Source organism: Oncorhynchus mykiss, chromosome 2 (genome assembly GCF_057628025.1).
Source record: "Oncorhynchus mykiss isolate SJ-2025 chromosome 2, ASM5762802v1, whole genome shotgun sequence".
Lineage (NCBI taxonomy): Eukaryota > Metazoa > Chordata > Actinopteri > Salmoniformes > Salmonidae > Oncorhynchus > Oncorhynchus mykiss.
In genome coordinates this window covers 65,687,415-65,796,299 of record NC_143023.1, presented here as the reverse complement: position 1 = coordinate 65,796,299, position 108,885 = coordinate 65,687,415, and the positions used below count along the sequence as shown (strand labels likewise).

Genomic DNA, 108,885 nt, shown 5'->3' with positions numbered 1-108,885 from the left:
TGCCACTGAAAAACATCCCCACAGCATGATGCTGCCACCACCATGCTTCACCGTAGGGATGGTGCCAGGTTCCAGACAACAATGCTTGGCACTCAGGCTAAAGAGTTCAATCTTGGTTTCATCAGACCAGAGGAAGAATTTTGTTTCTCATGGTCTAAGAGTCCTTTAGGTGCCTTTTGGTAAACTCCAAACGGGCTGTCATGTGCCTTTTACTGAGGAGTGGCTTCCGTCTGGCCTCTCTACCATAAAGGCCTGATTGGTGGTCCTGCAGAGATGGTTGTCCTTCTGGAAGGGGAAGCTTCTCCCATCTCCACAGAGGAATGCTGGAGCTCTGTCAGAGTAACCTTCAAGTTCTTGGTCACCTCCCTGACCAAGGCCCTTCTCCCCCGCTTGCTCAGTTGGGCCCGGCAGCCAGCTCTAGGAAGAGTCTTGGTGGTTCAAAACTTCTTCCATTTCAGAATGATGGAGGCCACTGTATTCTTGGGACCTTCAATGATGCAGACTTATTTTGGTGCCCTTCCCCAGATCTGTGCCTCGACACAATTCTGTCTTGGAGCTACATTTCGAGTCTCATAGCGAAGGGTCTGAATACTTGTAAATGTAAATAATATATTTTTTTATTTATACATTTGCAAAAATGTCTAAAACCTGTTTTCCCTTTATCATTATGGGGTATTCTACAATGTTTTAATCCATTTTTGAATAAGGCTGTAACAAAATGTGGAAAAAAGGGAAGGGGTCTGAATACTTTCCGAACTGTATATCAAATCAAATCAAATCGAATTTATTTATATAGCCCTTCGTACATCAGCTGATATCTCAAAGTGCTGTACAGAAACCCAGCCTAAAACCCCAAACAGCAAGCAATGCAGGTGTAGAAGCACGGTGTATAGAGTGTGACTTCCTTTTTTTTTTACGCAAATGCGTAAATTTCGTTAGATATATACGTAAATGAGACCAAGTTTACCATGGCCAAGTTTTCAGGTCCATTTCTGGCGAGGTGTTATTGGCGATCCACCTGGAGCATGCACTCTTTGTTGGAGAAAGCTGGAGTCAGTGCAGTTCCAGGTAGCACAGATATTAAAGATATTCTCCAGTACTATATTCCCCAGTACTCTATACTTTTTAGCCAGTAGTTCTGAAAGTAGCGCTCACGAGACAAAAGTGGCCCCTGTAAATTGCATACCATGTCACATATGTGTCGATATGTGCACCACATCATTACTTTTTCTTTGGCCCGCCCTGCAATCTCATTGGATAACGTGGGACAGGCCTCTTGCTAGCTTTCACTCAAATGGCAAGATGCTGAACCTCATTGGCTAAACCTTGAATTGCTAGGGGGCCCACATGGTCAAAGCTTGCAGTACTCAAAATGGCATGCACAGCTTCCATAAAACAGTCACTTTCACACATCATTATGCTTGGTGGAACAGTAAGACACATAGTCCAGCTCTACAAAACAACACAAAAGGCATGTCATGACTATTCAATTATCACAATGATTTTCTTTTTAATTCTAAGAGAAGCTGTGATAACAAACTACAAACATGAACGTTCTATAGCGTTCTAAAAACACTCATCCGTGCTGTAAGTTTTATAACAATTCAAGAGTCTCCCCATAGGTGGCAGAAGAACAGAGAGTATTTTCCTCACCCATAAAGTAACATGCATTAGGATGGAAAATAACCTGTCATTTTCTAGGAGGATTTTTACATTACTTAAATGAGCTTCATATCATAAGACTGGAATCAAATTGGATTCAACTCAGTAATTCAACACCACCTCTGATGGCAAAATGTTCTTACTTTACTTAAACCCTCGGGCTCCTACGACAGGAGCATAGGCCATTGATGAATGTCCTCCATCTTACTCGGTTATGGGCACACCAGTTGAGACCGCTCTCAGTCATTTCTGCCTGGACGTCTCCCCTGTTTCTTTTCCCCTGGCAAAATTGTGGCAAAATAAAGTTATTAATAACTGGCCTATATATAATCATGATGAACTGTAAAGAGCAGGGTTTTTTTTAACCTAGAATGAGGTGTCCCATCTGTCTGTCTGTCTGTCTGTCTGTCTGTCTGTGTCTGTCTGTGTCTGTCTGTGTCTGTCTGTGTCTGTCTGTGTCTGTCTGCGTACGTGTGTGCTCTGGTATATGAATAGTGCTGTGAATGGGATGTAACATACATAATGTAGCTTCTACTGGCAATGATGTGAAGCATAGCATAGATAAGGCATACTTTCATACAGCAGCACACCTTTATGCTCAATGGAAGCGCTCCTCTGGGTACAGAGTAGTCCTCTCAAGTGGTCTAAGTCAAGCATGAGCACCAGGGGCCCAATTCAAACAATGAAATGATGACACAATGCGTCCCTTTTACCAAGCGTGTCATCCTATTATTTTCCCTATTCATTCCCAGAACTACACTTATGTTCCCACTAGGGGTTGGAACCGGATCAGTGAACAGATAATGCTGTTCATTGACTACAGCTCAGTGTTCAACACCATAGTGCCCACGAAGCTCATCACTAAGCTAAGGGCCCTGGGACTAAACACCTCCCTCTGCAACTGGATCCTGGAATTCCTGACGGGTCGCCCCCAGGTGGTAAGGGTAGGCAACAACACGTCTGCCAAGCTGATCCTCAACACTGGGGCCCATTAGGGGTGTGTACTTAGTCCCCTACTGTACTCCCTGTTCACCCACGACTGCGTGGACAAACACGACTCCAACACCATCATTCAGATTGCTGATGACACAACAGTGGTAGGCCTGATCACCGACAGCGATGAGACAGCCTATAGGGAGGTGGTCAGAGAACTGGTAGTCCGGTGCCAGGACAACAACCTCTCCCTCAATGTGAGCGAGACAAAGGAGCTGATCGTGGACTACAGGAAAAGGCGGGCCGAACAACAGGCCCCCATTAACATCGATGGGGCTGTAGTGGAGTGGGTCAAGAGTTTAAAATTCCTTGGTGTCCACATCACCAACAAACTATCATGGTCCAAATATCCCAAGACAGTCGTGAAGTGGGGACTGAAAATATTTGGCATGGGTCCCCAGATCCTCAAAAAGTGGCCAGTTGTATCATCCTGGCCAGTTTTATCACCGCCTGGTATGGCAACTGCTCGGCATCTGACCGTAAGGCGCTACAAATCAAATCAAATCTCTTTACATAGCCCTTCTTACATTAGCTGATATCTCAAAGTGCTGTACAGAAACCCAGCCTAAAACCCCAGACAGCAAGCAATGCAGGTGTAGAAGCACGGTGGCTGGGAAAAACTCCCTAGAAAGGCCAAAATCTAGGAAGAAACCTAGAGAGGAACCAGGCTATGAAGGGTGGCCAGTCCTCTTCTGGCTGTGCCGGGTGGAGATTATAGCAGAACATGGCCAAGATGTTCAAATGTTCATAAATGACCAGCATGGTCAAATATTAATAATCACAGTAGTTGTCGAGGGTGCAACAAGTCAGCACCTCAGGAGTAAATGTCAGTTGGCTTTTCATAGCCGATCATTAAGAGTATCTCTACCGCTCCTGCTGTTTCTAGAGAGTTGAAAACAGCAGGTCTGGGACAGGTAGCACGTCCAGTGAACAGGTCAGGGTTCCATAGCCGCAGGCAGAACAGTTGAAACTGGAGCAGCAGCACGGCCAGGTGGACTGGGGACAGCAAGGAGTCATCATGCCAGGTAGTCCTGAGGCATGGTCCTAGGGTTCAGGTCCTCCGAGAGAGAGAAAGAAAGAAAGAGAGAAAGAGAGAGGCTAGTGCGTACGGCCCAGTACATTACTGGGGCCTAGCTTCCTGCCATCCAGGGCCTTATATTTCCCCCCACCCCACCTCCATTTGTTTTGTACACTGCTAACTACATGTACAAATTACCTCAACTAACCTGTAACCCCACACACTGACTCGGTACCGGTACCCCTGTGTATAACCTCGTTATTGTTATGTTACTGTGTTACTTTATATTTTTATCTTAAGTTTATATGGTAAATATTTTCTTAACTCTTCTTGAACTGCACTGTTGGTTAAGGGCTTGTAAGTTGTTGTATTCGGGGCATGTGATAAATCAAGTTTGATTTGATTTTAAAAGGGAATGAAAGTGATCTATACTGTTGGGAACCGATTAATAACATTATTTTACGTACCGGGCATTTTTTCTCCAGTCCCACAAGAAAACACAACAAAGCGCCTATAAACCCTCCCTCTGTCAATCAGGAACTTCTTCCAGTGTCTACTGACATTACAAGCATGATTCAGAAGATAGGGAGGCAGATTCTTTATTAGAGAAGAATGAATGAACTTTTTCTATGTTAGTTAGGGATGCTATATTTATCACTTTTAATTCATTAACTACAAAAAGGTCAGACATGTTTTTAATTCTGGTGCCACTCTGCACACACAAGCTTGTTGGCTAGCTTCTCTAGTCCAACGTTAAGCCGATTCTGGCGTGATGTTTTGGTAACCGTGTAAATCTCTATCGGACAAAGTACTTACCCCCCCAAAATGATATGCTAATTATCTGCATACAGAACTACAAATTCCTGTCTCAAGCTTCATGTCCCTCACCAGGGCCATGATGATCTGAAGGATCAACTTGCTTAAATTGAGAATTCTGTGAACTGTCTCGGGCAAGTTAAAAACGCGCACGAAACCTGTTGTCTAGCCATTTAAATGCATGGGAAATTCATGGATTTTATAAACCAACAGTCTAGCTTGTTAGTTAACTAGCTAGCTAACTTAGATGGTGAAGCTAGGTGTTCTTGATAGTGATTGTTTGTGTCTGTGTGTGAGGGGTGTGTGGGTAGTCTATTTCAAGTAACTACTTGACTTGCAGCTACCCAAGCTAGCTGTATTATTTTGGTCTGGATTGTTGAGAGGTTTCATAGATGGACTGATTAGCATCCTTTCTTGAGTCAACAGTGTGCTTACTGTACTGCAAGAAGACATGAATCAGTTTGTTGTTACCCTCTGAACAGCATATCATTAGTATAGCTAGTAAGCAAGGTTACGTAACCTTATTTAGTCCTACCTGCTATGGTGGGTTTTACACATTAATTGGTAATCACACATTTGTTTTTAAGATAGAATGACTGTCATGTTATTGATGCTAAATTGCTAAATGTATTTACATACACCTTGTCTATTCCAGAACCAGATATTAATTTCAATGGTATTGATTCCACGGGTACCAGTCAAAAGTTTGGACACACCTACTCATTCAAGAGTTGTAGTAACCAAAATAAGTGTTAAAAAAATCCAAATATATTTTATATTTGAGATACTTCAAAGTAGTAGTGATGGGTCGTTCGCAAACGAGTCGGCTCTAAGAGTCGGCTCTCGTAGGTGAACGTTGGGAGCCGGCTCGCATATCAGAGCCAAATCTATTTATAAAAATATATTTTTTAATTAAGATCATGAAAATATTTAAATTATTTGAATTAACTAATTCAAAAAATGAAAAAAAGAAATAAAATAATATGGGCCTAAATGCTCAAGCGCACACATTCGTTCTGACTGTCTGCTCAGACTAACAGCCTCACCTGTTGTCCTGTCAATCAGACATGCAATGAACCAAAGATGCGTGAGGGATGGCCGAGCCAACTCACTCACAGTCACACACTTAGCAGCCGAGGAGAGAGAGGAAGAACAGCTGTGAAAACAACATCTGGGAAATGAGTTGGAATCACAGTAGCATTTGGATGCATTTTAATAATGTAGACAATGTTAGAGCACAGTGTAGAATTTGCCAAAACAAAATCTCATATAAAGCTAGTTCTACACACATCCTACACTGGCATATGCGAACTGTGCACCCAACTGTGAACACGTGGAGATGTATCAACTTAGTCAAGTAGGCCTACTCCACGACCCACAGCAACACAGTCTTCTATGGACCAGTTTATGCCAAAGTCTATGCCTGTAGCAAAACAAGGCCAAATTGATATTGCACTGGCTTAAATGATTGCCACCGATTTCCAGCCATTTTCAATCGTGGAGGACAGAGGTTTTAGAAATTATAGCAATAGTCTAAATCCAATGTAGACAATTCCAAGCAGGAAAACCCTTTCAAAATCACTTATTCCACAACTGTACGAGAGCACACAGGCCTCAGTGCGGGAAAGAGTCCAAAAAGCTACTGCAGTTTGCCTTACCACTGACTGCTGGACATCAAGGATAGCCACTTCTTACATGTCGGTTACATGTCACTTCATAGATTTTTCGTTGTCTTGCTGTCTTCTGGACTGCTTTGAGTTCAGCAACAGACACACCTCAGAGAACTTGGCAGAGGAACTGTTGAGAGTGGCCAGAGAATGGCAAGGAGATGGAAAAGTGGTCTGTTGTAACATAACCAAAGCCATGAAACTGTTTAAATGGACCCATCATCCATGTCTTGCCCACACAATCAACCTGATTGTAAGAGATGCTCTGAACATGACGAAGTCCACTGTGGACAAAGTGAAAGCAGCTGTGGAATACTCCCACAGGAGCACAGAAGGTGCTGAAAAACTAAAGTCTACACAACGCCAGATGGGGATGCCTGAGCTGAGGCCTAAACAAGACTGCACTACAAGGTGGAATTCAACATGTTATATGCTGAAGCGGTTTCTTGAGTCAAAGGATGCCATCATCTCTCCCCTGGCCATTGTCCATGCACCTGTTGATGCTCTGACCCAAGGGGAATTGGAGGTGGTGGAGGAGGTATGCAGAGTCCTGGAACCCTTTGAGCAGGTCACTGTGGAGATCAGTGGAGAGAGGTACAGTAAGCAGTTATTACTACATCATTATTTAATCCAGTATTATATATGTAGATGAGCGGTAGATGAGAATGTAGTATCAGTAGACAAAACATGAACCTGAACTAATAAGTTACTGTTCTCTCTTTTCAGCTATGTGACAGCCTCAAAAATGATACTCCTGTGTCAGGGTCTGCAGCAAATCACCGCCAGCCGCCAGAGAGAAGCAAATGTAACCACAGGACACCCTATGTTCATCAATGGACAGAAAGTTCCACAGAATGGAATATAATCAAGTGATGCCAGAGTGATTGATGAGGCTCTTCAAAGAATAACCTCAGCAGCAGGGAGGGACAGCCCCAGCAGTCAGCTGGCTCAGGTACCAGGGCAACAGGAAGAAGAGGGATCAGATGGAGCAGAAGCACCAGCAGTAGAGTGCCACAAACTTCTGCTGTTTGGATGCTGTTTGACGAAAGAGCAACTGGGGATGCAGCACGAAGGAATCCCTCAGCAGATGCCATAATGGAGGTCCGATCCTATTTGGAGGAGCCCCACCCTGGAGAGCAGCTCTCCTTTGATCCCCTACCTAGGAAAATCACCTGTTGTTTGGGTATCGTTATGTATATATGCCCTCCTATTGTTGAATTGTTTAGATAAAAAATATTGTTTCAAACACCCCTGCAGAGACACACACACACACACACACACACACACACACACACACACAATACCTCCCGGACATTCCTGCTTCATAGACAACAGCCCTAAGGTCAATAAAATAGGGGGTGTGGGGCCATCCTCTTTGAAATGTTCAAACACATACCCCCCAGTTCAACGAGGTCCCTACACATCAATCATCATGACAACTTCAAAGGAATAGATGCACTATATGCATAAATTAACACACACTCTAACACATGACAACAGGATGTCCTGACAGGATGCCCCAATATTGGCATAACCACATGATAACTTCCTGCCAGGATGTCCTGACCGGATGCCCATATTTGGGCATGCACACGTCATCCGGACCTAGGGTCATAAATCAAACGTTTGACGCGCGCCGTCTACTTTATTCTCTCTTCTGTGTTTGACCACTATGTTTTATGGGTATTATGACATGTCCATGGTGGGGCTATATAGTTTGCCCGCTCCATAACAAGCTCCCTAGCAAGCTCTCTAGCCTCAGTGCATGAATGGTGAAGTAATTTAATGTTGAGCTAAATGTAAAAAAAAATATGATTACAGAGGTTTAAAAAGGAACAGAAAGGAACGATATAAACCAGTACTTTTGGGGGTTCGACCTGGTTCAGAACTTTATTTTGCTGGTCGGAACGTATAAAAAAAGAGTTTATATTCAGAAAGAAATTATTGGAAAATTATTTTGGTTCCAACCACTGGTTACCACCCCTCTGCTTCTAAATTTACACATAGGGACAAAAGCCTTCTTAATAATTAAGAGCTTGTTTGTGGTTTTCTGAAACATGAGACCTCCTCTTTGCTGTTTTCCGTGTGTGTAGTGGAGGTTCATAGGGAGCAGTGAGCTCAGTCGGTGATGTCAGAAGTGGGCAGGTCTGTTTTGTATTGGCTGTAATGTAATTGTCTGTACCCTATTCAGCTTCACTGTCTCAGAAGCTATACGAAGGTGGCATGTCTGCACAGTGGCTCAAAGTTACACTCCCACCTGAACCACAGCACTTTGAACAGATAGAGCAGTCTCTTCATCGCTCCATCTCAGTCCATGGCAACTGTAGTGCCTGTGAGTATTTCTGTGTTTGGGTAATAAGAATGGTTTTGGGAAAATGTGGCGAATTGATGGATGGTCCTCAACAGAACTGGATCAGCAGAAGAGTTTTGATGAAATGATGGTTATTAGTTAATGGAGAAATGTGGGAGATTACAAGGTGGAGGTAGATGGCGGTAGATGGATGGATCCAGTGATAGATGGAGCCTGTGAGTGTGTGCTGGGCTTGGGTTTCTGATGGAGAGGGTGATTAAGAGGCCAGCGACGGCTCGTATGCAAATTCATTGGGTGTGATCTGATAGTGTTAATGTTCTGTATTTATATCTCTGGTTCACATGGCCTGTTTTTTCTGAAGTGTTTACTGAAATTCTGGGTAGAGACATAACATTTAGCACTGTGCGAGTATGATGAAATTGTTAAAACAATGCTCATTGTTAGAAACTAAAATGAACAAAACTTAACAAATAATGCCGTTTTTTTATTTTTGAAAACAGTAGTTTTCATTGACGAGGGACCTAATTTGTTATTTTTTGGCACTAAAATCAGACAAATAGACTTGACATTCTGTGTTGTTTCAGAATACTAGACTACTAAAAAATGTATCGTTCTCTCTACATGTATCTTCCAGTTTGCGTCCTGTTATGGAAACAGCACCCTCCATCAGCCTCTCCAACTCTTTGGGAAGGGCCCTAAGTGTGGCTACATGTCCCTCATTGCCTACCGTAGCCCTCGTAATGTCCCCCGCCCGCGTTTGGCATGCAATGCCCCTAAATTGACTCTATGTCAGATCTGCAGAATGCTGCGTGTGATGCGTTTTGAGGCTGCTGCTGCAGCCAACAACAGGTGAGGCCAAATCCCCATGCTGCACTGCCCTGCAAGATCACTCTAGATGCATTGTGTCATGTCTCTAGATGGATTGTTGTCAGTCTTATTTCTCTTCAATCCCTGTGTGTGTAGGTAGAATATATATAATCTAGCACTGTCAAAATGTGTTATATTGGGGAAAAGGGATATGGTCTGAAATTGTCAATTAAATACATTTACAAAATCCCGTTCTGAATATTTTAGAGAATGTAAATTAATACTTCAATATACTGTATATATCACTGAATGATAGTCAATCTCTTTGGGTTTCAGGAAGCAAGCATCTTCTCCTCCACCACCTAGCTCTCCGGCCAAGTCAAACAGGAGATGTCTGCCTTCCTGCTTTCGCCACAGACGTAATACTAGTAACATAAAGAGTTTTGGATGATAATGGATCCCAAGAGCCCACCCCTACCCTTCCAACAATCCTTACCCAGCCGATGGGAGTGAGTTCCCTTCACGTTTCCACACAAACCCGTACAGAGAAGCACAGACCCCATGCTTTGTTTGTTGGGGGTAGGGAGGGCACTCCTGAGACAAAGAAAACATGTATTTTGTGTACCAGTGACTGACAGACTCAGCTTCAACCACACCGATTTATTTTGTCTTGTGCGTAATTTCAAAAGGTGAGACTCTGCTCACTGCAAAGGTCAGTTGGTAATTAAACCTGTGGAATGTTTCCAGGGGTCAGGAAAGGAGACCAAACTGTTTTGGGGGTTTGGGTGTGGGGTTGTTTTCTTTTTTATGTGTTTAATTCTGGGTGTACATTGCTAAACGGAAAGTGTAATTGACTGACATTGGCACTGTGAAAACCTGTATTGGGTTTCTACTGTGGTTTCTTTATTAAAGTTTTGACTATTTCAATCAACTTAACTCCTCGTCTGTCGTATTGTGCTGATGTAATATTACGTGTTTGTTTGTTGTGTAAATGTAATCAAATAGATTACTGTCCATTGAAGTGTAGACTGAGTTACATGGTGGTAACAAAGACAGACCCAGTAGTTACAATGGAACACACATAGTACTTAGCACTTGCATACCTGTTTGTGGCAGACATAATTTCAAGCATTTGCCAGTTAATTCCAAATGGAGATACGTAATCAAAACATTACAGTAATTACTGGCTTGGAGGAAGTTCTACTTACTTAGTTCTTGTCTATCTCGTTCCACCCCATGCCACATCTTTTGGTATCTGCTGCTAGCTCCCGTCTCCGGGTATTTCGTGGACGCCCTGTTTTCCATTTTCCTTAAGGGTTCCAGGATAGAGCTGGAGGGAAGTTCAGGAACAAACATAATGATGGAAAAAAAACATGATGAATTGTTATGCAGTTGAGGTTCCATTGTTTAATTGAGTAAATTATTCCAAGACTCATATGAATGATCCTCTTTCATATAGAGGCAGACAAATTAAAGGCAGAGAGACACAAAGAAAGGGGAAGAATAGGTAACAAGTAGACACACTTAAAATAATTTAAAAAACAATCTAAAAACAACACTGGACACAATAGACCTAAAATAAGCCCTCACATCAATTCTAAAAGATTCATATGGTTGTTAAATGATATGGAAAATCTCATTCACACCCCTGTAAACACCGACTCCTGTTCTCCTGCTTGCCTAAAGCCATGCAGACCTGACCACAGCTGACCGGACAAGGCCCCTGTTAAAACTTTGATTGGGAGAGATGTTTTCTGAACGTGAGGAGCAGAGGAGTCCGGTTGTAGGACAGGAAGCTCGCTCTCAGGTTTCCTCTTAAGGAGAAAGTTGATATTTCAGCCACGCTACCCTGGAATTACTCACACGCATTTACAAAAACAAGATGTGATGCAGCTGCACACTCAAAAGCAAAAATAAGGCCTGATGGCATTGATAAACTTTTAGTGTCAAAAACTCCTATGATGTAGTTATACACTCGATACACAATCAATAACAATGCCCCTCAATAGTGGCTGCTTGGCTCCTGGGCTTCAGCACCATTTACAGTACTTATTTACAATTGGCTGGTTCCTTCGGTGGAGACATACTAATGGCCAATGGATCCCCTATATGGTACATGTCAATGTAGTTCATTACATAAGCAAGCCTACCTGGGGGTGAGAGAGACAACTGACTGAAAAAGGTTCCAGGTTGATTTATGTACCCTGAACGTGATATCAGATCGTACTGTACTGGACACAACACACCTTTTCCGTCTCACCAAATGTTTACTCCTGTATTCTGATATCAAGGTCAAACAGTTAAGGAGCCAATTCGTATGTACAGGTACAATTTCAACACAAGGTGTACTGGTGGTGTCTATAACTCTTACCAAGATTACACGACGATACCATTAGCCTACATGCATAAAGTTTGCCTCATCACTGCAGACGTGCGAAAGAATCAGGGACTCTGATAACTTCCACAAGTGATGTTTAATCAGGTCAATCAGGTGAATTCTATATACCGGTCAAATGTTATTTTTTTAAACAGTATTTTGTTAGATGGGTACCACTTTACAGTCAGTTACTATTTCTAAAGGGTATAAAATGGGTTTGTTAAGGAGTTAACTCATAGGTTAAAATTGTGTGCTGGTTGTTTTGGTGCTTGTGATACATCTGCCTCATGCAAATATGTGATAAACCAATGTGTGCCATTGCTGAGCGCCGATAGGTGGACATTTTAGCAGAAGGGAAGTGTTGTGGAGAAACTGTCAGTTCCTGAGGTGATCAGAGAGCAACACCGTACCAGAGATAGTGTATATAATGATGAGAGGGTCTTGTCTCTGCACAAACCACGGGAGTCGTTGTCCCAAAGGTGGGTGGTCTTCTTATAGCTCTATTCCCGCGTGGAGATTTTGACAGGAGTGAACCCTCTCACTTCGCCTTTTCCTCTGACTGTACGACACTATGTCACCTGACATCCCAGTAATTCCATTCACAAGGGCTCCTGTGCAACGGGCTGTGCTCAGCTACTCACGGGAACCAGAACGCACTAAGGCACAGGGGTCAGGCGACACGCTTTCCAATACCACTGGCCTACTTACAGTAAAGGTCACAGCATGAATGCCTGTATATGTGGGTAAAAACACACAGTGAGATGGATAAATATACCCAACAACACAACAATCAGAGATTGAAGTCTGTCCGAATATAACCAAGGGAAAAGGATCAAAACGCAGATGAATAATAGGTCTTCATGCTGCGATGTGACACCCTCAGAGTGCCCTTCCTAGTAGTCACACTACTGTCCTGAGTGTGGTAGCAAGGTGTGAACCAGACACTCATTTGTCGGAGGTTTTCAGGTATCTCCTCTGGTTTGCTGAGGGCCGTCGTTCAACAGATAAGCGCACAAAGCCGAACAGATTACACTGGTTCAGTGAACGAGCACTGATGGTTCACAATGGATGGTCTGTCAAAACATTTTGGCCATTTCTAGGTTGTGCACCTTGATGCCAAGCCCCTTAACAACCGTGGTGGCAACTTCCTCAGCTATTGTCACATTTGTCACCTTCCTCAGCTATTAATGGCATTGATGACAACTGTTCTTTGACCACCAGATACAGGTAGTATTTGTAGTTCTGTCTGATGAATTACCCCTTTCAAATATACTGTAAGACAATATGAAATATGACCAATTCATGACACAAACACATTAATATAAAAAAAAGTATTATTTTTATTCATATTATCATTCTATCTAGAGCAGAGAAAAGGTCCACCATAACACTTTGGTACTACAGTGTGTGGAGTCTGAGCATAGGCCTGCCAAGTGGCTGAACACTGAACAGACAGACTGACCAAGGAGGGGGGACGGTGGCAGGCTCACGTTCCCTTTCATACTCCATGCTTAGTTAAACGAGGGAGGGGGGCCAAGGGGGTGGGGGGTAATGACAGGGAAGGATCCTCTTTTTCTTGTCTTTGAACATTTTCTGTTTACCTCGTGATAAGAGGAGGGGGCAGAGAAGGACAGGGGCAGCAGTGAGACACCAAGCTCATTGGTCTGGCTGCTTGACATGTAACTGGGGCAAGTCAACCTCAGACTGACAAAGAGAAGGTGTGTGTCTGGTGTCGCTCTGATCCATTGTCACTGTACACTTGAAGAAGTTTCTGCCACAAAGGGCTAAAAAGTCGAGGTAAAAAAAAATCCTCCTGAAAGACAAAGAGGGAAGAGAAATTATACTGTTTATGCGCATTCATTTTATAGAATATTAAAGTGATTTTATTTTAAAAGTTTTAGATAGAAACTTTAACACAGAGCATTAGGCCCGACAAATGTGATTTACAGTACAACTGATTTGTTTTTGATTCTCATGATTCAATTCACCGTGATTGAACCGAATCCCAACCACTACAATGGCGAAGTGACTCATACGATTTGTCATAAGGAATCGTTGAAATAAATATATTAATGAGAATCAAATGAATCGCTGTAATTATTATGATTTATTTTTGGAGAAATTGGGCATCTGTTATACAGTAAATCAAATTCGTACGGCCTTAGAACAATTTAAAACAATGGAACAATTTAGAACAAGTGTTTGTGATTCTCTCACTCACCTGCTTTCATCGAGCCGTAGTGGATCCACTGGACATCATATTGCCATCCGCATTAGAGAGAGACTGTTCCTTCAGCACAGGATCTGTGTAGAGGAGTCAACATGTTAAAGATCACGTCACCTTTCATCAATGCACAATAACTGACACTCCACTAACAGCAGAGGTAGTCAGCAGGCGTGGTTCAGGTTGAGCTACTCACAGAAGTAGGGGTGCTCCATGGCCTCTGTGGCCGTCAGTCTCTGCTGATGGTCGTAGCGCAGCAGCTTATCCAGCAGGTCCAGAGCCTCAGGGCTAACCAGGTGCTGGTTCTCGGTCTGGACAAATTGCTCCCAGCGTTTCCGCGTCTGTCTGGGGGGGGGACAGAGAGTCAGCTTTAATACCTCCAGTCACATTCAGTGCCTTCAGAAAGTATTCACACCCCTTTTCTTTTTCCACATTTTGTTGTGTTACAGCCCCAATTTAAAATAGATTGAATTGAGATTTTGTGTTACTGATCTACATACAATACCCCATATTGTCAAAGTGGAATTTGGTTTGTAGAACATTTTAGAAATGAATACAAAATGAAATACAAAATGAAAAGCTGAAATCAAAGCTGAGTCAATAAGTATTCAACCCCTTGGTTATGGCAGGCCTAAATAAGTGTAGGAGTAAAGAAAGTGCTTAACAAATAGCATTATAAGTTGCATGGACTCATTCCGTGTTCAATAATAGTGGTTAACATCATTTTTGAATGACTGCCCCCATCTCTGTACCCCACACAGTAAATGATCTGTAAGGTCCCTCAATCGAGTAATACATTTCAAGCACAAATTTAACCACAAAGACCAGGGAGGTTTTTCAATGCCTCACAAAGGGCACCGATTGGTTGAAGTGTAAAAAAACAGGGATTTCACCATGAGGCCAATGGTGATTTTAAAACAGTTACAGATTTGAATGGTTTTGATATAAGAAAACTGAGGATGGATAACATTGTAGTTACTCCACAATACTAACCTAAAGAGTGAAAAGAAGGAAGCCTGTGCATATACAGGGGGAACCGGTACCGAGTCAATGTGCAGGTTAGTCTAGGTAATTTGTACATGTAGGTAGGCTACGCATAGATAATAAAAAATAAAGAATATTAACATTTGATTTTCAATTTAACTAGGCAAGTCAGTTAAGAACAAATTCTTATTTACAATGGCCAAATGTGGACGACGTGGGCCAATTGTGCGCCGCCCTATGGGACTCCCAATCACGGCCAGTTGTGATACAGCCTGGAATGAAACCAGGGTGTCTGTAGTGACGCCTCAAGCACTGAGATGCAGTGCCTTAGACCGCTGCGCCACTCGGGAGCCCCTAAACAAACAGTGAGTAGCGGTATTGGGTCAATGAAAATCCTTAATGCATCCTGTTTGTCATGCATCCTGTTTGCAACAAGGCACTTAATTAATACTGCAAACAATGTGCCGAAGACATTAACTTTTTGTCCTGAATACAAAGTGATATGTTTGGGGCAGATACAACACAACTTATTCCACTCTTCATATTTTCAACCACGGTGGTGGCTGCATTGTGTTACGGGTATGCTTGTTATCGGCAAGGACAAGGTGTTTTTTTTTTAGGATAAAAATAAACGGAATACAGCTTTAAGCACAGGCAAAATCCTAGAGGAAAACATGGTTCAGACGCTGGGATACCAATTCACTTTTCAGCAGGACAATAACCTAAAACACAAGGCCAAATCTACACTGAAATTGCTTACCAAGACGACATTGAATGTTCCTGAGTGGTCTAGTTACAGTTTTGCCTTAAATCGGCTTGAAGATCTATGGCAAGACTTGGAAATGGCTGTCTAGCAATGATCAACAATCAACTTGACAGAGTTTAAATATTTTTTTTAAGAAAAGGGCAAATATTGTACAATTTAGGTGTGCAAAGCTCTTAATAGACTTACCCAGAAAGACTCACAGCTGTAATCACCGCCAAAGCTGCTTCTACAAAGTATTGACTCAGGGGTGTAAATACTTATGTAAGAGAGATATCTGTATTTCATTTTCAATACATTTGCAAACATTTCAAGAAACATGTTTTCACTTTGTCATTATGGGGTATTGTGTGTAGATGGGTGAGATTGTTATTTTATTGTATTAATTTTGAATTCAGGCTGTAACACAACAAAATGTGGAATAAGTCAAGGGGTATGAACACTTTCTGAAGGCACTGTACAACATTATCGTCACCTGGGAAATTATGTTTCCTTTTCTGGAACTAGTGGGCCACTGTCTGGCAGCTATTAAAGATTGTGTCATGCATAAGAACAGCCCTTAGCTGTGGTATATTGGCCATATACCACATCTCCTTGTGCCTTATTGCTTAAATATATCACTAATAGAATCAATCTTGTAGTGGGGCATGTTGAAATAATTTATATCCTACAACTAATTCAAATGCTTCCTCATTACCAGGTAAATACCAGTAACCCTTATTTCCATGTCACAACAGCATTCCCTTTTGGTACTCACTGGCCAAGAAGGTCCTTGAAGCGTGGGTCCAGTTCAATGTGGTATTTGCGCAGGTAACCAAAAAGTTCATCTGTCCCCAGGACTTTGGCAATTCGGACTAGCTGAAATGATAACAGTGAAAATTTCACACAAGTGTTTGGGTTTGTCTTAGGGAATATTTTTCCATACACAAGCTAATTTGGTTAGTACATGTTATCATCAGGTAGTGAATGTGTTATCTACTCTAATAGATTGTAGCAGTCAGTTTTTCTCCTAGGATTCTTTTACGGAGCGGTGTCAAAGTTAGTTTCCTGCAATTCTACACGTTGTCGTGGGGATGAGAAAAATGTATCAATGGGGGCCCAATGCCTGTCTAGTTGTTATATCTGGTTTTAAGTTTACACAGAAACGGTTTACCATCCCGAAAAGTATTTTCTAAAAATGAGAAATAAAATAAAAAATTGGAGTGGCGGCAACGATTTAACAGTAGTGGTCCGCCATTGCTAAATAAATATAGGGGAAACACTGAGTCAGTGTTGGTTGAGGTTGAGATTACACAAGTTAGTAGTAACATTGGGTTGAATAAGTTGGGTTGTAGTGAGACTAAAGTTTGGTGGTGACAATAGAAGGGGAACATCTGTTGAGTGGTTATAGTTAGTGGGATACCTGGTCATAATTGTCCTGGCCATGGAAGAAGGGCTCTTTCTGAAAGATCATACTGGCAAGCATGCAGCCAAGACTCCACATGTCCAAACTGTAGTCGTACATCTGACAGGAAATCACAGAATGCATCAGTTACTGCCATACATCAATACACATACAGTTACCAATAACAATGAAAATCGGTACACAATAACATGGCAAATGTATAGAAATACCAATTGTGTCTGTGTGTTTGCTTGCATGTGCTGGGGATTTACCTGGTAATCCACCAGTAACTCAGGTCCCTTAAAGTAGCGAGATGCTACTCTGACGTTGTATTCCTGTGCAGGATGGTAGAACTCTGCAAGGCCCCAGTCTATTAGACGTAGCTGCAGCACAAATACAAACCGCGCCGCGTCACAATGTAAACCGCTTCACAATGTAAACCGCGCCGCGTCACAATGTAAACCGCGCCGCTTCACAATGTAAACCGCGTCACAATGTAAACCGCGCCGCGTCACAATGTAAACCGCGCCGCTTCACAATGTAAACCGCGTCACAATGTAAACCGCGCCGCGTCACAATGTAAACCGTGCCGCTTCACAATGTAAACCGCGCCGCGTCACAATGTAAACCGCTTCACAATGTAAACCGCGCCGCGTCACAATGTAAACCGCGCCGCTTCACAATGTAAACCGCGTCACAATGTAAACCGCGCCGCGTCACAATGTAAACCGCGCCGCTTCACAATGTAAACCGCGCCGCTTCACAATGTAAACCGCGCCGCTTCACAATGTAAACCGCGCCGCTTCACAATGTAAACCGCGCCGCTTCACAATGTAAACCGCGCCGCTTCACAATGTAAACCGCGCCGCGTCACAATGTAAACCGCGTCACAATGTAAACCGCGCCGCGTCACAATGTAAACCGCGCCGCATCAATGTAAACTGCGCCGCTTCACAATGTAAACCGCGCCGCTTCACAATGTAAACCGCGCCGCGTCACAATGTAAACCGCGCCGCGTCACAATGTAAACCGCGCCGCTTCACAATGTAAACCGCGTCACAATGTAAACCGCGCCGCTTCACAATGTAAACCGCGTCACAATGTAAACCGCGTCACAATGTAAACCGCGCCGCGTCACAATGTAAACCGCGTCACAATGTAAACCGCGCCGCTTCACAATGTAAACCGCGCCGCGTCACAATGTAAACCGTGCCGCTTCACAATGTAAACCGCGCCGCGTCACAATGTAAACCGCGCCGCGTCACAATGTAAACCGCGCCGCGTCACAATGTAAACCGCGCCACGTCACAATGTAAACCGCGAGAGGGAAATTGCTACTGGAAAAAGACTCATTTTTTGCATGTATGTGTCCTTATGCAATCTGATGCCATAAGAATATTGTATTTGATGAAGACTAAAATAGTTAGTGGAGAAATAGTCACTTAAATAGACAAATCTGACACATTTCTGTAAGCGTTGTAGACTTTTCAAACAGAGAATAACATCCAACTCCTAGAGCTTTCTGAGGACCCAACATCTCATAAGAAAGGTGAAGAGCTCCCCCTACCTTCCTCATCTGGTGGTCAATCATCACATTGTGGGGCTTGACATCACGGTGCATTATCCCCATACTGTGGCAGTAGTCCAGAGCCTGAGAGCACAAATACCCACATCATGTCAGAGACACATTGGCTAGACACCACAAACTAACCCCACAGTTAGGAAGGTGTGAAGGTGGGACTAGGATGTGAAAACACACAGGGTCAAACTGTAAGGCTCACCTTAAGTAGTTCATACATGTAAAAACGGATATCAAAATCTGTTAACTTCTGGTAGAGCTCCTGGGCAGAGAAGAAAATCAAGTTTTACATTTAATTTGCAGAAAGAAAGTATGCGATGCATGCATCCATGATGAAACAAACACAATTTACCTAAACACTTTCAACCAACCAAAAAAAAGACAGAGACAGACATATTGAGTGGAAAATTCTCTGCACAATGCAATAAGTCATTGCTACCAACATGGTATCTGAAACGGTATAGCCTAATAGGCTATTAAAAAAGCATTATGGGTGAAATGATCGAGATTCCCACTCATTACACCATCCCATACCAGTGAAACCCCATGCCTAGAGATGATTCTACCTTAAAATCTGTGTTATTGATGCATTCAAAGACAAGCGCAGGCGTTCGGGACTGTAGAGAGGTTTGAGAGAGAGGACAAAGAGGAAAAAATCTGAGAAAGGTGGAAATATTCAAATCACATTAATTGATAAAGCAAACATTAAAAATGACATTATGCTATGAGCCATATAGAGTTGAAGTCGGAAGTTTACATATACCTTAGCCAAATACATTTAAACTTAGTTTTTCACAATTACTGACATTTAATCCTAGTAAAAATTCCCTGTCTTAGGTCAGTTAGTATCACCACTTTATTTTAAGAATGTGAAATGTCAGAATAAAAGTAGAGTGATTTACTTCAGCTTTTATTTCTTTCATCACATTCAGAGTGGGTCAGAGGTTAACATACACTCAACTAGTATTTGGTAGCATTGCCTTTCAATTGTTTAATGTGGGTCAAATGTTTTGGGTAGCCTTCCACAAGCTTCCCACAATAAGTTGGGTGAATTTTGTCCCATTACTCCTGACAGAGCTGGTGTAACTGAGTCAGGTTTGTAGGCCTCCTTGCTCACACACGCTTTTTCAGTTCTGCCCACTAATTTTCTATAGGATTGAGGTCAGGGCTTTGTGAAGGCCACTCCAATACCTCGACTTTGTTGTCCTTAAGCCATTTTGCCACAACTTTGGAAGTATGCTTGGGGTCATTGTTCATTTGGAAGACCCATTTGCGACCAAGCTTTAACATCCTGACTGATGTCTTGAGATGTTGCTTCAATATATCCACATAATTTTCCTTGCTCATGAAGCCATCTATTTTGTGAAGTGCACCAGTCCCTCTTGCAACAAAGCACCCACACAACATGATGCTGCCACCCCTGTGCTTCACAGTTGGGATGGTGTTCTTCGGCTTGCAAGCATCCCCCTTTTTCCTCCAAACACAACGATGGTCATTATGGCCAAACAGTTATATTTTTGTTTCATCAGACCAGAGGACATTTCTCCAAAAAGTACGATCTTTGTCCCCATGTGCAGTTGCAAACCGTAGTCTGGAATTTTTATGGTGGCTTTGGAGCAGTGGCCTCTTCCTTGCTGAGCAGCCTTTCAGGTTATGTCGATATAGGACTTGTTTTACTGTGGTTATAGATACTTTTGTACCCGTTTCCTCCAGCATCTTCACAAGGTCCTTTGCTGTTGTTCTGGGATTGATTTGCACTTTTCGCACCAAAGTATGCTCCTCTCTAGGAGACAGAATGCTCCTCCTTCCTGAGCGGTATGACGGCTGCGTGGTCCTATGGTGTTTATACTTGTGTACTATTGTTTGTACAGATGAATGTGGTACCTTCAGGTGTTTGGAAATTGCTCCCAAGGATGAACCAGACTTGTGGAGGTCTACAATATTTTGGCTGATTTCTGTTGATTTTCCCATGATGTCAAGCAAAAAGGCACTGAGTTTGAAGGTAGGCCTTGAAATACATCCACAGCTACACCTCCAATTGGCTATAATTATGTAAATTTGCCTATCAGAAGCTTCTAATGCCATGACATAATTTTCTGGAATTTTCAAAGCTGTTTAATAAAGGCACAGTCAACTTAGTGTATATAAACTTCTGACCCACTTGAATTGTGATACAGAGAATTACAAGTGAAATAATCTGTCAGTAAACAATTGTTGGAAAAATGACTTGCACAAAGTAGATGTCCTAACTGACTTGCCAACACTATAGTTTGTTAATAAGAAATATGTGGAGTGGTTGAAAAATGAGTTTTAATGACTCCAACCTAAGTGTGTGTAAACTTCCCGACATAAAATGTATACTGCGAGGGAAAGGTAGAGCAACAAGTGACTTAAGACCCACCACACAGCAGAAGCACATCAACATAGATAAAACATAAAATAATATAATAGCAATCACATCACAATTTGGTCCCAGTTGCAATTGCAATCATTTTGTAATTAAAGGTAAGCCATGTCAATGTTAGCCTCAGTAATTTCCATTATCATAATTCCCATTTATGTTATTGTAGGCAGCAGCATAGGGAATAGGTGATGAAGAATTGCATGTAAGCAATTATTTGAGGAGGTAATGTTATCGGTTGGGCATCTTCCTTGCATCCATAAACATTATTCTCAAAATAACCCTGACAAAATGTAAAAAAGACTGAGTCCCGTATCCCCACGTACAGTTAATATCAAGGCTGCCATGCAAGAACCAGATCATCTACCTGTTTTCAGATCGTCTGTCAGTTAATTAGCTTAAGACTTCATCTGTGAGTAAGATGACTAGTTCGCAGAACTTTCAAACAGTTTAAAGTGAACATCACTAAAATAATATCAAAACGCATTCACAATAAGTAAAGTATAATGTGCTGATATTAGAAAGGACGTCAACTGTAACTGTAAAAATGTTGATAAGGTGTGGTCTTTCCCTTCATTAGCCAAACTTTCATTTTCTGAGGATAACATTTGCTATCTTTGCAAGCATAAAAAGTATACTGACAACACCGAAGCTTCAATTCAACAGCCATTATATGTATAGGAACACTGACAAAATTGGTTTACAATGTAAACAAATCTGATCTCAGGTGACTAAGAACTAGAAGCTAGAAGAAAGTAGAGCTGTAACATACCACAGGGTCTTTCACTGTGTCCACCAATCGGATGATGTTGGCTCCACCTCGCAAATTCTCCAGGATCTTGATTTCACGCTTGATTTTCTTCTTCTTGACAGGCTAATTAGGGTGATGATAACAGAGACATCCAATTAAACCAGGATGTAGCCTAAACATTTGATTGTGCAGGATGTGATCTCATTAACAACAGTGGTAATAGTGAAAGCATCAGCAAGAGGTCCACTTTTCCTCCCATGTCACCATATTTCGATCTGTTATCCTGTCGGAATATTACTTGGACAATGTGATGTGGTACAGTGGGGTCCATAATTATTGGCAACCTTGAAAAAGATGAGCAAAAAAAAAGACTGTATAAAATAAATTAGACAAATACTGAGCTACATTGTATGCTCGAAAAAAAATCTTAAATTATTTATACTAATGTAATTGCTCAGAGAAATAGATGTTGTTAAACAAGTAATAATAAAAAAAACATTAAAGATAGGAGTCAAAATGATTGGCAATCTGATAAAACATTTTAGAAAAAGCCTTAGGGTCTTTATCCTCTCAAGAGGAGAATGCTACATTGAAAACAGGGGTGCTAATAATTGAGCCCTATCTTTATTTAGATTTTTTTGTATTACTTGTTAAACTGTCTTTCTCTGACCAACTGTATTCTTTTTTATTGTTTAAGCGCCGCACTTTACTTCCCTCTACCAAGCTTCCGCACCAAGTGGTAGTCTTTCTTCCTGGTTACTAGAGGGAAGCTATATTGTATGCTAAAATAAAAAGGGAAAATATATACTTTTATACTAATACAGAGAAAGACATTTTAACAAGTAATATATTTTAAAAAAAAATAAAAAAAGATAGGACTCAAAATTATTGGCACCAGTTTTTAATACTGTAGCACTCTCTTTTTGTGAGGATAATGACACAGCCTTTTTCTAAAATGTTTTATGGGATTGCCAATCATTTTGACCTCTATCTTATTTAGATGTTTTTTTATTACTTGTTATATATATATATATATATATCTATCTGAGCAATTGTATTAGTATAAAATTTCCAAAATTTTTTGGACATACAATAACGCTCAGTATTTGTATTATACAGTATTTTTTGATCATCTTTATCAGGGGTGCAAATCATTTTGGACTCCACTGTACATGTTTAAATAAAACAGACCACTCTTTCATCGCTGCTGGAGCATTCAGAAGAGCAAAGCAGGCCTTCAGCAACTTACCTTGAGGATCTTGACAACCACCTTCTCATTGTTGTTGATGGCCTCAAAGACCTCACTGTACTTCCCTCTGCCGAGCTTCCGCACCAACTGGTAGTCTTCCTGGTTACTAGAGAGAAGACGGAAAATAGATTAGTCAGCACATATCAATTAAAACGATTAAATCTAGACTTGGTTTCCTCTATCGTAATCGCTCCTCTTTCACCCCAGCTGCCAAACTAACCCTCATTCAGATGACCATCCTACCCATGCTAGATTATGGAGACTTCATTCATAGATCGGCAGGTAAGGGTGCTCTCGAGTAGCTAGATGTTATTTACCATTCGGCAATCAGATTTGCCACCAATGCTCCTTATAGAACACATTACTGCAGTCTATACAACTCTGTAAACTGGTCATCTCTGCATACCCATCGCAAGACCCACTGGTTGATGCTTATTTCTAAAACTCTCATAAGCCTCACTCCCCCCTATCTGAGATACTTACTGCAGCCCTCATCCTCCACATACAACACACATTCTGCCAGTCACATTCTGTTAAAGGTCCCCAATGCACACAGATCCCTGGGTCGCTCCTCTTTTCAGTTCGCTGCAGCTAGCAACTGGAACGAACTGCAAAAACAGTCCAGTTTGAGGGTTTATCTCCATCTCTTCATTCAAAAGACTCAATCATGGACACTCTAGGTCCAAAAGACTTCTCAACAGCTTCTACCCCCAAGCCATAAGACTACTGAACAGCTAATCAAATGGCTACCCAGGCGATTTGCATTGCCCCCTCCCTCTTTTACACTGCTGCTACTCTCTGTTATTATCTATGCATTGTCACTTTAAGTCTACCTACATGTACATATTACCTCAATTACCTCGACTAACCGTTGCCCCCGCACATTGACTCACTCTGTGCCGGTACTCCCTGTATATAGCCTCACTACTGTTACTTTACTGCTGCTCTAATTATTTGTTATTTTTATTCTTATTTTTCACTAAACGCTTATTTTTCTTAAAACTGCATTGTTGGTTAAGGGCTTGTAAGTAAGCATTTCACTGTAAGGTCTACTACAACTGTTGTTGTCATGTGTTGCTGCCATGCTGTTGTTGTTATCTTAGGTCTCTCTTTATGTAGTGTTGTGGTGTCTATCTTGCCGTGATATATTTTTATTTATTTTTTAATCCCAGGCCCCGTCCACGCAGGAGGCCTTTACCTTCTGGTAGGCCTTTACCTTCTGGTAGGCCATCATTGTAAATAAAAATGTGTTCTTAACTGACTTTCCTAGTTAAATAATGGTTAAATAACAATACATTTTTTTTAAATGTAAATGAGAAAACAGATTAGTCAACATTTTATTCCACATCCTTCCTTCCCATCACAACACTCAAGGTATAGAATAGGCCTCGATGGAAAGAGGTTGAATCTTTTAGAAACAAGACTCATTTTCCCAGTCAATGAAAGCGAGAGTGACATTTCAACCACAGAGAGGGGACATTCCGAGTATCCATCTGTTTGAGGGCCCTTGATTATACTAATGAATAAGATCAGTGGTGCTGGGACAACCCTATTTTGTGCATCGAACTGAATATATTAAGCTAGTGGTCTAATGGAAACAGATTCAATTCAAGGTCTAGTCAATCTTCAATAAAGTGCTGCAACTGTACAGACATTTAATTAAGTAATTAAAAGGTTGTGTCTCATTAACAGCTTGTGTAAATGTAACCAAATTAGCTAGATCTGAAAGAAAAATCTATATATGCCACTTAAAGGAATGATAATGTGATCTGGCTATGTAAAGTTTTATGAAATGTGGGAAACTATGTATCTACTGATTCACAAGCATCATTTGGTGCTGCCTCGGCGTCAGCAAGGCCTCCTCGAGCTCACAGATTGATGATTTTCCCATCCCACGCCAATCTGAATGTGTGTGGCGCAGACTCACTTACTCAAGCCATGAACGTTCCCAACAAAACCTTGCTAAACCAAGCTAAATCTCCAAAATACATTATTTTCCAAATATAGTCTTCAAAGTACGTTCGTATTATGTATTAATTATGATAGCTAGCTATCTAGTCTGATATTGCACCCGCCCACACAGAACCAATGCAATGGGACAATATATGGCCACAGATTCGACCATAATGATAATCCATGGTAGTAGTAGAATATTCTGTTGTGGTAGCTACCTGTACATCGTGTTGAGTGGATAGCAAATATGAATAGCCTGCAGCAATAAACTATGAAGGACATAAAACAAAAACAGAAAACATATATGGAGATCATATACTTGATAAAGCATTTGGCAATAAAATACTAAATAATGCATTATGACGTTTAGAAAGTCCAGCCCGGCAAAAAAATAAAACACTTTACCTCCAGTTAGGCACGTGGGTTTCGTAGTCCCAATATTCCCTGCTCTTCAACGTGTTGACATCGGCATACACCCGAGATTTACTGCCGGCCGCCGGGCCGGGCATGGCGAGCACCGGAGCCCGGTCTGTTTTGAGGATTCGATTGCCACCGAGCTCGTTTGCTACTTGGAAAGGGAACACAGATCACCGTTCTCTTGTCGGAGCCTCGCTTTGTCCGAGTAAGGTGGTTCCTATTATCTTATATTTTCCCCCGCGAGAGATGACCACAGTGCGCTGCGCACCGAGGTTGATGATGGATAAGGGGAGACGAGGGCCGTCAGATACTGCTAGTGTTAAGACGTCTGGGAGGAGAATGAAAATGGAGTGTTGAGGTAGAAAGCCAAATTCAAGAACTGCCACGATTTACATAAAATAAAAGGCAAACATTTTTATTAAAAGTGACCAAAACACTGACCGAGATGCCAGGCATGGTGGGTTTAGGGATCAAATGATTGTGGTATAAACCCCAACCCCCTTGTGGGCCTTAAATCCCGAATCCAAAACTGGGTTCCTACCAGAGTACACTCTTCTTGTTATGGCCCTCCCAATGCAACAATCTTCCAGCGGGTGGATAGTGGGGAATTGAACGGAAAAGTCCAATAGAGAAGTTGGGTTTTACAGCTCACCCCTAACTATGGGGTATTGACTAGTCGCTACAGCCGGTTGGAGATGGGTGGAGTATAAATACATTTTGTTAGCTAGCATGCTAACTCAGTCAGAATCGCGCCACCGTTGAGCGCGGTGCAATGCACCCACGTGGGCCCGTGGCATATGCAGTCGGAGTGAAGACCACCTAAAAATTCGCTTGAAAAACCTGTTGGAGTTCGGGTTTTGGGGCTTTCTTTATAGACCCCCCGCCCCCGCCTCCGCCTCCGCCCCTTATTCCGAACCGCAAGAAACCGGATTGCGATAGAAAGTGTACCCGGAAACGAATATCATCTGGATTAACCAAATATAATTTTGAAGAGATGGGAAACTCCATTGGAATCTTATTAACGGCCATTGTGTACGTCGCCAATCACCCGGTGTATTATGGGTTATTCTGGAACAAGGATGTTGTTGTCTTAGGTCTCTCTTTATGTAATGTTGTCTCTCGTCGTGATGTGTGTTTTGTCCTATATTTATATAGGAGGCCTTTTGGTAGGCCGTCATTGTAAATACGATTTTTTTTATTCACTGACTTGCCTAGTTAAATAAAGGTTCAAATAAAACATTACAAATATTTTTCGAGATGTGAGATAATTAATTTGTTCTCTGTAATATCGTGTGGCTGTGGAATCGTGACATTACATGCTTTCGAGGGAAATAGGCAGGTTTCTCAATTTATGCCGCGTCCACATGCTAGTCGGCACTAAAAAACTATATTACTCGGACATGCGAACGCTTGGTAGTTATACTCGTGCCTCGTTAAACGAATAAGTAAGTAGAAAATGTTCGATTTTCCTAATTCCGACTCGGGGTGCGTTCGTAAATTCACTCTGGTTATCTTCTACGATTTCAATGAGCACTCGTCTGGGTGTGCCAGAGCGCATAATAACTGATTCATTTACGAATGCACAACACCAGTTGAATACGACCAGTGTCATTAAATGGCAACACGTAATTAAATTGTTGCCAACAGCACTTTAACAGTCACCAACTCCATAGATAACATGAAAACATCCTAACAAAATGGTCAGTGAGGTGTTCTCTCATTTGTGTTTGGAAGTTGCTAGCCAACTTTAGCCAGTTATTTATTTATTTAATATTTTTTTTTAAATATTTTTAATTTATTTTTATTAACAACAAATCAATACATAAAGCACATGAGGGAACACAAGCATACATAGATTACAAACAATGGACAATCGAGCTAGGGGGTAACTTTAGCCAGTTATCTTGGGTGCTTGACTGCCATTGTGAGGTCAGAATGCTCAAATCAATCCTACTCCTTGGCCAGAGCGTCCGGTGTGCGCTCCGCGAGCGAAACCGACAATCTGAATTATTTTAGCAACGGCGTGAAGCAGCATGACAACGTGTATCCGATTTGACAACAGTCTGCTGGGTGGTGCGTTATACGTTCCTCCATTCTTTTCGCAATGGGATTTCTATCTCCTCTTTTCTTTAAAATCTCTGGATAAATTTGTGGAACGGCCACGTGGCTCCAGGTTTAGAAAAGGCTGCAGTGCCGTCTAGTGTGTCAATGCATTGCAAATAATTACTCCCATCATTGATCATTGACAATTTCATGATATCAAAGCATTAACATTTGTCTAGAGACTAGGAAGATATACTTATTCATAAATAATGGGAAATGTAATTTAGTTGCTAGAAATATTGCCTTGTTTTTAAAGAAAAATACTATAAAAAAGTGACTGTGTTTGTGCAGGAACATGATCATAATGATTATTAAGATTTTAAGTGGTAACAATTTTGTCCTTGTATTTAGACCTATCAAACACATTATCTAGCTGTATATGTATGACAGTCCAATACATATATTTCTTAGAGCTAGCTCTATGTATGCCACGCCACAATGGGCAGTGCTAGGAATATTGCACTGGGACCTTAGTGTACTTCAGTGACTGGGACAGGTTTTACATGGAGAATAGCCTCTCATTTTAATACGCGTCCACCGGGGTTCTGTGTAGCTTAGTTATGCTAATATATTTGACCCCAGTGTATTGCAGTTAATTTCGAATTTGACTTAATTAGTCAAATATCTTTGAGTAGTATACAAGAAAAAAACTGGCTGGCTGACTGACTGGCCTGGCTGACATGAAAAATACATTAAGGGGAAAGTATCCACAGACACAGAGGCTGTATAATTATTGTGCAATTTATATCTATCGGCTTCATGTCATTTTTTTCATTAATTATTTTGGCATTAGTGCATAAACCTGAACTTTAGGGCCTAACCTCAACTTTAGGGCCTAACAAATAGCCTACATGCAAATTGCCAAATGCTTTTGGGGACAGGCAGAAAAAGTTAACGTTGATCCACAGAGGGGAAAAGGAAAATGTCGGAGTTTAATTCAATAAGAGAAAATCTGCTAAATGAAGAGTTGCAAATGAAGGAAGGGCCAGAAAAGTAATGTTTGGCAAAGATTTGGTGAAGTGGTTAAAGTAGACCCAGTGGCATGCATGCCAAGAGAAGCCAGTGGATGTTCTACAGTGCTACAGTGCTACTGGCAAAATATTCTGTGGACAGATTAATCTACATTTCAGTTGTTTGGAAGGAGCACACAACACTATGTGTGGAGAAAAAAAGGCACAGCACACCAACATCAAAACCTCATCCAACTGTAAAGTATAGTGGAGGGAGCATCATGGTTTGGGTCTGCTTTGCTGCCTCAGGGCCTGTATGGCTTGCTATCTTCAACAGAAAAATTAATTCCCAAGTTTATCAAGACATTTTGCAGGAGAATGTAAGGCGATCAGGTGGCCAATTGAAGCTCAAAAGAAGCTGGGTGATGCAACAGGGCAACGACCCAAAACACAGAAGTAAATCAACAACAAAATGGCTTCAAGAGAGGGAAATATGACTTCTGGAGAGGCCCAGTCAGAGTTCGGACCTCCTGACCGTTGTTCAGGTCTGATCGGCAACTACAGAAAATGTTTGGTTATTGCTTCCAAAGGAGGGTCAACCAGTTATAAAATCCAAGGGTTCACATACTTTCCCACCCTGCACTGTGAATGTTGACATAGTGTGTTAAATAAAGACATTAAAATGTATAATTGTTTGTGTGTTATTAATTTAAGCAGCCTGTGTTTGTCTACTGTTGTGGTGGTGTAGGATAATATCCAATTTATGCAGAAATCCCCTCCCCTAAGTCAATACTTTGTTACAGCTGCAAGTTTCTTGCGGTATGTCTCTATAAGCTTGGCACATCTAACCACTGGGACTTTTGCCCATTCTTCAAGACAAAACTGCTGGATTGGATGGGTTTCACTGCTGTACAACAATCTTTAAGTCATACCACAGATTCTCAATTGGATTGAAATCTGGGCTTTGACTAGACCATTCCAAGACATTTAAAATGTTCCCCTTAAACCACTCAAGTGTTGCTTTAGCAGTATGCTTAGGGTCATTGTCCTGCTGGAAGGTGAACATCCGTCCCAGTCTCAAATCTTTGGAAGATTGAAAATGGATTCCCTTAAGAATTTCCCTGTATTTAGCATCATCTATCATTCCTTAAATCCTGACCAGTTTCCCAGTCCCTGCCAATGACAAACATCCCCACAGTATGATGCCACCACCACCATGCTTCACTGTGGGGATGGTGTTCTCGGGGTGATGAGAGGTGTTGGGTTTGTTCCAGACTTAGCGTTTTCCTTGATGGCCAAAAAGCTTCATTTTAGTCTCATCTGACCAGAGTACCTTCTTCCATATGTTTGGGGAGTCTCCCACATGCCTTTTGGCGAACACCAAACGTGTTTGCTAATTTTTTTCTTTAAGCAATGGCTTTTTTGTGGCTTCTCTTCCGTAAAGCTCAGCTCTGTGGAGTGTATGGCTTAAAGTTGTCCTATGGACAGAAACTCCAATCTCCGCTGTGGAGCTTTGCAGCTCCTTTAGGGTTATCTTTGGTCTCTTTGTGGCCTCTCTGATTAATTCCCTCCTTGCCTGGTCCGTAAGTTTTGGTGGGTGGCCCTCTCATAGCAGGTTTGTTGTGGTGCCATAATCTTTCCATTTTTTAATAATGGATTTAATGGTGCTCCGTGAGATGATCAAAGTTTCTGATATTTTTTTAGAACCCAACCCTGATCTGTACTTCTCCACAACTTTGTCCCTGACCTGTTTGGAGAGCTCCTTGGTCTTCATGGTGACCCTTGCTTGGTGGTGCCCCTTGCTTGGTGGTGTTGCAGACTCTGGGGCCTTTCAGAACAGGTGTATGTATATATACTGAGATCATGTGACAGATCATGTGACACTGAGATTGCACACAGGTGGACTTTATTTAACTAATTATGTGACTTCTAAAGGTAGTTGGTTGCACCAGATCTTATTTAGAGGCTCCAAAGCAAAGGGGATGAATACATATGCACGCACCACTTTTCCGTTTTTAAAAATACATTTCAACAAGTAATTTTTAAAATTTCACTTTACCAATTTGGACTATTTTGTGTATGTCTACATAAAATGTAAATAAAAATCTATTTAAATTACAGGTTGTAATGCAACAAAATAGGAAAAACGCCAAGGGGGATGAATACTTTTGCAAGGCACTGTTACGTCCATTGTCGGAATGAGACCAAAGCACAGCGTGGAAAGTGTTCATCGTACTTTATTAGAATGAAGAAAAAAAAATTCTGCAGGGCTATACAGCTACTGTGCAAAAACAACATCCCACAAACTAGGGTGGAAAACAGGCTGCCTAAGTATGATTCCCAATCAGAGATAACGATAGACAGCTGCCTCTGATTGGGAACCATACCCGGCCAACAAAGAAATAGAAAACTAGAATGCCCACCCAAATCACATCCTGACCTAACCAAATAGAGAAATAAAAAGGCTCCGATATGATTTATCTGTAATTTCTCTTCATTATTTATCTTCATATGACAAGGATTAAAAAGGATTTACCAGTAGAATCTCGACTTGATTCATGATGATGACTGCTAGCTAAGATTTTGAAAGTATGATGTTGACATGCTCAGTCCAATCAAAGCTACTGTAGATAATGATATAATGTGATTTGACGTAATTGTATCTATGGCCAATGACCTTGCTTGGGCACTTGTAATGTAACTCTATGGCAGCACCCAAGGGGCTTGAATTTTCGAGGTCTACCTTTAAACATGGCAGTGACATACTGTCCCCACGAGTGACAGAACACTGAGCTAATCATGGCGCAACTAGAGAACATTACCAACACCTACCCTCCGTATTTTCCGCTGGCTGCCCCACCACCACAGAAATCACTGAGCTAGGCTCAAACACCTGCATTACTCAAGAATGCAAACAAGAGACCATGTTTGTATGCGGCTTTATTAAGCCATTCCCTTTTCTTTTCTTTTTTTTCTTTTTTTTTACATTGTTTGCACATATTAATGTCAAAATAACATGCAAAACAGGTAAGCCTAAAAAAATATATATATATAAAAAATAAAAAAAATTGCTAAAAATGTGGGGCTCAAAACCCTGATTGACGGGTCGCCACTGCGTGTGCTATAACTACTGATACGTTGGTTATCACATAGAAAAAGCTATTGTAAGTGTTACCCACTGTTTATGCTAATCTGGTGATGCAGTTTTTATGGACAGTGAGTGACTTTAAAATAGGCAAAAGCAAAGGAAAAATATTAGCTACAAAACAATGCTGCATGTCAGTAGTTTCCTCAACATCAGATAGAGAACGGTCTAGAATTGACCAATGTGAACTCTTTCTAGACAAAGCCGTTCAATCAAGAGCGTCCCATTGGCAGAGCACTTTGACACACCCTCTCCTTTTGACACACCCACTACTCCCGAGACCAGTCCGGGACACAGCTACCTATACCTGTATTCCTTGGGCAGGAATGAGAAAAGGCAGAACGCACAAGTGGATCGTCTGCAATTTGACTTTGATTGGTTGATGGGAAAGAATGGGCAGAGACACAAGGCATCTTTACAGAGAGGAAGAGGGCACACGAGAGAAATAACTCCGCCAGAAATCTGTTTTCGTATGGAGGTCAATGTGAGGGTCGAATTTGGTCAACAAAAAATGTAATGGTTTACCTGCTACGTGAGGTGTATTTGAAAAGAAGTTTCGTAATGCTTAAGTTGTTACGAGTGTACTGACATAAGTAGGACACGTGATATCCCGACAACTTTGAGAAAAAACACTATATCGTTGTTGTCTCGAGATACCTATGCATATTCATGACATGACATTGGGCTCGTAGCATAGCATATATCTCCATTGACGTCAACACCCCTCATCGAATATTCAAAAAATATTAATGAGATGTATCCACCAATCCAAAGAGAGGAATAGGCAGGAGTTTAACAGCCCACCATTCCGCTGTGTAACAACCAATCCAGTTGTTACATGCTGACTAGACCGGGCACGTGCATGAATCCATCCACACCAGACGCAATCAGGACACGCAGGTTGAAACTTCAAAACGAACACTGAACCAACTATATTAATTTGGGGACAGGTCAAAACACATGAAACATTCAAAGACATTTAACTAGCTTGCGGTTGCTAGCTAATTTTTCCTGGGATATACACATTGGCTTGTTGTTTTACCTGAAATGTACAAGGTCCTTTTATGTGGATATTTGTAGAATTTTTACCCATTTTGAGACACAAAATCATGTGTTCTCTTCTCCGACAATTAATATACAGATAAAAGGGGAAACCTAGTTCGTTTCCAGTAATCACACCTCCTTCAGTCTTCTTCTGTGGACTTTTTATGGCAGTTGGCAACCAACTTTAAGATGCATTACCACCACCAACTGGACGGGAGTGTGGACCTATCTTTCAATCCCACACACGTGGGTATATGCTCCTAAAAACTAATAAGGAGATCTAGTTCTATTTTAGCGCCTGGCCATGCAGATGCTCGTTGACGCCCACGAGCAGTTTGGATAAAAATGATTGAATAACATGTCAATTTATTTTTGCAACACTAGTGCACGCAACGAGGATGGTGTAGTCAGCGTGTTAGGGTGGAGACATGAGTATCTCGTCATTATATCCAAATCTCTGACCTTTACCATTTGTGCAGACAGAACCCTAAACAGGAAACTGTGAGGCCAGCTGAAAGACTTCCACGTACCCTATGTGCTGCAATACATCACAGCTAAGGCCTCTCGTAGCCAGCCAGCTGTATTACGATGGCTTCTGTACTGCTTATGAATTTGTGTTGTGCAATGTGAAGTCAGCTGCGAGACCGGGGGTATTGTCAGACGGGGCCACAGTGTCTCCCGACCCCTCCTGTCTCAGCCTCCAGTATTTATGCTGCAATAGTTTATGTGTCGGTGGGCTAGGGTCAGTCTGTTATATCTGGAGTATTTCTCCTGTCTTATCCGGTGTCCTGTGTTAATTTAAGTATGCTCTCTCTAATTCTCTCTCTTTCTTTCTTTCTCTCTCGGAGGAACTGAGCCCTAGGACCATGCCTCAGGACTACCTGGCCTGATGACTCCTTGCTGTCCCCAGTCCACCTGGTCGTGCTGCTGCTCCAGTTTCAACTGTTTTGCATGTGGCTATGGAACCCTGACCTAATCACTGGACGTGCTACCTGTCCCAGACCTGCTGTTTTTAACTCTCTAGAGACAGCAAGAACGGTAGAGATACTCTGAATGATCGGCTATGAAAAGCCAACTGACATTTACTCCTGTTGCACCCTCTACAACCACTGTGATTATTATTATTTGACCCTGCTGGTCATCTATGAACATCTGAACATCTTGGCCATGTTCTGTTATAATCTCCACCCGGCACAGCCAGAAGAGGACTGGCCACCCCACATAGCCTGGATCCTCTAGGTTTCTTCCTAGGTTCTGGCCTTTCTAGGGAGTTTTTCCCCAGCCACCGTGCTTCTACACCTGCATTGCTTGCTGTTTGGGGTTTTAGGCTGGGTTTCTGTACAGCACTTTGTGACATCAGCTGATGTAAGAAGGGCTTTATAAATACATTTGATTGATGATTGAAGAGCGGGACCAGTTTATGCCCGGTGAACCCTCACATGCTTCCTAATACTTTATTCAATAATCCAAAGCAGCCCAAAACCAGTCATAAATCCATCACTCTTTTGTAAACTGAGATAAAACCGCATATAAATATAGCTGTTTTTTTGTTTAACTTGCAGTATATGGAACATGTTTATAAAATGGTTGAACAATCATGCATCAAGTCACTATTAACCAGAAAATGTGTTATATTTCTGTACTACATTATCAAATGGTAAGTGCCAGCTTTCTACCGTGTGGCATAAAGGACAGGTCATAACCTGCATTTGAACAAGCATTATAGACCCTATTACAAATTAGAACATTTTGTGATTTTAGTCACACTACATACTTCAAAAAGAATACCGGTCAGTTCCCTCTGCAATTAAACACGCATGACACACCCCTTTATAAATGAAAAAAGTTTATTTGTTAGTGCTGTGTGTATTGAATGCTACATACAGATATCTTAGCATGAATGTACACATACTGTACGTTGTCACGTAATTTTTTTTTTTTAACGTCATTCACATACTACAATTTGAAAAAAAGCGATAAGAGGAATAAGTACTATCTGAAGCACTAATACCTGGGACAGATTACAGGAACTAACACAGCAAGCATGCACAGAACAGAGAAAACAGGGTCAACGGGCAGGGGCTAACTGTTCTGCACTACACTAGATCAAAATTCATGTCAATCACATTCCTAATGACCCTTCCATCAATCAAACAAACACCCCCCCCCCCCCCCTACATCCCAAAAGACCCTGTTAACTCCTTCCAAGAATATAGATATTTATATAGATTTTAAACAATGTTTATATAAATTTGGTATTAATAAACTGAAGAGAAAGACAAAAACGTATACAGTACTTTTACAAAAATAATAAATTCCTAACTGCTCTTTTATGTTGTCTTAATGCCGGATGAAAGACATGAACACATTTAAGAAAAGACAGACAAAAGACAAATGACACCAAATGTTAGCCTACATCAGATGCCAATGGAGGAAAACAAAACAGAGTACAAGGAACAGATCAACAACATGGAGGCAGTCAGATCTGGAGTAGAATGGGTTTCTAATTAACCCTGACCCCAGATTAAGGCCAAACAGTCTTAACTGAATCTGATTATAAAAAGAACCTTCCTCAAAATGATCATTACCATCTCCCATCATAAAACACTGTCAATACTGCACTCAAACCACAAATCCACCACCAAATGGGACAAAACATGACCACTTGAAATGCTTCACTTGCAAAAAATGTTTTAAAAAACACCTGCACACATCAAAAACCCAAATTGAGGTCAATTTGAGCCATTCTGAATGAGACTTAAAAGTCTACTACTTAGACGAGAGGGTAAATCCATAATTTTTGCAATTAAGCTGTAGCAGCCCATTTTGGTAAGGATGCTAGCTTTTATTTATATTTTTTAAAGGCTATAAAAACCAGAAGTTAGCATGACCTGCACAAATATACTGCAGATAAGTTTCTCTGACATAAATTGGGTTAACTAAAACTACAGACCTGCCCAAATTCTACCCCAAATGTATGTATTATACAATCCACTTCACAGCCAGGATTCCATTTTCACAGACATGATTCAACAATCATTCATCCTAAAATTTCAAAAGGAGCACGAAGGGGTCAGAATCCTTGTAGGACTTACAGACAATGTTCTCCTTGGAAACTTGACATACAATCTATCATAACTATGACTTTAATGAAGAAGAAAAAACATTTCAGTCCCCATATGATAAAAAATAGTAACATACAAAACAGCTAATGCCGTTTTAGAAACAGACAGTGGAGCTGGTAAACATACATACTGTACTATATACACACACACACACACACACGTAGTAAGAGGAAGCTTGATCAGGTTTTTACACGTTTTCAGCAGAGTCTACACTGATCTCGGTAGGAATATCAACTGTATATTAGTGTGAAATATAGATTTCTATACAATTTCTATATAGCAGTGAGATGAAACTTCAGCTGGTTAATCTCCACACCTTTGGGATTCTGGTGCAGTACAATGGTGTTTTGATACAAACATATACTTCCAAATACACTCACAAGCATATGTAATATTTCACAATAGCACAATAAACCCTCATGTTTAAAAAAAACACACAAAAAAAAAAACACTAATAGTTGTGGAGTTGATACTTATACATAAAAAGCTTAAAAATACTAAAGCACAAAGGGTAAAGAGGTGTCTGATTTTAGTGTATATACATACACTGCTACTACAGTGATATGAGGTTGTGGAAAAGTAACCAATACACAATAATCTCGACCCACTACCCACCCAACAAAAACATTTTATATCAGCGTTGATACAGCGTAATTGATTCCTAAATAATAAAAAAAAGCAAGAGGCCATCAGCAGACTGTAGCAACTGCTGAAACTTAGCAATAATTCAAGTCTATCCTGGGTAAGAGTATGGAACATTACTGCATGCAGCAACTCTGTAGATGGGTTCTAGAGTGACAACCACTTTTGGCAAGAGAAGAGTTCTGGGTCATGGTGCAACCCTTAACACTTACAGACCTGTCGAGCAGGTTGAGGGGAACTGGTCCACATTCCCTTTCCTATACAAGTCTACAAGGTTACTTATGTACAAATACAAAGCTTTTCATAGACAGAAATGTAGGCTAATGTGGTGATGTACATTTCTTTCCTTTTTTCCTTCTTGGGCAGTTGATTCAAGGATAGAGGAGAAGGTAATTGACCTGGGCCCAGTTTCCCCGAAAGCAGTGGAACTTAGGCTTCTGAGTGTTTTAACGATTCATCTTTCTTACAATGGCCGAAGACATAACATGTGTTACGCAAAACACCACACAGAGAGAAGAGTCGCTAAGTGCATCGTTGGAGCATGTGTCGATACTGATAGGATCGAAACAGAAGTATTCCACAATACTGACTACGGATGAGTTCCTAGAGAGATATTATTACCTACCGCTGCAAATATTGAGGCAGCTTATTCTAATGCCATTCTAATGCCAATAAAAATGCCCCCCCCCCCCAAAAAAATATCACTGATTTGGCACATCACTGCACACGTTAGGCTACACATCATGAAATACAGTATACTGAGACAAATGAGACAGTAGTGTACAGCTAGCAAAATATAACTGAATTTACTGAACATTAAATGTATTTCAATATGGTTGAAATAGGACTATAGCCTACTGTATGTATGTTTGAGTGCAGTAATCTCAGTTTTCATTTGAAGCATCTTTTTATACGTTGCTTGTTTGTATCAATTGCAAAGATATTGGCAACTGTGCATTTGTAGTTAACTTTGTTCACAGAGAGGGATAAACCATGTGATTCTAAGTTTAGTGGAGATCTTGTGTATATAAAGTGACGCGGGAAGACGAAAAAGCATTTAACGTCGCACTTCGCTGTTCTACGAGTGGTCTGAGGCAGGAGTTAGATTACGAGCGCTTTCAAGTGCACCGCCAATAACGATGGCTTTGGGAAACAGCTCAGAGATTGAACGATGCTCCTACAAAAGGTTCTAACGATTAACTTAGCCTTAAGATGCTTTTCAGAAACTGGGCCCTGGACTAGAACATCCACCCTAGAGTTTGAAGTGAAAGACATATCCTTGATGGTTTCTTCTCCTCTGTCCTTCAGATGGTAGCCCTAAAGCAGTGACACTTGGCAGTACAATGACAAGCTGTGACTTCCATTTTATGAGACAATGATCATTTGTATGGGATTTTGGGGGTAGGGGAGACTGATAACAGTTTCAGATGGGAAGTGAGGTTAGGGATTCTATATGCTGGGGGCAAATTAGGGCAAATGCCAGGGACATTTGCTATGAACTGGAAAATAAGGGAGGGGCGTGACTATATGCAAGTTGGCACAGAGTAACCTACCATTGGGTAACCCCCTCCTTCAGATGTGTGCTGGACTGTGTGCTCCTGCAAGGCTCCCAGGTCTCCAAAGCATTTGAACTGGGCATCTCTGGAAAGCACCAGAGTGTGCACTCCAGAGATGCCCAGTTCAAGTGTGTTAAGCTGGGTGCTGCAAATTAATGGTAGACAGGGACGTTTGCTATGAACTTGTACAGAATGGAGGGGCATAACTATATGCAAGGTGGCACAGGGTAACCCCCTCCTTCAGCTGTGTGCTGGACTGTGTGCTCCTGCAAAGCTCCCAGGTCTCCAAAGCGCTCTCCACACCAAACACACTTGAACTGGGCATCTCTGGAATGCACACTCTGATGCTTGGCCAGGTGCTCCCGTTGCTTGAAGCCTTTGTCACAGCTAGCACACTTGTAGGGCTTCTCCCCGGTGTGGACACGCCTGTGCCGATTCAGGTCAGACGAGTACTTGAAGCGCTTCTCGCAGTCGGGGCACTTGAGGGGCTTCTCTCGGGACGGGTCGCAGCGGTGCTGCACGAACTCTGAGGATGACAGGAAGCGGCGGTCACATAGGGAGCACTTTAGGGGCTTCTCTTGGCAGTGCGAGTTCTGATGTCGCTGCAGTGTCGAACTCTTTTTGTATCCCTTGCCGCACACGTCACATTTGTAGGGCTTGTCTGTGTCCCTAGATGAAGAGGACGACTCACCGCACTTGTGGCGCAGCAGCTCTCCTGACTGACTGAATTCCTTCTGGCAGGACGCGCACTTGAACAGGTTCTCCATGCCGTGGACGTGCTGGTGGTACAGCAGATGGGATGGCTGCAGGAAGCCTTTGTCGCAAAGGTTGCATTTGAAAGGGCGGTCAGAAGGGTTTTTGTGTGTGCGCCTGTGGCGCACCAGGGCATACTGCTGTTTGAAACTCATCTGGCACTCCTCACAGTGGAAGGGACGCTCCTCAGAGTGAGTGCGCTCATGCTGCCGCAGGTCTGATGGACGCTTGAAGCCCTTTCCACAGGTGGCACAGCGGAAGGGGCGTGCCCCTTGTGGGTGGCATGGATGATGCAGCAGTTCAGAAGACTCCTTGAAGTGCAGTTCACACAGGTTGCACTTGAACAGGTGCTCTCCGGAATGGGCGTACATGTGGCGCACCAGGTGGGAGCGGTGCTTGAAGCTCTTGTCACACACAGCACACTTGTATGGGCGTTCAGAGCTGTGGGTGCGCTGGTGATGGGCCAGGTGAGAGGACTGGCTGAAGCTCTTGTCACACGTGTCACACTTGAAGGGCTTCTCTCCTGTGTGCACACGCTCGTGGCGGGCCAGCTCTGACAGGTGCCTGAAGCCCTTCTGGCAGACAGAGCACTTGTAGGGCCTGTCACGGGCCGATGGAAATGTAATTGAGGAAGAGGATCCCACTGTTGCACTCCCACTGGAAGAGGCTCCATCAGCAGACGGCTGCTGAGGGTTGGTGGCAGAGGAGCTGGGCGTGGTGTTTCCAGAGGAGCCCGGTCGGTAGGTCTTCTCACAAATGGAGCATTTCATGGGGTTGGTGCTGTTGTGTGAGGTGTGGTGCTGTGCCAGCGAGGTGAGGAGGGAGAAGCCCATCTTACACACACCACACACAAAGGGCTTCTGTTCTACCTGCACACATTGGTGCTCCAGCAGATCAGTGGCCTGGTGGAAGATCTTCATGCACTGGGTGCATTGGAAGGAGCGGTCCTGGCTCACCATACACTGGTGCTCATGTGGGTTGGCCAGGTGGGAGATGTCGTGGCCACATGCCCCACACTTGTGGCCGCCCTCGCCCCCTACCTGCAGAGAAGGCTGCTGTACCTGGGCAGGGTGCTGCTGCTGCTGCTGTTGCCCATGCTGCTGGCTGTGCTGCTGGCCATGCTGGTGCTGCTGCTGTGACTGCTGCAGAGCAGGGTCAGGCTGCAGGACGATACCGTAGACAGCACAGCCCAACGCGTTCTCCGCCCCTGGTGGTATGGTGTGCACCACCGGAGGAGGAGCAACAGCGTGCTGCTGCCACGCCTCGGACATCCTGGCTCTCGTGTAGGGATTCAGTTTTATATTGTACTGGGTCTTTTTATGAAGAAAAATCAAAGGTACATTGATCGGTGGACGGGGTGGAAAATCTCAGTAACTTAGTCTGCCATGTCAGTGACGAACATAAGCACGTAGAAAATATGACAAAGGGCTTGTTTCTAAGATGCAATCAATTGTGTCTGAAAATAATGTGCAGAGGAATAACACCTGCTGCAAAGACATTTAAATTTAGAAAAAATAAAATACACCGTCTCCACCTGTCTTCAAGTCCTCTTCTGATAACTGCAGAAAAAGGAAACAATTATTATTCAACTATTCATTACTACAGTGTGTGTTATGGCTTCCTAGAAGATGTGCAAAATCTCAGTTTCACAGAGACTTCCCCTTAGACAACAGAATAATTATCAGAGCCCAAAAGTATATACTTCAGAGGAAGCAGGTCAGAAGACAACACTGCTACGACTATATGGGCAATTCCACGTAACAGAGTGAGGCTGGCACTCACTTTTTCACTTTAAAATGTATGCCAAGCAAAAAAAAAAATGTATTGCAAAGTTGAACAAACAGACTCCCGAGTGATGGTCTAAGAAACTGCATCGCAGTGCTAGAGACGTCACTACAGACCCGGGTTCGATCCTGGGCTGTATCACAACCGGCCGTGATCATGAGTCCCATAGGGCGGTGCACAATTGGCCCAGCATCGTCCGAGTTAGGGGAGAGTTTGGCCGTCATTGTAAATAAGAATTTGTTCTTAACTGACTTGCCTAGTTAAATATGTAGTCTACTTTTAACAATTGCCACTGAAAATGTTACTAAAACACATTTATTTGAGGAACAGTGCACAAAATACCCCATAATGACAAAGTGAAAAAAAAAATGTGGGCAAAAAAACTAACAGAAATACCTTATTTAAATAAGTATTCAGACATTTTGCTAAGAGAATAAAAAATTGAGCTCTGATGCATCTTGTTTCCATTGATTATCCTTGAGATGTTTCTACAACTTGATTGGAGTCTATCTGAGGTAAATTCAATTGACTGGACATGATTAGGAAAGGCACAGACCTGTCTATATAAGGTCCCAGGGTTGACGGTGCATGTCAGAGCAAAAACCAAGCCATGAGGTTGAAGGAATTGTCTGTACAGCTCCGAGACAGAATTGTGTCGAAGAACAGATCTGGGGAAAGGTACCAAAAAAAAGTGTAGCATTGAAAGTCCAAGAACACACTGGCTTCCATCATTCTAAAATGGAACAAATATGGAACCACCAAGACTCTTCCTAGATCTGGCCACCACTTGCCAAACTGAGCAATCTGGGGAGAAGGGCCTTGGTCAGGGAGGTGACCAAGAACCCAATGGTTCCTCTGGCAGAGCTCCAGAGTTCCTCTGTGGAGATGGGAGAACCTTCCGGAAGGGCAACCATCTCTGCAGCACTCCACCAATCAGGCCTGTATGTAGATTGAACCCTTTGGCCTGAAAGCCAAGCGTCACATCTGGAGGAAACCTGGCACCATCCATACGGGAAAGGTGAACAGAGCAAAGCACAGAGAGATCTTTGATGAAAGCCTGCTCAGGACCTTAGAATGGTGTGAAGGTTCACCTGCCAACAGGACAAAGACCCTAAGCACACAGTCAAGACAATGTAGGCGTGCCTTCGGGAACAAGTCTCTGAATGTCTTTGAGTGGCCCAGCCAGAGCCCACACTTGAACCCTCTGGAGAGACCTGAAAATAGCTGTGCAGCGACGCTCCCCATCCAACCTGACAGAATTTGAGAGGATCTGCAGAGAAGAATGGGGGAAAGTCCACAAATACAGTTGTGCCAAGCTAGTACCCAAGAAGACTTGAGGCTGTAATTGCTGCCAAAGGTTTCAACATAGTACTGAGTAAAGGGTCTGAATACTTATGTAAATGTGATTTCCCTTTTCAACTTGTAATACATTTGCAAAAATGTTTAAAAACAGCTTTGTCATTATGGGGTATTGTGTGTAGATTGTTATTTTCCAAATACATTTTAGAATAAGGCTATAACGGAAAATAACGGAAAACAAAATGTGGAAAAAGTCAAGGGGTCTGAATACTTTCCGAATGCAACTGTATGTAGGTTTTTGGTAACAGAATGAATAGACACTAGGCAATATTTAAGGTAAATAATGTGTCAAACTAAATATTAATTGGCAGGAGCCTTTACTTTAACATTCATGTGTTGTGATGTATTTCTAACCCCTTTTAAGACTTTTTCCTAGTAGATGTTTTTTAAGACCCCTTTTCTATCTGTGTGACCAAAGCTTTTGCTTATTCCTAAATACATTTTTAGGATGGAAAATGGTTGAAAAACATATCTATGCCTCCATTTCCCCAAAACATACTCTTAGCTTTCGTTTAACACCAAATGTGATATGCTCCTATAAACTTCACATGTTGGTGCTCATGGGTTTTACACAGAAATTGCCCTATCCATCCATCAGATTAAAGCTCTAGAGGGATAGGCTACATCAGTTCCGTTTACCTGCCTAATGATCCATCACTACAAACACACTAAAATATATCCAAACAAATGCCCTCATTTCAGACCTATTATAAGGAGGCAGACAATATCTAAACTGGTGAGTCCGAGTACCAGTCTATTTTTTCAACATTCTATCTGGTCAGCAGAACGCCACTACCCTTTCCAGAATGGGTCAATCATATTGGTTTGGGGTGATCAACGAGCTGTCTGTGTTGGCAGGCTTTCGGTGACGACTATTTGACCCATCCGTTTCTCTGCCATCCCATTTGAAGAAATCCTTCACCCCCATCCCCCCATGATTGCAGTATTGGTTGTATGCAAATCATCCACAGCGTGAACACAATCAATACGCATCCATTGGGGGTGTTCATGCAGTAACGCAAACCTAGCTAACTACGCCATTTGCCACAAAAGGGAGAAAAGTATACGGCCCATCATTTTTACAGTGGCGGGCGACAGTCTGTCTCAGATTGCAGCAGCATAAATCTGTATGGCGAGGTAGCTAGTTAGCATTTGCTAATGCTGGGCTCGGAAAATATTTGGTTATTGATGTCGTTAGCTAACTGATCTACAGAAGTAGGATACTTGTGACATATTGAGGACAGTATTACTGGTAACATACCTTTAACGTTTCACTGAAAGTTCTTTGTAGCGTCTGGCAATTTTTTCAGAAATGGAAAATGATTTGTAGGCCGTAGAATCTGTTCCTTCATCTCCGCAGCCTCGGCCTGACGAAGCTGTGGCGCGGCGGGTTTCCACAAGAGCCACTCCGGGTCCGACTAATTCAGAGCTTTTGTGTCGTTCCAAATGACCGCACTACATTTCTAATATTCTATTCAGCCCAGAGGGGTAACTTCCTTAACACCCTGTCAATGTGTGATAGCTAGGCCAGGGCCATTCTCCTCCCGTTTAAAAAGGCGAGAGTATTTGGAATAAAACGTTAGCTAGCTAACTGGCTAGCCTCAGAGATCCTGCCCAGGCACGGGAACATGAATGATCCAAGTTTTAATTGGCATGCTCACAACATATACCCGGAACCTGCAACGAATAGCGTTTATCTTTCGTCAATGAGTATAACTATGCATTACAGTAATACACTTGTGAATTTTCACAAATAATGTTATTTGATTTTAAGTAAGGGTGTGTGGCTGCTTTGCTATGCTATCTAGAAGATCATGCTGCTATAAAGGGAGGATGTTTCAAATAATCACTTCTGACAAGACAATCATATTGAATTTGACATACTCCACATAAGTAGCTAATTAAATGATACTAACATTAAGTAAATTATGATTAAATATAGGCTACTGTCAAAATTAATTATGTACGATATGTCACTGAATATGGAACCTATTTGAACGTTCTTGTTTCAGGGGGACATAAATTACCCCCAACAACTGTGTTTTTCTCGGAAGAATATCGCAAGCCATTCGTTAGTCAACGTTTCTGTAACTTCACTGCACATTTTTTTTTAAATTGATTTTAGACACGAATCAAGAAACTTGATATAAGGATTGATGTATGACCTTAATTTAGAAGAATGTTAGTCAGTTATAGTAGCAGCTCTGAAGAGGAGACAGAACATTTACGATTAGGAGGGAATGTAACAAAAAGGAAGCAAAGTTGGCACAAAGATGACAACTCATTGAGGAAGAAGCACAAATCAGAAGAGCACACCCTCAATGCAAGGTAACTTCCTTTCCCAAATATTGTTTCAACTGTTCTCTATCGTCAGCTAGATAGGCTATGACATCTCCCAAACGAGTATGTCTCATTGTTATAAGTTGATTTGTTCCTTGATTGATATCTTTAATCACATCTCAGTAAGTGTATCTGTGAATAGGGAGCAGGATGACTCCAAGTCGAGACTGCCTGTTCCTGGCAGTGTGCTGGACATGTTCACGGAGGAAGATGAGGACCCACTGACTGACGACAGCATGCAACATGGTGGACGGATTCGCTCCTTCAAACACGAGAGGGGAAACTGGGCAACTTACGTGTACTTTCCATGTAAACGCCTTATCTTCAGAGCTGCATACATTCACACACACAATGTTTTTGTCTTGAAGGATTGCTTGCTGTCGGTTTTAACATCCTGCCACTTCTTCTTATTTCCTTCCTTAGACATCCCAGAGGAAGGGTTCTTGGAGCTGCTTGATGAGATGACTGAAGTAGCAGCATCCCACAGCTTCTCCCTCACTCATACAGATGAGTTTCACCTCAGTTTATCTAAGACAGTGGTTCTGAGGCATCACTGGATCCAGCCTTTCATACAGTCCCTCAGAACAGGCTTGACACACAGCAGGAGGTCTGCTATTCTTCTCAGTACACCGAGCTATTATGTTTAGTCCCTTTGTTTATGTGGAAGTGGAGTTACTATTCTCTGTTATATTTTGGTTAGAGGATGCATGTCACCAGAAGTACGCAGGCAGCAAACAAATACTATGCTAAATAGTCTGGATGAGGTAAAATGATTATGATCTTGTTTATAGGTTCATTTGTTTGGCTGAGAAGCTGAAGGTCTACTCTAATGATGAGAGAACCAGGTACAGTAGGATCTCTTGTCACGATCATTGACAGCATGAATGAAGAAGTGCATTCTAAAGTGCTTAGACTTATGGTTTATTTTGCAGCTAGTCTTATGGTCTAGTCTTCTGCTCTCCCCGACAGGATGTTCCTGGCTATGGAAGTCTCCACAGGACAGGCTCAGCTACTAGAGCTTGTGAAAGCAGTGGACAGCACTATGGAGGAGTTCAACCTTGACACGTTTTACAAGGTCTGAACACAAAACAATTTAGCGTATTAAAAATACACTACTGATTTCCAACCCATCACTGTTCTATCTCTCTCACAATTCTTATGACATCTCTCAAATATCTGTTAGGTGCATTGACATAGGATTTGGTCACTGCAGGAGCACGTTTCAGACACTAGTGGCACTGTTGAGCAAGGAATTGATAAACAAATAAACAGTATTGCATAAGATGAAGAGTGAATACTGAACTTTCACTTTTCTTCTAGAATCCTTCCTTCCATATAAGTCTGGCCTGGTGTGTTGGTGACTGCACTGAACACATTCGCAAAAAGTGTCTGCAGGAGTTGCAGGTATGACCTCTTCCTATATGTTTATTCTGTCCATGTATCAGTTTAATTTGGTAATCTCATCAATTAATAACATCTATGGCTGTTTCCTCCACCTGTGGCTTTGAGAGGACTTGATAGATGCAAACCATATGGCAGAAACTAGACGAAGTTAGCCTGTTGATCTCATCGGCTATCTAATCCTATCGGGAATGAAACAGCCCCAGTGTCTCACTCAGAGCCTAAAGCCTGGCCTGCGTTCAGCATGAAAAAATGTAATGCAACATTAAATTAAACTGTGCTGTTCTGAATGACAATTTGAGAAACGTAGAGGAGTTGGTTTGTGGGTTCAAAATACACTGCTGCCCTATAAATACAGCTCCAATCCAGATGTGTTGGTCATTACTGAGACGTGGTTAAGAAAGAGTGTTTTGAACACTGTTAACCTTTCTGGTTATAACATTTTTTGGCAAGACTGATCTTCCAAAGGTGGTGGTGTGGCAATTTTTTACCAAGGACCACCTTCAGTGCTCGGTTGTCTCCACCAAGTCTGTCTCCAAACAATTTTGATTTGCTGGTTTTAAGCATTTAACTTTCAAATAGCTCTTTGTTGACTGTTGCTGGGTGTTATCGTCCACCATCAGCACCTGATCAGCAGTCTGAATTTGTCGTGCTAGGTGACCTAAACTGGGACATGCTTAAACCACCTGACCAAGTCCTAAGGCAATGGGACTCCGTAACTCTTTCTCAGATTATTACCAATCCCACAAGGTATGACTCCAAACACCCAGAAAAGTCTACTCTCCTTGACGTTATCCTCACAAATAATCCTGATAGGAATCAGTCTGGTGTTCTCTGTAATGACCTTAGTGATCACTGTTTTCCAGCCTGTGTTCGTAATGGCTGCTCAGTGAAACGACCTGTTCTGATTTGCTAAAAAACTTGAATGAGCAAGGCTTCCTTCATGACCTGGCCTCTAAATTGGTATAGAATCAGCTTGATCCCCTCTGTGGAAGACACTTGGACTTTATTTTTTGATGGTTTCAGTGGTATTGTTAACAAACATGCCTCCGTAAAGAAAATGAGAATTAAAAACAGGTTCAGTCCCTCGTTCAACCGTGATCTGGCAGAGTTGCTCCACCTCAAGAATTCCATTTGGTGAAAGGCTCGGCACACGCATGCTCAGGCTGACTGGCTCTCGATCAGGCAAATGAGAAATAAGTGCTCTCAGGCTATCCGGAAGGCCAAAGTTAGTTACTTTAAGGAGCAGTTCTCCCTCTATGGGTCTAACCCCAAGAAGTTCTGGAAAACGGCCATGCCTCCTTGCCCGTCCAACATTTCCTCATCTCCCAACCCTTCTAATGCAACTAGGCCGATGCTCCTCCCTCTTTTTTTCCCCCCGCTACAAAGTTTCTCCTTGCAGGCGGTCACTGAGTCCGAGGTGCTAAAGGAGCTCCTTAAACTTGACCCCCAAAAAACATCTGGTTCAGATAGTTTAGACCCTTTCTTCTTCAAGGTTGCTGCCCCTATCATCGCCAAACCTACAGTGCCTTGCGAAAGTATTCGGCCCCCTTGAACTTTGCGACCTTTTGCCACATTTCAGGCTTCAAACATAAAGATATAAAACTATATTTTTTTTGAGAAGAATCAACAACAATCATGAAGTGGAACGACATTTATTGGATATTTCAAACTTTTTTAACAAATCAAAAACTGAAAAATTGGGCGTGCAAAATTATTCAGCCCCTTTACTTTCAGTGCAGCAAACTCTCTCCAGAAGTTCAGTGAGGATCTCTGAATGATCCAATGTTGACCTAAATGACTAATGATGATAAATACAATCCACCTATGTGTAATCAAGTCTCCGTATAAATGCACCTGCACTGTGATAGTCTCAGAGGTCCGTTAAAAGCGCAGAGAGCATCATGAAGAACAAGGAACACACCAGGCAGGTCCGAGATACTGTTGTGAAGAAGTTTAAAGCCGGATTTGGATACAAAAAGATTTCCCAAGCTTTAAACATCCAAAGGAGCACTGTGCAAGCGATAATATTGAAATGGAAGGAGTATCAGACCACTGCAAATCTACCAAGACCTGGCCGTCCCTCTAAACTTTCAGCTCATACAAGGAGAAGACTGATCAGAGATGCAGCCAAGAGGCCCATGATCACTCTGGATGAACTGCAGAGATCTACAGCTGAGGTGGGAGACTCTGTGCATAGGACAACAATCAGTCGTATATTGCACAAATCTGGCCTTTATGGAAGAGTGGCAAGAAGAAAGCCATTTCTTAAAGATATCCATAAAAAGTGTTGTTTAAAGTTTGCCACAAGCCACCCGGGAGACACACCAAACATGTGGAAGAAGGTGCTCTGGTCAGATGAAACCAAAATTGAACTTTTTGGCAACAATGCAAGACGTTATGTTTGGCGTAAAAGCAACACAGCTCATCACCTTGAACACACCATCCCCACTGTCAAACATGGTGGTGGCAGCATCATGGTTTGGGCCTGCTTTTCTTCAGCAGGGACAGGGAAGATGGTTAAAATTGATGGGAAGATGGATGGAACCAAATACAGGACCATTCTGGAAGAAAACCTGATGGAGTCTGCAAAAGACCTGAGACTGGGACGGAGATTTGTCTTCCAACAAGACAATGATCCAAAACATAAAGCTAAATCTACAATGGAATGGTTAAAAAATAAACATATCCAGGTGTTAGAATGGCCAAGTCAAAGTCCAGACCTGAATCCAATCGAGAATCTGTGGAAAGAACTGGAAACTGCTGTTCACAAATGCTCTCCATCCAACCTCACTGAGCTCGAGCTGTTTTGCAAGGAGGAATGGGAAAAAAATTCAGTCTCTCGATGTGCAAAACTGATAGACATACCCCAAGCGACTTACAGCTGTAATCGCAGCAAAAGGTGGCGCTACAAAGTATTAATTTAAGAGGGCTTTCTTGATGTCTATAGTATTCTCTCTGGTATGTAATCTGGTTTCTGCTTAGGTTATGGATGTCACTGCAACCTTACAGGTCCTAAATTATGTCACCCTTGATTCTAAGCAATGTTGTGCTGCTATTTTTATTGACTTGGCCAAAGCTTTTGATAAGGTAGACCATTCCATTCTTGTGAGCCAACTAAGGAGTATTGGTGTCTGAGGGGCCTATGGCCTGGTTTGCTAACTACCTCTCTCAAAGAATGCAGCGTATAAAGACAGAACATCTGCTGTCTCAGCCACTGCCTGTCACCAAGGGAGTACGCCAAGGCTCGATCCTAGGCCCCATGCTCTTCTCAATTTACAACAACATCGCTCAGGCAGTAGGAAGCTCTCCCATCCATGTACAGTGCCTTGCAAAAGTATTCATCCTCCTTGGCATTTTTCCTATTTTGTTGCATTACAACCTGTAATTTAAATATATTTTTATTTCGATTTCATATAATGGACATACACAAAATATTCCAAATTGGTGAAGTGAAAAAAATTCTGGAGAAAAAAAAAATTGAAAAGTGATGTGTGCATATGTATTCACCCCCTTTGCTAAGAAGCCCCTAAATAAGATATGGTGCAACCAGTTACCTTCAGAAGTCACATAATTAGTTAAAGTCCACCTGTGTGCAATCTGTGTCACATGATCTCAGTATATATATACACACCTGTTCTGAAAGGCCCCAGAATCTGCAACACCATTAAGCAAGGGGCACCACCAAGCAAGGGTCACCATGAAAAGCAAGAGTCACCATGAAGACCAGGAGCTCTCCAAACAGGTCAGGGACAAAGTTGTGGAGAAGTACAGATCAGGGTTGGGTTATAAAAAAATATCAGAAACTTTGAACATCCCACGGAGCACCATTTTAAATCCATTATTAAAAAAATGGAATTAATATGGCACCACAACAAACCTGCCAAGATTGGGCCGCCCACCAAATCTCATGGACCAGGCAAGGAGGGCATTAATCAGAGAGGCAACAAAGAGACCAAAGATAACCATGAAGGAGCTGCAAAGCTCCACAGCAGAGATTGGAGTATCTGTCCATAGGACCACTTTAAGCCGTACACTCCACAGAACTGGACTTTACGGAAGAGTGACTAGAAAAAAGCCATTGCATAAAGAAAAAAATAAGCGAACATGTTTTGTGTTCACCAAAAGGCATGTGGGAGACTCCCCAAACATATGGAAGAAGGTACTCTGGTCAGAAATTTCGCTTTTTGGCCATCAAGGAAAACGCTACGTCTGATGCAAACCCAACACCTCTCATCACCCCGATAACACCATCCCCACAGTGAAGCATGGTGGTGGCAGCATCATGCTGTGGGGATGTTTTTCATCAGCAGGGACTGGGAAACTGGTCCAAATTGAAGGAATGATGGATGGCGCTAAATACAGGGAAATTCTTAAGGGAATCCTGTTTGTCTTCCAGAGATTTGACACTGGGACGGATGTTCACCTTCCAGCAGGACAATGACCCTAAGCATACTGCTAAAGCAACACCTAAGTGGTTTAAGGGAAAACATTTAAATGTGTTGGAATGGCCTAGTCAAAGCTCAGACCTCAATCCAATTGAGAATCTGGTATGATTTAAAGATTGTTGTACACCAGCGGAACCCATCCGACTTGAAGGAGCCGGAGCAGTTTTGCCTTCAAGAATGGGCAAAAATCCCAGTGGCTAGATGTGCCAAGCTTATAGTGACACACCAAGATATTTGCAGCTGTAATTGCTGCTAAAGGTGGCTCTACAAAGTATTGACTTTGAGGGGGTGAATAGTTATGCACACAAGTTTTTTTTTTTTTTGTCTTGTTTCACAAGAAAAAATATTTTGCTTCTTCAAAGTGGTAGGCATGTTGTGTAAATCAAATGAAACAAACCCCCAAAACATCTATTTTAATTCCAGGTTGTAAGGCAACAAAATAGGAAAAATGCCTAAGGGGGTGAATACTTTTGCAAGCCACTGTATATGCAGATGATAGTCTTATACTCAGCTGGCCCCTCCCCAGATTTTGTGTTAAACGCTCTACAACAAATCATTCTCAGTGTCCAACAAGCATTCTCTGTCCATATCCTTGTTCTGAACACCACCAAAATAAAGGTAATGTGGTTTGGTAAGAAGAATTCCCCTCTCCCCACCGGTGTGATTACTACCTCTGAGGGTTTAAAGCTTGAGGTAGTCACCTACAAGTACTTGGGAGTATGGCTAGACGGTACACTGTACTTCTCTCAGCACATATCAAAGCTGCAGGCTAAGGTTAAATCTAGACTTGGTTCCCTCTATTGTAATCGCTCCTTTTTCATCCCAGCTGCCAAGCTAACCCTGATTCAGATGACCATCCTACCCATGCTAGATTACGGAGACGTATTTTATAGATTGGCAGGTAAGGGTGCTCTAGAGCGGCTAAATGTTCTTTACCATTCGGCCATCAGATTTGCCACCAATGCTCCTTTATAGGACACATCACTGCACTATATACTGCTCTGTAAACTGGATCTGTACATCCATCGCAAGACCCATTTGTTGATGCTTGTTTATAAAGCCCTCTTAGGCCTCACTCCCCCCTATCTGAGATATCTACTGCAGCCCTCATCCTCCACAAACAACACCTGTTCTGCCAGTCACATTCTGTTAAAGGTCCCCAAAGCACACATACCTGGGTCACTCCTCTTTTCAGTTCACTACAGCTAGCGACTGGAACAAGCTGCAAAAAACACTCAAACTGGACAGTTATCTCCATCTCTTCATTCAAAGACTCAATCATGGACACTTACTGAAAGTTGTTGCTGCTTTGCGCGATGTATTGTTTTTGTGCTGTTGTCTTTGCCCAATGTTTGTACCATATTTTGTGTTGCTAACATGTGCTGCTGCCATGTGTTATCATGTGTTGCTGCCGTGCTGTTGTCATCGAAGGTCTCTATGTAGTGGTGTCTCTTGTCGTGATGTTTTGTCCTATTATTTTAAATCCAAGCCCCCGTTACAAGTAAGAATTTGTTCTTAACTGACTTGCCTAGTTAAATAATAAATATTAAATACATCACTCATTGCTTCAAGCCACACCCACCAAACGGAGCAAACGTACCTCAGTGTCTGTTTTAAGAATGTTGAAAGTTTTGGGGAAATGTGTCATTCAGTACAAGCTGTTATGCCACGTAGTGAACGCTCAATTTAACTGAATGCACCCATTGTGTTCTCTCGCCCATCAGGGTCTGGTCGACTCCCATGAGGATGGACCCTTTCTCTTGAGGCTGGATTGTCAAGAGCTGCGTTGTAAGGCTGGGAACAAGACCTTTTCCATTCCACTACACTGACAAAACCAGTTGTCATTCAGTCTAATGTTGGATACCTCAACAGTAAAATGTGAAAAAAGTATGTATTTTTAAATGAGTGAATCAAATCACCTTTCAATCTAGAAAACGGCAGTGATGCGATATTGATCAAGCAACTTCCTTTGAAGGTTGCGCATATCTTCGTACGTGAGGCTTGTTTTGCTAAAACATGTGTTCAAGCATTTCTGCTACAGTTCCTGTATGACAAGACACTGACCCTAGACCTGAGATTAAGAGTATTTCAAATACTTATTGACCTATGACAGTTGTCAGCTAAAGCTTTAATCTGTTCCATTAATCTTCACAGCCCTTAATCCATTCTTTATAAAGAGCTCGACTTGATGTGAACTAGTAGGATAGACCCGTTAAGCTTTTATTTAAGAGAGGATGGAATAATCCAAAAATTATAATCCAGACGATAAGATGCAATGACTAGAATTGATGAATACAGAAACCCTGATTAAGTGTTGCATGTTGATATGATAGTAGATGTTAAGACCGAGGGAAAGAGGTAGTTTGTTTTTGCCAGACTCTAGGCGCTCTGCAGGCACGCTCCACAGCAGATGTGAGAAGAGACTAGGGAAGAGGAATCTATGATGAGGCTAATAGAGTGTCACCCCTTCTTACTTTAATAACAAAGAGCTCACACAGAAGGCTGGCTTAATGCAATGTTTAACATTATATTTTACTTAATCGTCACAACACACGATAGTTCCAGCAATATATTGTTCAAGTCCAACCATAGCGCAATGGCATAGTTACAATCAAGGTGATCAGACCACGTCTTCCTGTCCTGTAAGCAATCCAGCATTGACAACAAGACCCTGATTTTATTAATTCATCAGCTTACTGCTGCTAATTCACCTAGTAAACTGTTACAACCTGGAAATCTGAGTTAATTGGGGAAAGACCTTTACAAATATTATCAATTAACATAGTACAAATTTGGAAAAACAGCAAATGTCTGCTGAGGGGATCATTTAAAATAGGATAAAACATTCAGTGCCGTCATCAATTCCTCCTCAGGCTCTGAGACCGTCATGTGTCCAAATGCCTATCAGTTCTCTCTTTGTACTATCCCCGTTCTTTATCTTTGTGAATTTGTCACTTAAGACAGCAAGACGAGGGGCAGTAGTTGGTTAAGTTTGCTCAAGGGCCAAAGAGCACAGTCTTGATGTAGGTTACTGTGGTAAAGTTGCGCAACATGGCCACATGCTCATTCCCCTCCAGTTCAAACATATGGACAGGCTGTGTCTGGTGGCCTATCCAACGCTTGCACTGGGTGGCACTCAGCAGGTTGACCGTCCCATCCCCATCTCCGAGAATCAGTGTGGGGTCTGTATCAGGAAAGATAGTGTAGAGAAAACCCTCTGCTGTGGCCACTCCGCTGCCATAAAGACAGTGTATGGCCACCCCAGGGGGCTCTAGTGCACTGACCAGTGGTTCAGTGTCTTGACGCATCTCCCAGCCATCTTCAAAGTCGATATCCTTGAAGAAGCGTTGGTAGTCCTTCACTGTGTAGTTGGTGGTGGGTGTTTGGATTAGCACCTTGTCAGCAGGCCAGGAATGTGCGTATGGGAACAGCCATGTGGTTGAGACCGCAGAGCGCTGCTGTGAGCGGATCTCTAGTGAACTGATGACTGGGATACGGTTATTATCACCTGCAAGGAAAGAGACATTATAATCCAATGCAATAGTGTAGATATAAAATACATGGTTGCTAAACATTAAATAGTATGCAGCCCACGGTAACTTTACTATTGTGGTTCTGACACCTATGTAATTAATGCAGAAAAGCATATGCAAACGCTTACCAGAAGCCACAACTCTCAGGGTTTTAGCCACACCAGCCCAAGGTGCACCCAGGGACACAAAGGCCTTGATGTAGCGATCCTTCCAGGCCTGGGGTTGATGGTTCAGGAAATACAGGGTGTACATGTTCCCCATGCTGTGGGCTATCAGGACAACCGGACCCCTAGCCTTCACGGCCATCTCCTCAATCATATGTTGCAGTCTCAAAAAGTAGGCTTTGTTCTCATCTGTTAAAAATGGGGGAAAACATGCATGAGACTGATCATTCCAAACTACTGCAATTAAATATTGTTATTAGAACAAAAATATAAAACGCAACGTGTAATGTGTTGGTTCCATGTTTCATGAGCTGAAATAAAACATCACAAATGTTCCATATGCACAAAAAGCTAATCTCTCATTTGTGCACAAATTTGTTTACATCCCTGTTAGTGAGCATTTATCATTTGCCAAGATAATCCATCCACCTGACAGGTGTGGTATAACAAGAAACTGATTAAACAGCATGATCATTACACAGGTGCACCTTCTGCTGGGGACAATAAAAGGCCACTCAAACATTTTGAGGGAGTGTGCAATTGGCATGATGACTGCAGGAATGTCCACCAGAGCTGTTGCCAGAGAATTTCATGTTAATTTCTCTACCATAAGTCGCCTCCAACGTTATTTTAGACGAGAATTTTGCAATATGTCCAACCGGCCACACAACCGCAGACCACGAATAACCAAGCCAGCCCAGGACCTCCACATCTGGCTTCTTTACCTGTGGGATCATGAGACTAGCCACCTGGACAGCTGATGAAATTGAAGACTATTTCTGTCTGTAATAAAGCCCTTTTGTAGGGAACAATTGGCTGGGCCTGGCTCCCCAGTGGGTAGGCCTTGCTCCGAAATGGGTGAGCCTATGGCCTGTGCCCCTGCCCAGTCATGTGAGATCCATAGATGAGGGCCTAATTAATTGATTTCAATTGACTAATTTCCTTATATGAACTGTAACTCAGTAAAGTCATGGGAAAATTGTTGCATTTATATTTTTGTTCAGTATATATTCAATACACTATAAAGGTCTTAACACCCATCTTTCCCTTTCCTCTTAAATGTCGCTCATAATGACTGGACCGAAGTCAGGTAATAAATCTTACAATAGAAGGCTAAAAACAACCTGACAACGAAGACTATCAACCTATAGTCGATGTCTGCGCCCCCGCAAAAATCTAATTAGTGTAATGATAAAAAAATATGTCTGTTTTAAGCTACAGATGTCAGCCTAACGCATCTGCAATGGAAGAGCTACAGCGGTGTTTGTCAGACCAGATCCCGAAAAATATCTGTAGTGTCCGAACAGGTTTTGGGTACAAACTAATATGACCACTCTTATGGCAAGATGACTCACGAACATGTACTCTTTTTTGCTCTACAACCCTTACAAGTGCTGTAGTGTACCGGGCCAAACCATTTTTATGGAAGTGAATAAGGCATTTCCACATTCCCAAAAATATATACAGTACCAGTCAAAAGTTTGACACCTACTCATTCAAGGGTTTCTTTATTTGTACTACTTTCTACATTGTAGAATTGTGAAAACTGAAATAACACATATGGAATCATGTAGTAAACCCCCCCCCCCCAAAAAAAGTGTTAAACAAATCTAAATATAATTTATATTCTTCAAAGTAGCCACCCTTTGGCCTTCGACAGCTTTGCACACTATTGGTATTCTCTCAACCAGCTTAATGAGGTAGTCACCTGGAATGCATTTCAATTAACAGATTGTTAAAAGTTCATTTGTGGAATTTCTTAAAACCTTTAGTGATTCCCCATCCCGCGTGCGGGAGCGTAATCATCGACTGACACTAATTAGCATAACGCAACGGACATAAATATTCCTAGAAAATATTCCTATTCATGAAAATCACAAGTGAAATATATTGAGACACAGCTTAGCCTTTTGTTAATCACCCTGTCATCTCAGATTTTCAAAATATGCTTTACAGCCAAAGCTAGACAAGCATTTGTGTAAGTTTATCGATAGCCTAGCATAGCATTTTGTCCAGCTAGCAGCAGGTAACTTGGTCACGGAAATCAGAAAAGCAATCAAATTAAATAGTTTACCTTTGATGAGCTTCGGATGTTTTCACTCACGAGACTCCCAGTTAGATAGCCAATGTTCCTTTTTTCCAAAAATATTATTTTTGTAGGCGAAATAGCTCCGTTTGTTCTTCACGTTTGGCTGAGAAATCGCCCGGAAATTGCAGTCACGAAAACGCCTAAAAATATTCCAAATTAGCTCCATAATAGCGACAGAAACATGACAAACGTTGTTTATAATCAATCCTCAAGGTGTTCTTCAAATATCTATTCGATAATATATCCACCGGGACAATTGGTTTTTCAGTAGGGCCGATTGGAAAGAATGGCTACCTTTGTATTTTACGCGAGAATCACTCTGGGAGCCATCAGGTGACCAGTTGTGCAATGTAGCCGCTTATGGGTATTCTTCAACATAAATGCGTAAAACTACGTCACAATGCTGTAGACACCTTGGGGAATACAGAGAAAAAGTAATCTGGTTGATAGCCCATTCACTGCTCAATTGGAACGCATTGGAACGCAGAGCTTTCAAAAGATGAGTCACTTCCGGATTGGATTTTTCTCAGGCTTTCGCCTGCAATATCAGTTCTGTTATACTCACAGACAATATTTTTACAGTTTTGGAAACTTTAGAGTGTTTTCTATCCTAAGCTGTCAATTATATGCATATTCTAGCATCTTATCCTGACAAAATATCCCGTTTACTACAGGAACGTTATTTTTCCAAAAATTAAAATACTGCCCCCAAGTCACGAAAGGTTTTAACTTAATGTGTTTGAGCCAATCAGGTGAGTTAAGACAAGGGAGGGTTTTCTAATGATCAATTGACCTTTTAAAATGATATTTGGATTAGCTAACACAATCTGTCATTGGAACAGAGTGATGGTTGTTGATGGGCCTCTGTACACCTATGTAGATATTCCATTAAAATAATGCATTTTCCAGCTACAATAGTCATTTACAACATTAATATCTACACTGTACTTCTTATCAATTTGATGTAATTTTAATGGGACAAAAAAATATATTCTAAGTGACCCCAAACTTTTGAACGGAAGAGTTTGTAAAATATATATTTTATTCCTACAGGGGTCCTATAATTCAAAATAAAATAGCTAAATGATCCTCGGTATGACCGTCTTAAAACAATTCCATATGTTAGCTTAGTAGAAACCCAGCCCCGGACCCGTAGACTCTAGTCTAGGGCATTTAAAACTCTTACAACTTCTTTGGGATAGGCGTCCCGTCAACAGGACAGTTGTAAATCATGCAGCGCCTTGTCACAATCACAGATTTTAGAGAAACAACAACAAATGTTCTCACTGCGATAGCTTTGATAAATTCACCTCTGAAGGTGAAATGTGTACTTACATTCTGAATTCTTGCTCTGATTTTTCATCCAAAGGGTCCCAGAGATAACATGAAGTGTCGTTTTGTCAGATAAAATCATTTTTCATATCCTAAAAAGGTCCATATAGCATGCACGATCGATTTTGCATTTCCACTCGTTCAATTTGCAAAGAACGGAATCTGTGAAAATCTAACCCTAAACATTGTTTCAACCAGTCAAATCATGTTCGTATTTATTCCTCAGAGATCCTAGAACATAAACCAGACTTCACTATATCATTAGGGGTGTGGTATATCCTATAGGACACCGAATTTGGTCAGAGAGCGACGCCTTCATGGCACGCCGATGACTCGAGCGGTCTTCATTTGATCGACTGTAACTTTGTTAAATTAGCACCAATCAGGGTCAAACAAAGTTAGCTAGATAGCCAATGAGCTTGGCTTTACGGGAGTATCTGGAAACCCTGTGTCTGTGGCAAAATGTAGCTGCTAACCTTGTGCGACAGCAAGCCTTTCCTTTTGGACAAAAATTAAGAATATGGAGAGTTGTGAAAACTGGGTGTTTTGCAATTGTTGAACTTATAATATGGCTACTAATACTGGAAAAGCTCAATCAACGCACATACACTGCTGCCATCTTATGGACACCATCAGAATTACAACCAGAGTGATGGCTAGAACTGTGACCTTTCTGTTGCATTTCAAAGATGGTGGTAAAAAAAACAAACATTTTTTTCCCTTTGTATTTCCTTCTACCAGATCTGTTGTTATATTCTCCTACATTTCCATAAACTTCAAAGTGTTTCCTTTCAAATGGTACCAAGAATATGCATATCCTTGCTTCAGGGCCTGAGCTACAGGCAGTTAGATTTGGGTATGTCATTTTAGGCAAAAATTGAAGAAAAAAAAGGGAGCCATCCCTATAACCTACAAGATCCAGAGCCTGCTGGTTCTCTGTTCTACCTGATAATTAATTTCACCCACCTGTTGTCCAAGGTCTAAATGAGTCCCTGATTAGAGGGGACCAATGAAAAAAAAGCAGTGGGACTGGCTTCGAGGTCCAGAGTTGAGTTTGAGAGTTCTAGGGGGTGTCAATAACATTGCTAGCTCCTTGCAAGGACATACAATCCATCCAAAGACCAAGCTCTGTTCATCAGACCACAAATGTTTCTTTGACAGACATGCATCTACATTAAAATGTGTGTGTAAGAAAATGAAAAGAGACTGACTTACTTGGAGCTTTACGCCAGTCATACGGAGCTCCTCGAACATCGTCATCTCTGGTGTATCCCCACTCCACCAGTGCCTGCACTATGTTGAAGAAATACACACCTGCAACAAAAACAATAGTAGCTCACTTAAACCCACACACAAGCAAAGACTGACATACTTGCACACTATTAGGGAGACTGTTGAATAGATACTTTAGGCACGCTAGGGTGATGGGTCCACTCACCAACATCGCCCTTGCTAGGGTCAAGGTATTCCAGAGGGAAGGTCTGTCCAAAGCCAGGCACTCTGACATCTACCCCCGGAGGTGCTTCTGTCTGCCTTGTTGTACGGTTATAAATCAGTCTAATGCAGACAGACATCCCAGAATATTAGAAAAGTTCAAGATGGACTCAGCGATATGATGTGGATGCAGGAAAAACAGCATAGTGGGTCAATTTCCAAAACTACTAAGAGCGTTGACGCGCAAGGCTCAACTTCTCTGCCGTGTTTAGTCCCGTGGCTAGCGTGCTGTAATAGCATGACAGAAACCCTTGCACAGGCACAGATACTGTGAGAGCAAAGGGTTGCATCTCACTCAATATCTGCAGTGTTGCTCATGGCAGTCATTTAGCTGAGTCTACCTTTAATTACAATGACATTACAGTTTACAATATAAGTATTGTGAAGATGATATGGGATAGAATTGGAAACTTTCACTTCTTCCCTTAATTCATGAGCTGTTCCTGGAATAAAGCCACAGCACAATGACATGTAGTTACTTGGTTAGCGACCCATCTGGAAGCACCTGTTTGAATGATTTTTCAGTAGAATTTCTGCATTTCAAGAGGAACTAGTCCTAATCGGGGTTGAAAAGAAAGACCCAACTGGTTGTGAACTATGGCTTCACTATTAAATGAACTATACGCTCTGAGACCGACTAATTGTTGAAAACATATTGATTACAAAGGGGATTCAAAGGTCAGAAGATAACCTATTCAACCTAGGCTACAGAAAAACAGATCTCTAGAAAAACAGATCCCTCTCTCTCATGCCTACCCTGCCAGCTACGTAATAGTATTACAATTATTTTATTATTAATGTCAAGTTGCCAGTAGAGATGCTGACAGTAGCTTTATACAGAGCTCATACTAAATCAGATACCCCCAACCCCTCCTGGCACCAATCACCCTATTTTCCACCTCACACAACACTAAGCACTGACCTTATGTTGTCAATCCAGCAGTCAATGGCCACCGGCACCATCAGTTCCAGGTTGAGCCATAATGTGAAGTAGGCGTCAGTCTTTTTGTAGCAGATGTAGTGAACCACGCTGGGCTTGTCCAGCTTGGCCTCCAGCTGGTTCCCCAGGTCCCCAGGAACTGTGGGACAAGACAATATGATGAGGATGGCCAATCAAAGACATTATCAATTTAGAGTGTGATAAAGGTGATCAGTTGCCATTTATTAGCCCAATGTACTAGAAAAACCACTGAGTGTACCTCCCCTCTTTTCCTACCAGCCCCCCCCCCCCCCCCCCCATTAAACCCCATTTCTTGAACTATTTGAGACAAACTCATGGTTGGGGGGAGGGGGGGGGGGGGGTAATGTAGAGATTAGTGGTCAATCACTGAAAACCTGCCAGATTAAAATTTCAACATGTGAGTCTGTGATTACATACAACCCTTTGTGACCCTGAGTCAACCACAAGTTAAAAGCTGAAACCAGAAAGGAAACCCTAGGGCAGCATTTCCCAAACTCAGTCCTTGGGACCCCAAGAGGTGCACGTTTTGGTTTATGCCCCATTACTACACAGTTGATTAAAACAATCAAAGCTTGATGATTTGTATCAGCTGTGCAGTGCTAGGGCAAAAACCCGAAACGTGAACGGATTTTGAGAAACACTGACCTAGGGAAAACTTTACTGACTGCCATCACATGCATGTAGACTTACAAACACTGCTAGGGTACCGTTAAATGTTGTAACTTGCCAAACTCTAGATATGACAGTGAGACAACCTTAGTTGAAACATACAAATCATACTACTAATTTCTAGGCTGCTATAATTATTTTCATGATTAACTGTATAACTGAGCATAATTAAAATGGTGATAGGACTGATCATTTTCTGTTCTCAATGACAGAAAACAGAATTACTACAATGTGGTTACATTTCTGTTACATAGTAACAGCAGCTAGATAGACCGGTCGCTAGAGACATTGTAGCGCATGGGAAACAAAATGTCCAAGTCAAATTAAGTTCAATTTCAAACAATTGGAGACAGATGCTACATTGTAATGTTGGAGACAACAATGTAGCCTTATTAAGCATGCATCGACCAACAACAGTTTAGTTGATTTGTATATTAGCTCGTTTTTTTTTATCCCCTGTATGTAATGAAATAATGCACGGTTCAACTCGGGATCATCTAATATATATATATATATATATATATATTGAGAAACATGATGCATGAGTTTTTTTTGGACGCACGAGTTTATTCTAACTAGCCTTGTTCGCTGTCTGACCATCTGTTTCACAATAATGAACAGCTGAAAATAGAAGAGCTAGCTATCGTTATACATCAAGGATAAACAATGACCACTTACTTAGAACTACTGGAGGTTTTTCCGATCGACATGCATTGCCCGGGAGACATTTCTCAAATGTTCTGCCTTTGATGTATGGTACCAAAATCAACAACAAACACAGCTGGAAGAGCGCTGGGCTAGTCAACCCACAGGATACCATTTCTCCCATTCACTCATAACACTAGTCCCCCACCCTGGAAAAGTTGGCTTGAGATTCGCTATTCGCCAGACATTCGGACCTCCAAACTTCAATAGCTGGCGAACGATTTGAGCTACACACCTCAGATTGGTCCCTTTTGTGAAGGACAAAGGGTTTACATTGCACAAGTCTTATTTTCCCGATTCTGACCCGAGTTAAGTAATCACATGGCAATTGTGGAGACAGCCTGGCACCCCGTCAATGCAACTAGTTAGGGATCTTCAACAAAGTGCATGATCACAATATTCACATTTCAATAGCTCTTACACCAAGTGACTTAGCAACCTAATATCTTCTTCTTCTATGATATAATACTGTTTGCAACAATTGAATGTGCATTATCTTTTTACATTTTTTTTAATTTCACCTTTATTTAACCAGGTAGGCTAGTTGAGAACAAGTTCTCATTTGCAACTGGGACCTGGCCAAGATAAAGCATAGCAGTGTGAACAGACAACACAGAGTTACACATGGAGTAAACAACTAACAAGTCAACAACACAGTAGAAAAAAAGAGAGTCTATATACATTGTGTGCAAAAGGCATGAGGAGGTAGGCGAATAATTACAATTTTGCAGATTAACACTGGAGTGATAAATGATCAGATGGTCATGTACAGGTAGAGATATTGGTGTGCAAAAGAGCAGAAAAGTAAATAAATATAAACAGTATGGGGATGAGGTAGGTCAAATTGGGTGGGCTATTTACCGATAGACTATGTACAGCTGCAGCGATCGGTTAGCTGCTCAGATAGCAGATGTTTGAAGTTGGTGAGGGAGATAAAAGTCTCCAACTCCAACAGTGATTTTTGCAATTCGTTACAGTCACAGGCAGCAGAGAACTGGAACGAAAGGTGGCCAAATGAGGTGTTGGCTTTAGGGATGATCAGTGAGATACACCTGCTGGAGCGCGTGCTACGGGTGGGTGTTGCCATCGTGACCGGTGAACTGAGATAAGGCGGAGCTTTACCTAGCATGGACTTGTAGATGACCTGGAACCAGTGGGTCTAGCGACTAATATGTAGCGAGGGCCAGCCGACTAGAGCATACAGGTCGCAGTGGTGGGTGGTATAAGGTGCTTTAGTAACAAAACGGATGGCACTGTGATAAACTGCATCCAGTTTGCTGAGTAGAGTATTGGAAGCTATTTTGTAGATGACATCGCCGAAGTCGAGGATCGGTAGGATAGTCAGTTTTACTAGGGTAAGTTTGGCGGCGTGAGTGAAGGAGGCTTTGTTGCGGAATAGAAAGCCGATTCTAGATTTGATTTTAGATTGGAGATGTTTGATATGAGTCTGGAAGAAGAGTTTACAGTCTAGCCAGACATCTAGGTACTAGATGCTAGTCGGGCGTGCGGGTGCAGGCAGCGAACGGTTGAAAAGCATGCATTTGAGTCTTATGGATTATGCCACCTACTGTGCTAGTGGATAATAAGGATCCCAAAAAAGAAATAATGTGGATGCATTTTTTTTGAAAATATCATACAAACTATTAAACTATTTTTTTACTAAACAAAATCAACCTGCTTTTCTCTAACAAAAAACAAAACAAATTATAATCAGGTCCCTACACAGGCTCAGAAGACTCCTGTGAGGGCAGGACATTTCCAAGCAACAATTGTCCTGTGAGGGCAGGACATTTCCAAGCAACAATTGTCCTTGCAGTGCTTCTGCCATGAAGTCTTGGAGCCCCCAAAACTTCTTGGCTGCAGATATAATGATGTCCAGCTTCTTGGACACTGCTGTACAATTAATCACTGTGGCCAGAAATGCATCCACCTCCATATCTTCTTCAACACTGTGGCCTCTAGCCCCTTCGACTCTCTTCATCTCCTCCACATAGGAGATCTGCTGAACAGCCCTGATCCTTGACACCTCAACCGCTTTCACCCTAACAGGGCAACTCAAGGAACTCTGGAGTAAGATCCCCACCGCAGTTGCAACATTTTCCATTCAAAATTCTTCAATACCATATTTCTCCCATCTCCAAACATTTGACACATGACCATATATTTTACAATTCCCACACTGTAGTGGTTTGGACAAAAATACTCTCACAGCATACCTCACATAGCCAAGCTTCACATGTTCACATGTAGAATCTCCCTAAACAACAATAGTAGCGATAGGCTTTTCTCCTTCCTTCCATTTACCATACAGGTCAAGTGACGTGTACTGACCACTTTCTGAAAAAGGTACTCGTCATCTACAGTATATCTAACGAGACTCCAGCTATAACTCCTTTGGCAGGCGCCCTGCTCCGTAGATCAACACAGGTTACTTCTGATGTGGCAATTTAGCCAGATCCAGTGCACGCTTCTTCTATTCTTCATTTATTTTTTATTTCACCTTTATCTAACCAAGTAGGCAAGTTGAGAACAAGTTCTCATTTACAATTGCGACCTGGCCAAGATAAAGCAAAGCAGTTCAACACATACAACGACACAGAGTTCCACATGGAGTAAAACAAACATACAGTCAATAATACAGTAGAAACAAGTCTATATACGATGTGAGCAAATGAGGTGAGATAAGGGAGGTAAAGGCAAAAAAAAGTCCATGGTGGCAAAGTAAATACAATATAGCAAGTAAAACACTGGAATGGTAGATTTGCAGTGGAAGAATGTGCAAAGTATAAATAAAAATAATGGGGTGCAAAGGAGCAAAATAAATAAATAAAACTAAATAAATACAGTAGGGAAAGAGGTAGTTGTTTGGGCTAAATTATAGGTGGTCTATGTACAGGTGCAGTAATCTGTGAGCTGCTCTGACAGCTGGTGCTTAAAGCTAGTGAGGGAGATAAGTGTTTCCTGTTTCAGAGATTTTCATCAACACAATTAACCAAAACAAGGCCACATCTAGTCACCTTGATTGAATCCACCTTTCCCACTGCTCTCTTCACAGCCCTTGATAGTAAAAATGGATTTCCCAATTTACCTCCTTGTCCAAAAAACGCAGTCCAATAACAAATGCATTATTGGACCAGTCCGTCATAGGTACCTCTCCTCCACCTCCTGGAAACCCATTTTCTCTGTCCACCAACCTCATTTCAGCTGTCCATTATCCCTCATACAGAGAGGCATGTTGCATACCCTTTAGTTTTCTCATAAAGTTATTCCTACATTTAAAATATATCAATTACATTTCAACAGCTCCTTGATCACATGACCTAGACACCTCAAACCAACTTTGGAATGTTCAGTGGGTAGGGACACCCTCTTTGGTTTTCTGATTTTAATTTACATTTTCCTTTACCTTAATTTATGAATGACATGTTTTACTTAGAATTTCAATAGCTACTTCATCACATGACCTAGGCACCTTAAACCAACTTTCTATTGTTCACAGGCTCCGGAAACACATTGTACACCCTTTGGTTGTCCTATAAAGCGCTTACAACATTTTTATAGAAATATAAACAAATTGAGAATTTCCGTAGCTTTTCAACCATGTGATTTACCAATCTAATTTCAACTGTCCATTTTCCTTATCTAGAGAGGCATGTTGCCCACCCTTTAATTTTCTCATAAAATGATTCCTACATGTTTTAAATATATGTATGTTTACAAAAAAATACTTCAAATTCAATAGCTCCTTGATCACATGACCTAGACACCTTAAACCAACTTTGGCATGTTCAGAGGGTAGGGACACACTTTGCACACGCTTTGGTTTTTTGAATAATTCATTTTTTCCCCCTTGCCTTAATTTATAAGTAAAATTCTTGATTTAGAATTTCAATAGCTACTGGATCACATGATCTAGGCACCTTAAACCAACGTTGTATTGTTCACAGGGTAGGGATACACATTACACATCATTTGATTTTCCCATAAAGCACTTACACAATTTTATGTCAATATTTGAAAATGTTCAAATGTAATAGCTCTTCAACCACGTGACAAAGCAATCTCATTTCAACTGTCCATTATTCCTTATATAGAGAGGCAGGTTGCACACCTTTTACTTTTCTCATAAAATGATTCCTATTCTTTTTTTAATGTTTATTATTTATCAACCACTTTTTGCCAATCTGCTCTGACTTCAAAATATCCAGAGTCGCTCCCCTCCTCAAGAAACCAACACTCGAACCCTCTGACATCAAAAAACTACTGGCCGGTATCCCTTCTTGCTTTTCTTTCCAAAACACTTGAGCGTGCTGTCTCTGGCCAACTCTCTCGCTATCTCTCTCAGAACGATCTTCTTGACCCTAACCAGTCAAGACGGGCTACTCAACTTAGACTGTTTTCCTTTGTGTCACAGAGACTCTCCGCACTGCCATAGCTGACTCTCTCTCCTCTGTTCTCATTATCCTAGATCTGTCCGCTGCCTTTGACACTGTGAACCATCAGATCCTCCTCTCCACCCTCTTAGGGCTGGGCGCCTCAGGCTCTGGACACTCTTGAATTGCATCCTACCCTGCAGGGCACTCCTACCAGGTGACGTGGAGAGGATCTGTCTGCACCAACTACTCTCACTACTGGTGTCCCCCAGGGCTCGGTTCTAGGCCCTATCCTCTTCACTCACAGCTCTGTCATATCCACACATGGTCTCTCCTAACATTGCTATGTGGATGACACTCAACTACTTTTCTCCTTCCCCCCTTCTGACATCCAGGTTGGCGACACACATCTCTGCATGCCTGGCTGATATCTCAGCTTGGATGTCGGCCCAACACCTCAAGCTCAACCTCAACAAGACGGAGCTGCTGTTCCTCCCGGGTAAGGCCTGCCAGCTCTCCATCACAGTTGACAAATCCACGGTGTCCCCCTGCCAGAGTGCAAAGAACCTTGGCGTGACCGTGGACAACACCCTGTCGTTCTATGCAAACATCAAAGCAGTGACTCGCTCCTGCAAGTTCATGCTCTACAACATCCGTAGAGTACGACCCTACCTCATACAGAAAGCAGCGCAGGTCCTAATCCAAGCACTCCCGTCTGGACTACTGCAACTCACTGTTGGCTGGGCTCCCTGCTTGTGGCATCAAACCCCTGCAACTTATCTAGAAGGCCTTAGCCTGCCTGGTATTCAGCCTTACCAAATTCTCCCATGCACCCCACTCCCCAATGGTGGTACCAGCATTCCCCTTAATCTAGGACAGCAGAGTCCCTGCCCATCAATTGAAAAAACATCTGAAACCCTACCTCTTCAAAAATTATCTTAAATAATCCCCCCTCCCCGCACCCCCTCCCTTTGTGATCTAGCACTCGCAATTGACCCCCCCCCCCCCTTCGTAACACTCGCACTTTATCAAAACAGTTATCCATCAATAACTGTTTTGAGAAATCAGAATGTTCATTGATATAAAAAAAATGGGTCTATTCCCGCCAGTTAAATCATGGGACACATTTATCATGACATTAGAAACTTTGAAAAGAAAGAGAAATGTACCACTAGAAACTGTATTTAAATATTCAATTTCATTTAACAAAACATTTGACAAGCTATGACAAATTACATAATTCAAGCAGCACACTGAACTCATCACAACACAAGAACTGAATGACAAATGAGAGTGAATTATTGTTGTACACTCTTAGGAAAACATGTACTAAGTAGAACATATAGTCTACTTCTGCATGTCCCTACAGGAGAACCACATTTGGGGCTAGGTATAAACCTTTGCAGACAGTTCTACCTAGAACGATAAATGTACAACAATATATAACAATAAAATCACAGAGAGAGAGAGAGAGAGGAGAGAGAGAGAGAGAGAGAGAGAAAGAGAGAGAGAGAGAGAGACACACACACACACACACACACAGGGACACAGAGAGATAGAGGAAGATCAGAGGGAGCATGCCTAAGATCACACAGTATACCAGATAGGACAGACTGATCATATCCCCCAACACATAAGCTATTGCAACATAATCAATGGGGACAGAAACAGGGGGATTGGGCAACACTGTGGCCCCTTCCAAAATTACTCCCGGACAGTGCAAATCAGGCATGATTAATTAAGCAACACCCATCTTTGCCAAAGCGCAGCCCCCACACCACTCAAGGGAAATCAACAGACCACTAACTTACTACCATGAGACAAGGTTGAGTATAACCGAGGAAGATCTCCCACACCCCACTACCCCTAGGGGGCGCAAAACAGGACAGGAAGATTACGTCAGTGACTCAACCCACCCAAGGTAGTCGAGTATAGTTAACAAAGCCTAGCATGATCTGATGTGCCTTCATAGGAATGACATGGGAGAGCGACAGCAGGCCAGTGACTCAGCCTCCATAATAGGATCAGAGGCAGAGAATCCCAGGAGAGAGCGGGAAGCCGGCCAGGCAGAGACAGAAAGGGTGGTTCCTCTTGCAAGTGCCATGTCATTCACCTTCATACCCCTGAGCCACTCAATCATAGGACCTACTGAAGAGATACATCTTCAGTAAAGACTTAAAGGTTGAGACCGAGTCTGCTTCTCTCACATGGATCGGCACACCATTCCATAAAATAGGAGCTCTATAGGAGAAAGCCCTGCCTCCAGCTGTTTCCTTTGAAACTATAGGGACAAAAAGGACGCCTGGGTCTTGTGATCATAGCGTACGTGTAGGTACATTATGTACCATAGGACCAAATCAAAGAGATAAGAAGGAGAAAGTCCATGCAATGCTTTGTAGGTAAACAGTTAAACCTTGAAATCAGCCCAAGCCTTAACAGAAGGCCAGTGTAGTGAGGCTAGCACTGGAGTAATATGCTCAAAAACCTCTAACAAGAAGTGTGAGACTGGGGTCTAAGTGGATGGTAACACACAGTGCCTTCAGAAAGTACCCCTTGACTTAATCCACATTGTTGCATTACAGCCTGAATTCAAAATGGATTCAATATTTTTTGTTCTCACCCATCTACACATAATACCCCATAATGACAAACTGAAAACACGTTTTTAGAAACGTTTGCAAATGTATTGAAAACAGAAATATGTAATTTACATACAGTACCAGTCAAAATGTTGGGTTTTTCTTTATTTGTACTATTTTCCACATTGTAGAATAATAGTGAAGACATCAACACTATGAAATAACACATATGGAATCATGTGTAACCAAAAAAGTGTAAAACAAATCAAAATATATTTTTGATTCCTCAAAATAGCCACCCTTTGCCTTGATGACAGCTTTACACACTCTTGGTATTCTCTCAACCACCTTCATGACCTTGTCACCTGGAATGCATTTCAATTAATTATTAAAAGTTCATGTGGTTGAGCCAATCAGTTGTGTTGTGACAAGGTTCGCGAGTTATTGAAGTTTGAAGGTCCAGATGTCTGGCGAATATCGAATCTCAAACCAACTTCATCATGGTCTGTGATATGTTACCCCTGATGAGGAAATTGAGACATTTATCTACACAAAGAAATCCCTTTGCTGGCACGTTTCACAGCATGAAAACATAACTGGTCAAAACAACACTCAACAGATAATAATCATCAAACCAAAAGAATATCCCCCAGATCAAATTTAGAGTAGTGACGTGTGAAGTGTTGAAATTCGATGGGAGTGGCCGACAAACAGCTGTAGTCTGAAATAACTTTAATTCAGAAAACATTTAATCTCAAAACATTCAAGAAGTAAACTCCACTAGTATATAACCATAAGAATATTTAATACACTAATATATATATTTTTATATATATTTTTTTTATTCTACCCCCTGGACACCCAATCAAAATCAGTTGACATTGTGCCCTCAGAATAACACAAAGCCTAGGTTGGCAGTACAAGGAAAGGATTTGACTGTGTGAGTGTGAAAAATACTCATGTTAGCTAAGATGCAGAACCTTTTATGAAGTTAGCATGCCAATAACACAAACTCAACAACATCATAACAAAGTTTGCTTCCACTAACTGACTAGCTAGCCCTACCTGGTTACTGGCTATAGTCATGCTAGCTAGTAGTAGATAGTGGAAGTAAATTATTCCCTCAACATGCTACAAGATGAAGCTGCCCAGCCAGAGCTACCTGCAGCAGAAATGTCAGATTTCTCCATTAATTTCTGTAGCTACTGTAGCTTAGCATCTTTTGTCAGCTGAGGGTGTTTATTGACTGAGTAATAATGAACATCAGTTACTCTAAATGGTTACCTACCTGGCTCTTTGAATAGCTGACTTAGCTAGTACTTACACATACAACAATATTCAATTGAGCTATTCTGTGTGTGTGTGTGTGTGCCTGTGAGTTCTGAATGTTCCCACAGGAGAAAAGCACAGCATGGCGTCTTAGCTGATCATCATGAACTTCATGTAGTTACATCAGTCAATACAGCAACTTAAAATTAGCATTTTTATTGGTATGGGTATACTTCACCAACATCCTTTCTTGCTTACTGAAAGGCAGACGTAGGCTATACTCTTCAGTTGTGAACACTACTATTGCTGTGACAATTGACCTACTTCTCTGAATGTTCAAGGTATAAAAAGGCATCTAAAGTTTTGTAATTTCATTATAATCTACACAATAATTCACATTTCCTGTTGCTGCAGGATTATTTTTCCTGCTGTGAGAAAGTAATCTTCCTTTCCTCTCATCTCTCTCTCCCTCTCACACACACACACACACACACACACACACACACACACACACACACACACACACACACACACACACACACACACCTCAGATCTCCTCATCTGCATAGTGTCTAGGGTGATCCTGACCAACATTTAACATTAAAAAGCTGTTTTCGTAGAGGGCCGCTAGACTAATTGACCAATGTAAAAACGTTAGCTGACATGGGCTAATTAAGTGTGTCAGTGACTGACATAACGAGCTTGTGAAATTGCACCTTGTCTATTCTACTGTTCGACCTCTCAACAGTAAATTGAGACCCTGACTGAATACAAATAAAATTGATGTTTCTTCCAATGAGCCAGTGCTTGAGTATTTAACATATATCTGTGGCAGCTTTATTTTATAGCAGAGAGAACTAATGGGAATATTTGTCAGATTTAAGAATATTGGAGACCTTATTGTACATACAGTACCAACACATACATAAGTATGATAATACAGCCTGTCACATTTTTGACATTTCATCCAAAGTGCTTGACCTTAAAATTAAACAGAGCTAAAATGGGGTCTGCATTTGGCAAGTAGGGAATAGATGTGTAAAGACAACGCAATATGAAATCTCATTTTGTCTTCAATTTTATTAGATTTTGGATCACAGGTCAAATGCAGCAATTACATTTACTTTTATTACTCATCAAGAGAAGGAGGGGATGTAAGGAGAGAGGGAGTTTCTTAAAAACAAACATGTATCCACTCTCTCCCGCCACCCACATTCCTCCATACAAGTGCCATCTGTCAACTTTTAGTAAAAAAACACACTTGAAGCAAATTTAAACATTGAAATAAACCGATATAATCAAAAGGCAGTTTAATAAGAGTGAGCAAAGTTTAGTATTAGGGGATAAAGTAGTTGCTCTGGCAACATGAGATTGGTGTCTACAGCAAAACAACTTGAGAATTAACAAAAAAACAGAGCAAACTATAATGCTATTTGGCCTTAACAGAGAGGACACAGTGGCAGAATACCTGACCGCTGTGACTGACCTAAACTTAAGGAAAGCTTTGACTATGTACAGACTCAGTGAGCATAGCCTTGCTATTGAGAAAGGCTGCCGTAGTCTGACCTGGCTCTCAAGAGCAGACAGGCTATGTGCACACTGCCCACAAAATGAGGTGTGAACTGAGCTGCGCTTCCTAACCTCCTGCCAAATGCATGACCATATTAGAGACACATATTTCCCTCAGATTACACACATCCAATTTTGATAAACTCCCATATCTACTGGGTGAAGTACCCCAGTGTGCCATCACAGCAGCAAGATTTGTGACCTGTAGCCACAAGAAAAGGGCAATCCGTGAAGAACAAACACCATTGTAAATACAACCCATATTTATGTTTATTTTCCCTTTAGAACTTTAACTATTTGCCCATTTAGCAATAGCTATGCAATGTGCCAGATAAGGTATCCATTTACAGTAACTGCTGTTCATCATTACTTAGTGTTTGACTATTAGCCAACAGAAGAGCTAGCTAAGTATTGGAGGAGTCTGACATTTCTGCAGCAGTTAGCTCTAACTGGGCAGCTTCATCTTGTTGCAAGTGAAGGGACCAACTTACTTCCACTAGCTACTACTATCTAGCATGACTATATCCAGTAACCAGGTAGGGCTAGTGCTAGCTAGCCAGCTAGTCCAAGCCAACTTTGTTCAGTTGTTATTAAGTTTGTGCTATTGGCATGCGAACTTCATAATAAGTTCTGCATGTTAGCTAACATTATTATTTTATATTTTTCAGTCTAATCCTTTCTTTTAGCTGCCAACATAGGCTGTTAAACCCCACCCCCCTCCCCAACCCTGTGAATACTCTGAGGGGGTGTGTACTTCCGTGTATGAAAAAAACAAAAACATTTAATACAATTTGTTATTTGTTTGCCATTATTCCATGTCCAATTTTGACACAATAGATGGGAAAGTCGATTTATGATTTTATTTTTTTAAATTCAAAAATGTTTTTAGCCGTCTTGTTTTTCCACTCTGTTTTGACTCGAAAATCAAAATAAGGAAACGTACACTGACCAAATACATATTTATTTTTTGATTTCCGATCATGCTAAGAGGAAAAGATAAGCATAATGAAACAAGAGGCATATGCATACTATATCACATCTCATTAGTAATACTAGTTAGGATGTGTGTACATATACACTGAGTATACCAAACATTAGGAACACCTAATATTGAGTTGCACACATACACAATCCATGTCTCAAGGCTTAAAAATCCTTCTTTAATTAACCCTCACCTTCATCTACACTGATTGAAGTGGATTTAACAAGTGACATCAATAAGGGATCATAGCTTTCACCTGGGTTCCCCTGTTCAGTCTACGTCATGAAAAGAGCAGGTGTTCTTAATGTTTTGTACACTCAGTGTGTAAGTCCAACTCAGTAGCTACTACATCAGTAATTGTATGTACATTGGGAGAGTGAATTATTTTCTCCCCAAAAGCTTACAGTGTAGATTTGGGAGCCTTGTCCGGCTGGACTTGATCTTGCATGACTGCAGAGCCAATGGGACGTTCATCAGTCTCATGGAATGTAGAATCCTCTTCCCCATATCTTCCTTCCAGGATACTCTGGACCACGTTGAGAACCTTGCTATTGAATACTATTTCCAAGTGGGGCATGGCCCTGAACTCCTTGACATAGACAGGCTGTGCTTGCTTTCCTATCCAACGCTTACATAAACTCATGCTAAGACTGCCCACTGTATCATCCCCATCAGCATACACATAGTCTATAGGGTCTACATTTGGGAACTGGTCGTCATAAATATAGGTAACCGGTGTGGGCAGCCCCACACCATAGAAGCAGTATACCTCAACACCAGGAGGGGGCAGACCAGCTGTCAGGTTTCTGGTGTCTTCCCACATGAACCAGCCATCCTCAAAGTCAATGTCTTTGAAGAAGCGCTGGTAGTCCTGGTGGGTATAGTTGAATGAGGGTGTGGAGATGAAGACATGGTCTGCAGGCCATGCCTCTTCAAATGGAAGCATCCAGGGGTTTGTTGTGGTCATGCGTTGCTCCTCCCGGATCTTGATGTTGGATACCATTGGGATGCCATCATTTTCACCTGCAGAAACAATTGTTATCATAAATTATTTTCTCTTGGCAATCTTTCATCAATGTGTGACTCGCCAAAGTAATCCAGACAAACCAGTCCTACCACCCTTTCAGGAAAATGAAGATGTGGGCATCATCACTAGTAAAATGATTTTGCAATATGTACCGATTACTGTCAATGTGATTTACAGGACAGTAAAAACTACTTCCACACGGTTATCAGTTTTTTTTTTTTAGGTTAAGTTTCTACTATAGGTAAGGTTGTTTCAATCTGTCCACCAGACTTTGACTTATAGTACCTGATGCTAGCACTCGAATAGGCTTGACTGCCCCACCCCAGGGTGCTCCAAGTGAAATGAAGCCTTTGATGTATTGGTCTTTCCAAGTCTGGGTCTGCTGATATAAGAAGTAGAGGACATAATTGCTTCCCATGCTGTGTCCCAAGAGGTAAAGTGGTTGTTGATACTGCTCGTACATATCCTCAATCAGCTTCTTCAGTCGTGCAAAGTATTCCTCCTGCTCGTCTGATAAGGAGAGACAAATAGGCCACATAATGAGAAAGCAAGTATGCATAAACAATGAATGAGTTGTACTTTTGTTTTACAGGAATGTTATTGTCAGTTGGATGGTGTGTGTGTGTCCATGATGTCACTTACTTGGAGCTACCCTCCAGTCGTATGGTGCTGCTCGGACAGTCTCATTACGGACATATCCCATGTTGACCAAATGTGTAACCATAGTGTGAAAATATCCTGGAAAAGGACAGGTTTCATTTAATGAAATCATAATCAAAAAGAAAACAATTATAGGAACAGATGTCCTCATTATGGTTGTTCTCACCTGACAACTTGTTTGTGTCCAAGAACTCAACAGAATAGGTCTGTCCAAAACCAGGCACTCTCACCGTCACCCCTGCAGAATTGGAGGTCTTGCGAGTTGTCCTATTGTATACAATTCTGTAGCAGGAAATATTCAGTATGTACAGGATGTTATTGCATAAGGAAATGATCCCAACCACTAAAATGCCTCGCACTCAAAACCAAACTTGTGAAGATAGAGTTGCGGTTGTATGCTTCTCTCTTCTATTACAGTGCATTATTCATTAATACAGCAAAGAACAATTAGCAAATTTGCTAATTGAAATGATTGAATTTATAAGATATAAACAGAATTATTTTGACATAGATCAGATTCATTCTCCCCCTCACCTTATATTATCGATCCAACAGTCAAGCCCAATTGGCATGAACATATTCAGGTCAATCCAAAGTGTGAAAAAGTCATCTGTCTTTTTGTAGCACATCCAATGCACAAGGCTTGGCTTGTCAATCTTGGCCTCAAGCTGGTTTCCTAGGTTCCCAGGTACTGGTCAAAAGTGGAAAAATGTTAGAACTTAGAAGCCAGATGAGCAAGGAGGCAAGTTTAGAAAATGTAGAGACAATCATCACAGTTTACAATAAAGTAGTTTAAAAAGAGGATACAACAAGGGTAGATGAAGAAAAGGATGACAAGACAAAGTCAACGTAGAGATTTGTGTTTTCCCTTGTTTCACAACTGTCAATGTGATTTGTCCCATCAAACAGACACAAGACATTGACCAATAAAAATAATGGTTACACTTCATTTAAGGCTAATTAATTGTAATAATAGTAACATTAATAACATGTGGTAATTTGAGTCTAATTACAGGGCTGTAACAACAAATGCTTGATTTTGTTTGTTACAAATGTTAAAGTTTCCAATAGCATCCCAACGCACCATATTTCAGCCTGCACAAACCACGTGATAAGTGTAAACCAATTGAACACTGACCAATTCATTGACACAATTTTGCAATACAGAGCTGGAGTCTGATGCCCTGGCCCAATTGTCACGTTCATCGTATAGAGGAGACCAAGGCGCAGCGTGATATGAATACTTCCTTCTTTAAATAAAGCAAGACAACTAAACAATCGTGACACTATATCGACCGAGTGCTGACATGCAACTACACATAGACAATAACCCACAAAACCAAAATGTAAAATGGCAACCTAAATAGGATCCCCAATCAGAGACAATGATAAACAGCTGCTCCTGATTGGGAACAAATTCAGGCCACCATAGACCTACATTACCTAGACATACATAAAACACATAGATATACAAAAACCCTAGACAGGACAAAAACACACATACCCACCCTCGTCACACCCTGACCTGACCAAAATAATACATGAAACATAGATAACTAAGGTCAGGGTGTGACACCAACAGTTCACATAAAATAAAAAGGAGTCGGCAGGGCGGGTGCGGGGTTCATTTCTACATTTCTACATTGGAGAATAATAGTGAAGATATCAAGACTATGAAATAACACATATGGAATCATGTAGTAAGCAAAAAAAATATTTAAAAAATCGAAATATATTTCAGATTTGAGATTCTTCAAAGTAGCCACCCTTTGCCTTGATGACAGCTTTGCACACTTGGCATTCTCTCAACCAGCTGCACCTGGAATGCTTTTCCAAAAGTCTTGAAGGAGTTCCCACATATGCTGAGCACTTGTTGGCTGCTTTTCCTTCACTCTGCATTCCAACTCATCCCAAACCATCTCAATTGGGTTGAGGTCGGGTGATTTTGAAGGCCAGTTCATCTGATGCAGCGCAAACCAGATGGGATGGCGTATTGCCGCAGAATGCTGTGGTAGCCATGCTGGTTAAGTGTGCCTTGATTCCTAAATAAATCACAGACAGCAAAGCACCATCACACCTCCTTCTCCATGCTTCACGGTGGGAACCACACATGCGTAGATCATCCGTTCAAGAACAGCTCAAATAAGCAAAGAGAAAGTTGTTTCCATATGGAAAATTTCAAGTCGCAAAAACCATCAAGTGCAATGATGAAACTGGCTCGCATGAGGATCGCTAGAGGAAAGGAAGGCGTAGAGTTACCTCTGCTGCAGAGGATAAGTTATTGCCATTTAGCTAGCTAGCTAGTTTTCAATTGTTTTTTAGTAGCTACTATCTTGTCTCATCGCTACAACTCCCGTACGGGCTCGGGAGAGACGAAGGTTGAAAGTCATGCGTCCTCCGATATACAACCCAACCAAGCCGCACTGCTTCTTATCACAGCACGCATCCAACCCAGTCGCACCAATGTGTCGGAGGGAACACCGTGCACCTGACAACCTTGGTTAGCGTACACTGCGCCTGGCCCCCCAGGAGTCACTGGTGCGCGATGAGACAAGGACATCCCTACCGGTCGCGGCCAGTTACGACAGAGCCTGGGTGCGAACCCAGATTCTCTGATGGCAGAACTAGCGCTGCAATACAGCGCCCTTAACCACTGCGCCACCCGGGAGGCCTAATAATAATATGGACTTGGTCTTTTACCAAATAGGGCTATCTTCTGTATACCACCCCTAACTTGTAACAACACAACTGATTGGCTCAAACGCATTAAGAAGATAAGAAATTCCACAAATTAACTTTTAACAAGGCATACCTGTTAATGTAAATGCATTCCAGGTGACTACTTCATGGAGCTGGTTGAGAGAATGCCTAAGAGTGTGCAAAGTTGTCATCAAGGGAAAGGGTGGCTACTTTCAAACATTTCAAATATAAAATATATTTTGATTTGTTTAACACTTTTTTGGTTACTACATGATTCTAAATGTGTTATTCCACAGTTTTGATGTCTTCAATATTATTCTACATTGTAGAACATAGTAAAAATAAAGAAAAACCCGAGAATGAGTAGGTGTATCCAAACTTTTGACTGGTACTGTATATATTTAAGGCACTCAGTCCAGGTTTCAACTTACTCTTGAAAGTTGTAATAGTAGAATGCACAAGGTGCATTTTCGAAATTGGTCAATGCATTTGGGGAGGCAGGGTAGCCTAGTTACTAGTGGACTAGTACCTGGAAGGTTGCAAGATCAAATCCTCAAACTGACTAGGTAAAAATCTGTCGTTCTGCCCCTAAACAAGGCAGTTAATCCACTGTTCCTAGGCTGCCATTGAAAATAAGAATGTGTTCTAGTTAAATAAAGGTTAAATATATGTTAGAGAGCTATTTATAAATTGTCAGCTAAAGTTTTTTAGCTAGATTTTTTTGCCCAAATGCTGGAAGGGGGGCCTGAGTTGAAAAGTTTGTCAACCCCTGGAGTACACGCTCAGTGTGCAAAATCCAGACATTAAAGATTTCAGTGAACGAAACAAAGTGTTGTAGGCCAAAATCGTCAACACAGGAAAGAGAAAGTAAGTTTCCCATACAATTTTTGGATACATTAATTCTGCGGGACAATTTAGCATAGGCAGTTAGCTAGCGTTTTTAAAATTAGCTAGCACTTTAGCTAGCTAGCTAGTTTTTTAACCTTGACTAGCTAACTAGCTACCTAAAGCTGGCAAAAAGTGGACTATGGTTGCTACTCACTAGCTAACGTTAGCTAGGCTCAATGGTCTTATCTTCCCTGAACCTTGTTCTCAAGATATCCGTACCCCAAGGGTACAGTCCTTTCATAAAGTATTCAGACCACTTGACCTTTTCCACATTTTGTTACGTTACAGCTTTATTCTAAAATGGATTAAATAATGGCCTCATAATGACGAACCCCCAAAAAATATGCATTTTTGCAAATGTATATAACAAACTGAAATATCACATTTAGATAAGTATTCAGACCCTTTACTCAGTACTTTGTTGAAGCACCTTTGGCAGCAATTACAGCCTCGAGGCTTCTTGGGTATGACGCTACAGGCTTGGCACACCTGTATTTGGGGAGTTTCTCCCGTTTTTCTCTGCAAAACCTCAAGCTCTGTCAGGTTGGATGGGGAGCGTCACTGCACAGCTATATTCAGGTCTCTCTAGAGATGTTCAACAGGGTTCAAGTCCGGGCTATGACTGGGCCACTCAAGGACATTCAAATACTTTTCTCGAAGCCACGCAGGTTGTCATGTGGCTTTTACTAAGGAGTGGATTCTGTCCGGCCACTCTACAATAAAGGCCTGATTGGTGGAATGCTGCAGAGATGGTTGTCCTTCTGGAAGTTTCTCCCATCTTAAAAAGAGGAACTCTGGAGGTCTGTCAGTGACCATCGTGTTCTTGGTCACCTCCCTGACCAAGGCCCTTCTCCCTTGATTGCTCAGTTTGGCTGGGCGGCGAGCTCTATGATGTGTCTTGGGGGTTCCAAACTTCTTCCATTTCAGAATAATGGAGGCCACTGTGTTCTTGAGGACCTTCAATGCTGCAGAAATGTTTTGGTACCCTTCCCCAAATCTGTGCCTCGACACATACCTGTCTTGGAGCTCTATGGACAATTCATGCACTGTCAACTGTGGGACCTTATATAGACAGGTGTGTGCCTCTACAAATCATGTCCAATCAATTGAATTTACCACAGGTGGACTACCATAGGTGGTGAGGAAAATGTTTTATTTAACCCATTTTAGAATAGGACTGTAACATAACAAAATGTGGAAAAAGTCAAGGGGTCTGAATACTTTCCAAATGCACTGTATTACGTGAGACACCCAGCATGTTAACATTATCTAGCTAGTTAGCTACTTGTGTCAACACAAGCACTATTATTGCTAGCTGGATAACACAACAACTAGCTAAGCTTAGCTGGCTGCATGCCTAGAAATCATGATGATGAGAAATAGGGGTAATATATAGTGCCTATGCTAAGTTGTTATACATTATTCTTCTCTACCACTGATTCCCACAAGATCTCAGACTCCGGGATTGGAAAATGTTGACAAGAAATAAACGGATGAAGACAGAGTCAGAGACAGAGTTGTCAATTTCCATTGTTACTTGTAATGTTAAAAAGGGTATAAAAAGACCATCCCATTTTTGTATTAGCTAGCTATCTAGGTTAATCACCATTATATAGGCTACAGATTTGAGTCACCACTAGAATAGTTATTTTTATGTTATTGAGTAGGTCTGTATATCTTAGATTAATAATTTGACTAATTAGATTAAACAAACAATACATCAAGTTATTATTTGTATGAAATGTAATGTATTTTTGCAATAAAGTTGACTAAAGTAGAAGCTCATCTTTTGTTTGTAGGCATTTTCATTTGGTAATGAGTAATAAGTAATTATATAGAAATTGCTCATGGGTAACTATAAAGTTACACTTCACTTCCCTTACGAAAATAGATTGCTGTTAGAGTGCAGTATAACTCCAGTATTCTGCAAGTACTGCATCCCCCCCAAAAATGTTTTTGTACTGCAGTAATTTTGCAGTGTAACTAGCGACAACCGTGTCCTTATGCAGCTATTACAGATACTATGTTTAGTACTAGTGTGTTTATTTTCTCACTTGGATGGTGCTCTCAGAAGCTGACAATTAGATTGTCAAATTGGGTAACGAGCTTTGTAGGTATACAATAATTACAAGGTAGTACCCCTCAAGATACACTTCATTTTAACTAGCTAACACCTAGTAATTACATTGTACTTGTGTAGATACTACATGTACTCTGTTGTGTACTAGTGTGTTTAACCTCCCACTTGGATGGTGCTTCCAGAAGCCTTGAAATAAGGGCCAGGTTGTCAGGATAAGTAATTTACTATATAAAAGTACACATTCATTACAAGTAAGTAACCCTCAAGAAGTTACACTTCATTTTAACTATCTATATTCTGTATTACACCTAGTAATGACATTTTACTTATGCAGATATTACATGTACTCTGTGGGTACTAGTGTGTTTAACCTCCCACTTGGATGGCGCTCTCGGAAGCCTTAAAATAAGGGCCAGATTGTCAGGATAAGTAATTTACTATATAAGTACACAATAATTACAAGTAAGTACCCCTCAAGATACACAAGTTATATCCTGTGTAACACCTAGTAATTACATTGTACTTATGCAGATATTACATGTACTCTGTGGTGTACTTGTGGGTTTAGGTTCAGGTTGTCATCATCGATAACGTGCACATACATTACAAGTTATTTTTGTATTATAATGTGGAATGACTCCCGTATGGTAGACTTCAGTCAGTGAGGCTGGCCTATATCTGATCTGTTATTGTAAAGTAAATCAAGTTAACCCAGATGTTACACTTATTGGGGGCAAGTGATAGCAGCAACAACATTGAGTAGACATTTTGAAGAGTGCGCATTCACAGGAGGTAATTAGTGCCTATTGAGCCTCCAACCTTTGTAATCTCGGACACCCATTTGTCCACAAGAGACTACAACCTTGTGACAGTTATTACTGAATCAGATGCAACTCAGAAGAAACTAAACACTACATTTGGTGAATTTAGTGGAAACTTGCCCATTAGTAACACGCATTTGTTGTTACACCTCTGTAATTACAGACTGCAATTCCCGCCAGCTACATTTTGTTATTACAGTGTAACTATGAGTTATTACAATTAACTACAAGACTTGTTACAGTGTAATTACACATATATTTACACTGTAATAATGACTCCTTAAAATTAAGTATTACCAGAACTATTCCTGAACCCCAAGGCCCCAAATGATTTCCTCTCCAGAGGAAATAGGCTGGCTGTCCTCCCATTATGCTGAATTGGGGTATGCTTCTTCACCCAAGTCCAAATCCCAGCCAATGCCATTAGGAATCAAATATATATATCCCTGGCCTAGGACCATAGGATTCACTTAGCATTCATACCAACACCTGCAGATACCATAGAAAACGGCCTGGAGCTGGCTTCAAGTTCCAGACAGAAAATCGACCTGTCTTGTGAAATACATTTTGGACTTTCAGTATGCAAGAAAGCCAACTGATATTACAATCACATAAAACATACATCGAATTCCATGATAAATAACACGGTGCAATCAAATCACAGCAAACTAATCAAGAAATAAAAACGCTTACCTATAAGAACCGGCGGAGTGCTATTGTTGGCCACTTTGTTTTGCGGTTTGGCACTTGGTGGGAATACCACATCGAAGAGCCAAAATCCAGCAGATTGCTGTAGCGCAATGAATACTATAAGGAGCACGGTACAGCAGTGCGCATATCCCATTCTGTCCAAATCTTGACAGTGTTGTCTTGTCTCTCACTAGGTCAGGAGGAGGAGAACTGGCCTATTAATGCTGTGTGTGAAAGAGGTGGGGCGCGAAATCAGAGGGAAAATGTGAGGTCAGTTACTCGACCATCGTTGGACCGCACTTTCAAAGTGCATCTCAAATCAGGTAACGTTCTAAACAACATCAACATGATGCGCATCTGTCCTTCTATAAGAGCAGATGTGTGCTTCTACCGTGTAGTAAACGTAAAAGGCCGACGGGTTATAGTTTAACTGAATTTATATGGAAATTTAAGGACACACACACACACACAGAGAAGGACAAACACAACGTGTAGCCTACCACATACCCATTGCCCTATTGATTGTTGTACAAGTCCCATTCCGTCAAGGCTGTTTGCGCTATGGTCCCAAGGTAAATTATTCATTACAGTCCGGCATTTAGAGATTTCTATTGATTATACAAAAAAAAACATTTAGAAGAAAAAAAAAGTTAGCTGGTTTTCTGAATATCATATTTTTATTATCATGCAATACATGTTTTGGCTTTTTACAATGATATATAAAATATAGGCCTGTTGATATAGCCAATGCATTTTTATAGAGGCCACGTCTACAATTAGCCCTTATTATAACCTACACACAGAGGTTAAATTGGGACGGGTCCACCTGGGTCCGAGACCCGGTACCTATATGACCCAAATGATAGCCATGTAGGCTGAGCTGAGATCCGGAATCTGCTTTGATTATTTGAATTATCTAATGAAAAATTATTGTCCACATTAAAATTTTCCACAGTAAAAAAAACGAATAAACAACATTACAATTAGACAACTCCATGGTGAAATTGTTCCGCCTGTCGCATTCAAGTGTAGCCTAGTGTTACTAGGCTACACTTATTTCTTAAATCCAATAAATTAATTGGCTAAAATGCACAATTTTAGAGCCTGAGTTTTCAGCAGCAGCATGGTGTATTCGCTCGCCAATGGCGTTGAATGCAAATGGAAGACCAGGGCTAAACAGGCCTAAAATATATTCACAGTACATGATCCTTGGTTGGCTGAGGGCCAGTGGAACGTTATTTTTGGGAGGACATTCAAGTAATCAATATGTTGCTAACTAGCAACAAGATAGCCTAAGGTTTAGACTTCAGAGTTCTTATCTAGCTAATGATTAGCCTAATAGGGTAAATGCAGATGCGAAACCCTCAAGCCTATTTATTTCTAACCACGATGCTTAATCAATTGACAATGAGTATTGTTAAATAGCACACCTGCCTGGTAATATGGAACAATATGTTAATGGCCTCATTTCTGGCTGGGAAATTACATTTTAGATGTCAGCATCATTTTTATTTTTTATTCATTTTGGAAAAAAATTGTGCCCACCCCCAGAAAAAATGTAGTAAGGCTATTGCCCTTTCTTCTGGTTTGGTTACTTATTATTTTACTTTTGAAATTGTTTGCAATTTTTTTTTGTTACATGTACATCCTACACACATTTTTACATACATTGCATTTTTTTCACAGTAGTTCCATAGCAAGAATATAGTTATTTCATGTACATTACATCTGGATAGATAGTACTTAAACACATTGGGTAATTTGTGGGAAAACGCCACCCTCTTAAGGGAAATGTCTATTTTCTGACAGAAAAAAGCAACATTTGGTAAGATTTACAGTGCATTCAGAATGTATTCAGAGCCCTTGCCTTTTTCCAAATTTGTTACGTTACAGCCTTATTCTAAAATTGATGAAATAACTTTTTTCCCTCATCAATCTACACACAATACCCCATCATTCAGACCCTGTTTCTCACCCTTGAGATGTTTCTGCAACTTGATTGGAGTCCACCAGTGGTACATTCAATTGATTGGACATGATTTGGAAAGGCACCCACCTGTCTATATAAGGTTCCACAGTTGACAGAGCATGTCAGAGCAAAAACCAAGCCATGAGGTTGAAGGCACAGATCTGGGGAAAGGTACCAAAAAATGTCTGCAGCATTGAAGTTCCCCAAGAACACAGTGGCCTCCATCATTTTTAAATGGAAGAAGTTTGGAACAACCAAGACTCTCCCTAGAGCTGGCCGCCCAGCCAAACTGAGCAAACGGGGGAGAAGGGCCTTCATCAGGGAGGTGACCAAGAACCCGATGGTCACTCTGACAGAGCTCCAGTGTTCCTCTTTGGAGATGGGGCAACCTTCCAGAAGGACAACCATCTCTGCAGCACTCCACCAATTAAGCCTTTTGTTAGAGTGGCCAGACGGAACCACTCTTCAGTAAAAGGCACGTCAGTCCGTTTGGAGTTTGCCAAAAGGCACCTAAAGGACTCTCAGACCATGAGAAATAGGATTCTCTGGTCTGACGAAACCAAGATTGAACTCTTTGGCCTGAATGCCAAGCACCATGTTTTGAGGAAACCTGGCACCATCCCTACGGTAAAGCATGGTGGTGGGAGCATCATGCTGTGGGGATGTTTTTCAGCGGCAGGGACTGGGAGATTAGTCAGGATCGAGGGAAAGATGAACGGAACAAAGTACTGAGAAGATCCTTGATGAAAACCTAATCCAGAGGGCTCAGGACCTCAGACTGGGGCGAAGGTTGACCTTTCAACAGGACAACGCAGGAGTGGCTTCGGGACAAGTCTCAATGTCCTTGAGTGGCCCAGCAAGAGCCTGGACTTGAACCCAATCGAACATCTCTGGAGAGACCTGAGAATAGCTGTGCAGTGATGCTCCCCACCCAACCTGACAGAGCTTGAAGGATCTGCAGAGAAGAATGGGATGAACTCCCCAAATACAGGTGCGCCAAGCTTGAAGCGTCATACCCAAGAAGCCTCAAGGCTGTAATCGCTGCTAAAGGTGTGTCACGTCTACTCCTGCTCCTCCCCTCCGGTGTTCGACGTCGCCATTGTTGCTCCTAGACGTTTCCACTTCACAATAATAGCACTTACAGTTGACCGGGGAAGCTCTAGCAGGGCAGAAATTTGACAAACTGACTTGTTGGAAAGGTGGCATCCTATGACAGTGCCACATTGAAAGTCACTGAGCTCTTCAGTAAGGCCATTCTACTGACAATGTTTGTCTATGGTGATTGCATGGCTGTGTGCTCGATTGTATACACCTGTTAGCAACGGGTGTGGCTGAAATAGCCACATCAGCTAATTTGAAGGGGTGTCCACATACTTTTGTATATATAGTGTAACGTTCTGTTGGTGGCAATTTTTTATAATAATTCATAAAAAAAATTACGTTTTAAATCAAGCGTTGTTTTGCGTATCTGCAGCCGATACATGAGCAGCACCTGTTGAATGTGACCGGTGTCAGAAGGTAAACATTGGCAACAAAAATGTTTTATTAAATTGTTGCCAGCAGCACAGTTACAGTCACACATTTTTTATTGAAACTTTATTTAACTAGGCAAGTCAATTAAGAACAAATTCGCATGTACAATGACAGCCTACTAAGAGGCAAAAGGCCTCCTGCGGGGACAGGGGATTGGGATTAATTCCCGAGCCAATTAGGTGAAAAATCTGTCATTGCCCTCCTGTAAATCGCTCTAGATCAATGACGTGTGTATAAATATACATTTATAAACCATATAACTGATAGGCTATATTTTTCTATTTATGACGATTTTTATTAATTTGTTTACCCAATTTTGGTATTTAATAAAGAGCAGACAAACATTTCTTACCTTCTCCCTTTCCACTTTTCTCCTCCATTTTTGCAGTAGTCTAATGCTTAAATCAGTTGGTTTAATTTTGGATAGAGCACACATTTCCATATATTTTTGTTAGCTGCACATGTGACATAACTCCACATTTCCTATTAATAATATCATTAACAAATATAATTCATTAAATGTTTGGCTACTTTATTTAATCGACCATGATTCCGGGAATTACATCTCTAGCTGCGCGAAATCGTGGGTAGGAATCCAGAATTGAACACGTCAAACAATTTCCGTTACTATGGAGATAGACGGTAAACGACAGGCAGACGACAACAAACATCTTGTCTAATCCAAGGTAACCGGCATAAAGAAACGTTTATCGTTCTCAATAAACTGTTTAATCTGGTAATAGTTGCTATGTAGAATATTTCTACATAGAAGTTTGGAAATGTGTTATTCTCTGGATTACGGATGTCTGCCGCCTGTTTGGTAGCTAACGTTAAACGCTGCTAGTTTTGCAAGCTAGCTCTCGTTAGCTCACATGGATGTTGACGTCAACTAAGCGTCAAAATAGGGTGCGTTCGTAAATTGCCTCCAGTGTGTCAGAGTCCGCTATGGGCCGTTCGTAAATATTGAGCGTTTTCAGATTGTCCGTTCATAAATTTCCCCCAGTGTGTGCTCTGGGCCGTTCGTGAATTGCCTCCAGTGTGTCAGAGTCCACTCTGGGCCGTTCGTATATTCAGAGCGTATCCGAGCGTTCATAACTTTTTTAATGTTATCTAGAGCGTTAGTGACTGTAGCTGCTGCTAGCAACAATTTAATTAATTGTTTTTGCCAACCTTTACGGACACCTGTCATGTTCAACGGCCGTTGCATGCTCGTAAATTCATCAGTTATTCTGCGCCCGGCACACTCAAACGAGTGCTCTGAAATCGGATTAGATAGCCAAAATTAATTTACGAACGCACCCATAAATAACCCACTATATTAGTTATGAGAAAATGTGAATGTTAGTTATTGATATGCCTAAATAAATAGCTGTTTCTAGATGGAGGTATTGCCTAAAGTGGAGTCTGACAAAGAGGTTGCCATTGATGAAGCTGAAGAGGATCGACAGGATGAGGTTAACGAGGATCTGCTTAAACTAGAGGAGACCCTCTGCAACATACAAATAACCCCAACACCGTGTTCCCTGTGAGGTTACTTTTGTTACACTTTTAGTCATGTTTAACTAGGGCACATGGTTATTGATTCATATGGCTTTCTACCTAAAAGTATAAACATACAGGATGTTTATGTTCAATGTCATGATTACTTGCACAATGACGTAGAGTGCTCTCACATACATACATCATCTTATTGTATTCACATCCCTACTACATGCTTAGACAGCTGCATCAACACTCATGCTCAAATCCAATCCTAACAGGCCAGAACGGGCACAGGAGGTTGACCTGTCCCAATACCCAACCTCTTATAAAGAAAACTCACCACAGGAAAAGCTGCTGCTTGCCATCGCCGACAACTTCTGCTGCCAGTATGTGCACCTTTACCCTGACCGAAAACCCCTTCTGCTGAGCCCACTCAATGAGTGTGGAGTCCAGGTAAACTCCACAGCATACACAATTACACTCACCTTTGACTTTGTTTTCTCTGTGACATGTTTGTTGTGCACACTGACACCCATACTTCCTATGTTCCTCCAACATCCCATCTTTGAATGGGCATTTTTGTCACTCTTATCTTTCTAACGGCCAAAATAGAAATTTGTCAGTACAACCTTGAGGCCCACCTTGCTCTCATACCCGGAGCTGTACAGCTGGGAGGGATGTGCAAGCTTTGTGTCAGAGTTCTTGTCTTTAAAGCCACTGGATCCTCCCATTGACCCGGTAAGGGAGAGAGACATCTTTTCGCTTGTCCTAAAAATGATATAATACTAATAGAAGATTTGGTGCATTTACTTTTGTATATAAGAGACGCAAGGAGTAATGTTCTTTATCTCTAGCCAAGACACCTCTACTCTCCAACCTGGTTGATGCAGACTCAGCGAGGCTCCTGCTTTGATTTCTCTACTCTGCTGTGTAGCCTGTTGTTGGGTGCAGGCTACAATGCCTACTGTGTTAGTGGATACGCTGTGAAGGAAATGTGTCTCCTCAACCAGTCCCTCCAGGAATGTCCCCTACTGGTTACACATGTTAAGGTGAGTGACCTATAGCAACCTGGCTACACGGCCTGTACATTGCCCTCCAGTACCACTGAACTGGTATATCTGCTTTCATTTCATGTTCAAATTACAGTATGTAATTTCACTGCATCCGTCCCTTATAGCACAATTGCATCACTCTTGTGGTTTTCCTGCGGGTTTGTGTGTTTCAGGGAAAGGCTACTGAGCAGAAGCGGCAGGTGAAGAAGTACTCAGTGAAACCACCACGGGACCTTCGCAGTGGCTTTGAGCAGCGTCAGGAGGAACGCAGACAGGCTGATGCACAGGCTATCCTCCTGAAGAAACAGCAGGAGGCAGAGAGACTTCAAGAGGTATGGAGGCAACTCCAGAAACACTCTCTGAGAAACAAATGAATTGTCAATGTATTGTCCTTTTTTGAGCACAGTGTATATGTCTGTGACTGTCCCTCTGTTATGTGCCTAAGGAGCGAGAGCGCCTACCCCCAGATCCCCTGTTGGGCCTGCGGGTCCACTGCTGGGTTCTCATTCTGTCTGGCAACCGGGAGGTTCCGGAGAATTTCTTCATTAACCCACTCACAGGGAAGAGTTTATCCACCACCAACAAATGCTTCCTGGGCATAGAGAGCATCTGGAACCATCAGAACTACTGGGTCAACATGCAGGACTGCCGGTTCGGCTGTGCGGTTAGTAATGCCCTCTTGTCTGTGACAATGTGATTTGTACTGTATGCATGTACTACATGTATTATATCTTGCTCACAGAGTTAGTGACAAGGTGTTATTGAAATTGGGGAATGACTGGATGTTTTTGCAGGAGATGAATTTCGACCTGGGGGATGCGGTGAAGTGGGAGTATCTGCTCTATGGCACAACTGGCCAATCTCTGCTTCTCATCCCTGATATGAAAAAACAGCAGGAGGCAGAGGATGATGAAGAGGTGCAATCCCAATTTCGCACTCCCTCGCTCACTCTCTTGCTCAACTCTGCTCTAGTGCACTTTACCCTTGATTCTGCACACCCTCTATGGCATTGACCGTGTGGGAATAAATAGTGAAGTTCATGCATGGGTGTATATTTGTGCTATGATTCACTATGAGCATGTGTACTTTGTTGTTTTTCTGAAGGAAGAAGTGGATGAGCCCAAGGTGTTTGAAATGCCTCCATCCTGGGTGAATCAAATCAACATCTCACAACAAGGTAAGTCATTCATTGCTTTATTTTAATTTGATTTTTTGATCCGTTATTTTACCAGGTAAATTGACTGAGAAGACGTTCTCATTTGCAGCAACGACCTGGGGAATAGTTACAGGGGAGAGGAGGGGGATTAATGAGCCAATTGTAAACTGGGGATTATTAGGTGACCGTGATGGTTTGATGGCCAGATTGGGAATTTTAGCCAGGACACCGGGGTTAACACCCATACTCTTACGATAAGTGCCATGGGATCTTTAATGACCTCCGAGAGTCAGGACACCCGTTTAACGTCCCATCCGAAAGACGGCACCCTACACAGGGCAGTGTCCCCAATCACTGCCCTGAGGCATTGGGATATTTTTTTAGACCAGAGGAAAGAGTGCCACCTACTGGCTCTCCGCTTTACTCAGCCTCATAATCTTACATAACTAACTGGACCTTCTGGCATGGATTAACCAGCCTAACCCACTCTCATGTCTCCTATCCTTATCAAATGTTACATGCTCCATCTGTCTGGCCTGAGTGACCTTTGTGACTTTGTCCAGACATGGAGACACGCTGCCCTGGGGGCATGAAAGTTATCCAGTATCGGAAGGCCAAGCTGGAAAAGTTTGCACCCTACCTCCTCCCGGATGGTCTTGTGACACGCTTGACCTCATACTCAGACCTCGACTGTGAGTTGCATATTATTGACATATTGAGTCATGGTGCTGTGATTGCCTAATATGTGTTACAGTAAAAGTCCTAAATGTGGACTGATAAAGCCAGCACACTGATAAATGATCAGCAATAATGTCTCCTCTCTCTGGTATCTGAACTCTGACTTGAGTCTGTCTCTGATTAATTTATCTCCTACCTCAGACACTGACTCCCGTTCCCTCCTGTCCCCCTCTGGTGAGTTTCTGTAGGTACCCAGCCCAGCACTGTGAAGGAGTGGTACCAACACAGGCATGACCACCTAGAGGAACGGGAACTGAAGAAGACTAGCAATGTCACTATTGAGCATTTCAGACCTGGACGGAGCTACGCTTTAAAATGTAACTGTTAGAAAATTGGACAAAGTGGAAAAACAGTAACTGTAACTTGAACCCACTCCCATAAGGGCTACATGACTCTGCCATAATCATGACATAACAGCTAGTGTCAGCTTATGACAGCTGCCTTAACCGTGTTACAACATTTACATCAGATAATGTATCTAAACATAAAGACAAAAGTGACAAGAGTGCATACATGACAAATGTGTGTTTTGCTGTCAAGCCCACAGGTATATTACTATGACTCCGGAGACGGAGCGTCAGATGGACTTCTACAGCCATGCCCGAGCAGACGGGCTGGCCAGGCGGGTCGAGATGCCCTTTGAGATGACAGAGACCTTTGAGGATCGACCAGACTTTATGTACCATCGTCATGTCGTTTTTGGCAAACGTATCAAAGTGTTCGGCCCCAGTAATACTGAGGTACCTGACCAGGGGCAACGCCCTTTACAGGTAATACTGCTTACATTACATGATAATAATTGGTTGCACTACCATTCAAACATAACTCCATTTGGGTAAACTTAACACCACCATAATGTGTCGTACACATGTCTGCATCACTGGAAAATATATGGTTAAACATTTGAACATCTTTGACGATATCTCCGATGGTCTATGAGAAGAAGGTGGTGGAGCGATTCAATCGAGACCGGTCCAAGCCAGCCGGGGAGGACGTAGCAGAGCGTATCTTTCTAGTGTCTGAGGACAGGATCCAAGTGACATACCACCGGGAGGACGACCGGATTATTCCTGCTTGGAGAAACTTCATAAAGCCCAGAGATTCAGGCGATTCCCAGAACCCACACTCCTTCACCCCTCAAATGGCCTCCACTTTCCAGGTCAGACATCACCAGGGACAATAAACAGTGCCTAAACAACAACCAATTCACATTCATTACTGGCGCCACCATCAATTTGAGGTAACATATTCTTCTGTTAATTGGTTTGAGTGAACTAGGGTGTTTTTCCAATTGTTTTTATGTATGCGCTTTCAGGTAGATCCATTTGAGAAGCCCAGTAAGAATCTCTTTCTGTATGAAATGCTAGTCCATATGATGAAGGAGGAGGAGCGCGTTGCTCTCAGAGTCAAGGAGTCTGAAAAAGAGGTATGCATGTGTTGTGTGGGTATTCTGGCATGAATTGATATGCCTTTTCCAGTACGTCTTAAAATGAGAGAATTCGAAAAGTAATAGAAGGTATGTAGTTGGTAGTGCTAATATGCATTTGTATTTTTGCTTAGGTGAGGGCGATACTGGGTGTTAGGGAACAAGAAGAGAGCAGTATTGAGCTCCACATCTCCATCTACAACACAGCGAGAAATGAGAGAGCACGCTGCCACCGAGAGGCATTGGTGAGCATCACACTCTCTTATCATAGAAGACTGACCGACCCTCAGGAACCTCCTTAACCTAATTCCTCTCTACCTTACGTTCAGGAGCGGACGGCCAAAGAGGAGCGTCTCCGACAGGAGGAGAAGGAGCTGGACTTCTTAGCACCTCTTCTGGCCCAGCTGGGTGACCCAGAGAACCTGACCAGACAGGCTGCTCTACAGCTGAGGAATGACTGCCTGGCTGACCTGAAGCAGCGGCTCATTGATAAGGCCAACCTCATACAGGCTCGTTTTGAGAGGGTATGTCAAAGCACAGGATAAGTGGAATCAAAAGAACAAACCGTTTTGTGAATATCTGTACAGTAATGTTAAAATACACAAAACAAGCAAAGGTTCAAGGTTTGGGAATACTCCTGGTAGAAAAACAATGGTTTAATCTTGATGGGTATCTCTATATTTTGTAATGTTTCTCTATTCATGTATTGTAATGCATACTGTATGTTTAGGAGACCCAGGAGCTTCAGCAGAAACAGCAGTGGTACCAGAAGAACCAGCTCACTATGACCAAGGAGGATGAAGATGAATACCTTGCCTACTGCTCTGATGCCATGTTCAGGATCCATATTCTCAAACTGCGACTGAGCAGGTAAGCACTGAAAAGTTTCAGTTTCAAAGCCTTGATTTACGATCGGTATAGAAATTAGTTCACATGACTGGGCTTTAGTATAGACGTTTACATACTTCAATAGTTATTTTGTTAGATTATTTGTGAAGGATGACTTGGGTTGTGTTTCAGGCATAAGGACAAAGCCCCCCAGAAATACCTGGCTCTGGATGAAAGACTGAGACGAGACCCCAGACTGGCCAATCACCTGTGGTGATAAACATGGTCACGTACAGCTTCCTAATCACATCCTTCCCCCACTCCATAATCTGACACTCCTCAATTTCTCTGTTTTGATTAGGTATACCACCACTCAAAGCAATAAACTATTTTTATATTCGTTATTTTCTGGCTCTTAATCATTTTCATCATGACTATTTGTTTGAGCTTGACAACGCGATTGACTGGATGTTTTTGTTCATCTGGATTGAGTTAATTTGCCATGGCTCTATCTTGAACATTTAAATAAAAAATGGTATCCAAAAATATCTTCCCACCCACATAGTGAAAAAGCCAACCAAGGCTGTTTTGGTCATGGTTTTGATGTGAACTTGTGAACTGCACTATCGGAGAAGTAAACTAAACCTCGCCTCTCCAGCAGGCGGCACTAGTTGGATCACGCTGTGTGCTTTTGGCAGAACACTGGAGTGAGGAGGTGGTGCCTGCTACCAGCTAGCTTGTATCAACAACAGAGAGGAAGAAGAAGAGCGAGGCCCAACAGGTGGCGTCTTTTCGTTGTTTCGCCCACAAAGCAAGGACTTTTTTGAATGGAGGTCAATGAGTGTCAAATTTCAGTCTACAACAAAAATGTATGACTTATTTGCTATGTGAGATTTATTTGATCGAATAGAAGTTTCGTAATGTTTAAGTTGTTACGGGTGTACTGATATAAGTAGGACACGTGACATCCCGGTAACTTTGAGAAAATAACACTATATTTTGAGATGGCTATGCATATTCATGACATGATGCTAGTAGCATAGCATCTCTTTCCATTGAATACAGGTGGTTGACGTCAACAACCCTTATCGGATATTCAAAACATAATTTGAATAATGAAATGTATCCACCAATCCAAAGAATGGATAGGTGGGAGCTATTCAGCCAGCTGCGCCGCTTTATGGACAACGACTCCCATTGTTAGGGTTGAGAGACGTACCTTGTCAGTATAGCCATAATCTTTGGTCACTGCTACTCTCAAGGGTTTAGGTTCCTGGGGGTCTGGTTTGACATGAATGACATGGGTGGAGCATATTAACAGAGTAGTTGTCAAAGGAAAGAAAATATTGAATGTGATGCGTTGCTTGTCAGGAATGGAGTGGGGGACAGATAGAATGGCACTGAAAATGATATACATACAGTGCATTGCGAAAGTATTCGGCCCCCTTGAACTTTGCGACCTTCTGCCACATTTCAGGCTTCAAACATAAAGATATAAAACTGTATTTTTTTGTGAAGAATCAACAACAAGTGGGACACAATCATGAAGTGGAACGACATTTATTAGATATTTCTAACTTTTTTAACAAATCAAAAACTGAAAAATTGGGCGTGCAAAATTATTCAGCCCCCTTAAGTTAATACATTGTAGCGCCACCTTTTGCTGCGATTACAGCTGTAAGTCGCTTGGGGTATGTCTCTATCAGTTTTGCACATCGAGAGACTGAAATGTTTTCCCATTCCTCCTTGGGAAGGAATGGAACAGCTCGAGCTCAGTGAGGTTGGATGGAGAGCATTTATGAACAGCAGTTTTCTGTTCTTTCCACAGATTCTCGATTGGATTCAGGTCTGGACTTTGACTTGGCCATTCTAACACCTGGATATGTTTATTTTTGAACCATTCCATTGTAGATTTTGCTTTATGTTTTGGATCATTGTCTTGTTGGAAGACAAATCTCCGTCCCAGTCTCAGGTCTTTTGCAGACTCCATCAGGTTTTCTTCCAGAATGGTCCTGTATTTGGCTCCATCCATCTTCCCATCAATTTTAACCATCTTCCCTGTCCCTGCTGAAGAAAAGCAGGCCCAAACCATGATGCTGCCACAACCATGTTTGACAGTGGGGATGGTGTGTTCAGGGTGATGAGCTGTGTTGCTTTTACGCCAAACATAACGTTTTGCATTGTTGCCAAAAAGTTCAATTTTGGTTTCATCTGACCAGAGCACCTTCTTCCACATGTTTGGTGTGTCTCCCAGGTGGCTTGTGGCAAACTTTAAACAACACTTTTTATGGATATCTTTAAGAAATGGCTTTCTTCTTGCCACTCTTCTATAAAGGCCAGATTTGTGCAATATACGACTGATTGTTGTCCTATGGACAGAGTCTCCCACCTCAGCTGTAGATCTCTGCAGTTCATCCAGAGTGATCATGGGCCTCTTGGCTGCATCTCTGATCAGTCTTCTCCTTGTATGAGCTGAAAGTTTAGAGGGACGGCCAGGTCTTGGTAGATTTGCAGTGGTCTGATACTCCTTCCATTTCAATATTATCGCTTTCACAGTGCTCCTTGGGATGTTTAAAGCTTGGGAAATCTTTTTGTATCCAAATCCGGCTTTAAACTTCTTCACAACAGTATCTCGGACCTGCCTGGTGTGTTCCTTGTTCTTCATGATGCTCTCTGCGCTTTTAACAGACCTCTGAGACTATAACATTGCAGGTGCATTTATACGGAGACTTGATTACACACAGGTGGATTGTATTTATCATAATTAGTCATTTAGGTCAACATTGGATCATTCAGAGATCCTCACTGAACTTCTGGAGAGAGTTTGCTGCACTGAAAGTAAAGGGGCTGAATAATTTTGCACGCCCAATTTTTCAGTTTTTGATTTGTTAAAAAAGTTTGAAATATCCAATAAATGTCGTTCCACTTCATAATTGTGTCCCACTTGTTGTTGATTCTTCACAAAAAAATACATTTTTATATCTTTATGTTTGAAGCCTGAAATGTGGCAAAAGGTCGCAAAGTTCAAGAATACTTTCGCAAGGCACTGTAGCGGTATTAAGGTCATCAATGGATTATGGAAGTATAGCATATGTATCAGCAGCTCAGACATCTTTAAAAAAGCTAGATGTTTTCAGGCCCAAGCCCTAAGAATATGTTGTGGAGCACTAAGGACCTCCGGTGGCAGCAATGCAGGTAGAGATGCCGTTAAATATAAAAAGACAACAGCTAGCCATGACATTGGGTAAATCTACAAGGAAATAAGGTTACACATCCTACAAAAAAGGTGCTCCTTGAGTGCTGGGAACATGAACAAAATCTGAATACAAGCTTTGGGTGGATAGCGGATGGTGAGAGAGATGGGGTGGTTTTGGAGGGAGTTTAGCCCCTCTGTGGTTCTGTCTGCTATCCCACCTTGGTTTTTCCCTCAACCAGTGATATATCTAGGGTTGCTTGAGAGAGTAAGAGATGTTGAGGAAGGAGTAGATTCAGTTGTAAGTGAACATTTAAGAACGAAATACTTTCTTGAATATATTCACAGATGAATCTAGGGACCCTAAAACAGGGAGGACAGGAGCAGCTTTTAGTGTTCCTGAGTTTAAGGTGGCAGTGACAAAAAGAGCAAGAAATAATTTATCTGTTTACACAATGGAGTTGTTGGCCGTAATGTTGGCTGCAGAGTGGGTGGAGGAGGTGAGGCCAGACAGGGTAGTCATCTGCTCTGACTCCTGTGCTACACTGATGAGTGTAAATTCAAGTGTGACTCAAAGCAGACAGGATGTATTGTTTGAGGTTTTGCAGTGTTTGAATAGGGTGGAGTAAGTAAGCATTTCACGGTAAGGTCTAATACACCTGTTGTATTTGGAGCATGTGACAAATACAATTTAATTTGAAACAGATTATTTGTGATGTTCCTCTGCGTACCAGCTCATGTGGGAGAAAAGTGGATATTATTGCTAAGCAGGCGCTTAAACATCCTAATGTTGAGATGGAATTGTCAATCAGTAAAGCAGAAGCCAATGGATTAATAAGAACACTGCTTAAAAATAAGTGGCAAGAGTTGTGGAATAGGGAGAGTACATTTTTATATCTTTATGTTTGAAGCCTGAAATGTGGCAAAAGGTCGCAAAGTTCAAGAATACTTTCGCAAGGCACTGTAGCTGTACCTGTATAAAATCCAGGAAAAGGTGGGGGCAGGGAGCTCCTCAAGCCGATATTGGATAGGATTTAGACCTTCACTGTCTCTGGTCCACACTCCTGTCCAGTTGGTGGCGGTAATGTACCCTAAAGTTGGTTGCCAACCGCCATATAAAATCCACAAAAGAAGAAGCTACTATCTCGTCCTCTACAGTTTATATCTTGAAGCGGTCAACAATGGTAACGTTACAACTAGTGGGGTCTCTCCGAAAAGAGCTCGCTGACTCCTTATCCACTTGCCGGGTGCTGGTGGTCGGAGCTGGAGGAATTGGCTGTGAGCTCTTGAAAAATGTTGTTCTCACCGGTTTCAAAAATATAGAAGTGGTAAGTCGTGCAGGGGGCGGACACTTGCCGGGGTGGTATAAAAGGCCTAGCTAGCTCAATTTAGCTAATCTGAAAATAATTATATTCGAACATGTCTATATTTAAGTGGTGACGTTCTCTTTAGATATAGTCATGAATGAACAGAACTACCTAGTTAACAGTTGTCACTTCATCTAAATTGTAAATTGCGCGCCATTTTCTGACTTTGTGGTCTGTAACGTTAGACAATACTAAGGAGTCCCATCTTTCACGGTGTTGTGCCGAAAATCTCCTCCCCTTCGTGTTCTTCATTGCTGCGATTTGCTTGCAAATTGAGATTTCTGCTCTTCAATCCGTCGTCAATTCAGCCTAAATTTCACTGTTCTTAGTAGAAGAAAGCATTTTTGTCTGCTGTTTTCGGTTTGGCTATTTGTTTCAATATGGCGCCCTGGGCAAACCCCCCTCGGCGCCCGGTTCCGCCCCGGTAAAATGCCACCCATGTCGCCCGTACCTAAATTCAGTCTGGGGTGGCAGAGTGCCCTCGGGGCGTTCCTAAATGCAAACTGGAGTGGCAGAGTGCCCTTGGGGCGTTTGTAAATTCAGAGCGTTACGCTCTCTTAGCGTTCAGAGCGCACACTGGACTCTGGCCTCGGAGTAGGTTTGATCTGGGGGTTCTGGCTGAGTGTGCCAGAGCGCAGAATAACTGATTAATTTATCAACACAAAACATCCGTTGAATATGACCGGTGACAATAAACGTCAGCAAACATGTTAAATGAAATTGTTTTCAACAGCACAGTTAATCACTAACGACCTAGATAACATGAAAACAGCCCAACCAGCTCAGCTAGGGCAAATCAAAATGTATTTTTAACGTCCTGAATACAACAGGTGTAGCGTGAAACGCTTACTTACAAGCACTTAACCAACAATGTAGTTAAATAAATAGAGTTAAGAAAATTAAAACAGAAAGCAACACAATAAAATGACATAAAAAAATAACGAGGCTATATGCAGGGGGTACCCATACCGAGTCTAGGTGCGGGAGTACAGGTTATTTGAGTTAATTTGCACATTTGGGTAGGGGTAAAGTTACTACGCATAGATAATCAGCAGTGAGTAGCAGCAGTGTAAAAACAGCCTTTTGATTAATTCCTCAGCAGTCTTATAGCTTGGGGGTAGAAGCTGTTAAGGAGCCTTTTGGACCGAGACTTGGCGCTCCAGTACAGCTTTCCGTGCAGTAGCAGAGAGAACAGTCTACGATTTGGGTGACTGGAGTCTGACAATTTTGTAATTTTCTTCCTCTGTAAAAATGGTCAGAGTGAAGTGTTCTCTCAATTGTGCCTGGAAGCAATTGTCTAGTTAGCTAACTCGAGACAGTTAGCTTGGGTGCTTGACTAGTTGTGAGGCCAGAACACCCAGATTAACCCTCTCAGAAGAGAGCGCTCTGATGTCTGAGTAGAGCGTCAGAGAGTATTTACGAATGCACCTTTAGAGCCGGTGCGAGATATGGGTCTGAAAATGTACCTCAATGCAGGGATGGATTATACCACTGCACTCCAAATGTTATCTTTATCGACACTGCTCCATCGAAGATTGAGATACTGTTGCTTTTTCCTGGAAAACTGCCCTTTTCGTCCTCATACTAGCTGGCAGTAGCCGCAACGGCCATTATGGAATGGTTGAACAACAAATGAGCTGATTGGCCTACACTGCCATTCCAAAATGTGTAGCTCAGTGTAAATAAGCTTAGCTGCAGGGTTGGTCAGTCATTGATCTTGCTTTGTACTCTACCCCTCAGGTGTTTTATAATGTGCATTTCTGTTAGGTAGCTAGATACATTGCTGCTTGTAGCAAATTCTTTCATACATTCACACTTTTAGTGAACCTGACAAAATGTAAATTTTTGTTGTTTCAGTTATTAGTAATTGTCTTGTTAACTTGGATTTGGATTTTAATTGGCTGTATCTGTGTTCCTTATAGATTGATCTGGACATTATTGATGTGAGCAACCTGAACAGACAGTTCCTGTTCCAGAAGAAACATGTGGGAAAGTCCAAGGCTCAGGTAGGGGACCCAATGTTTCTTTTCACATGCATCACTGCTTGATCCTTTTGGTCCATTCTCACTTTTGCTGTAGGCTATGTAGCTATACAACCAAAATATTATGTCAGGGGTAGGCAACTAGATTCAACCGCAGGCTGATTTAAAAAAAAATAAAAATAAAAAAAAAATCCCCCAGAGCCGATAGTCACGATGCCGGAACATAAATATAACAATTTGCACATTGCAAATTACCACAATTTAAGGCCCAAAATAGATTGTATTTGAACATTTCATTCCTTGATTACATTGAGACACAATCACCTCTCTTTTTATTTGTGGGAATACTTGGGAGCAGATTTCCTAAATCAAAATAGTTTTAAGCTGAACAACTGGTGATTTCTAGGCTTTTTGACCCAAAGCTACGTTTATTTTTATCTATTATATATTTTTTATTTTGTTACTAAAAACTCTTGGGGGCTGCCTGTTGCCAACCCCTGCTATAAATGAACTTGTGGCTGTCTTGCAGGTGGCCAAAGAGACTGTGCTGCAATTCTGTCCTACTGCCAATATCACGGCCTACCATGACAGCATCATGAAGTAAGTCAACTAGCTACTGTAGTTATGTGCATGATTGTTCATTGTGCATATGATATTATATTGTGTGTGTTTGTCACCGTGAGTTGCCGATGGGAAAACTGAATGTCCTTGGTCTGTTTGTCCTTCCCAGTCCAGATTACAATGTGGAATTCTTCAGGAACTTCATGCTTGTAATGAATGCCTTGGACAATCGAGGTATAGTGGAATCTCAATGCCTTCCTAATGAAACCCTCAATACCGATCCCTAGTCAATTTGTCTGTTTGTAGAGTATATTTGGTATCTTTTCCCAATTATTATGGTCCTTGTCTTACCGCCAGCCAATGTTCCCTCTAAGCTGCGTGCAGTAGCCCGAGACTGCCGTTCAGCTCCCCTGGACTGCCACACAGAAGAAATATAAGCCCATGGAGAGAAGCACGAGATTGAACTTCACACAACTTTCTAGAGTTTTCCCTGTTAACACTCAACGTTTCCCATTACTCTGGCAATTGTGATTGAATCAGCGCAATATTAGCCCCTTTCAATGCAACATACTGAAACAAAACAAACTATGCAAGACTAAGTATCCAAGAGATTTTGTTGTATGCAGAACGCTTCGGAGTAGGATTCTATTGAATTGATACGCACTACTCAGACCGTACTCTACACAGACCGGTGTGGCATAACCAATCAGAGTTGCAGTAGGCCTATATGCAAATAGATCAATGCGATATATGGATCTGTGGCATTTACTTTGAACTGAACTATGTTGACAGCATGAGCGGTCCTGAGTAGATGCGCTTGTTTTGAGGTCAAAGCAAGAGCTGCATGTAGCCACGTGTGCACATTTTGTTAATTTTTTGCTAGTGAGTTATTAGCCCAGTTATAGATAATTTGTAGTCAGCAATAGGGGAGTGATTGCTTCCTACAAGACCATAAAACATGTTTTTAAAAACATTTTGTGGAACATTGCTGCCAGCTGAATCTTTTCTTCCTTGCAGTGGCTCGTAACCATGTGAACAGGATGTGTCTTGCAGCTGACATTCCCCTTATTGAGAGTGGCACAGCTGGCTACCTTGGGCAGGTGACCGTTATTAAGAAGGTAAACAATTTGATTGTGAATCACATGTGTGTAGTTGTCAACCACAACCTGTGAGTACCATTCATCCAATTGTTAATGTTGAGCACCAATGTAACACATAACAACCACCTCCCTCTTCTTGTTTTTACACACTACAGGGTCTTACTGAGTGCTATGAGTGCCAGCCCAAACCCACACAGAAAACATTCCCTGGCTGCACCATTCGCAACACCCCATCTGAGCCCATACATTGCATTGTGTGGGCCAAGTACCTTTTCAAGTAAGTCTAGTAAAAGTGCTCTCTCTCGTAGTAAACAATTGCAAAGTAGATGATTTTTCATTTTACCCAATAGGGGGTTAATGATGGGATTCCTGGCGTAGATCTGTTATTGCAATCAGGTTGGTTGAGCTGTCGTCCATGGTATTGATAATCCAGTTCTATCTCCACCTCAGCCAGCTTTTTGGAGAGGAAGATGCAGATCAAGAGGTGTCCCCTGACACAGCTGACCCAGAGCTTTCATGTGAGTATAACAAAACACTTGAACATTCTCCAACTGCCACTCTCCCTGGTCTCCATGAGACTAGGTCGTGTGTACTCTGGGCTTTATTGGGATAATAATATATGCCATTGGATATTTGTTGCCTATTCCCAGGGAACCCTGCAGACACTGAAGCCCGAGCCACAGCATCTGACCAGGATGGAGACATCAAACGTGTGTCCACTAAGGACTGGGCACGTTCCACTGGCTACGACCCAGTCAAACTCTTCAATAAGGTACTGTAGGCTTAAGGGTGAGCAAGCATTTACTAGAGGACTGCTTGAATGTGGCCACATGTCTTGTTGTCAAGCAGCTTATTACCTACCCTAAGCTATGGGTATTAAAATGTATAGAAATAGCTACTAGTCCAGGACTACATTTGTGTGGTCCTCCAGCTTTTTAAAGATGACATCCAGTACCTCCTGACCATGGACAAGCTGTGGAAGAAGAGGAAAGCCCCACTGCCTCTGGATTGTCTTGAGCATCAGAAACTTAGTAAGATATTAGCATCCTATATTATATTGCTCCAATTTGATTTTTATTTTATTTTTTTCAAAAAAATGTAATTAGAAAATCTTCTAATACAAATTGAATTTGAATATTTTCTGATTCATTTTCTGGTCTTGTTATAGAAGCTTTGAGGTTTAGGTTTGATTCTCTCTGGTTGTGTGATAGCGTGTCCCCAGGGGGTGACTGGGACGGGATTGAAGGACCAGCAGGTGTTGGGTGTGGCAGGCTACTGCCAGCTCTTCTCCCGCAGTGTGGAAACCCTGCACTTCATGCTGGTTGACAAAGGGGATGGAGCAGAGCTTGTGTGGGACAAGGTGAGGACACACAGGGAATTGATTTGGATGGGTAACTGTGCAGGGTCTAAACTGGAACACAATATATTATCAAGGTACAACAGAACGGTGAAGATGATGTGCTCATAGTTTAAGCTTAAAGTTGCATTGCAAGTTCTTTGGAAGTCCATTTGATTGTCTTCCTCTTGTTGCTAGGATGACCCTCCAGCGATGGACTTTGTGACAGCAGCCGCCAACCTGCGCATGTATATTTTCAGCATGAATATGAAGAGCCGTTTTGACATCAAGTGTGGGTATTGAGTTAAAGCTGTCTAGCATTTGTAAAAAAAATAAAATAATGTATGTGTTATTTTGATGTATTATAAATAAGTGATTTTACTTTTGATAAATTTTGCAAGGTCTATTTCCTAGTTAGCTGTTTTGACGTGTTGTAAATTGTTCCTTGCAGCCATGGCAGGGAACATCATCCCAGCGATTGCCACAACCAATGCAGTCATTGCTGGCCTCATAGTGCTGGAGGCACTGAAGATTCTTTCGGGAGATGTGAAGCAGTGTCGCACGGTGAGAAATCAGGAGTGATCCTTTCTGCTAAGGGTGGTTCTAAGCCTTCAAACTTTTTGTCATATTAACTAGGAACCAAACAGGACGAACCTGAACTTGTCCAATACAAACTCTTGTTTTCGTTGCATACCATTTTCCATTTGGATCTAACCGCTTCCGTTGCTAAACATTTTGCTATGGTGTGCAACTAATGAATACACCCCAGGGGAAGTTTGACAGTAGGAATGGGGAACTATTTTCAAAACTCATGTAATTTTAAGTACACAACACAGCATTTATTTCAAAATACATTTGGTGACGGAACGGTTTTGTTGTAGCCCTCTTACCTGCCTGTCACTTTGTATCATTCCCTGTAATAGTAGCTGTGATGGTTGCAGTGTAACTGTGGGCCCCTAAAGTCAAGGGCGCGGCAGGCCAGTCAACTTCTTCCACACCGATCTCGCCAAACCATTTCTGTATGAACCTCGCTTTGTACACGGGCAATTTCATGAAACAGGATAGGGCCTTCCCCAAAGTGTTGCCACAACGTTGGAATCACAGAATTGTCTAGAATGTAATTGAATGCAGTAGCGTTAAGATTTCCCTTCGCTGGAACTAAGGGGCCTAGCCCGAACCATGAAAAACAGCCCCAGACCATTATTCCTCCTCCACCAAACTTTACAGTTGGCAATATGCATTCGGGCAGGTACCGTTCTCCTGACATCCACCAAACACAGAATCGTCTGTTGGACTGCCGGATGGCTGAGTGTGATCCACCACTCCCAGAGGATGCGTTTCCACTGCTCCAGAGTCCAATGGCGGTGAACTTTACACCAATCCAGCTGACGCTTGGCATTAATCATTCGTCTTGTTACTATTTTTATAATTTAACTGCATTGTTTGAAAGAGATCGTAAGCAAGCATTTCACTGTAAATTCTACACCTGTTGTATTTGGCGCATGTGACCATAACATTTGATTTGAGTTATATAGCATATAGGCATGGCCTATGCCAATGTGCACAAACAATGCCGGCAAATTAATCTCTCTAAAGAGCCAAAAATAAACTTGATTTTTTTGGATCCTGCTTTGACATGCTGCACATAAAAATATCCATCATGCGTTCCCTGAACATGTTAGTTGAAATATCTAACTTTTGCCAGGTCTTACTTGGCATTGGGAAAAGGTAAGTCTAGAGCTCTCCTGCTTAGTTACTTTGCTTCAAAGTATAGGCATTTTATACCCGTTTCACGGAATTAAGGAATTTATTAGACTTTTTGGTTGTAGGCTAATGTTATAGCATAATACCTCCGAGTGAGCTATTGAGTGTGTAGACTTTTGGTCCAGCTCTACTCTAGCACACTGCTCAACAGGACATTGTTAATCTGACTCCTGTGTGGCCTAGCTCTCCAGATGGAGAGTAACAGTGCTGTATATTTGACTCTAAGGCATTTTTTTCAGAGTGGTATCATTATGATATTGAGTGTCATTATACTATACTTATACTGGCTCTGAACAAACTTTATTTGACTCTTTGCAACTGGAATCCACACATCCTGAGGCTGCATTCATTGTAGCTGGGGATTTTAACAAGGCTAATCTGAAAACAAGACTCCCTAAATTATATCAGCATATCGATTGCGCAACCAGGGCTGGTAAAACCTTGGATCATTGCTATTCTAACTTCCGCGATGCATATAAGGCTCTCCCCTACCATCCTTTCGGAAAAGCTGACCACGACACCATTTTGTTGCTCCCTGCCTACAGAAAGAAGCTAAAACAAGAAGCTCCCACGCTGAGGTCTGTTCAACGCTGGTCCGACCAATCTGATTCCACACTCCAAGACTGCTTCCATCACGTGGACTGGGATATGTTTCGTATTGTGTCAAACAACATTGACGAATACGCTGATTTGGTGAGCGAGTTCATTAGAACGTGTGTTGAAGATGTCGTTCCCATAGCAACAATTAAAACATTCCCAAACCAGAAACCGTGGATTGATGGCAGCATTTGCGTGAAACTGAAAGTGCGAACCACTGCTTTTAATCAGGGCAAGGTGACCGGAAACATGACCGAATACAAACAGTGTAACTATTCCCTCCAAGGCAATCAAACAAGCTAAGCGTCAGTATAGAGACAAAGTAGAATCGCAATTCAACGGCTCAGACACAAGAGGTATGTGGCAGGGTCTACAGTCAATCACGGACTACAAAAAGAAAACCGTCCCAGTCACGGACCAGGATGCCTTGCTCCCAGGCAGACTAAACTTTTTTGCCCGCTTTGAGGACAATACAGTACCACTGACACGGCCCGCAACCAAAACATGCTGACTCTCCTTCACTGCAGCTGAGGTGAGTAAAACATTTAAACTTGTTAACCCTCGCAAGGCTGCAGGCCCAGACGGCATCCCCAGCCGCGCCCTTAGAGCATGCGCAGACCTGCTGGCTGGTGTGTTTACGGACATATTCAATCAATCCTTAACCCAGTCTGCCGTTCCCACATGCTTCAAGAGGGCCACCATTGCTCCTGTTCCCAAGAAAGCTAAGGTAAGTGAGCTAAATGACTACCGCCCCGTAGCACTCACTTCCGTCATCATGAAGTGCTTTGAGAGACTAGTCAAGGACCATATCACCTCCACCCTACCCGACACCCTAGACCCACTCCAATTTGCTTACCGCCCAAATAGGTCCACAGACGATGCAATCTCAACCACACTGCACACTGCCCTAACCCATCTGGAAAAAAGGAAAACCTATGTGAGAATGCTATTCATCGACTACAGCTCAGCATTTAACACCATAGTACCCTCCAAACTCGTCATCAAGCTCGAGACCCTGGGTCTCGACCTCGCCCTGTGCAACTGGGTACTGGACTTCCTGACGGGCCGCCCCCAGGTGGTGAGGGTAGGTAACATCTCCACCCCGCTGATCCTCAACACTGGGGCCCCACAAGGGTGCGTTCTGAGCCCTCCCCTGTTCACCCACGACTGCGTGGCCACGCACGCCTCCAACTCAATCATCAAGTTTGCGGACGACACAACAGTGGTAGGCTTGATTACCAACAACGACGAGACGGCCTACAGGGCAGGTCTGGAGGTGAGGGCCCTCGGAGTGTGGTGTCAGGAAAATAACTTCACACTCGACGTCAACAACTAAGGAGATGATTGTGGACTTCAGGAAACAGCAGAGGGAACACCCCCCTATCCACATCGATGGAACGGTAGTGGAGAGGGTAGTAAGGTTTAAGTTCCTCGGCGTACACATCACAGAGAAACTGAATTGGTCCACCCACACAGACGGCATCGTGAAAAAGGTGCAGCAGCGCCTCTTCAACCTCAGGAGGCTGAAGAAATTTGGCTTGTCACCAAAAGCACTCACAAACTTCTACAGATGCACAATCGAGAGCATCCTGGCGGGCTGTATCACCGCCTGGTACGGCAACTGCTCCGCCCACAACCGTAAGGCTCTCCAGAGGGTAGTGAGGTCTGCACAACGCATCACCAGGGGCTAACTACCTGCCCTCCAGGACACCTACACCACCCGATGTTACAGGAATGCCGTAAAGATCATCAAGGACAACAACCACCCGAGCCACTGCCTGTTCACCCCGCTATCATCCAGAAGGCGAGGTCAGTACAGGTGCGTCAAAGCTGGGACCGAGAGACTGAATAACAGTCTGATGGCCTTGAGATAGAAGCTGTTTAACAGCCACCACTAACATTGAGTGGCTGCTGCCAACACACTGACTCAACTCCAGCCACTTTAATAATGGGAATTGATGGGAATTGATGTAAAATATATCACTAGCCACTTTAAACAATGCTACTTAATATAATGTTTACATACCCTACATTATTTATCTCGCATGTATATATATACTGTACTCTATCATCTACTGCATCTTTATGTAATAAATGTATCACTAGCCACTTTAAAACTATGCCACTTTGTTTACATACTCATCTCATATGTATATACTGTACTCGATACCATCTACTGCATCTTGCCTATGCTGCTCTGTACCATCACTCATTCATATATCTTTATGTACATATTCTTTATCCCTTTACACTTGTGTGTGTGTGTGTGTATAAGGTAGTAGTTTTGGAATTGTTAGCTAGATTACTCGTTGGTTATTACTGCATTGTCGGAACTAGAAGCACAAGCATTTCGCTACACTCGCATTAACATCTGCTAACCATGTGTATGTGACAAATAAAATTTAATTTGATTTACTAGGCTGGTTTTGGTATTGAACCCAAAATTCTGAACACTTAGTTTGTGATCTAGCTAATGAAAGGGCTCCCGAGTGGCGCAGTGGTTTAAGACACTGCATCTCAGTGCTAGAGGCGTCACTACAGACCCTAGTTCGATTCCCTGCTCTATCACAACCGGCTGTGATTGGGAGTCGCATAGGGCGGCACACAATTGACCCAGTGTCGTTAGGGTTTGGCCAGGGTAGGCCGTCATTGTAAATAAGAATTTGTTCTTAACTGACTTGCCTAGTTAAATAAAGGTTATAAAAATGATTAGCCCATCGGGGTAACCTAAACAAATGCAAATGGGCAACCCCATGCTTTACCCATCTATAACCTAGCCACTATGCTATATCAGTAAGCCTAAAATGGCACACCTGCCTGATAATATAAGCCCTAAGCCTTCTGATGAAAGTCAGCCCCAAAAAATACTACTTTTTGCCAATATGTGCTCATTTCTGGAGAGGAATATTGGTGTGTGTGGTGTGTGCAGACATCAAGTTGGTATTAATTTGCATTCCAAGTGCCTTTAAAAATGTAGCGTCATTGAACCTGCAGATACCCTTTGGTTGTGAAGAATAATTTAATGGCAACTTAGTGCTGTTTTAGTGTATAGCTAGTGTGATCTGAAACCTATTCCAATGTCCATTCCTGTATTGTCTTCCTAGATCTTCCTGAACAAGCAGCCCAACCCCAGGAAAAAGTTGCTGGTTCCGTGTGCTTTGGACCCACCCAGTGCCAACTGTTATGTGTGCGCCAGCAAGCCAGAAGTCACAGTCAAACTGAATGTGCACAAAACTCTTGTGCTGGCCCTACAAGACAAGGTAAAGCATTGGCTTTCTGGCTCCTTTTTCATGTAACCATGCTTACAATCATACTGATAAAGCCAGATAAATGCAGACTGATAGACATTTTTGACCAGGGAGGAAGAGATAAAGCCATGTAGATATTGACTAGTGGGTTGCATGTAAAATCTAAACAAAACAAATCTTGTTTTGTTGTTGCAAACATGAGTGAAAATGTGATCAGCATATATATTTAACCTTTTTTTAATACTGTTATTTAACTAGGAAAGTCGGTTAAGAACAAATTCATATTTTCAATGACGGCCTAGGAACAGTGGGTTAACTGCCTTGTTCAGGGGTAGAACAACATATTTTTACCTTGTCGACTTGTGACCTTTCGGTTACTAGTCCAACACGCTAACCACTAGGCTACCTGCCACCCCATAACCATGTGTTCAGCTAAAGACTCTTGTTTCTTTGTTAGATATTAAAGGAGAAGTTTGGGATGGTGGCGCCAGATGTGCAGATCGAGGATGGGAAAGGGACAATCCTTATCTCCTCTGAGGAGGGTGAAACCGAAGGTATGAGACAATCACAGAATATTATCAGACTGTCCCAAAGGAGACCAGAAGAGGACTGCATATTGCACTCAACAGTTAAGGGTTTGCATTTGAAATATTTGTACTGTTCGAATAATATCATGACATTCTTTCGGATAGTTTTTTGTAAAACAGCTTTTGTTTGCTGCGTGACTCGGGAGAGCTGCAGCAGAGTGGGGGAAGGGCAGGGGACGGTATATGTGAGAGATGGGATGGATAGACAGAGTGAAAGTAGCCATAGTCATGCTAGTTTGACAAACTTGCTGCTATAGGTTATCATACCATACCATCTGGTAGTGCCGGTTTTACCTACAGTGGCAAGAAAAAGTATGTGAACCCTTTGGAATTACCTGGACTTTTGCATAAATTGGTCATAAAATTTGATCTGATCTTTATCTAAGTCACAACAATAGACAAACGCAGTCTGCTTAAACTAACAATTATACGTTTTCATGTCTTTATTGAACACACCGTGTAAACATTCACAGCTCAGGGTGGGGAAAGTATGTGAACCCTTGGTTTTAATAACTGGTTGACCCTACTTTGGCAACAATATCCTCAAGCAAATGTTTTCTGTATTTGTGGCTCAGACCTGCACAACGGTCAGGAGGAATTTTTGACCAGTCCTCTTTACAAAACCGTTTCAGTTCAGCAAAATTCTTGGGATGTCTGGTGTGAAGCGCTCTCTTGAGGTCATGCCACAGCATCTCAATCGGGTTGAGGTCAGGACTCTGACTGGGCCACTCCAGGAGGTGTATTTTCTTCTGTTGAAGCCATTCTGTTGTTGATTTACTTCTGTGTTTGGGTTGTTGTCCTGTTACATCACCCAACTTCTGTTTAGCTTCAATTGGTGGACAGATAGCCTTCCATATTCTCCTGCGATATGTCTTGATAAACTTGGGAATTCATTTTTCTGTCAACGATAGCAAGGTGTCCAGACCCTGAGGCAGCAAAGCAGCACCAAACCATGATGCTCCCTCCACCATACTTTACAGTTGGGATGTTGGTGTGCTGTGCCTTTTTTCTTCCACAGTGTTGTGTGTTCCTGCCAAACAACTCAACTTTAGACAATTTGTGTTACTGTGGACTGATGAACATCAAGGCTTTTAGAGATACTTTTGTAACCCTTTCCAGCTTTATGCAAGTCAGCGATTCTTAATCTTGAATCTTCTGAGATCTTTTGTTCAAGGCATGGTTCACATCATGCAATGCTTCATGTGAATAGCAAACTCATAATTTTGTGAGTTTTTATAGGGCAAGGCAGCTCTAACCAATATCTCCAATCTGGTCTCAATGATTGTACTCTAGGTTAGCTGACTACTGATTCCAATTAGCTTTTAGAGAAGTTATTAGCCTAGGGGTTCACATACTTTTTCCAACCTACAATGTGAATGTTTAAATGATCTATTCAGTATAGACAAGAAAAATACAATGATTTGTGTGATTTAGTTTAAGCAGACTGTTTGTCTGTTGTGATTTTGATGAAGATCAGATCAAATTTTGTTACCAATTTATGCAGAAATCCAGATAATTCCAAAGCGTTCACATACTTTTTCTTGACACTGTATGTCAAATCGACAAAGTAGCTAGCTAGCAAGGCTAATTGAGGCACTCTCTGAACTGCTTACTCCTCCAAGAGGGAGGCAAGCTTACATGAGAGATTCTTAGCTCTACTCCCTTAAAGCATTAACACAATCAAGAACCGATTCTTACCCGTTTTTACAGCCTATATGTGTCTTAAAATAGGTGAGTGATATGATCTTTAGAGCCTAAACAGACTGAACAACAAGGAGACAGGTTAAATAGTTTTTTTTTTTTTAAGCCTTGACACAATTGAGACATGGATTGTGTATGTGTGCCATTCAGAGGGTAAATGGGCAAGACAAAATATTTAAGTTCCTTTTGAACAGGGTATGGTAGTAGGTGCAAGCCTGGCGCACTGGTTTGTGTCAAGAAATGCAACACTGCTGGGTTTTTCAAGCTCAATAGTTTCCTGTGTGTATCAAGAATGGTCAACCACCCAAAGGACATCCAGCCAACTTGACAACTGTGGGAAGTATTGGGAGTCAACATGCCAGCATCCCTGTGGAAAGTTTTCCACACCTTGTAGAGGGTTATTGCAGCAGACCACACCGGGTTGCACTTCTTCTATCAGCTAAAAACAGTGGGCACACGATCACCAACATGAATACTCTTGCAAATAATCCGATACTAACGTCTGTTGGGATATTTGATTAACTGTGCCCACCCCTAAACAGTATACTCTCTTATCATCAGTATACAAATATTTTCATGCACCATTCTCTTCTCATAGCAAACAACTGCAAGTTCCTGTCTGACTTTGCGATTCGAAATGGCAGCCGTCTGCAAGTGGATGACTTTCTGCAGG

The 108,885-nt window shown here is 41.9% G+C and overlaps 8 protein-coding genes across 31 annotated transcripts in view; 4 read left to right on the top strand and 4 right to left on the bottom strand.

The window, feature by feature from the left end:
• Positions 1 to 8,365: 8,365 nt before the first annotated feature.
• LOC149985190 (uncharacterized) lies at positions 8,366 to 9,830 on the top strand. The gene is made up of 3 exons (XM_090205162.1): positions 8,366 to 8,488; positions 9,102 to 9,316; positions 9,611 to 9,830. The coding sequence occupies exons 1-3, from the start codon at positions 8,471 to 8,473 to the stop codon at positions 9,723 to 9,725; spliced, it is 348 nt and encodes a 115-aa protein (XP_090061288.1). The 5' UTR covers positions 8,366 to 8,470; the 3' UTR covers positions 9,726 to 9,830.
• A 3,143-nt stretch (positions 9,831 to 12,973) lies between these two features.
• LOC110493986 (casein kinase II subunit alpha') lies at positions 12,974 to 26,598 on the bottom strand. Of its 14 annotated transcripts, XM_090205102.1 has the most exons (14): positions 25,345 to 25,697; positions 23,470 to 23,594; positions 22,987 to 23,092; positions 22,036 to 22,081; positions 21,759 to 21,860; positions 19,152 to 19,202; positions 18,788 to 18,847; positions 18,574 to 18,657; positions 17,279 to 17,389; positions 17,025 to 17,126; positions 16,380 to 16,480; positions 14,072 to 14,220; positions 13,873 to 13,955; positions 12,974 to 13,464 (listed from the first exon to the last, which is right to left on the bottom strand). In XM_090205102.1, the coding sequence occupies exons 3-13, from the start codon at positions 23,013 to 23,015 to the stop codon at positions 13,879 to 13,881; spliced, it is 912 nt and encodes a 303-aa protein (XP_090061228.1). In that variant the 5' UTR covers positions 23,016 to 23,092; positions 23,470 to 23,594; positions 25,345 to 25,697; the 3' UTR covers positions 12,974 to 13,464; positions 13,873 to 13,878. The 14 variants fall into 14 exon arrangements, with proteins under 14 accessions (XP_090061228.1, XP_036809264.1, XP_036809248.1 ...); XM_036953369.2 differs by lacking the exon at positions 23,470 to 23,594 and having other exon boundaries at positions 25,345 to 26,414; XM_036953353.2 differs by lacking the exons at positions 22,036 to 22,081; positions 23,470 to 23,594 and adding an exon at positions 25,898 to 26,392 and having other exon boundaries at positions 25,345 to 25,684.
• Positions 26,599 to 34,427: 7,829 nt separating this feature from the next.
• Positions 34,428 to 44,101, bottom strand: znf319b (zinc finger protein 319b). Of its 2 annotated transcripts, XM_021568579.3 has the most exons (3): positions 43,080 to 44,101; positions 38,613 to 40,233; positions 36,719 to 38,447 (listed from the first exon to the last, which is right to left on the bottom strand). In XM_021568579.3, exons 2-3 carry the CDS (start codon positions 39,943 to 39,945, stop codon positions 38,128 to 38,130), a joined length of 1,653 nt encoding a protein of 550 aa, XP_021424254.1. In that variant the 5' UTR covers positions 39,946 to 40,233; positions 43,080 to 44,101; the 3' UTR covers positions 36,719 to 38,127. The 2 variants fall into 2 exon arrangements, with proteins under 2 accessions (XP_021424246.1, XP_021424254.1); XM_021568571.3 differs by having other exon boundaries at positions 34,428 to 40,233.
• LOC110493968 (U6 snRNA biogenesis 1) lies at positions 43,491 to 66,465 on the top strand. 4 transcript variants are annotated; one of them, XR_016487857.1, is made up of 9 exons: positions 43,876 to 44,146; positions 44,301 to 44,467; positions 44,582 to 44,765; positions 44,950 to 45,003; positions 45,128 to 45,233; positions 45,479 to 45,562; positions 51,732 to 51,894; positions 65,423 to 65,544; positions 65,723 to 66,465. XR_016487857.1 is itself a non-coding variant. In XM_021568604.3 (7 exons), exons 1-7 carry the CDS (start codon positions 43,998 to 44,000, stop codon positions 51,834 to 51,836), a joined length of 864 nt encoding a protein of 287 aa, XP_021424279.1. In that variant the 5' UTR covers positions 43,491 to 43,997; the 3' UTR covers positions 51,837 to 54,054. The 4 variants fall into 4 exon arrangements, 2 of the variants coding, with proteins under 2 accessions (XP_021424279.1, XP_021424287.1); XR_016487855.1 differs by having other exon boundaries at positions 43,998 to 44,146; positions 44,286 to 44,467; XM_021568604.3 differs by lacking the exons at positions 65,423 to 65,544; positions 65,723 to 66,465 and having other exon boundaries at positions 43,491 to 44,146; positions 44,286 to 44,467; positions 51,732 to 54,054.
• pla2g15 (phospholipase A2, group XV) lies at positions 52,511 to 61,347 on the bottom strand. 2 transcript variants are annotated; one of them, XM_021568592.3, is made up of 6 exons: positions 60,928 to 61,347; positions 59,542 to 59,698; positions 58,564 to 58,682; positions 58,341 to 58,439; positions 53,669 to 53,893; positions 52,511 to 53,515 (listed from the first exon to the last, which is right to left on the bottom strand). In XM_021568592.3, the coding sequence occupies exons 1-6, from the start codon at positions 61,076 to 61,078 to the stop codon at positions 53,004 to 53,006; spliced, it is 1,263 nt and encodes a 420-aa protein (XP_021424267.1). In that variant the 5' UTR covers positions 61,079 to 61,347; the 3' UTR covers positions 52,511 to 53,003. The 2 variants fall into 2 exon arrangements, with proteins under 2 accessions (XP_021424267.1, XP_090061165.1); XM_090205039.1 differs by having other exon boundaries at positions 52,511 to 53,893; positions 60,928 to 61,313.
• Positions 66,466 to 71,689: 5,224 nt separating the features above from the next.
• Positions 71,690 to 84,956, bottom strand: lcat (lecithin-cholesterol acyltransferase). 3 transcript variants are annotated; one of them, XM_090205049.1, is made up of 8 exons: positions 84,447 to 84,956; positions 81,100 to 81,200; positions 80,596 to 80,816; positions 73,948 to 74,104; positions 73,580 to 73,695; positions 73,396 to 73,491; positions 73,039 to 73,263; positions 71,690 to 72,749 (listed from the first exon to the last, which is right to left on the bottom strand). In XM_090205049.1, exons 3-8 carry the CDS (start codon positions 80,744 to 80,746, stop codon positions 72,127 to 72,129), a joined length of 1,368 nt encoding a protein of 455 aa, XP_090061175.1. In that variant the 5' UTR covers positions 80,747 to 80,816; positions 81,100 to 81,200; positions 84,447 to 84,956; the 3' UTR covers positions 71,690 to 72,126. The 3 variants fall into 3 exon arrangements, with proteins under 3 accessions (XP_090061175.1, XP_090061177.1, XP_021424234.1); XM_090205051.1 differs by lacking the exons at positions 80,596 to 80,816; positions 81,100 to 81,200 and having other exon boundaries at positions 84,447 to 84,936; XM_021568559.3 differs by lacking the exons at positions 81,100 to 81,200; positions 84,447 to 84,956 and having other exon boundaries at positions 80,596 to 81,002.
• Positions 84,462 to 91,180, top strand: drc7 (dynein regulatory complex subunit 7). 2 transcript variants are annotated; one of them, XM_021568538.3, is made up of 18 exons: positions 84,462 to 84,780; positions 85,464 to 85,619; positions 85,855 to 86,029; positions 86,189 to 86,314; positions 86,431 to 86,625; positions 86,802 to 86,960; positions 87,074 to 87,292; positions 87,423 to 87,545; positions 87,733 to 87,805; positions 88,348 to 88,476; positions 88,711 to 88,839; positions 89,063 to 89,292; positions 89,466 to 89,681; positions 89,838 to 89,948; positions 90,083 to 90,193; positions 90,278 to 90,472; positions 90,679 to 90,818; positions 90,969 to 91,180. In XM_021568538.3, exons 2-18 carry the CDS (start codon positions 85,474 to 85,476, stop codon positions 91,051 to 91,053), a joined length of 2,562 nt encoding a protein of 853 aa, XP_021424213.1. In that variant the 5' UTR covers positions 84,462 to 84,780; positions 85,464 to 85,473; the 3' UTR covers positions 91,054 to 91,180. The 2 variants fall into 2 exon arrangements, with proteins under 2 accessions (XP_021424213.1, XP_021424203.1); XM_021568528.3 differs by having other exon boundaries at positions 84,483 to 84,780; positions 85,474 to 85,619.
• Positions 91,181 to 95,070: 3,890 nt separating this feature from the next.
• Positions 95,071 to 108,885, top strand: part of LOC110493917 (SUMO-activating enzyme subunit 2) — a 14,696-nt gene continuing 881 nt past the window's right edge. The window contains exons 1-16 of one of the 3 annotated variants that reach the window (XR_016487804.1): positions 95,071 to 95,297; positions 97,259 to 97,342; positions 97,848 to 97,918; positions 98,049 to 98,113; positions 98,897 to 98,997; positions 99,135 to 99,256; positions 99,430 to 99,497; positions 99,630 to 99,751; positions 99,911 to 100,010; positions 100,191 to 100,339; positions 100,514 to 100,607; positions 100,767 to 100,879; positions 102,625 to 102,772; positions 105,781 to 105,936; positions 106,382 to 106,478; positions 108,811 to 108,885. The exon at positions 108,811 to 108,885 is cut by the window's right edge and continues 31 nt beyond it. Coding sequence is in view for 2 of the 3 variants with exons in the window: in XM_021568519.3 (XP_021424194.2) it covers positions 95,151 to 95,297; positions 97,259 to 97,342; positions 97,848 to 97,918; positions 98,049 to 98,113; positions 98,897 to 98,997; positions 99,135 to 99,256; positions 99,430 to 99,497; positions 99,630 to 99,751; positions 99,911 to 100,010; positions 100,191 to 100,339; positions 100,514 to 100,607; positions 100,767 to 100,879; positions 105,781 to 105,936; positions 106,382 to 106,478; positions 108,811 to 108,885 (1,564 nt within the window). In the remaining variant the exon portion in view is untranslated. Of the gene's footprint in view, positions 95,298 to 97,258; positions 97,343 to 97,847; positions 97,919 to 98,048; positions 98,114 to 98,896; positions 98,998 to 99,134; positions 99,257 to 99,429; positions 99,498 to 99,629; positions 99,752 to 99,910; positions 100,011 to 100,190; positions 100,340 to 100,513; positions 100,608 to 100,766; positions 100,880 to 101,564; positions 101,938 to 102,624; positions 102,773 to 105,780; positions 105,937 to 106,381; positions 106,479 to 108,810 lie in introns of those variants that run through there. The other 2 variants (XM_021568519.3, XM_090205023.1) reach the window with 2 other exon arrangements.

Excerpts from the sequence above, each read along its gene's own strand:
- LOC149985190 (XM_090205162.1), top strand. Across the intron at positions 9,317-9,610 it reads GCTGCTGCAGCCAACAACAG|GAAGCAAGCATCTTCTCCTC; the intron begins GTGAGGCCAAAT and ends TTTGGGTTTCAG.
- LOC110493986 (XM_036953346.2), bottom strand. The coding sequence starts at position 25,448 with ATGCCCGGCCCGGCGGCCGGCAGTAAATCTCGGGTGTATGCCGATGTC. Across the intron at positions 19,203-21,758 it reads ACACAGTGAAAGACCCTGTG|TCCCGAACGCCTGCGCTTGT; the intron begins GTATGTTACAGC and ends ACCTCTCTACAG. Across the intron at positions 17,127-17,278 it reads AGTTACTGGTGGATTACCAG|ATGTACGACTACAGTTTGGA; the intron begins GTAAATCCCCAG and ends ATTTCCTGTCAG.
- znf319b (XM_021568571.3), bottom strand. The coding sequence starts at position 39,945 with ATGTCCGAGGCGTGGCAGCAGCACGCTGTTGCTCCTCCTCCGGTGGTG.
- LOC110493968 (XM_021568604.3), top strand. The coding sequence starts at position 43,998 with ATGTTAGTCAGTTATAGTAGCAGCTCTGAAGAGGAGACAGAACATTTA. Across the intron at positions 44,147-44,285 it reads GAGCACACCCTCAATGCAAG|TGTATCTGTGAATAGGGAGC; the intron begins GTAACTTCCTTT and ends CATCTCAGTAAG. Across the intron at positions 44,468-44,581 it reads AACTTACGTGTACTTTCCAT|ACATCCCAGAGGAAGGGTTC; the intron begins GTAAACGCCTTA and ends TTCCTTCCTTAG.
- pla2g15 (XM_090205039.1), bottom strand. The coding sequence starts at position 61,078 with ATGGGAGAAATGGTATCCTGTGGGTTGACTAGCCCAGCGCTCTTCCAG. Across the intron at positions 58,683-59,541 it reads TGCTGGATTGACAACATAAG|ACTGATTTATAACCGTACAA; the intron begins GTCAGTGCTTAG and ends TGTCTGCATTAG. Across the intron at positions 58,440-58,563 it reads CCCTAGCAAGGGCGATGTTG|GTGTGTATTTCTTCAACATA; the intron begins GTGAGTGGACCC and ends TTTTTGTTGCAG.
- lcat (XM_090205049.1), bottom strand. The coding sequence starts at position 80,746 with ATGGGATATGCGCACTGCTGTACCGTGCTCCTTATAGTATTCATTGCG. Across the intron at positions 74,105-80,595 it reads CACTCCGCCGGTTCTTATAG|TACCTGGGAACCTAGGAAAC; the intron begins GTAAGCGTTTTT and ends ACTTTTGACCAG. Across the intron at positions 72,750-73,038 it reads TATTCGAGTGCTAGCATCAG|GTGAAAATGATGGCATCCCA; the intron begins GTACTATAAGTC and ends TTGTTTCTGCAG.
- drc7 (XM_021568538.3), top strand. The coding sequence starts at position 85,474 with ATGGAGGTATTGCCTAAAGTGGAGTCTGACAAAGAGGTTGCCATTGAT. Across the intron at positions 86,030-86,188 it reads TCAATGAGTGTGGAGTCCAG|AAATTTGTCAGTACAACCTT; the intron begins GTAAACTCCACA and ends CGGCCAAAATAG. Across the intron at positions 87,806-88,347 it reads AATCAACATCTCACAACAAG|ACATGGAGACACGCTGCCCT; the intron begins GTAAGTCATTCA and ends GACTTTGTCCAG.